The sequence below is a fragment of the Lichenostomus cassidix genome, chromosome 2 (genome assembly GCF_008360975.1).
Source record: "Lichenostomus cassidix isolate B80296 chromosome 2, HeHo_3.0, whole genome shotgun sequence".
NCBI classification, from domain to species: Eukaryota; Metazoa; Chordata; class Aves; order Passeriformes; family Meliphagidae; genus Lichenostomus; species Lichenostomus cassidix.
The window spans coordinates 11,599,505-11,743,683 of NC_139482.1; the positions used below are offsets into that span (position 1 = coordinate 11,599,505).

At 39.3% G+C, this 144,179-nt stretch overlaps 1 protein-coding gene and 2 long non-coding RNA genes across 5 annotated transcripts; 1 reads left to right on the top strand and 2 right to left on the bottom strand.

Annotated features, from left to right (window-relative positions):
- Positions 1-22,740: 22,740 nt before the first annotated feature.
- On the bottom strand, positions 22,741-31,790 carry KLF6 (KLF transcription factor 6). Its single transcript, XM_085050336.1, has 4 exons — positions 31,276-31,790; positions 27,871-28,444; positions 26,018-26,141; positions 22,741-25,606 (listed from the first exon to the last, which is right to left on the bottom strand). Exons 1-4 carry the CDS (start codon positions 31,375-31,377, stop codon positions 25,555-25,557), a joined length of 852 nt encoding a protein of 283 aa, XP_084906462.1. The 5' UTR covers positions 31,378-31,790; the 3' UTR covers positions 22,741-25,554.
- Positions 31,791-31,898: 108 nt separating this feature from the next.
- On the top strand, positions 31,899-83,348 carry LOC146440812 (uncharacterized). 2 transcript variants are annotated; one of them, XR_014849674.1, is made up of 5 exons: positions 31,899-32,037; positions 33,327-33,491; positions 64,911-65,104; positions 65,553-65,628; positions 82,626-83,348. It is a non-coding gene; the product is annotated as an uncharacterized LOC146440812 (long non-coding RNA). The 2 variants fall into 2 exon arrangements; XR_014849673.1 differs by lacking the exon at positions 65,553-65,628 and having other exon boundaries at positions 82,626-83,346.
- On the bottom strand, positions 68,489-91,184 carry LOC146440813 (uncharacterized). Of its 2 annotated transcripts, none has more exons than XR_014849676.1 (4): positions 91,021-91,184; positions 90,326-90,425; positions 89,414-89,641; positions 68,489-73,282 (listed from the first exon to the last, which is right to left on the bottom strand). It is a non-coding gene; the product is annotated as an uncharacterized LOC146440813 (long non-coding RNA). The 2 variants fall into 2 exon arrangements; XR_014849675.1 differs by lacking the exon at positions 68,489-73,282 and adding an exon at positions 86,774-88,886.
- Positions 91,185-144,179: the final 52,995 nt, after the last annotated feature.

A 144,179-nucleotide genomic window follows, 5' to 3' on the forward strand; every position in this document is an offset into this window, starting at 1 on the left:
TCCCTAGAGGACGAGGCATGCAGACGTTCCCTGTGTCACAGCATCACGTCATGTGAGGGTCAGGCTTGAGTTCTTTTCTTTAGCTTTAGAGCCCAGCCAGGGGAAACACAAACCCATGAATAAAAAAGCAAAAGCAAAACCAATCCAAACCAACCAATTGACCAACACACAAACCAACCAAAAACCTCCCCAAAATCACCAAAAGAAAGCAACACATGAAAAAAGAAAAAAGAAAAGAAAAAAAAAGAGAAGAGAAGAGAAGAGAAGAGAAGAGAAGAGAAGAGAAGAGAAGAGAAGAGAAGAGAAGAGAAGAGAAGAGAAGAGAAGAGAGAAAAGAAAAAGGAAAGGAAAGGAAAGGAAAGGAAAAGAAAAGAAAAGAAAAGAAAAGAAAAGAAAAGAAAAGAAAAGAAAAGAAAAGAAAAGAAAAGAAAAGAAAAGAAAAGAAAAGAAAAGAAAAGAAAAGAAAAGAAAAGAAAAGAGAAAAAAAAAAGAAAAACCCTAAAGCCTCTTTTCCATTTGATCTTTTGATCTCTCCAAAGTTTGAATACCATTTCTCTGGGGAGACATGGTTGGGACCAAGAGTAGACACAACTGAAAAAGCATATGTTAATAAGTTCTCAGTAGTTCCTTGCTGCTGCTCACAAGGATATTCAAAAAGGGAGGAAAAGGAATCTTGATCTCCTTAAAGACTACCAAGGAAGATGCAGGAGGTGTGGGGGGTTTTAGGTGTCTGATGAGTATTGGGAGAAAACCTTAATTATGGATTTTCCTACATGGTAGGGATAGCAAGATGGGCTTTCTACTGAAGGATTGCTGCCACCCAAGTTGAGTTTAGACTGCTTGCAGTCAGAGAATTAGTGTGAGTTTACTCAAAAGGAGAGGAGGGCTGTGGGTTAAAGAACCTTCTCCATGTGCAACGTCCGCTGAGAAGATATATCTAATGGGTGGGATAGAAAATTTAAAAGGAGAAGTCCCCTCGTGAGAAGAGGCAATCAAAACTCCTTGGAATTGGGATATGTAATTGGGATATGTGCGGTGCAGTAAAGGATTTAGGGATTTTAATGACTAGTGTCTTTGGTTTGATATAAACTTGGGTCAAATGAGATAATGACTGCTTATCTTAGCAGAGATTAGATGAGTTGGTTGGAGCATGGTGCTAATAATGCCAGGGTTGTGGGTTCAGTCTCTGTATGGGCCATTTACTTAAGAGCTGGCCTTGATGATCCTTCTGGGTCCCTTCCAACTCAGAGTATTCTGCGATTCTGTGATCTTTAATTAGGTTTATGCTCCTAAACAGCTGCATTAAAGCTAGTGTAGGAAACACTGTTTTCTTTCCCATTAAAACCAACAAACTGTAAATTTTTCACTCCAGTTCTGAGCATATGCACAAGTATTATAAGGAGTAAATCTTAAAAACTTGTTACCAAAAAGTTGCTCTGACTTAGCAGGAGCAAATGAAGGGGAGCTATCAGAGTGTTCTTTTCAGGGCCACAGATTGTTCTCCTCCTCGTTCTTAAATGTTTTGGTTTCCTTATCCACAGAGTATCTCATTCATATCCACATTTGGAAGCCTTGACAGAGTGCCCACCTCACACAACGTTTGACAGACCTTATTGGGTAACTAAAGAATTACATCATGCATATTCTACAGTGTCATTACAGGCAATGCTGTCAAACATTAACTTGTCAAATGCCCTACAAAACATTGCTTCACGGATGTCTTTCAAGGACACTCTCTGCTACAACTTCCTCATTATCTTCTTTATAAACCTCTCCAACACAACTCATTAATTCATTACAAGGTTAACTGCTCTTGTTACTTCATTAACTGAAACAACATGATTTTTCTCGTGCTTTAATAGAAGATTCAATTTAATAATTTAATGCGATTTATTTCATTCATAATCTCAAGCAAAAATACTCCTATGACTGTTACCAAACCTAAAATATTTTCAGTAAGGCTGATCAAAGTTATTTTCTGTTTGTACAGTCTTTACTGCAAAAAAAGCTTCACTGTAAGCAACAAATATTTTAATATAGTCAGTGTAGGAATAATATTTGACCTACAACAGCCTGTGGAGCAAAATATTAGAGGTGAAAGGGGATTAGAGAGATCTGGCTCTGCTGCATTGGGCCTCGTTGCTAAATTCATCAGATGTTTTAGAGGGAGCCTACCCTTATTTGCCTGCAACAAAATATTACAGCAAGCCTTTCTTCTTTGCCTTTGTAATATGAGATGCTCTGATGAAAGTGTTCACTTTATAGGCAATATAAACCTGAGGATATCTGAAATCAGTGAAGTTTCACATGCAGCAAACAGAACTAATATCATATGGAGTTCTTGGTTTTCTGCCCAGAGTTCTTCAGGTATGTGGCAACCCCAGGAATCAACATCAGCAATAAAATTTCATGATGTAAAACTCATGGGAATATATCCTCTATTGCTGTAAGCTGGCAAAGCTCCATTTAAATCACTACAACAAGAGAAAATTTGACCCAGGGACTAGCAGCAACATACAATAACCCTCTCCAAGGATTCCTAGAAAAAAGATTTCTATTAAAAGAATTCACAAAATAAAAGGCAAGGTTTCATTTCAACCTCAGAAAAATGAAAACCCCCTCGAAGTTAATGCTGCAGAGAACATATTTGATCTCTGTGGCCAAGGTGGACTTGACCTATGTATTTATGGTCTGAGATGGGGAAATTTAAAGCTGAAGCAAGGAGAATGGCAATCATAGTACATTTCTGGGGGTTATTAGTACATTCCCCTGACAGCTTCTACCAGCACTGTGTCTGTGGGGACCTTGGAGCTGCTTAAATGCTCTTCCCACTCCTGTTCAAAGGATTGCTTTTAAAAATACTCTTTAAGCTGGCAATTTACACTGTAAAGAGGAATTCAAGGCCAAAAATGCATCCACAGAACAAGAACTTGAAGCAATAATGTTGTCTGACCCCTTGGTTGCCACCATTAGATGCTGTTGTTTAATGCACAGTGAGTGCTTTATTTTGGGCTGGTTTGGCATTCAGCAAAGAACATTTGCAATGGTTATTAACCCCGTGTTCCACACTTCCACTGCAGCAAATATTTTTGGTAGATATTATATAATGGTAATGATACATTGTGGATGTAAATTTTTCTTGGGAGCTGACCTCTTACTCGATTAAACAAGTGGTAGGAGGTTATTTGCATGTGCTGTTTCAAGATCATCTTCCTCTTCTAATTCTGTGTGAGAGATTGTTTCCTCTCCTACAGTGAAGGATATTAGGGAACAGATAATTTAGATTCAAGGTCATCATCCTTCAAAGCAAGTAGCCTGAGCTATTGCAAGTAATCCTATGACATGCAAGGGAATTGCCTAATATGAGTAAGATTGCAAAATCAGGTCATGACTGGACTGATGATGTTGGGAAACATGAGGTATTTCCTTCCCTTAAATGACCTTGTGGGATATTACACACCCAACCTTAACCAAGAATGCAACTGAGGAACTAGCATCAATTTTCAAAACTAGGCTCCCACTTAATGGTACAGACTGTGGAAAATGCCACTACTTGCAGGCAGGATTAATTACACTAAATAAAGGAACTGTCTAGTTACTGTTCATGCCAAGCAGCATGACATACTCACCTGTGAATTTTCCCAGCCCTGGATAACCACAGCAGTTCAAACAACGCTTTGTTGCATTGCATGAGAATGTGAAAATGAGTCATGGAGAAAACCTACTGAGAACCTTGATTGAAAAGAAACCCAACAAAAATCACAGTACATTCCATGACTGGTGATATATTACATGCGACACAAACTTTATTAGAGCCTTGTATAACCTGAGGGCTGTAATCTCTGTTCAGGTGAATGGCCTGAGCTATATGTGTTGCATGAATATGCATCAGCCCTTTGAGGTCTGCAGTATTCATCTTAATTAAAGCAAAACAATGTAAGTCAGTTCACCAGGTGCTGATCAGAACTGCAGAACTGCTGTATGCTCTGTACATATACAAAAAATCCCAAGCCAGTCTGTATTCTTAATTTCTCAAATTGTGTCCTTTAAATGCAATTTGTTAGTCCAGCAGTGAAACTCACTGGATCACGATTGTCTCTCTTCCTGCCCCATTGCAGTGCTCCATGTCTGGCCAGCTCTGGTGGGATTTCTGCAGTGCCTGTTTCCAGCAAGCACACCCTGTCCTGCCCCAGGACAAGTGCTGAGCCAGGAGCAGCACAAACTTTTCTCCTGAGCTACCCAACTTCATTCCTGCCACTCAAGCGCTTCTCGGTTGTACAGTAGTGTGCAAAAAGCTAGCTCTGAGATCCATCACATGGCACAACAAATAGCACAGACGGAATGTGGAGGCAGTGTTTGATGGCAGCCTTCCCAGCTCACGTCCGCCTCTCTCCCGAGCTACAGGGAGCCTCATCCTTTGCTACCAGAACCACATTACTTATGTTTTCCTCACAAAAGCGAAGCGGGATTATTAATAAATCTACAGCGTCTCTCAACTGGTAGAGAATTTGTATCCTAATTGCCATGCCTCCTTATATATGGTCTGGAATGCTGAGGTGGTGAAAGGCTTACGCCTCTTTGTGTATATTTTGCAGTGCCAGGGAATTACACTTTGCAGCCCAATTGCAGCTCAGCTGTGCACAAGCTGCTGAGTGCAGCCCAGAGCAAGGCAGCTGAAAGCAGCCCTGGCTCACTCGGGCACTGCTGCACACCTCCTGCATCCCTGGCCCCAGGCTTGCATAGAGAACAGGCCCTTGCTTTGCTGAGATCACAGCCTCTCCCTTGGCTAGTTAGAATCCAGCCCAGCAATTCCTCCACCATACAATTCCCATGGCTCTCCTTGACTTGTCATTGCATTAATTGGCTCCAGTCCCTCTCTATTCAAAACTTCTGTCCTATTAAGACCAAGGCTTGCTGTTTTCTTGCTGAAGTCCTGATTTTACAACCTCTTTACTTGTGGCATTCCCACTGAAATGGATATGGATAAATCCGTGCTGCCTAGTCGTTTCTCAGGCTACACATGAAGCACAACTAAATATAGAAATCACACATCCACAGAGGAAATGGTTTTTTTTTGGTTTTTTTTTTTTGATACGAAAGAGTAACCACCTATCTACACTATCAGTGCTGAGTCAGAAACTTCCTCACAGGTGCAAAAACCATATGTCATAAATAATTGTTTAATTATGTAAAATTCCATGTATCAAGAGTGTTAGTATAATATATATACTTTTACTAAGACAACTGATACTGAAAATCTGATTTTTCATTGAGAGGAGGCACACAGCAGGATAAAAAAAAGGAGAATGGGATTTCATTAAATTAACAGTGACTTAAATCAATAGTATCTCTTTGACTACAGAGGGGTTTTTTTGAATGAAAGTTTCACACTGTATTTTAGTTATATCCATTAGAGAAGCAGAAGAGAATTTTAGATCTGAATTTTTAATATCACATCCTATTGTTTCAAGACTACAGCTCCACATTTGATGTGTTTTGAAGGAATAGCATGAAATTATCTTAAAATGAAATATGAGTGTAATTACAAAGTGCTAAGCACTCTCCTAATGCACTTGTTGAATATACTATGCCAGCATAAAATATGTCACAATTGATAAAATTTAGAACATGCTTCAGTAATTTCACTTAACTCTTAAGAGCAGGATAGAATAAAAGAGCTTCTGTGCACCTTTCCTGCTGCAGTTATAAATGTTTCATTGTTACTTTGGGAGACTAGATTGATCTGCAGCATTTGAATTCTCTTTGCATCAGCAGTACTAGAACAGATAGGGAATTTAAGCAAGTTAAAAATAAATGGTAATATTCTCAGATAGTGTAAATCAGCACTGAGATCAATACAATTATGTTTTTTTACACTGGATTAAAATCTAAGGACATAGGTGCTAAATCACAGCACCTCCCTGCCCAATTACCTGCCCTGCCTGCAGACAGGAACACCAACATTTTGCCTCTGTGAGAAACCATTTGACTCCACTTGGCGCCTTTTTGTTTTGTTCACTAGTTCAAAAATAGAAGCAATAAAATTATTTCACTTCACGAAGGAAAAGAAATCTAAAATTTCCTTTGATATGTGAGGGTAAATAGGACAGCAAATGGCGGAGCAGCAGAGCTGGAGGTGAGATGCTGGGGTGCTGTGGCCAGAGGTGGTGAAGAGGGACACAGCCAGGACACCCATGGGAGAACCTGCTGGAAGGGGAAGCTCTGCTGCTCCTCTCTGCCATCTGATCTCTGCTGTGTCCATAGCCCACGCTGACTCCAAACTCACAACAGGGTTTGAAATGAAGTTTAATGAGCCACCTTGTCCTAATTAAGCTGTGCCTTTCCACACACCTCAGAGCTGGTGGTGCCATGCACTCAAACTAGTATCCAAATATGAGAGCATGGAGAAGCGTGAGCAAAACCCACTTTCATAACATGAACCTGACTAAAGCAACATCTAGATTGGATTACCAGTTATTTAATTTGGTTTCTCCAGTGTTTTCAAGCAAAATGTATTTGCAAACAATGCATTTAACAACACAATTAATCAAAATATATATAGGTTCCTTACCACGACTATCAAAAGCCTTCAAAACATGCAATTTTGTCTTTGATCACATCCAGATAAAAAGTTGTAATGAGGAGCCATTGTTCAGTCAGGACATATCTAGAAGTTAGAGTCTATCTGTAGACTTTTAAATTTTTATAAATGCAAGTGGCATCAAATGTCACCAACATCTTGGACATCAAGAAAAATGCAGAACTGTAGAAAAGTTCATACTAGACTGGACCTCTAGAAATCATCTGGTCCAAGGCATTTTCCAGCTGAGTTTTGAAAGTCTACAGGTGGAGATTTAATGATTTCCTGGCAGCCAGTACCACTGCTTAACCAGTCCCTTTTTTTCCCTTTATATTAATGAAAATTGCATTCTCTTTCCATATTCAGAGGCTCTCAGAAGTGGAATCTAAAGCCAAAGATCTCTTCTCCAACCTTTGAAGCACAATATTGGCCATAAAATTTTGCCCATTTATTCCAGTATTAGTGTCAAAATTTTATTTCATAGACTCATCTCTTTCAAAAAGACATCCAATCTTTATCTGCAGACATCAAAGTTCCCCCTGGTTTCCTTGGCAAATTGCTTCAACAGCTAATCTTCCTCTTTCTTAAAACTGTGTCTTCTCATTTGAATTTGTCTGATTCCCTCTTCTAACTACTGGTCTCTTTCACTTCCCCCACCTCTAAATTAAAAGGCTCCTTAGTTTTCAGCATTTGCCCATGCCCTGTGATTGCATGACTTAGAGGCACATTCTGCTATACAGGACTGGCTACAACTGCCTTTTAAAAATATAAATATAAAAGGCTGAGGAAAATGAGCTCTGGAAAACAAGTGGTTATTTTTTTACTCCTGTCTTGTTCACCTCTAAGGTGTGAGAGAAATTACTTGGATTTTTTAGGTGATGTAAACAAGCTTCCTTTCAATGTGCTTTTTGTTCAATTAAACAGACTATCATCGTGGTATCTCTCAGGGTGTGGCCTCTATCTTTGCATCTTCCCTAATTTTTCAATTGCTATTTTAACATATGGCTTCCATAATTGTACAGAATCAGTCCTATTACACAACAAGGAAAAATGTGTCTCTTCTCCCCCTCATTGCTGTTTATCAGCCAAGGATAAAACCTTTACAAGCCTCTTGGTATTTCTTTCCTTTTTTTTTTTTTTTTTAATTTTTTTAGCACATTATTCCATTATGCTGCATTTTAAAATGCATGTGTATGAAAGGGAATTTCTCCCTCCATCAACTAATTATTACTTACCTTTCTTTGTAATGTGGTTCCATTAGTTTATTTTTCAGTAATGGCTTTATGTTTACTCCCAGATTATGAATTTAAAAGTTAAGCACTACTGGACAACATCTAGACACTTATCAAACATGATTAGAGCACTCAATTATGATTGTGGAGGTCTGGGCAGTAAGGAGTTAATGTGTGGCTGTACCTCAGACACTGATGGCCACTCAAGTGGGCAAGTTAGAACAGGATGTGGCTAGAATAGAGGCTGTTTGGAGATAGGGCAGCACCTCTCTGGGGCTGACTTTCCTGTTTTGATCCACAACACAAGCTCAGGAATGGGGTCGGGGAACAGGCAGGACCAGTACAGGGGGATCAAGAATATGAAAACACCCTCAAAGCCCCTCAAACCATTTCCAGAAAGGTCCAGAAGAACAGACTGCACATGCTGACTCACTGGCATGAAGAACAAGAAACCTAATCCCAGGGTGGGGAAAATTTACCTGTGCAAAGGAACCCCCCAAAGTGCAGGTGGTGCCCTGGTATCTGGATCAGCACTGGACCAGGACTGGTGATCTCCTTTCCTCTCCTGTCTGATCCCACTTTAACTTCCTCCTTTTTCCCTCTCTTCTTTTTCTTTTATTATTAGAAAATAGGGGCAAATATATACCAATTTCCATACTGAGTATGTAGTTTGCCAATAAAATTTTGGGCTCATTTTTTTTTCTGGCCCTTTCTGGCTTTTGCCATTTTTTTTGGACCACGGGCATCTATGAATCTTGGGTGCTCCCTTCTGTGTAGGAGTGGGATGCTACACCCATAGATGGCTATTAATTGAGACTTGCCAGTTAATTAGTGGTTAACTTATTTAAAGCATGATTTATTTGAAATTAAAGTATCTTATGGAACTAAGACAAAGTATATATCCATGGGCCAAAATTACCATTGAATATCAGATAGGAGCAATCATACTAAAGACTAACAATGATGAGCTTATAAATATGTATAGCCACATTATTATTATTATTTTGGAGCATTTCATTCTGCTGCTCTGAGAGAAATCAGTTCCCTGCTTTACTTCAGGATGATTGACAGTTCAAGGGTCACACATTGGTCTGTTTCTCTTCCTAAAGGAGGAAATCTAATTTTAGTCTGAAAGAGACTTAAAAAATCCTAGAGCAAGAGGTCATCCAGCTTTATTAACTGCTCTTTGGGCTAAAATCTTTGATGGAGAACTATGAATTTGGAGGTGTAAAAAAAGATTCTTGTAAAATGTTGATGCCTACCCAGATAGCATGTTAGATCCTAAGAGCACCAAAAGTCACATAAAAATAAAATGCACTGGTTTTATCAGAGAGCCTTTCAGGCAGCAAGAGGAAGGGGAAGGAACTTGTTCTTGTGAGCACGCAATACATGGCACCAGAAATACTGCTTTTGTTTCCCTCTCTCAAGTACTGAAGGCAAGGAAGGAATTCCTAGAGATCAAAACTGTATTAGAAAAATCTTCAAGTATCCAAAGTCAGCAATCACCCCCTACAGAAACAAAACAAACCTAAACAAAAATACAGATGCATAGGCAGAAGCTACTGATCCTTTACTGTTATAAGTACATGTGGGGCTTTTTGGTCACAGTGAAGAAGCCAGCAACACACATCATCCCAAAATAACAGACATGGAGGTAGCCATGTACAAAGCTTACTGGAATTATTGGGAGGATTGCCTTTGGCTTCAGATGGACTAGGCTACTTCTGCATGATCTGTGAAATTCCATTGATCTACACCTGTTACATAGAAGTTCAGTCTGACATCCCCAAGAAAGCAAGCCGTTGAATTGCACCTGAGCTCCCAACATAGTTAACATGCTAATCCTAATGTAGATTCTAAAACAAAACTAAAATATTTCATGAGTATCTCTCCCTAATTTCAGGGCCCTAGTGCTTTAAGGATTCTTTTAAGAAAGGGGAGGCTTAAATTCAAATCTTCAATTTTTCTGATTTTTAACAATAGCGATTTAGGGGTTAAAAAAGCATGGAGAAAATAACTCAGGAGAAAAGTGAGATAAAATTCCAGCCTCTCTTTCAATTAGAATTTTCTTAATATATATAGAATGGAGCAAATGTAGCTGAATACTGAATTTCAGCACCATTCCAGAATTCTCCAAGGAGAGTGATTGTTTTTCTGAACTGTGGAAAACATTGGCGCAATTTCTTTCCCCAAAGTGGGTTTCGAAGATATATGAACATGGATCTCACACATACAAAGAGAATATCACTTCTCCTCTTTGCAAGAAAAGATGAAACTGACAGATGAAACTAATTCCAAGAGTCATTTGTAGCTGCAAATCCAAAATGGGAAAAGGTGTTTTCCTCTAACCCCATGTTCGTTTAACAACCTTTGATGGCAGAGCAGAAGTCTGAACATTTCTTTGTCATTTCCTACTGTTTAATACTTCACACAAAGCACTGGCTTCTTTGAACCCTATTTTTAGGTGTCTTGTTCTGCACATAAATTATAGATCGAGCCCTGATTTCACTAGGGAGAAGGCCACCTGAAAAAATGTTCCAAACCTTTTTAGACTTCATCATTTTTCCTCCTTCAGCCTATTTCGCTTTAACAATAACTCTAAAAGGACTACAGACTGAGATTCAAATGCAGTATAAATTGATGCATCTACCGAGCTACCATGGTTCACATTAGCTGAAAATAGAACTCCAGTCTGGGAGGAACAGTCCAGTATCATGGAATCAGACAATGTTATAGGAAAGTACTATGAACTAAAGCAGGGACAAAGGCCTTACAAATACTGTGTGAGTTAAGCCTATAAAATAAATTAACCTATAAAATAAATTAACCTATAAAATATATAAAGTGTGGTTTGGTGTTGTTTTTAAATGAGAATTAGATCTTCAGCGGGTAGTTGAGCTGTCACATTTGGAGATGCGCTGATTTAAACAAGGCAGAGGAAACATACTATTTTTAAAACTATTTTCCCTTCTTAGCTGTTCCATCTTTTGGTGGAAATGGACAATAAGCAGTAATTTCACTGAAAGGAAGGAAAATCAGAAGAGATTAAAGCTGGTTCTTCATGCATTATGGAGAAATTTTACTGACCATATTTTCACATTCTTCTCAAGGGAAATACAAACATGTTCTTTTGTAATAGTTATAAGAGAATTTAGAAGAATGTTCTTTTTACTCTTTAAAGGTTGAAAATTTCAACCTTTAAAATTGACAATATATGGCAAGTACACTTCTGGGAGGAGAAAATGTCATTTCCTAAGGGTGAGTTTGTCAGTGACAAGGCCAACTCAGCAAAAGCTGAGTCATTTTTATCAAATGAGTCTGGTATCAGATTAAGGAAAAATAACATGTGGAGACAGAAAGGTATGCAGTATATATTTTTACTCACCCATACATTAATTACCCATTGTCTTAAATCCTACCTACAGTCATCTGACTCATTTGACCCACCAATAAAAATAAAATATTATGAAACTACTGTGGTACCACATAGTGACTCATTGAATATCCTTAGCCACCTGAATTCTCAAATAGGCAATGTTTTGCTTTGTTGTTTAAGTCAATATTAATCTTCCTATTTATTTCAAATCTACTTTTCTTGTAAAAGTCAATGACAGAGAGCTACATAGCTTAAAATGCAATGTGTATATGTATATATACAGTCAGGCAGATAGATAGCCCTTATGACATTGACTACCCAAGAGCGAGATTTTTGAAGAAAATGTGTTAGGAGTGAGTACAAGGAAGGATCTGAACATCTACAAAGTGGTGTGTTGTAGTTTTAGGTCACTGATTTCCAAAAGGTTTGAACCAGACCCTGGTTTATGAACATATATTGTCTGTACCGTATACAGGCAGACTTAGGACCTTCGTACTGAAATCCAAACCAGACAACTACAGCTGCTTTCCTCAGCTGGGGAGGAGGATGCCCTGCCGCCAGTTCAGCCAAACCACTGTCCAGGAGGGTGCCTGGCAGTGGGGGTGAGCCTGAGTCTCCAGGGCTGGTGGTCTGAGCACAGACCTCTAAGCTGTGGGAAGTGCACCTCCTGCTCCTCAAAGAAAGCCCTAATTTGCCTCTGTACACAGCTTAGTCTCTGTGTGCATGAGAAATGCTCTGAAACTGCAGTCATGATGGCACAGTGCAGAGGATCAATGCACTAACATTGACATCAACACTAAGCTCAAAGATACTTTCCAAGTGCAATTCTTTGGCAGTTATGCCTTCCCCAGAAAACAATATAAGTCTGTTTATTATATGTGTGGCCCAAATTCAGTCTTTAAATTGATGAAGGCGGTAGATGCTACACAGGCAGGCAGGATCACATCCTACTACCATGTCAGTTTTACACAGTTCTGACTCCACTGGCTTTGATGGAGATATCCCCAAATTTAAATTGACACTGGGGGAAAGAGTCCATGATATTTCTAAGGAGCTAATATCCTTAGACAGTTGGCTTTATGCTCCTCTGACATATTATTCACATGGGTTTTATCATGGTTAGATTTAAAACTGAAGTTGCAACTTCATTTTAGAACAGATATGTCTTTCTCTGCTTTAGCCTATAGGTCTGGGAGCTGTGAGTGACAAAATACTTTTGTTTTCCAGAAATATAGGTTTCTGTATGCAGCTATTTCTCATAACAATGCAAAAAATAAATCTGGGTCACTTCAGTAATTTGCTTCCATTAATAGTTAATGTGAGTTATTGCCATTGAACATATTCTAAAAACATGGAATTTTTTTCTGCATCTCACAAACAAACAAACAAAAACATTTTTAGTCAAAATAGTTTAGAAATCCTTCTTTAAACAACTTAAATTTGCCATGTTGTTTTAGGATTTTTTTTGGTTTGGTTTGGTTTGGTTTGTATTTGGTTTTTTTTTTTTTTTGTGGAAACATGCTGCTTCTGATTTTATTAAAACCAGGATTTTTATACAAAGCTCTTTCCCCAAAATATCTGCTTGAAGAAGAGTCATGGCTCCCTGTACTGTAAAAAGCACAGGGGGGAAGAAGGATTCTTTAATGTATGTACAAGCAATTTCAAACCTAATAAGTTGAAGAAAAGGGCTTGTGACAAGAGGAAACTTTGAAATCTAGTTGCTCCTGCTGTTCCAGTTAGATTCCTTGCCACCTGCTTTTGCTGAATCAACATTTCTAGAAAGCTGGACCAGATTCAGCACAGTGGGGCACAGGTAGGCTAATTTAATTCCCTCATTCCGGAGCAGCTCTGACTGTTTGACAGTCTTTGTTTTCAAGCCTTAACGAAAAATATACAATTTTTGTGCAATTCTTTCTTACTGTAATCTGCCATTAGGAATCCATAGTAAAGAAGCTGGGACTGCCAAAATCCCTGGGAAATGCTGGTGCAATAGTAATGCAGATGATGAAATGTTGTGTTACAGTAATGATAATGTGGACAAGCACAAATGTATCTGCCAGAGTGGGAAACATCCACCCACCGTGGGTGTGAAGGCACTGCAGGCAAAGAGATGGGGAGCAGGGCTGAGTTTTCCTGGCAGTCACCCCCCAGCTGCAGCAGCACAGCCCCATGCCCAGGGCTTGTCCTCCTGACCACTCTTCCCCTGTAGGAACATGATCACCAAAAAATGCTGTTTGCAGGGACACCGCTGTCCCCTTGTTCCCTGCATGGAGGATGAGAACAGAGCTGCCTTCCACACTTTCATGTCCCACAGGGCCCCCATTTCCATAACATTCCTTCCTTCCTAAGGAAGAACTTCCCTATGTAGACAGTAGGGCTGTTTGACATTTTTAATTCAGTGTTATTCCTGGTTGTGTCTGTGTCCTGTCAGCTCCCCCTGCTCCACCACCACCCCTCCTCGATCCAAGATCTTACTGAAAGCAAAATTATTTTGCCAAAGTAAGAACTTAAGTCTTGGCTATTATTTCACTAGTTGCAAAGCTTGAAATCACAAATAGACAGCATTTCCTTTTGAAGAAATGGCAGACTGAAAAAGGTGAAAGAGAGCAGAGCAAAACCCTGAGGACAGATTTGTCCTACACTTTCTGAGGAATTAAGAAAGGAAAGGAGAGGAAGAAAGATAAGTAGAGAAAAAAACCCAAACATATACTCTGAGTTTAAATCTTGAATTTGGAAATGAAGAATATAATGTTTAAAAGTATTCTTTGTCATTCTGTATGATCACTCTTCTTTCCTTCCTCCCAACATTCCCTCCCCCATGTCAGCTCAATCTCTTTGTGTGTGTGCAATAATAGATATCCCAGCAAGGCACCACCTTTGTTAACATGCTTCTGAAGCTCTTCTAAGCTGCTGTTTTCAGTGGAAAACTCTGCAGCTTTATGATACCATATCTTTCAATATAATTTCCCTGAGTGATTCACATGATTGTGGCTACTTGCAGGCAAAAAAACCACATCCATTATGCCCTCAAGAATTGCACGACAAGCCCTACTGACACTAAATACACATGTCAGACTGTAGCCCATACGAGGCTTGACTCACTCACATTTTGGACTGACTTCTGAGCGGTGATTCAGCTGAGTCCTGCCCAGCCTTCCATGCTGGTAACATAGGAAAAAAAATGAGAAAGCAACAACATTAGACTCATTGTTTTCTGTCAAAACCAAGCACAAGCCTCACTGTTTTCCTGTTGCAGTTTTGTTGACACTTCCTTGCTGGGTCCATAGTATTGGCATATGCTCATTATTCACCGCCTTAAATACACTTTCTTCAAAACTGAATTAAGTGACAGTGAAATTTCAGTGAAATTTTCTATTTTCCTATAGACCAAAGCCAGAGGAGATTGCACACTGGTGATATGCTCACCAGTGCATAGAGTCTCAGAAATGAGAGTCGATAAAATAGCATTTTCTTAGCAGGGAGGTCATCCGAAAGGATGATGGGATCACTGGAGCTGCCCTCCCTTCCCTGGAGCAGAAGACCCCATTCAACAGCTGGGAGAGAGCTGGTGTCTCTCACCACTCCAAAAATCACATCCACATAGCTCCTCAGCATAAAAAGATTCACCTCTTTGAAACTGCACAACCTCCGGTGCCCTTTTATTGTCTCAAACCCATCCACCTTGAACATGATAACTTAATTATATCCCAAACTGGGCAGACTGAAATCTCATTTATGACATGATCCTTTTGGTGTATAATAGTCTTAACAAGCCTTAATTTTCCACTCTGTCTTCCTGTCATAGTTACTTACCACTGCTAAGAATAATGAGATAAAAATGTGAGGTTGAACCGCATAAAGGAAAAAAGAGTCAGTACAGAGCAATGCTCACGTGGACTTCCCACAGAGGAATATCTAATGACACTCCTTAGGCACTTCTAAGACTCAGCTGCTTCTCTGGACTTCAGGAGAAGAAGGACCATGTTGTCAGATTTTGGGGGTGGTTTTGCTTTAATATCTTTTTTCCCAGATGTTGTCAGCCTGAAAGACACGGCTCATCCCTTCTGGCCCATGAAATCAAGGCAACTACCTACCTACCTACTCTAGCAAATGATTTTATTTGCACACACTTGCCTCAGCATGACCAATTCACACCATTTCATTGTATGACCTTGAGTAACTTGCTTCTTTTATTTTTTAGTTTCATAATTTTCATTTTTCAAACAGAAGTTTCTAACTTGTATTGCAAAAAAATATCATGAAAATGTGTTCCAAATGCACCCTGCTGGATCCAAAACACAGAATTTAAATTCATTTAAAAAAAAAAACAAACAAAAGAAGCATCATTTTCAGACATTTAAGGTAACTTTTCAGTTAGTAATTTATTTTTTTTAAAGACTTGATCCCTAATTTGTCAAAACGTGGATCTCTGATTCATTGAAAATAACCATCAACAACTTCAGTGTGGATGTATGTATTTACTCACATTCCTACAAAGTGTTGGACTGAAAAAAAAACCCAAAACCAAACCACCTTAGAAGTTGGCTTTATTTTTTTGCCTTTAATGTTTTTGTTTTAGTGTTGGGGTTTTTTTGTTGTTTGTTTTGGGGTTTGTTTTTCATCTGTTTCACTAGCACAGACTGACTGATTTTGTTTAGCGTTTTCAGCTGGTTTCACCTTACACCCTAGGTTAAGCCTGAAACACTATTATCAGTCCCACAGATGACTCTTGAAGGACACTTGAAGGATATGTATATAAATTTTAATTAAAAATATTACATTCTTGGGCTCCTAATAGTCTGCCATTATTTTTTATTTGTTAATGCCTTCATATTAAGAACATTATTTTAGACTTAAAATGTAAGCTCAACCTTACATGTCATGGGTCTAAAGGACACAGCAAAGTGTAAGGAGTACCTAGGCAGGCATAAAGCTGAGCACCTCTCACCAAACACTGACAAAAGCCAAGCGCTACTGTATGAAGGCTGAAGGTTTTGTCTCAGCCCCCTTGCTCTAATTTGTGTTTTCAAACTCCAGTATCACAAAGACCTACACCTTGCTGAAGCTTGATCCACTCTTCCCACTGGAGTTGATCCCCTTCAGGGTCCTGGCACATGCTGACTTTGGCTGAGGGTATCTCCTTCTGGGACTTGATGGCCCTTATCAGACACAGCCTCTGTCCTTTGGGGTGCTCCAAAGCAGTCCTGTGTGGGTTTGGGTGTCTCAGGGGACAGCAGGTGAGGGACAGAAGGGTGTGTGCACTGACCTTATTCCAGAATTGAGACTTAAATCTGGTTTACATTGGACCACCTGAGCAGACTTTGGGTGCTGCCCTTTGTGCCAAAAGGAGCTGCATCGCACAGCTCTTCTTTAATGAATGTTCTTCTCTCTCCTGGCCAAACACGAGTCTTTTATGAACTTAACATTATCCCAAGATATTTATTGTCTAATAAAACATATTTTTTAATATTGAATTACACATTTACATTTGTTTGGTGACTAGCAGTTTTAGCTTCTCTGACAAATATTCTATCTGTAATGCTTAATCTGCTTGGATACATGAAAGAAAACACACTCTATTTTTTTTTTCTTTTTTCCCCCCTTTTTTTAAAAGTTATCCATTATAATTAAGATAAATAATGTCCTGTCACAGAGCACAGAGACCAGAGTCTGGGTAGATCCCATCTGTGTAAGTGCTGGAAACCTCACTGCAGAAATCTCCTTTAGTCAGCTTCTTTGTTGCGTGTTACCACATAATTTTTACCTACAGGCATCCAGGCTGGTTTTGCCTGATGAAGCATCTGCGGTCTGGACTTTGGGGATGGAAATTAGGAGAAGCTACAGAGGACTTGAGAGGCACAGAGCAAACACTGCATCCCTTTGTCTCCTCGCTGCCCTCTCCCTGGCGGGCGGGCAGCACACGGATAGCGGGAAGCACAGGCTCTGGATTCACCTGCAGCGCCTTGTTAGACAGACCCACTGTGGCGTTCAGTGCCTCTCTCCTCTGCCTGATTAAAGATAATAAGGGACAAGTCACCGGCAGCCCTTTGAGGCAGGGTGGTTTCTGGAGATAACTAGGGGATGGATTTGTATCGTCGCATTTATATTTAGGATTTGATTGGTTTTTGCTTTATAATTCTAGCGATATTTTTAGTCTAGCTTATTGAGCATTAGAGCAACCCTCTCTCCAGTGGCCAGCCTAATACCTCCAAAGCCCCACAAGGGGCTGTTGGGACACTAAAGACCATCAATCCTTATGAATAATGCATCTATTTCCTACCAAGGCTCAAATCCCATTAATACTATAACATTATTATATCTCTTATTTACTCTCTTCTATCTATGGGATTAAAGATTCATTCTGAACAATTTTTTCAAATTAAGGAGAAATATCAGTAGATCCAAATCATTTCACATAGAATATACCAAATTTATTGCCAGAAGGAAGTGGTTAGAAATAGAAAACAAAAAGATTAAATAAGAAACAACCCAATTATGTGAGACAGGGGTGGGCATTACAAGGTCTCAGCTAAAAATGCCCACTAAAATGCATTGAAACCCCATGTTCTGCATGGGGAGTTCCTATTCTGGTGAGAATGAGTCCAGAATTAATCCATCTGTGACAGACAGGGGGGCTGAATAGAATTGTAATATGGATATTATAATATCACCAGTGTTATCTGTCTGACCAGAAAAAGGAAAAATGCTGAGATCATCAGAGCAGGTTGTAAAACTACTTTCCCTCTCTTTGGAAGTGGGTAATTCCAAATGTGTCGTGGCCTAATTAGGCAGAACCTGGATGGAAGAGCCTCTCTCCCTGTAGGTTCACAACAGCAAGATCTCAGCCTCCTCTGCATGTCTGACTGCTGCTGCTAATACTTCTACAGCTGATGAATAATTAATTACAGTGAGGATCTACTAAAATCCAGTTGCCCTCAATGTCCTCTTCATACTTAGCAAAAACAAATAAAGAAAACCCCAGAAGACTGAGTAACTTGCCCAGCAGAGCTTGGAAATGAGCGTTAGTCATATCGCTGCATGTTCAAAGATAAATCTTATAAATGAAAAAACATACTACTGCATGTGTAAGGTGAAGTACATAAAACTCAGAAAAATACAGCTTTGCATGCATAACCAGATTTTTGATGTATTCAGTATCAAATCCAAAAGCTAGCACATTACAAGAAAAATATATTACTGTATCCAGTGCAGATCTGCTACCTTCCTGAATTATTACCAAGTTGTTTGCTACAGAATTCACCAATACATTGCCTTCCCCAGCTCCGTTACATAATTTGCCTTTGTCCAGAACTGACCACACACTCTGCTTCTCAAATGCACAGAGGCAATAAAAAGAATATGGAGGTTTAGCAAGTAAGGCACTGAGGGACTAATATTCAGCAACGCTAATTCCAGCTAAATTTATATTGTACTGAAAGAAAGTGCTGTTAAAGAACAGCTTGGCATACATTGAGACATGTGGTTACCAGATTACTTTCTATCTCCGCTCAAAAACATTTAGAGAATTTCTCATTAAAATTATTTAAAGTGAAACAAGTCAAATAAATCTACTTAAGCTGTTGTTGCATTGCCTCATTTGTGCTGAAAAAATGTTGCTTGTTTTTTACATTCTATTTTAACTGTACATATGAGGCTTTACTCGCCCATTAACTAAATACATCACCTTCCAATTGCTTTCTATACCTCCTTAAATGTTAAACATAAACATATATACCATCTGTTTCCTATCATGACACCGATCCAAAATGGCTGCACTAGACACCTCCACATAATAGATCATCTTAAAACACCTTAGCGGTTTTGCTTTATGGAGTTATTTTCCTGTGACAAATTATAAACCTATATTTCAAGAAAACGACCGATCTCTAGCCTCAATTGCAAATTCTGAGTAGTTTCTCTCCATTTTAACAAAATGTGCTGGCTTGTATCTGATGCAGCAATTTTTTTTTTAAAGCCACAGGCCACCTTTGTTGCTATGATATCCTACAAATCCAGTTAGTTTCTCTAGTTAATAATTTCTCAGCTAATACTTCATGAAGCATTCTGATTGAAACCATTGCAGTTCAAAATAGTCACTGCTATAACTTACAAAATTATTATGTAGTTGTTGTGTAAGTGAAACTGCAGAACAAATTAAAGGGTTTATCAGCCTGCAATCAAAAATAAATTTCAGGAGGAAAAAATCACATTTCTGTTAAAAAAAAAATCATCTCTGCAATGCCTGTACTTGGGAACTCCAGCTATCAAATGTTCAACAGGAAATGGACAAAAGATAGTCATTGAATGTCATTGAATGAAAATTTGGTTCTGAATGGATTTCAAATGTACTTTCTCCTCAGGTTCAGCTCTATGAAAAAATGACTGTGTCTGGAGCAAGTCGAATTCAGTGAGGAATTTCTCCTTGACTTAAATGAGCTTTTGACCAAGGCCTCGCAATATTAATGCATGAACCTGCAAACCCTTATTTCCCAGGGTAGCTCCAATGAATCCTAGACTGATTAAACCTCTGTAGACCTGTGTGCAAAAGCAATACTCTGTCTGCTCATTCTCCCTTAAATGTAAGAGCTCAAATGGTTATGAGACAGTATTGCTACAGGTTTGATCAAAAATAAATGCCATATATCTAAGGACCATGAATAAGGGATGAAACAGCCAGTGTAGAGGTAAAAGAGCTGAAGGGGAAAAAGATAAAGATACCATTGCCTTGGACTATATAATCTCAGCAGAGTTTCTTGCCATGTCAGGGGCTTTATTTCAGAAGTAGCTGTTAATGCCTCTTGGCTTCACAAGCCCATTTGATGAGGCAAAAGCAGACAGACTTCTGTAGAAGTACAATCTGCTTGGTAATCTCCCATCACCAGAAATAAAGAACTGGAATACTGGTATTTTTGCCAAGTCTATAAACCAATGCTACCAGAAGGAACAAATCTGAAAAAGCTCGAGGAAGAAATAGTGCAGAAATTTCCTATCTAAGCCATTTTTTTCTCCAAGGAATTTCTGAAGAAATTGAGGAACAAGGAGGAAATCCCAGGCCTTTCATTCTTTAAAGTGGAGGGGAAACCTTTTTTTCCTGTGTCCCCCCACAGCCTTGTGCAGTCAGAGCTCCCCTTACTGTTTCAGCCTACCTGAACTCCACTCTCCAGACAAGGCTGAGACCTCCAATGGATGGACCATGAAGATTTCCTCTTATCAAAAGTTGTCTCTCCCTGTTTTGTGAATATGTAAGGTCACGTATTCCTTCGGTGCTGCATAAAGAACATTCAGCTACTTTTTGAAACAATCATCATAGTGTTCTTCCTTCTCCTTGTTCTCAGTTTTGCTGCTGCTATTTGTGTGATTTACAGAGGTTGTTTTTATTCCTCAGAGCTTTCAGAGCAATTAAAGAATATAAAGAGCAAATGCTCAAGTAGTTGAGAAGAATGGAAGGAGGTAAAAGATGGACACAAAGGCAGAGATACCATGAAAAACTCCTAAAGAGGAAAGAAGAAAATACAGCTTGTTTTTAACATGCCTTAACAGGCACAATTCCAGATTCAGTTTATTTCAAATTGTAATATGGTTTGGAGGGGAGACAGTAACTTTTAAACAATATGAACATCCAATTTAATAAAACAGCAATCACTTGTCTATTGTGAACCTCAAAGTCATACTGTATTTATAACACACAGTTGTTCAAATAAGTTGGTAAACTGTGATACGCCCTACTTGAACTGACCACTTGTATGCCTGGATTTTCACACCCAAGAGGATAAAAAAACCCCAAAACAAACACCCGAACGGGTTGTTTGGGGATTTTAACTGTTTCATCTTGACTGTTGCACAAAGTTGCCATATCTAACCTCTGTGCTAACATGTTGGCTCACAGGCTCTGTCCTCCTTTTCACCTTTCTAACCTCAGCTGAAGCTGCTGGAACTTGCAGAGGCTAATCCCACGTCCATACCTCAGCAACCTGACTTCTTCACCCTCAAATTCATGTCTCTTCCCCTCCGCTCTGCATTTCAAAATCCAGAATTAAGCAAACCTGCAGTAGATGTGCATGTTGAAATGCACTGTTGCTTTCTGCTTTGTAGCTTCCTTATTGCCCAATAGCTGTCAGTAGCCTTTTCCTGCACACACTGCTTTTTTTTAGTAAAATCTGTGAGGAAAAAAAAAAAAAAAGCTGGATCTCAGTAACATTCTCAATAAAGGAATTTTCAGGCTTTTTTTTTTTTCTAAAGGTAGAGTACAACAGCCCTAGATGACACACACCAAATAAACAGGAAAAAATTTGCCAATCCTTGTTCTATATTACACACCCATTGAACATTTTGGGTGGAGAATCTCCAAGGAGGTCAAGCTCAGTTCTTCAAAAATATTTCCATTTCTACATGAGGAGGCAAAATATGTCAATCCCTAAACCTCACTAGCCTTTTTTATTTCCATTAAAACTTTAACTAAGTTTCCCAAAAGACACTTGTGTTCCATTTTATGAGATATCATACCAGTGGTAAAATTTAATGTACCCCTCCCATCACAGATTATGAATTTCCTTAAATTGCTATTTCTGCCATGCCTAATGGAAGCATTATATCTATTTACTAGCCAATATAGGGCTAACTGAGGAAGGTGGCAAGGGTCCCTTTTCCACATTGCTTCTGGTTCAATCTGTATTTATTGCTTTAGTTCTTTAGCATCATTTTAGACCATGTCTAAATTATCTAAACCCATGAAACATTAACACAAACTGAATTCACATGTTCAATGCCATTTTCTCAGCATACAACTTTGCCATTTAGCTAATGTTTTCACTCAGTGCTTGAGGGAATTTTAACACCAGCATGAGTGAAGCAGGAGCCACAAGGCAACACCAAACAAGTTCTGCATGGGTCCCGAGCCAGGGTGCATGCCAGGCATGCTTTGAAGAGCCACTGCTCTGAAAAAACGTGGTTCAGAGAGGCTTGTGCTCTGCTGGCTGGAGGTCACCAGCAGCATGTCGGTCAGGTCAGCCCCACAGCAGCCTCAGATGTGTGTCTGGGCCAGCAGACCTCATGCCCTTCCTTCCCACAGCTGCACCTCAAGGTTTTGGGCTTGCTTCCCCACAGACCAGGCAGCCCCAAGGTCCACCCTCTGCAGTAAATGTCAAGGACAGGTGTCTGCCTCCAGCCCAGCCATCACCTTTCTGGCTTTGTCCTTCCCTCTGAATGCCCACTGAACCTCCTTTCCCACAGGCCAAGCTGATCCCGTGTGCATTCACCTCTCCAGAACAAACGATTTGAAATGAAGGTGCAGTCTTGCAGTAACAATCACATTAACTATTTATTCCGCTGAGACAAACGATGAGTCAAGAGCAGCTTTTCAGAGCTGGAAGAACTTCTAGTTTCTCCTGCCAAAATTATTTTCCCAACAGGGCTTGCCTTCCACAAAGTGACCTGACCCAAAGGTGTTTGTAACCCATGACCAGGTGTGACTCAAGACAAAGCAGCAACGTAGTACTTGACATTGTTTGGTGTGTAGGACTTAAGAGAGGAGAAAGATGAAAGCAGACACGTGATGCTGATAAGAACTTCTTTTTATGTTATTCCAATAAAAAATACATTCATACAGAAATATAACAATCTTGCAAAAAACAATTTCAAATAAAATCTTGTAAAACAAAATTTTTACAAAAATCTTACAAAGAGATTCTTTAGATAACAGGGTGCTTCAAAAACAAAAAAAGAAATTTCACTAATAGAAACTTTTTCTTCTTAAATTTCAAGCAAAAATGTTTTATTTTTTTTTTTATTTTTCAGCTTGATTGAGGCTCAGTTATCACCTGAACAAAATGTACTTGCTTATTAAGAAAATTACAGGCATTTGACATATGGCACACAGCCCCACCCCATCCACACAAGTCTGATGGTATTTCACAATTGAGACAAGCCAGTGCAAGATTTTTTTTGTTTGGGGTTGGTGTTTTGTTTGTTTTTGCTTTTTTTTTAAATTTTTTTTTTTTAATTTCTTGTTTATAAGAATTACGGCTAAGCCAAGGACAATGCAAACAAGGAGTTAAAAACACAACAAAACCCAAATGTAAATAGATATCCATTTTCTGGAATATTTTTGTTTGTTTGGGAGAAGAAAAAAAAAAGTGCATTTTCAGGCAATTTAAACCAAAAATGAAATGAGAATGATTCAAGCCTGTGTGCTCCACAGAACCAGATAACTTGCATATACTTTTTTTAAACCACTTATCTACATACATTTCCAGGAAGATATACCAAAATATTAGCAGAGTAAGCAAGACTGATAATTAACAGTAAAAGAAACAGGTCACATGTTTCATTGCTTCAACTGTAGTGAACTGGTTTAAAAAAAACAGAACAAAACTGGTTTTGGACAGACTATTCCTACTCTAGGAAAAAACAGTCTTTATTTTAGCTGAACTATGTAAAATTAGAGCTCAACCACCACAACAACTAGCTCACTCACAGGTCCTCCAATAAGCTGGAAGGCCAAAACCCGAGTGTACTTCTTCTGCACACAGCTAATATTCTTTTAGCATGCCAATATTCGGTTCATATCATTCTTAAATGGCCACAGATATGCTATTCCAGACAACCTAATAACTACAAAACACAGTCAGCAGTCTGAGAAGGACTGAATGCCAACAAAGCCTTTAGCATACCATTAAGCTAAAGGTAAAGCCTCTAAAAATGCTAGATTTTAATTAACTGTATCTTTCATTTCTTTGTCTCCTTAATGACCGTATTGCAGGGAAGGGAGGGGGGAGAGGGAATATTTTGATGGGCTGTGGCATTTTCTAGCTATGTGTTCTAATTTTTTTCCTTTTACAAAAAATATTTATATATTATCTATATATATACACACATACACAGACTGTACACACAAATATACATACACAATTATTTTTCTGCCCACTTTTAAAAAAAAAGTAATATAGTTTCTTTCTGTATGACCAACAGATAGCTAGATATATAGATGTGAAACTTGTGCCTTTTAAGCAAATACATCTTTTAATACTTCTGTATCTTTAATATGTATGAAAACTTGACATATTAAGTACAGTTGGGGTGTGTATATACACAGTTGTTGTGCAAGGTCAATATAAAAAAAGTCTCAAGGTGGCAGAACTGGTCAGGTATTCAATTGGCATATGCATTATACTGTAACACAGTCAAATTGTCTAAGTTAAACAAATACTGTACTGACATGAATGACTTTTCTCTATATTTGTCTTTGTGAAGGAGGACCCTGGAAGTAACCTTTTTTTCCCCTCATATTATACATTTGATACAGTACAATGCCAGGTGAAAAGAGAGCCTTAATAAAGCATGCATCACCCATACCCCTGTATAAGACCCCCTGCAAGAGAAGGTCACTTGCATAAGGCACCATTATTAAGGTCAACAGTGCATTAACAGCTAGAAAACCAGAAGTTAGTCCTCAAGGCATAAATAAGAGAAAAATTAGCTGCATGAGAAAAATCAGTTTCTAACCAATAGTGGTTTTATCCACCCAACAAAAAATTATTCATGTTCCATACATCATGTAACATTAGACCAATTGTATTTTAGCTGCTCTTAACTGGAATCAAAACTGCAGTCCTGATTAAAGAACGGAAAAGCATATAGTTCCCCAGAACCATGCAATAACCTTTGTATTATAATGAAAAGTTATAGTTGTGTTACATCTGTAAATACACAGCTTATACAATGGATTACAAATGAGCTCTGTAGCAAGTAAAACAAGCTACTTGACACATTGCACGTTTAATAGCTGCACCAGACACCTAAAGCTCCTCTCACACAGGAACAGGGAGGTCCCCCATTTCCATTCTGGCATCCTGACTCTTTTTATTCCCCTCTTTCCCCTCTCAGTTTTTCCCTCTAGAAAGGTGCAGACATCCCTCCCCCCACCCCTTGGAAATGATTGGTGGTCGTCCCATCTCACAAGATATTCCTCACATACAAGACATTCAGACTATTTTTTTTCTCTTACAGGTATAAAACAACCACAAGAAAAAAAATGTGCCTCAACATACAGTCATCAAGAGATCCTCATCGCATACAGTCGCCCAATCATTAACATTCTCAGTGCACATGCTCACGGCAAAGGCTTAGGAGCCACTCAGAAGGTTAGATACCAGTGTATGAGTCCAGGAAACCCCAAACATCACACACCGCGGTTGCTATGCCGTTCTTACATGATTTATTAGCCCTCAAAAGACCTTCAAGGAAGTGAGGTCCTGGAGGCAACTGGGTAGGGTGCAAAATGGCATGCTTTGGCTGGAACACGCATCCCTCTGCTCAAGGCTCTTCAACCTTGACGCCTCTTAGCCCGCAGGAGTCACCTCTTGCCCCATTCAGAGGTGTCTCTTCATGTGAAGGGCCAGGTGGTCAGACCTGGAAAAACACCTGCAAGGCAAGAGCGAGGCTGCGCGTTAGCCCACGGCCGCCGGCACACGCGACGCGACGCGCGGCTCAGGCACCTCCCCTCGCCCTGCTGCGCCAAAACACAGCTGGTGGAGGAGGGATTTGGCATTCCCGGGATACACGGGGTGCTCAAGGTGTCTGTGGGCACCCAGGAGCTCCGCAGATGGGTGGCAACACTGCGGACTTCTCATCTGCAGCATCAGGCTGCAAAGCACTTCCCAACGATTGGTAAAATGGAAGGGTTTTTCTAGTTTAAATATGCAGTAGCTCCTTAAAACTACCAGACATGGTTGTGTTCCTGAATAATTCTTACACAGGTGAAAAGCAGCCTAGACTGGCTTTCCAACAAGCATTAAAAATAACTATTTAAAAGGGTGCATTTCAGTCACATACCTGTCACAGTGACTACATTTAAAAGGCTTGGCACCAGTGTGCTTTCTGAAGTGTCTGGTTAATTCATCACTTCTTGCAAAACGCCACTCACACCCTTCCCATGAACATCTGTAAGGCTTTTCCCCTACAAAGAAAGCAGATTACATGTTAGTCATGACTTCAATCAAAGACAGGTGCTATCATTTTCTATGTAAACCTCTTCCACTCCCCCAAAGACAGACAATTTCATTTAACCTATCTGAATGCTTCAGAACATGTAAGCAAAGAAAGCTCACAAAATTCATCCACATGATTCCTCCTTAACTATCTTGCTGCAACAGCACATCAAATAATCTCATTCTTATGAAAAATAACAAAAACCCCAGTGATTAAACAGGATCCCAGGAAACAAAGGAATCCAGCCTTCTACCATTCCTGTTCATCGGTAATGGCAGGCTTACTCCCAAACAGGTACCATTCACCTCATAAAGGTGATTAAAGACAGCACAGCTAGGCTCCAAAATGCAATTAGGCTACTGTATTGCATCAAAGTCCTCTGTCACTCACTCATCTGCATAACATGCAACCTCCTTTCTGCTGAGCCACTTATTCTTGGAAAAGCCAGCACACCACTTTGAACACTGCTATTTCAGCATTCAAGAAATACCACTTCCATTCACAGGAACGTTCCCAACCAGACAGAACACCAGTTCTGCAATACTTCTGAGCCTGGCAGCTATTTATGTCTGCTCAACAACCACGGTTTCAGTGGAAGTTGTTTTTTTCTCTTCAAACAACCCTGTTTTATCTGACTTCTGCACGACAATGGGAGCACCCTAGCTTGCTCAGACTTCCCATAAAAGCCACAAAATGCTGAGCTCATGAGTCAAAATAGAATCTTTTCCTTGAATTCTCTTTCCCACATCTTAGGGGAGAAAAAAAAAACCCCAACCATCCATATAGGTGTTTGGATTGGTGCACCAAGAACACCATGCCAGTTCCTCACATTAAGCCATGACTACTGAGCCGGGGACAGCTCTATACACCTAACTGCTGTCATAAAGAGATGTCAAATAATAATGCTCAAACTAGCACATCAGCACGCTACTTCAACCATAAAATATTTATAAAAGCCCTGAAGTGTCTATCTTCCTCACTTTCTTTTCCAATAACACACAGAATTGTTATTTTTAGTTCAGGTTTCATAACAATAAATGCTGTTGCTCAGTAATTTGGGATCAAATTATACAGTAGATTGTACATTTTTAAGTTCAATTGGGCAGATGCGTCAGAAGGACAACACCACACTGCGGCTTTCCAAGATTTTTTGCTGATAACAATGGCACACATAAGTGTTAAATGACTTACAAATATAGCTACACTTAATATAATCAAGCCCTTGATATGTCCGATAAAATAGACCCAATGTGGACCGAAGCATAAAAACAAGCTCTTACAGTATTCAATGATCTGACTGGTTTTTGGATATACATTCCTTTTTTTAGCAATAAAGTCATAGCTCCCTTTTGCCTTAAAAATAATGGTCAGGAAAGGCCTGGCACCTATTTTGGTTGGCCCTTTGCTCCTGAACACCACGAGCTGCTGCAGCTTCCCAACTACTGCCTGCTTAGTCAAGTGGCCCCTATTAGCTATGACAGCAGCCTAATCCACCATCAACTGCCCTCGCTCACAGAGGGAATGAGGAAGTGATGTCGTCCATGCTGGTAAGCCTCTACTGCTATTACATCATCTCTCCAAACCTGGGCTACCACCCAGTGATTGAGTAACACTGTGACACCACCACCACCACCACCACCACCAAGGGGGATTCCCTCCAGCAGTTGCCAGCTCTTAATAAGCATAGGGTTACTAACCTGTATGAGTGCGCTGATGTGCTTTCAGATGTGAACTTTTGGTGTAAACTTTCCTGCAACCGTTAAAGTGACACCTGTGAACACGCCTTCTGCCATCTGGCGAGGTGTCACCATTGGAGGGTGTACCTTTTTCTGCAGTCTTTCCAGTGGTACCGGTACGGATTTTCCCCGGTGAATGCAACTCACCCAGCGTACAATTCCATATCTGGGAAGAAGGCTCCTTGCTCAGCTCAGGAGACGAAGGGGGAGTGGAGGTGACAGATGAACTCAAGTTTCCTGAACTGGCTAAAACATCACTTATAGGGTCAGAGGTAAACTTTGTCGTGGGCGAGAGCTCCTCACAGCTGTCTGAAGATTCACTGCTCACGTCAGAATTCAAACTGTTGGTCTCTAAGTTCTGACAAGCAAGATTGTCCTCTTTTGGGACACATGTGTTCTTCAGTTCAGATTCCTCCTTTTTCTCACGTGCCAGAATAATTTTGGTCCAGAGATCCTCTTGGCTATCAAATTTGATTTCAGATGCAGAAACATAACATGGTTCACTCTGAAGATACCGTTCCAGCTCCAAACATGTCTAGGTGAAAAGAGAAGGAAGAAAAGAAAGAAAAGTTACAGGCCTGCTTAAAAATAAACCGAATTATTTTACACTTCAAAAAGCATGCAGGAATGTAGTACGTTCGATTTGAGGTTTCTAGGTTCAAAACAAATTAAAGGCTCCTCAGCTCCTCAAGCTGTAACTAGGTGACTGTTACGATGAAAAGAAATCAGTTTTTGAGACCTGGGCAGGAGTTCAAACACACAGCTGAAGGTGCAAGTCAGCTTTGGTTTCCAAAATAGCATTCTAATGACTCAGTCAAATTATCATCACTCTCATCATAAAATATGTGTTTTCAGTAGGCTGATGTTGAAAAGGACCATAGAGAGCCACAACATATACCCACACTTCGCTCTTGCACCTTGACTAATTTCAAGTTGTTTTGTGTTTCTCTCACACAAACATGAGGCTTAAATGACCCAACTGAACACAAGGTGCTCTGACACCCAGTTAAAACCTAAACCCTGTGTCAGAAAACAAAGCCACATTTCAGCATGGCTGCAGAGCTGCCGGCCTGTCTTTTGGGGACATCAATGGAGCAGCAGACATCCTCCCATTTCCTGTGCATGAGAACACAGCACACTCGACTTTCAAAGAATGTCATTTCCAAGCGCACTGGCATGCACACCACATAACTCAAACTGCTCCCATGCGTGTTCAGAGGAACATAGAGAACTTCAACAACAGAGGAGAGGGGGGGGGAAAAAGTTCCAGAATAGAAATGTCCTGTTCTATAGGATGCAAAACGGGAAATTACTCTGAGGTCCTGCTGGGAGTCCCACAATGAACAAGAACTTTATCTACTGGCCAAGAGTGCAACTGTATGAGTCATCTCTTTCTTTCTTTCACGCAATGCCAAAGGAGACTTCCTTTAAAAACCGTGACCATCTGCCAAGAAAGTACTCTGCAAATGTACATGTACATGGACAACTTCCCCCCAGCCACATTCCCCTCGATTCCATGAAACAAAACAAAAAACAAAACCACCCTAAACGGGTGAAACTGTGGGTTTCAATTTCAATTCACCCTGTTGACTTTCTATCCATTTTTAGAGAGAGGAAAAAAAAAAAAAAAAAGAATGTGAACTGTTATGGCAACAAGCTGATGTTTTGAGATTATTCTTTCCACTATAGGAAATTATCCATATGGAAGCTTTACACAGAAAACGGACACACCAGGTTTCCAAACCAAACACTTCTTATTTTAGAAAGATCATCTTTTCCAAGCCTGGTAGCAAAACCTGGTCCCAAACGGCACACATTTCCCCCAGAGCCCCTTTCCATCTGCGGAGCCGCCATGGGAGCAGGCTCCTTTCTCCCCCAGCACCGCTCCACTAAACTGGGTCACATGCTCTGCTCAGGCTCCGGGTGTAGGCAAAAATCGGACAAAAAAAAAAAAAATCAGAACCCTAAACAACTCTCAAACCCACTGTTGCACACGGTATTCATGTATTTGTCTGTAATTAGGGAACTGGGTTGCAACACAGTTAAAAACAAAAAGGGGTTTCTACAGGGACGGCACAATAGTGCTTTGATTTTCCGTGAAAACAAGCGAAAAAAGCATTTATTAAGATCTTGTTAAACTTTCATATTCCCGGCTAATTTAAATTCCTCATTAGGTAGATTAGTAAGGGGGAGCGGAGTGAAGCTCTCTTCGAGTTGAAATGCCTCTGAAGGCTACTGGGAACGAGGGCTGGCGCTTCGCCAAGAGCCCGAACGCCTGAAGGAAACTACTTAGCTCCATTTCAATCACGTACTATGGAGCTGCCGCTCTGAAATGAGAGCTGGGGGAGGGAAGGGGGAAAAAAGAAACCAAGTCATCGCATACAATTAGTAGGCATGTGAAGGTTCTAACACTTTCCATTTCAACCTTCTGGGAAAGGCTGGGTGGTGCCCCTGCGAAGGCAGCAGGTATCTGATGCGGCGGCCGGGCTGAGCAGCGAGCGGAGCGGCGAGCGCTGCCCCGAGCCCCGCGGGGCTGTCAGACCCGCCGTCCCGCTGCTCGCATGGCGGCAGGGAGAGAAACACGGGGAAAATAAAGCAAAAAAAAAATATGTCCACTAAAGGGAAGGAGCCTCGGTTGTTCTCCCTTCCCGGCCAGGGCAATTAGCACAAGGGGATCGCTGTCATATGACTGACTGACAACTCACGGGCTCGACAAAGCTGCCTGCGCTGGGAACAGCCACGCTCTATGCACGAACATACACATGCACACACACAGACGTGTGTACCCACGCTCCTGGAGGGCTTTTTCCCCATCGTCGCCAGGAACAAAAACCATAATAGCATAAATTTGCAAAAAAAAAAAAAAAACCAAAAGAAAAATACCAACACCAGTAAAAAAAAAAGCAAAAAAAAAAAAAAGCACAAACCCACAGCACAGGGCGCAAAGCAGCCCTTGGCCAAGGCAGGGAGCTCGGATGACAAGACCCAGCTGTGGAGTCTGGACCCGGTACAAGCGCAAAAGTTTTGCCAGGACTCGGTGTGCAGCGAGCGCGGCTGTGCGCGGCTGCGGAGCTGACAGCCCCCGGCGCGGCCGGCGGTAGACAAGGAGAGACGGGAATGCACAGCTCCTTCCATCCGCCTCGGGACTGTTCCCCCCAGACAGCCGTCTGCTCAAAGCCGAAACACCTGCTTCAAAACATCGCTACACATTTGTGCTGAATCCTCCCCAAACTCCTCGCTGACACTTGGGCTTGATTTTTTTTTTTTTTTTGCCTTTTTTTTTTTTTCCTTAAATCCGCTCATCCTTTAATACGGCTTAAAAAAAAAATCCCCGACAACAACAACAACATCGACATCCTCGTTTACCTGTTGCCAATATTCCTCCAGGGACGGCAAGGCTGAGAAGTAACCCGTGTCGTGCACAATCTGGAGTTCCTGGAAGATGCTGCACATTGGGAGAACATCCATGTCTCAAGTTGCAACAACAAAGTCAGTGCTGGTTACCAAAAATACAGATGCCTCCTTTATGTGCAGGGGTTGCGGGGTGTGTGCGGGGGGGTGTCAACCTCTGCTCTCAGTTTCCAAGCCCCCCCCCCCTTCCTCCAGAGATGAAAAAAAAGAAAAAAAAAATTGTATATATAGAGATATATATTAATTCCTTGAGGAGCTCGGGGAGGAAAAAAGACCCAAAGTTTCATGCAAAGTTTAATCGCACAGCAGGGCAGGACGTCTCCCGGGGCGGGCGCGCGGCTGTCCCCCCTCCCGCGGCCGGCGGACCTGGCGCAGGAGCGGCCCCAATATTTGCAAACACGGCGCGGACTCTGCGAGCGGAGCCCCCCGCAAAACTTCCCTATTCAAAGCTCTGCCCGGCCGCGCCGCCGCCCCGCCCCCGCGCCCGCCCCCGCCCCGCGTGATCCCGGCGCGCCGCCCGCCGCCGCCGCCCAATCCCCGCCGCGCGCCCCGCGACCCGCGTGCCGATGACGTCAGAGCCGCCCAATCGCCGCGCGGCAGACATCGCGGCTCCTCCTGGCGTGACCGAGCCCGGCCGTGACGGCTCCCGCCATTGGCCCGATTCGAAATTCGCTCCCTCCTGATTGGCCGGCCGGGCGGCAGGCTATTTTTAGCAGGGTATATAAAGCGGGGAAGCAGCGGCTGCTTTTTCCGAAGGGGCGGTGTGCGCGCGCGGGGCGGCCGCGCGGGGGAGGGGAGCGGCGAGCGCGCGGCGCTGCCGGCGGCGGCCGCGGGGGGCGCTGCGGAGCCGGGCCGGGCTGTGCCGGGCCTGTCAGCGGTGTCCCGTGCTGTCCGTCTGACCAGGGGTTATGTGTGACCCCCCAGCCTGTCAGGGGTGTCCTATCCGTGTGACCAGGGGTTATGTGTGCCCCCCCAGCCTGTCAGCGGTGTCCCGTGCTGTCCGTCTGACCAGGGGTTATGTGTGACCCCCCAGCCTGTCAGGGGTGTCCCGTGTGACCAGGGGTTATATGTGACCCCCCCAACCTGTCAGGGGTGTCCTATCCGTGTGACCAGGGGTTATGTGTGCCCCCCCAGCCTGTCAGGGGTGTCCTATCCGTGTGACCAGGGGTTATATGTGACCCCCCCAGCCTGTCAGGGGTGTCCTATCCGTGTGACCAGGGGTTATGTGTGCCCCCCCAGCCTGTCAGGGGTGTCCTATCGGTCTGACCAGGGGTTATGTGTGCCCCCCCAGCCTGTCAGGGGTGTCCCGTGTGACCAGGGGTTATATGTGACCCCTCGCCCCCAGCCTGTCAGGGGTGTCCCATCCTATCTGTGTGACCAAGGGTTGTATGTGACACCCCAGCCTGTCAGAGGTGTCCCATCCGTCTGACCAGGGCTTGCATGTGACCCCCCAGCCTGTCAGGGGTGTCCCGTCCTATCTGTCTGACCAGAGGTTATATGTGACCCCCAAGCCTGTCAGGGCTGTCCTATCTGACCAGGGGTAACCGTGGTCCCCCCAGGCCTGTCAGAGGTGTCCCATCCTATCCGTCTGACCAGGATTATATGTGATCCCCCAGCCTGTCAGGGCTGTCCCATCCTATCCGTGTGACCAGGATTATATATGATCCCTTCGGGCCTGCCAGGGGTGTCCCATCTGACCAGGGGTTATATGTGAGCCCCCAGCCTGTCAGGGGTATCCCATCCTATCCATCTGACCAGGGGTTATATATGAGCCCCCAGCCTGTCAGGGGTATCCTATCCTATCCGTCTGACCGGGGTTATATGTGACCCCCCGGACCCATGCAGGGGTGTCTCGTCCTTCCCTGCCTTACCAGGGGTAACTGTGACCCTCTTCAGCACCTTCCTCATGTGGCTTCAGAGCAACATCCACAGGCTCTCCAGGTACTCTGGGCTGTGCTTTCCTGTGAGCAGGAGGTCTCAGATGTTTCTGTCCTTTTGTCCCCCAGGGGACAGCTGTGGAGGCCTCTGTCACCTTGGAGGGGGAGCTGGGTCCCGAGGCAGACCTGGGTGATGGTCCTGGAGCTTTGTGCGAAGAGAGATCTTCGCGTGGATGAACACCACGGTGGATGCTACTGGCCAGAACCATCCAACGCTGCTTCTCCCAATTCCACGTAAGTACACTTAGTTATTTGTGTGTTGATGATAGAGCACCGGCTTTTTTAAGACTAGACTTGTCAATGATGTGGATGTCTTAATATAATTTAAGAAACTGTGGTCATTAGCTTTCCAAAGGAGTGTCCAGCACATGGAACAAACAGTCCTAATGTGTTTTTTTTTATTAAAGGACTTCTAATTTTCCGCTGATATTTCCGTCGTAATCTCAGCTCTGTTCTTTCCATTTCCCCACTTTTTTTCTGTATCTGTTGCTGGTTGCCTACAGAGGGTACCTGAAGTGTTTAATGTGTATTTCTTCTGCCTACTGTCTTCTGTGAGCTGGTGATTGCAGGTGTGAAAATGTCAGTCTAACTTTCCATCCCTTGGCCCTTCATGAACTATTAATATTCCTTAAACAAACAACTGGCATTCATGGTTGGTTTTCCTGTGTCTATGAAAAAAAGTCTAAGGTCAATTAGAGCATTATTTTATGTTTAGAGAAACAAGCCAATGCTGAAAACACAAAACATCTAAATCCAGATAATTATGCACACTTGGTTGAATCAGCAATTCTTTACTTGGTTTCACATGGCCAAACATGTAAATATATATCCAAAATTGCCTTGCAGGCAACAGATAGTGCAGGTAGTTTTGTGCCTACTTGTGGCCAAAACTAGATCCTCTGAGGTAAAATGCAGAAGGGGGAAAAAATGAGCCCTCTTAAGTAGGTGAATTATACACCTTACTTGAGCCTACTTTTAGTTCTGTGGAGTAATATATTTTTTGGCCTGAAATGCGGTGTGGGCTCCAGTCAAATATAACCTGGTAACATAACTCTGGGAATCATTAGTGTTTTTTAACTCACCCGCTCCCTGTTTAGAGAAGATTTTATTTTCAAACATAGTGACAGTAAATGCAACTATCCACTCTTTCTATTTTACACTTGCCCCCCTTTTAGCTGTGTGTCATGTCAGAGAAATCTGGGCTTGTCAGAGGCTGGATGAGGTTGGCTCTGTCCATGTGGAGTTGGAGGCACAAGGACCTTATTTTGTATGAGCAGTATTTCCCAGTGAAGGACAACTGGAAATAGCAGATGTAAATTGGTGGAGATACAAAGGTCCTTAAATGAAATGCCTCTTTACTTTAATAAGTAAGGTTTTCTGCACTGCTGTCAGTCTGTGATTAGTTGACTGGGCTGAAGAATCCTGCTGTAGGAAAGAATGAACCAAATCAAAGAAAGCCATGGCACAGATGTGACTATAGTGTAGTAAAAGCTGTTTAAGTTATATTCTGATTGAATTCTGGCTTTCATTAGACAATTATCAATGGGCAAAAGAAAAATGACATATGTGTCACTTGATCAGTTAGTTCTAGATTGCAACTGTACTAACAAATTTTTATTTCAAGTATCAAAAAGCATCAATAGAACTAAAGGTCAAGCCCACATAAAAAAGAATGGATAAGACTACAGAGTGAAGAAAACAGACAATGTGTTTTCACTCAGTATATATTTAATCAGGAATTAAAATGAAATGGTGAGTCAATAACATGCTGTGGTTTAGGAGACTGTTCCGTGGAACACAGGATGAAGGGAAACTACTGGCACTAATAGCAGCCATGTGGAACGAAGGGATGGCATGTGAGTTGAAGGGAATTTATTGTAGTCTGTGGAGGATAATAAACGTTAGGAAAAATTTTAATAGACCCCAAATGAAAGAAAATGAAAGAATGAGCTAGTGAAGATACTTGAAGATATAATTTAGTCCCTAATGACTTTCTTCAAGCTATACAAAGCAGTTAAATTTCAAATATCCATTTTATATCATTAGGATTTTTTCAATCATGAGCCAGGATGGAATTTACCTTGAAAAGCTTAAAAGAAAACATGTTCTAACTTTAAAAATCCAGTGCAAAATCAGTCAGTCCCTTGGGACTACACAACTTTATTTAGATGTGCCAGACAAGGACAAAGACCCTGATTTAGTGCAGAGGCCTCTTCATTTATGTGAGTGAAGGATACTGAAGTGTGTGTGGTGACTGGGCAGTGCTGGTGAGTGAGGAATGAATACAGCTACCAAGTTCCTTGGATGATTTTATTGTCACTGCCAAACACTTAATTCATGGTGGATGCCCTTGATTTCATAGAGCTACTCACAGACTTACTTCCAATCCTGTAAATGTTCCATGTGTTTTTAAATCCATATAATCAATGCTATTAATAAATGAAGCAAAAATTAGTTAAAATTATATAGGATTGTTCCAAATGTCAGAGCTTTGCCTGTAAAGTTTCACAATGGCTTTTAAGTAGGACTGTCCACAATTTAAGAGAAGCAGCCAATTTACCACTTTAAGGCTGCTGATTTACAAATACATGCAGGGAAAAAAGCCCAGTGTGCTTTTTTTTTTTTTTTTCCCTTTTGCTTCATTAATTTTAGTAAGGTTCTGTCTGAAAAGCTGCTTTGCCACATTACATACCCCACCACTTCTACATAGTAACCACTTTTGTCTGGAATAGTAGACTCTTCCTGGAAAATCTGCTCTCTGAAGTAGCAGGTGACAGACGGTGTTTTCCAGGTGGGCTGAGCTCCACATGAGGCAGGGGGAGCACCTGTTCTGTTCTTAGAATATTCATGCATTTTTAGAGGACACATCAACTTGGTCTGCATTGTATTCAGTGCTGAGAGTAAGAAGAGGAGAAAACCTCCTGAAAATGGTTCACGTGCAGCCAGATGCAGGGAGGTTAGGTGAAATAGGCAGGAATCAATAGCTTTTGGTTTGATTAGGATAAATGGGCTTTATTGGGGAAAAAAAGAGAGAGAAAAGGTGTGAACTTCATGAAAGCATTGTCAGATAGCAGAGAACACTCCTTGAAACGATCTGCATCCGAGGTGGCAAGTTGCTAAATCGAAAACTAGCATGCAATGTGATTCTACCACAGATAAAGTAAATGCTCTTTGAGGATTATAAATAGAACTGTAATGAGTAGGCAAGTAAGTGGGGTGATTCCTGATCTGTCACTCTGGCAGAGTTAGAGACATGTTTCAGACCGTATACTAGCCTAAAACTAAGTGAAAGGTAAATTAATTTAAAAAGACAGAATGATAAAAATACAGTAAGGAAGAATTTAGGTAAATGTGACCTGAACTTGTTCAGCAGACACAGAAAACAGGAGAGATGATGTGTTTCCCTACAAATACTGGTAAAAAATTAACCAGAATGGAGGGGGAAAAATGGTTGTCATTAGTTAATGTGAACAGAGCATGAATCAATGACCCATAACTGAGTCAAAGAGGTGGTGTGTTGAGTTTTTTATCATTCTGGTTTGTTGGATTTTTTTGGTCTTCAGATGAAACCCACAGCTGTGTAATTTCTGTAGTTTACCTGCTACAGAACCTTGGAGTTCACGCTTTTAAACTCCTTTTCACTTTGGTTCTCCTAGATGTGCCTAAACAGTCAATGAGAAGGTAATGCTCTGGGAACTGATCTGTGAGCACCATCAGCACCCAGAAGCAGCATGAGAACAAAAAGTGTCAACAGACAATCTTCTTTCAGGATGATGTATTGTAGAATGTCTTCCTTAGGTGTCCATACTCTCACCTTGAAGGCAATTACATTTTCCATTTCCATCTCTGGCACCGGAGAGGTGATTCTGTCTCTTGCTGCCGTAGTTACAAGTGACGATCCTAGTGGCCTAGTTGAAAACAGGTTATTAAATCTGTTTCCTCATGTACCTGTGTTGTCTTTATGCTTTAAATTGGCCTTTTTTCCTCCCTGATGCTTAGCTGCTGAACATATTTATGAACAAAACATATATTCACTTTTCAGCTCTTTCTTCTGTGACTGTATTAGGACAAAATAAGAGGCTCAGTTTAGCAGTCTGCTTAATAGTACACATGTGTATTAGTAACAGGAGTTATAAGTCCTAACTGAATAGGAATTTCATGGGTTTTAATATAACAAATATCACATACGGTTTTCTAAAGTATTTAAAAGCACTCATCTGGTACAGGGAAAATAAAATTTGAACTTTTAAAAAGTTACTGTTTTAATTTTTGTGAGATCTGAACTTTAGGATGACTGCTTTTCTAGCAGTGCATAAAGTCTTCTGTGATGTAAAAAAAATCTTCTATTCTTAAAAAAAAAGTAAGAAAGGATGAGGTAGCCTTCAGACCTTTCTTTATAAAAATGAGTAATAAGTAGAAAGAACAGCATACTTTCTTTGTAAAGCATCTTTACAAAAGATGGGGTTTAGAGTGAGCAGCCTCATAAGTAGCAAATCTGAGCAACTGGGACTTGTCTGATGCCAAGTTACTTAGCTGCTTTTAGGAAGTTTACTGACTGCTTCTCCAGGTGGAGGAGCAGAATTTGCTATGATTAATGATTAAAAAAGCTGCTTGAGCTAAGAAAAAAATAAAACACCTGTGTCACTGGGTGTTTTTTCATTTTCTTATGACTGGTTTTTAGTTTTTGCTGCTGCTAATTAGTGAGCATTATTTAACAGAGCATTAAGCTGGGAAACTTAATTCGGACCAATTTTGGAAGCTGTGAGAAAAGGAGCCCAATAAGAACCAGTCATTTTGTGAAGCGAGAGACTGGAGGACTAATGATTGTTAAAAATAGCCAGGCTGTCTCACTAGCTGCTTGTGAGGCTTAGTAAAAGTACATAGAATTAGATTGTAGCTGCAAACTTTCATAGGAGAATGCAAGGAAGTATTTCTAAGCAGGGATGCCAATTAGACACAGGGCTGGCTGGCCGGGGTGGTTGTGAAACTGCCTTTTCTGGGAATTAGTCATGGCAAGACTAGACAAGGAGTTGTGTGGAAGCCTCAGCCAAGAACTGCAGACCTTTGCTGGGAATGAACTACATGGCCTGGGATAGCTTTTCCAACTTGTAACATCTCTGTTCTGACTTTACATGAAGTGCATTGCATGGATTTTAAGTTTTGTAAAGGGTTTTAAGGGCTTCTCTTTGTCACAGTACTCCTTTCTGTGGTGAATGGAAGGGAAAAAAGTGCCTATTGCTGTAATATTAGGGAGTTTTTCTCTTACCAGGGAATGGGATAAACCTTTTGCCCCTGGCAACTTGACTTTCCATGGCACAGGAGAGCAATCTCCTTGAGTCTCTCCTTATGAGAAGTGGGATTCAGTGCTGATTCACCCCCCTCCATCAACTTCAACTGCAAAATTAGATTCAGTGTCTGATATGCACGCAGCCATAGGTACATAGTTGAGAGCAAAATGAACTGTGGCCTTCTTTGGGACACAAGGAAATAAACACAGTCATTAAAGAGTCAGCACCGTTACCACACAGTGAACCTTTACTCAGTGTTCCCACCTATTGTTATTTGAAATACCCCATTTCCTGTTTTCCGTAGCTGCTGCCAATGGTCGGGATTCAGCTCTCATTCACATCAGTGTAACTCTGGTAGCTTTGGGACATCAGGAGGGAAAAGGAAGTGGAAAGCAAGTAACTGTGATGAAGTAACCCTGAATTTCCACTGAAGTGCTCAGGGTTTACTCTCAGCCAGTGCCAGGGCTCAGCCTGGTGTGTAGGAATTCAGGGAAATTGTTGTTTGCTGTGTAATACCCCATCAATACACTCACACTGTCATTATTACTGCTATTGTGCACTAGGACGATAGCAAAAATAAAATAAAGATACTCAGTCCGTATGTATCTGAGATGAATGGGCACGTATAACATATAAACACACACAATAGCTAGTTACTTTTTCATTCATGGAGGCTTCTTGGATCCTTATTATGAGACTGTGAAGTCATAAGAAAATTTTAAATGGCTGTGTAAAAAGTATTTTTTCAGAGTTTTTATATTTCAGCCTGGTAAGAAAAAAAGAAAATTTTAAAAAAACCCACTCCCAAAAATGAAGCAACCAGGAAAAAAAAAAAAAAACCAACCCAACACTCCATGAAATCCTACAAACAAAAACCAAATGAAAACCCAAACAAAAAAACCCCACCCTTTGTTCAAAGTGTGGAAGAAAGGATTTTTAATCCAAATTCCATAATGAGGAGACAGAAAAACACAGATAACTGGAGGACCAGACCCACAAAGATAACTCTCAAGTCTCAGTCATTTTTCTCTGCTGGGAAATTTATTGGAAATGCAAATGCCAATAAAGCATTGTGAATTCTTGGCTAGTATTATCTCTGGGTCTCTGTTCCCTAACTAAACAGAAAGGATACTACTGCCTTGCTTCACTCTATGCCAAATGTAAGCTCTGGCCCAAAATCACAAAGAGAGATCATGGCAGAGGCAAGACATGAACTAAGATCTGAGTCCTAATCCAGGCTTGATACAATAAACTCCTCTTTCATTTGCTTTTGAATAACAAGCAAAGTGTTAATCTTATTCCTATACATTTACAACCTGATGGAGTTCTTATCTGTGATGGTCATTTCATTTCCTGCTGGCAATTTCACAGCCTTCTAAAGCTTTTTCCTCCTGAATATTTTTTTCCTTTCCCCAAGAGACAGGCAGCTTCCTTCAAGACTTCTCCAGCAAAGCTTGCCTGTCTTCTTTGGTGGTGTGTGCTGTGTGATCTTTACTGGTGCAGGAATCATCTATTACCATTTTTTAATTACATGTTGATGTTCTCTGTCTTCCTTACCTGTTATTTGTACCTAATCACTCTCCCTCAAAAATATGTAAACTTTTTTTTTTAGGAGATATCCTAGAAGCTTTTTGTCAAATAAAACTATTTTGCTTTAAATGAGCACTTTTTTGAGTTTAAATGCTCAAGGTAACTTGCTATTTTCAAGGGACAAGCAATTAAGTTCATAAGCATACACAAAACTCAAAATGTTTCTATCTTTTCCATTCTCTTGCAGTTTATGAAATTTATTTGAGTGGGGATTTTTTAAAATCTCATTTGACATTCATTTGGAAATCACGGGTTTCAGAGGCATGATAGAAATCAAAAGTTGTATCATTTGAAACAAATAAATTGTCTTGTTTTAACTGGAGGGAGAAAATTTTTAACCAGCTGATCTTTTTGGTATCATGTGATTTAATAGGCAATCACACTTTTGTTTTATAGAATGCTGATGGCACCTTTGACTGTGCATGTGTTGTAAATTTGAATGTAAATGTTCTAATTTTAATAGAAGTAAGAAGTACTTTCCATTCTCTCTAAATTTCATCATTATGAATGTCTTCAGTACAGCAAAGTCTTTAAGAGTTTTTTTAAATTTTTTTGGGTCTTGTTCATCTGAAAACTAATCCACCAAAATGAATGTGGAAATAATTTGATCAAAACATTACACACATGAAAATAATTAGGCACCCATCCTGCACATGTGAGTTGGTAAACATTTACACAGTGGTAACCCAAACTATGCAATGGTCAAGCAAATTGACATAAGATGCCTGCAGAAACAGTCATGCTAGGGAAAAAACGTGAGATTTATACATCTGTAGTTATTATTCTTCATTGCTTGTATTGTGATAACACCTAAATGCATCATCAAAGCTGAATGGCATTGAACTACATGTGAAAAGAACAAACACTAAATGACAGTCCCCTTCCCAAAAAGATTAGTTAAACATGATTTTAATTAGGACTGATTGGTCCCTTTACAGCGTGTATTTCTGCCACTAACTATTTCAACATACAGCATATTAGTTATGACTGCATTTTTCCCAGTTTCATCAATCTCAGGGATGTCTTTGGGGGGCAGGATATAACACGGCAGTTTCCCATCTTTCAAGGGGTCCCAGCTGAGCTGAGTCATGTGGCAGTGGGAATGGAAAGGAGGAGCAGGAAGGTGCTGCTGCCAAAGGGGTTTGGGATCATGGCCCTGTCACTGGCTGAGTTGGGGATGCTCTGTGTCGCTGCATTGAAAGCTTGGCTTCTCAGGAGAACTGCTGGACTCAGGAGCTGACTTGGAGGCCTCGTGGTGCTAGCCAAGCTGTAAACACATCCACACAGCCAATCTCTTGCTTGACCAGCCTGTTTTCAGAAGAAAAGATAACAAAGCAGATTGAAAGGGAGCTGCACTGTTCCCAATTTGCAGACCGGGAGATCTGCGACACCGAAAGTTTGTCTACACAGAGAGATTTACACTGCTGTGAGATCCTCAGTGGAAACGTTTCCTGCTCACTGACAAGCACTATCTGTGTCCAGATGAACAGATGGCTTTTGCTTCACTGTGACTCATGGCTGTTACATGGTGGGAAAGTCCTCCGAAGTAAGAGCTTTGGGGGTTTCTATCCTTTGCTCCTTTGTGCTGTTGCTGGGCCCAAAGCGCTGCAGAATTGCTCTCTAGATTTTGGCTGATGCTCATAGTGTTATTTTTTTAGTGATATAGGCAGCAACTGTTGAAAGGGCTATATTTCTTTTAGGGAGGTTGTCTCATCATTTGAAAGGGGATATGCCTCAACATGATCACAGGGGAGAAGCTGTAGAAGGAAAAAGGATAACTAGTCAGAGTGTCATGGAGAGCGGTGAGGGAAGTGAAGCACAAAAATGTTGGGCATTCTCTTTGTTCAAAGGAGAGTAAAAACTTCTTATCTGAATGTTTAAAGACACGAGCACACAATGGTGCATGTGTACAGATAATTAAAATACCATCAATTCCCTGCCTCCAGGAACTGTAACTCAGAGCATGTTGTGTCCTGGCACTTTTGTAAAGTATCAGACAGTGCTATAGATGCTGCTTCACAAAGTGACACAAAAATCAAAAATTCAAAAAAATGCAATTAAATGTAAATAAGGTCTCCTGGAGGTTTTTCTGAAATAGAAATACTGCTTGCTCAAGTGAAATTCCTTCTAATCCAGTGGCTTTCAATCTTTCCAAATCCCCGTGGGATGAAAAGATGAGCCTTGTGGCATGCTTGGAAGGTTAATGAATGTGGACTCTGAACACAGTCTCAGGAAAGACTTCTTATTGAAAATATGTTATGGAAAGTGTTTAAAAAAGGGCACTAGTATGAGCACTTCTGTGACTTATAACAATAGTTCTACACAGAGAGTAAACACAATTTTTTATTAGCTACTTCCTGTGCCATTGAAATACAGCACTGGGAATATCATCTGCAGGTAAATAGCTCCTGCAAACACTAGACTCAGCTGGCTTCATGCAGTCCTGCTTTGTCAGAGAGCTGCATTCAGCAATAGCTCTTAGAGCTGAATAACCATTGGGGGGGCTTTAGGTGGAGGGCTCAGCACCAGGAGCCTAATGTGCACGTTGCCAAAGGACAAGACACCTGCCATAATCCCTTCACCTGGAATAAGTGGTTGTGCTTGTCTGGCCAAGGAAAGAGGTCTTTGCCAGGACTGGTATTTAACCTGCAAGGTACATCCCAGGGTCTAACAGTGACTCAGAACACAAACCTCCCATCTCAGACTGTCCCAAACAGTCCTTTCCAATCCATTCAGTTGCTTCCTACAGTGTTTAAGTGTTCTTTTTTTTTTCTTTTTCAGTCTTGAGACACATCCATGTATCCATCATCCATTCTTCAGTCTTGAAATGGCATATGGAACATTCATTTTCATACCAGGAGGCTGAAGTAGGACAGAGATAGATAAATACACAATAGGTGTAATTCTTTTATCCATCGTAATCTCAGTGGATGTACTTTTATTTCAGTACAATTGCAATAGTACAGATGACTTATATGAAATCTCTAGAGCAACAATCGCTTTGTCAAATGACTTTTCTTTGAAAATTCAATATAATGGCAACTCTCAGTATGATATTTGATTACTTGTAAAGTTCCCTTTTTCCTTAGCCCCTCAAAAGTTCTGCAAGTGCCTAACTGCATCTGACACTCACACACTGCTAAAAAATTTAACCTTTATATTTAATTCGAAGACAGTTTTCCTGGAGACAAGTGAATAGGTGAAAATCTGAGTTCTAACATGAAAATAAATAGGCTGTCACTGGAATTTTACATTTGAGAAAATTCTGAAGTGGCAACCAACTGGTCAAAAACTGCCCAAACCTGAAACTGACACACCTGTGATATAAGAAAATACTGACTTTTAGACCAGTATCTTGAATTTTAAGAAGCCTGACAAATAATATTTAGGATTTATTTAATATATCTGTTGGATGTTGGTTTTAGTATTACAGGAGATCTTTTGGATTCTTTTCAGGTTTTAATATTACCTCAATCAGATTAAAAATACAGAATTATGATCCTTCTGCTGGCTTCCCAAGAGACTTCTCTGGTGTCTAATTTAGATTTCATTAGGCTAACATATATCATTAATTAGACATTTCACTGATAAAAGAATAGATTTTCTCTTATCAAGAGAAAATCAATAGATTTTTCTCGAGGGAGCTCTGACAGATCTAATTTTCTTAGACTTCATGAAAAAATTTGAACTGATATTGCATGTTGAATTATTATTAATATTTCCATTCCAGACCTTGGCACAAGAAGTAGGAATGCAGTGATGAAATATACTGGTGGCACCAAGCTGGGAGATGTTGTCAATACAAAGATGGATTGGAGTGTAACACCACAGGAAAAGAAATGGCCTTGAGGGCTGGGGTAATACCAGCTGGGAGGGAAAACCAGTCTAAATTCAGGGTCATGCACTTATGTACCAAACCCAAGGATTTATTTTGCACTGTAGGAGATCATCAGTTTGACTTGACAGAAGAATGAATAGGCCATTTAATCACTGATCAGGAGATCGCCTCATCATGAGATCACAAAGCATTTCATCCAGTGGCAGGAAGGTAAATGAAGTCGTGGGGTGCAAAAGGCATTTCCAGAGTTAGATGCTAATGTGCAAAGTCCTGAGTTGCATCATGTCTGGAATCCCATATCTGACAGGAAATATGCTGCATGAACAAGTTGCAGGGAAGGGTGACACGTGGCCCAGAGAATTTTTGTTGAGAGAGAGAGAAAATACAAAATTACGCTTATTTAGGCAAAGAGAGATTTTGTCCTCTAAATGAATAGGAAAAAAATATCAGACAGGAAGAACATTAATAAACATGACAGGCAAAAGAAGAGTTGTATAGAAAGTAGTTATGCAAAGGTCTAGACTAGAAACTAAGATGTTTTATATATTTTCTTTGGACTGGGAAATCTTGTAGTAGGGGTAGTGGAATAAAAATCCAATTAATTAGTAGTAAGAGAAGAAGGTAGCCCTGCTGGATCAAGCTGGAGTGGTATATCAGTTTTAGTATTCTCTCTTCAACCATGATAAAATTTATGCAGAAATGCCAGAAATTCAACCTCAGAACTTGTGGTAATGGAGGACTAGATTCACATTCCCCCTTTAAAATAACAAGGACAAAAGCCCAGTGGCAATATTTTTAGAGGGGGAGAGTTGGTGAGACTGTGCTTTCTGCAGTCCATTCCCATTGTACTCCTGTAGCATTCAGAACTGCCAGACTAGTGATGTTAGGTGCTACATCTGTGCCTTAAAACAATCTCTCTGTAGATCTGATGTCCATGAATTTAATTTCTGTTTGTTTCTTTAGTGTTATTTTATTGACGGTTGTCTGTTTTAGGGGTTTAGCATCTGTATCTGGGTTTGTTCCTTCCACTCACATGGTTCCACATCTCACATGGTTGCAGCTCTGAGCAGCAAAAATATCTACCCTTACTGGACTCTTGTGATTTCTTGTGCCACCCTTTACATCATCAAAATCCTCTGCTATGTGACCCTTTTAATATTAAGATATGTTTAGCTTCTTAGGAGCAAAATATTATGTTTCTATAGCATAGAAACGAGTATTCTGATGGCATCACAAGTTTTTTAGTCATTAAGCAATATTTAAAACAAGTAAAAATGCATTCAATTTTTAAGATACATAGCAGACATATTTCAGCCTTTAAATAGGCCTTTTGCCTTTTGAAATAACCACTCAGCTAGAGTTGTTATCTCAGTTCTCACTTTCAAGCTCTATCAAAAAGCAAAGACTGGTTGCCCAGCAGCTGCACAGTACACAACAGGAAAGAAGGGAAGTTGAATGTAGTTTACTGTGCCATTGTTTAAAAGACAGTCGAGATTGTCCTTGCATGAGATTCAGATAGCCGAGCTGGAGGCAGATCTGAGCTGGCACTTACTCACCTCCAACACACCTTAGTCTTTCAGACTCTCTCATGGGAGTGGATATTCCATTGTCTGGCACCTTCTTTTCAACAAGACTGCTGTTGTCATCGGGGTGACTGTTGTCCATCATCACTGGCATTTTGCCTGTACCTGCCACGTGTCCTTGGATGTCATATTTCCCGTACAACTTTCCTCTTAGAGCCATGACTCTTATCCTTATTGTTTGTGAGATTCAGATAGTCATAAAGAACTCAGGAAATGTCTTTCTGGGAACCTCCAAATATTTTTGAAGGCCTGTTTGTTTGGTTTTTTTCTCATTCATACTTTTTTTTTTTTTGGCTTAGATTTTCCAAATAAGGTTTTCTTTCCTCTTTGGCCTATAATATGTCACATTACTCAAATCAAAGCTGCAAATACTTTCATAAATAGGCAGAAGGGTTGTCTGCCTTCACTTCTATTAGTAGAATATCTCTGTTGCAGTAGTTATAACAAGAAGTGCATTGAATTTATTGAACTTATTCAAAAAGTGTGTTTATGACCATTATAGTGCCTGCTCTGCAGGCTCTCATTCTTCAGAGATGGAAACACATTACTGTTGTTAAGAACTGTGTACAATGATGGCTCTTTCCTCATTTTGTGGCTAACAGGAAATATGTTTAAACTGCAGCATGAGAAGTAGACAGCTCAGAAGAGGAATTGGAGCAGAAAAGCCTGTTGCATAAATGGTACAATTTTATAGTATTGAGTAAATGTTTATAATCTGTAGTGGTGAGTTTAGAATTCATGACAAAACTGCTAGCATATGATTTTTTTTTTTTTTCTTGAGGACAAGAATTAATAGTTGAAATCCTATTTGTACTAGCAAGAGATTCATGTTTGCAATTGACATCCAGAGTTTCTGGTGCTAGACTTGTGGCTCATTGGTTAGACAATATTGAACCAAATTCTAACCTTTTCCAGGCATGCACAACCTCAGATCACAATCACATTAAGAACTGAGGAAAGGGATGATTCAATGTGTTTAAAAGTCAGTTCAGTATCCCGAGCTTTAGTTTGTCAATAAATCTCATGACCTCTGCATGTAAGCTGGGAAGGTCAAAGGATGTTTCTGAGCTTTCAGATTCAACAGTGCAGCAGAGCTGCATCCCAGCTCTCTGGTAGCATTCCTGTATCCTACTTTGGGCTGTGTTTTTGCTAGTGCACATTGCTGGGTCATCATGAGCTTCTCATCCATAAACACCCCCAAGTCCTTTCCTCTGGGCTGCTCCCAAGGCAGAGCCTTACACAGGACCATGTTGAAGTTCAGGAGGTTCCCATGGGCTGAGCTCTCCAGCCTGTGCAGATCCCTCTGGATGGCATCCCTGCCCTCCAGCATGTCTATACCATGCTGCTTGGTGTCACACCTGCTGAGGGTGCACTGATCCCACTGCCCATGGCACCAGCACAGATGTTAAACATCACCAGTCCCAATTCTGGCCTCTGAGGAGCAGCACCCAACACTGTTTTACAGTGAGATCCTTTGGGAAGTGGAGAATATTAGGAAGAGCATAATTTTGCTACGTTAGGTTAGTATATAATTTCAATATAATACACTTTATCTAATAATTCTTGAGATTCATAAGAATTTTTTTCTCCCCTTCTGACTGCTGTGTCTGTGGTCCTGTTAAGATCACTTTTAGAATGACTTAAGCAAATGAAGACCACTTTCAGAAATACTTTTGCTGACTAGAGTTTCTGTGTCTTTAGTTTCAAGGAGAACTTGTCTCCTATGCCCATTTCCTTTTTCAGTTGTTCTACAGAATTTCTGCACAGTTTCTTTATTTCCCCCTCTTATTTTTTGTGATGCAGTACATATTGAAGAGAAAAAATATCAGAATATGATTTAATAGGTCTCTCTGTGTATGTGTGATATTTGTATTCTGCCAAAAGCTTGTGTATTTTATAGTGAATTCATTCTGAATGCCCAAAATGAGTTTTCAGAATCTTTCTATTTTAGAACTTGAGGCCATTAAAATGCATTACTGCAGCATCCCAAATGTATACAGCTGAACTAATATGTTATCCTTATGAAAATGCAACCTGTATTATCTTCCAAGGTTTAAAAATATGAATATTGTTAGTGGGTACGCTGCCTTGCAAGAAGTTAAAATAATATCCTGTCCTGGGAAAAAAAAAAAAAAAAGAAGAAACAACAACAAAAAAAAGGCCACTTATCTGAAAAACTCAGAATGTTTTCTCCATCCTCAGCTCTTGGGTCAGCCTGGCCTGACATGAGGCTGGGAGGTGCACACAGTAACAAGCATGTTATGGTTTATCTGTTCCTGTCAACTGCTGCTCCTGGCTGAGTGTGCTAAATCAGAGCTCTGGAGGCTCTATTTCAGAAAGAAATATAACAGCAGGGTTGCAACTTGTCAGTTCCTAGATTAAGGCTTCACATATGATGGAGGCCCATTAAAACATGAGTACTTTTGAGAACACATGCGAACGGAGGATTTGTAATCATAAAACTGACACAGTGCCAATGGAAGATGGCAATATATTTGTGCCTGTTGAATATAAGGCAGAGAAAGCTGACTCCAAGCATTCATATATTAAATCTGAGGTCCCAGAAAAGTACAACATTGGCTTTAAAGTAGTGAAATGTAGATAATAAATAAGTTCCTTTTATTATCCTTCAAGTGTTAAAGCACCGAGGGTTTATGTTTCAAGTCTGTCTGACCAAATATGAGATATAGAAAAAAAAAATTACATATCTGTGTGTGAGTGAGTATTCAGATATAGAATTGTGGTTCTCAGTTGTTATGTTTTTTCAGACACTTGATGCAGTGTACCGTGAAACTAGATATGGGATAGGAAGAATTTTGCAGTAGAGGTGAAATTATTTTCATATGGTATTCTATGGTTATACAATTGGAAAAAGAAACATAGTTCCTTCAATTTAGTTTTTAGTTATGAATAGATAGCGAGGCTTTGTCCAGCACTTCAGGATGTTAAAATCACCTCATTCATAACAATGCTCAGGTGAGACAGATGACTGAAAGCTAAACCATGATAGCAGTTCAACCCTGGGAGAGTTTGATTAAAATACCTTTCTTAAATAATGTGCCACAGTTCTTTGAAAATGTTAGGGTCTGATTGTCAGTGTATTTAATAGGTATAACACTGGCATTACTTAAGCTTCTGCAATTTGAAATCACAGAAGCACACCCTGTGGTGTAGCAGGTTTTGGCAGATGGTGGAACAAGGTAGCTATCTTTTACTGCTAGAAGATAAAAATGCTATTTGACAGAGCACAGAAAACCATGTTGCTTTAACAGCAAAATTATGAAATCTTCTGTTTTCATGGGATAGAATTGTAAAATGTTGCTTGTGTCACAAGGAAGATAACAGTGAAATGGTGTAGGGTGCTGAGGCTTTTCAGGATGTATTTAATTTTATGCTGAATTGTAAATTCATATTCTCTGCAATGGCTTTTCAAATAAGTTTAAATTTTTACACATTTAAAAAAGCAGTGTGTTTTGATGTCAAAGAAGAGTGCTTGAGGCCTCTGTGTTCTTGCAGTGCCTATTGCGGGAAATTGTCCAGAGTTTTATTTTTAATACCTAAAATTAGGCTCTGGGCACAGTGTGGAGGCAATAGATAAACACTGTTGCTATAGAGCTTTTAAGTTACCCCATGAACTCTTTTTTTGGCTGCTCCCTGCCCAAGATAAAAAGCTGGCATTAATACTTATATGTTATTTATATGTTGGTATGGGATATTTGAGTCATTGTAATGTGGAGTATAACGCTTCCTTGGCATTTTAAAAATACAAAACTGACAACAGACCAGGAAAATATTCAGAAGATGATGAAATCCTGTTCCAGGAGTGCTGCAGCTGGTGGCATGTTTACTCGATCGTTAGAGGGAGAATTTGAATTTGGCTTGCACAGTTAGTTTCTTTTTGTTCAACCTTTATGCAATTGTGAACTGTGCTAAAAGGTAGTTGAGTTAAAAATGAGTAGCAGCAGTGTAGCATTTGAAGGAAAACTATTTTTTCTCTTCCCACATAGTTGTGCGAATTTATATGCAATGCAAAAGATACACACTATAAGTAACAGAGCAGAAGTGGAGAAGGGAAGGAACTGCTCTGGGCTAGGCTGGATGCCAGGTATTGAGAGAATTTTTCTTTTACGCTGATTTTAGGAGAAGCAGCATAACATCATGTGCCATTTATAAGTACTTGATGAAAGATCATGTAATAGGCCGTTACAACAAGGCACATATTTGCTTCAGCTGTAATGCCCGTGTGAAGTAGTTTGACTTTAACTGTAACAGTGACATCAGTCATGTTAATTGTCATGGAAAGTTACCGGTCCAGACACAATTCTCCTCACTCGTCCTCATTCTAGTGATGATAATGTGGCTGGTTATACTTTACTCACCCATGTGGGAGAATTCTTGCCTGGGGGGGTTGAATTTTGTAAAGGCAGCAAATTTTAGAGAATTAAAAGGACAAGAGGTTTCCAGATGCCTTGCATTAAACTGAGTGGTTGTTCCTAACCATAAATGTTTAACTACACTCCCTCAGCAAATCACTTTCAAAACAGATACTTATTTTCAAACAAAACCAGTTGCCTTGTGAAACTGTTGGTTGGTTAGGGGAAAAAAATGACCTAATGCTTCTGAATAAAATATCTGATCTCCTGTTGCCAAGGCTGAGTCACTTCCTGTTACAATAACAAGACTGTCATCAGCAAACTTCTCTAGCCACAGTGTGGAGCTTGCCAGTGTGTGCATGGCTTTATTTGTCCATGTTGTTAGAAAGTTACCGTTGAAAAACATACTGTACTAAATTTGGAGGCACCAGCTTTGTATTCAAAGTGCATTAGTGTCGGATCTCGGTTGCATTTACTCCTGATAGTATAATCTCTTATTTCTTTGTGCAACATAATAATATCCACCCAGCTGCGTACAGTAATGTTGTAATTCTATCAAGGGATTCTAGACACAACATAACGCATTAATATCATCAGAGCTTTCTCAACTGGAATGTGCGGGATCACAGTCAGCTGTTTCTTATTTACAGGAATGAGATTTGAAAAGTACCTAGAAGTTCATTCCAATTGTCACCTAACAGATAACCTCTCGTCTTTCCTAGACTGCGGTGGGTTTTACAGACACGTTTAAGTTATCTTTGAAGACATTAAGCACACAGTGGTTTCGATCAGGACTGGCACTCGCCTGGTTTGCAGGCAGTGGGGGTCTGCTGTGCTGCACCGCTGAGTCAGCAGAGCAGGAATTCATTAGGGCTTTTACAACACGGCTTGGAACTCATTTCCTGGGCAAAATCAGTTGGCAGAAGCCCTTTCTGCCATTAAAGCGGCTGGAAAATAAAAGCTCAATCCAGTGTTTAGCTCCAGTGCTGTTAGCACCCCCTCCATGCCCCGTGTTTTGAACATTATTTGGGAGCAGTGTCTGGCAAGCTGTATTCTGGATGATCTGTCAGATCTGTATGTGAATCACAGTGACTGACTCATTCTGTGCAACATAAATGACTTTTCGGAGCCTGTTAATAAGAGATGGGGAGAGTGCATGTTATCTTAAACATTCTTTATGGCTTTCATTCTGGTTTTCTGTCCAAAAACTCAAGCCTCATATCAGGCCCCCAAACTGAAAGGCTAATGGAAAAAGTTACCCTGCACTTCTTTATGCCTCAGTTTCCCCCTCTTCAGGAATGAGAAGTTATAAACTTTTAAATTGATTTGTCATTCATGGACAAGCAGAACTAGAAACAAAGCAAACTCTGGTCCTTTTGGGCAAACAAAATAGCCTCCCCATAAAAATATGTTTTACTGTGTTTACTATATTTAATGTTTGTCCTGCAGAATAATTTATGTTAGTTCTTCCTGAGAGCCATGTGATGGATAGTCCTACATGGCCTGTGTCTCTTGTGCCAGAGTTCTTCAGCCAAATCCAGAGGACTCCAGCTGAATGAACGTACTTGTGAAGTGCTACTCACAAGAGGAAGGTCATCACGCTCATGGGAAATGTGTCAATGAACATCCTTTTCATCCCCTGATTTTTACAATCAAATTGTTATAAACATGGCACAGAACAAGGATCCTGTTAATACCTAGCCAAGCTTAAACTGCAGTTTTCTTGCTTTCACAATTTTGCAAAAGGAAAAAAAAAATCCACTCTTTTTTCCCCCCTTTTCATTTTAATTTAAAAAAGAAAACAGAAAATGTAAGTTGATATGTTTAGTTGAGTATGATGAATCTGGGATAAGTTACTATGCTCTGTTCTCTGATAAACAGAGATGTTATTGTGCAGTCCTGGATAAAGTAACTGATTATACTGTTTGGGCCATGAATGCAAAATGTGTTGCAAGGATTTGGATGTCTGTAATTAACCAGTTGTAAATGCTGTGGTTGGTGGCTAAGCAGCTGTTCAGATCACTGTCAGAATTTCACCACTGTAAGGGAGCGAGCATGTGTTATTCCATTGTTTCAGGATGGAAAAGAACTGTTTGTATACGTTTCTTTTTTTCCCTAAAACAGAACAAATGTTGGCTCTAAACTGCACTTACAGTGTTCTAGACTATATCAGTGGAAGGGAATTGTATTTGCCTGAGACTGCCTTTGTTTCCAGTGTAATTTTGGTATCAGACACCAAACAGTATCACTGTGACCCAAAGGTTCATTTTTCACCAGGGTTTGCTGCTGCATACCTTGGAAATTCATTCTGCTGTGGGCAGCTCTCCCTGTCCACGCACTGAAACACTGCCAGAATATATCTGTGAATATAACTGAGCCCTAAGTTTGGATGTTAAGAATCTCATACTTTTTTAAAGAACACATATCATCCTAATACTAGATTCAAGCCTCCTAGGGCTGTCTTAAAATAAACCTTGCAGCTTGAGATGGGTAGCTCTTGAATATTGATGTATAGACAGCAAAAAACTTTGCCACCAGCAGATTATTTCAGGTGCAGCAGGTCAGCCACTGATTGCCTGAAAATCCTAATACTTGTAGGTGAAACTATGGTGTAAGACCTTTGGCACTCAAACCTCCTGACTATCTAGTTCAGGGAACGGTGAGTTCTCAGTTACAGGGAGTGGGAAGATGATGTCATCGAAAAACTATTGCCCTGCTTTGATATTAGTAAATGTGTTCAAAGTTCTCCAGGGGCCTCCAAGGACTCAAAACCTCTCCCTGCTGTGGGATAGAGGTGTTTCTCTCTCTCTCAACATGTCTTTACTGTTTTTTTTTTTTAAACTAGGATGCCAGTGAACGACTTAGAAAATAAGTCTGTCTCTGCACTGTTTAACAATTGTGTTGAAAATGAGGCTGAATACATTCTTGTATCTTTAATGAAAACAACGATAGGAGCAGAAAAAAACCTAGAAGTGTGAGTGTGAGTGGGGAAGAGGGGGAGGGGGAGACAGGATGAAGTTCTTTGCAAAACAAAGTAGTAGGTGCCAGTGTCTTTTAAAGCATGCCTTTCACTAGGCACTATGGATAACTTATTAGCAATCAAAACCTGAGGGGCTGGATTCCTACTTTTTCTTTTCCGCATGCACAGCATAAAAAAGAATAGAGTGAAAGGTCCTGGCAGGTTGCCAATCCTCCTCCTCCTCCTCCTCGGATAAGGGGGTGAGTGATACAACACCATGACTGTGTTTCCTTCTCCCATCTTGCCTATCACATGGGGAAGTGAGCGATTGCTGAGCTTTTTCATGCCTGTGAGCTGGACTGGGCTTTGTCCTCCTTGTTCTGGTGACAGACAGCCATACAGCACTTGTGACTGGGGCCCAACCCAGCCTGAGGGACATCTGAAATTTTAAACGTATCTGGATCTGGTTCTGCTGCTCTCTTATGCCTTTATAACAGAACCATCACATATACTAGAGCCACGAACCCAGGGTATGTGCGAAAATGCCAGTAGCAAGCACAAATCTCTAAGTTGCCTCAAAATTCTCCCACACAAATGGATGAATTTAGCTTTTTGAGATGTAGGGTCTATGTACTGAGTTTTCTTCCCAGCAGTGAAGACTGACTTTGGTTTGTTTAATCACGGAATACGGGATTCTCTAATATTTTCCATGCTGCAGTGAGGCTTTAGCACGACAAGTATCACAAGACTCCTGATAAAATCACGGGAGTTAGCAAGGCTAGCACTTGGAGGAGCTTTGTAGATTCAGCCTTTTCTGCAAATAACATTCCAATGAAACAGAGATAAACTGAACGTCTGAAACAATCTTGCAGAATATTTTACTTTGTGGGTTTTTCCCTTTGCATAAAGACCCTCTTCAGTCCATCTGAATAGGATGTCAATTGTCACATGCTGGCTCCCATGTCACTTGGTCAGTGGGGGGAGGAGATGGGAGAAACGGAAGATTTAGCTCCTTTTGCAAAACTTAGGAAATGTTCTGAGGACTCTCGCTGTTACCCAACAGCATTGTAGTCCAATTTGTAGCCTCGCTGAAACGAATAACATTTAATAACAGCCAGCAGCGTGCTCGGCATCACAGTGATGTCAGTGGTGACACGGCTGATACCTGTCCCCTGCCCGGCTGTGGGGGCGGCTGTGGGAACGTGGGAGCTTGGGATCTGGCAGGATTCCAGGGCGCTGAGTCAAAGGTGAAATGCCAGCGCCGGGGAGTGAGTGATTGCTGGTTTCGCTGGCTGAAATACCACTCGCATTACACATTTATTATACTTACGCGGAGAGAATGCGAAGATAGGGCAAAGGGATAAACAGCAGAAGTGCTGCGATGGGGAGAGGCAGTGTTCAAACATGATAAAAGTGCAGCTGTGATAAAAAAGCAATAGTGTTGGCTGGCACGTATTGTTGCTGATACAGCGTTGGACGTTTAGAAGGGTATTTTTGTTTCCTGAAATGGGGGGAAGCGCTTGTTTTTCTGTGTGTGTGTTCACCACATCTCACACGCAATTCTGAAAACCTGCAGCTGTTCTGATTCATGGCAGGAGAACCAAAGCAATATTTATGAGAGGCATATGGGCTGTACTTGCTGAAATTTGGGTCCCAGGCATGCAGCTAAGCCCATGGGCCTGAAACACACACTGGAGCCCAGTTCTTATACTTAGAGTCAGTCACATACTGCGGTGACTGCAACTGCATTATTTTGCTTTCATTGACTTCTCCCATTTCCTAAGACTGAAATGTATTTTTAATATTGGCTTAAATCACTAATTGCTCTTGGAAGCTCAGGACACTTTGTCACTTGTGACTTTTTTTTAAAAACATAAACTAGCCCTGAAAATGAAAAAAATATATTACCTGATTTTTACTTTTTAATCTTCTGTTATTTTGTGTGATTTTTTCAGTTTTTAGAACTAGCACAGGACCATCTCCCCTGGTACACTTCATTCTCTTTTAATTTTTTTTAATATGATCTGTCTCAAAAAAGTACTTACATGATGTAAGAATTTCTGTGCATTAAATTAACTTAGCACAGTAGTGATTGAATCCTCTTTCTTAATGTAAAGACTCTGATTTCCGAAGGGGGAAGTAGAGAAGCTTAATGAAAAGAAAGACCCTAAAAAGTTGAAATTAAAAAAGAAAAGGATCTGTTATGGTTTATGATTGATAGCAAGATGAATGTAGTAGCTGTCTCTGAATGAAATCTAAGAAGTGACAGATGTGGTTATGGGGTGGCCTCTGAGCAGACACACACGTATGACCTCTCTTTAAGAACACTCAATATCCCAATTCCTGAGCACTTGCTGCTGGGCTTAGCTTCATGCACTTGAGGAGCCACTGTGATTCAAATTACACATGTGCTTCATGTTTGCAACCTTACTCTTCCAGGACATCTTCCAGCAAATTCAACACTCCTTTCATTTCTTCCAAATGCAAACTATGCTACATGCTTTCCTCCCTTCCAGTCACTTAGAAAAATATGATCTGTTAAGTCAGTGGCAGAACTCCCACTGACTTCTGTAACGCTGGGAGTTAAGCTCTCTGCTTATGAGACTTACACATTTCTTTTTAGAAAACTTTCCAACATTACAAAAGGGTCATTTCAGTCCTGCAGCTCTCCAAAATGCTCAGTGAGAGTCTTACACTTTTTCCTTTTATTAATATAATTTATTGCCAGCATTTACTATACTACTCTGTCGTTTTTTGGAGGAGATGCTAAAGATTGATGACATTTCTACTTATCGGAACGTTTAAAACTCCCATGATAATATTTATAAGATTTTTTTGGCTTTATTTTTCAACCCTGCCCTCCTTTCCAAGATGCTGGATGTCAGATTTTTGCTGCTATCTGCCTCAGAATTGTGTTTTGTCCTCTAATTCAATCTTTGTAAAATATATTAGTGGGAGTTCTGTCATTCAGAGACAGTGGACAAGAGACGGAAGGTGATGAAGATTTCTGTCAAAGTACATTTGCAAAGAAATATGGACTGAGTTTATAGTTGTTCTCAGTCATGCCAAATTTGTCCATATCTTTTTTCTCAGCCCTGAAACAGAGGCATGCTGGAAAGATTTTTGTGTTCTTCATGTAGCGTCCTCTAGCTTTGGCACTGCAACGAGGTAAAATAACATGTTTCAAAAGAAATAAAAGGAAGCTGTGAAGGACTGTGGAGTTGTTATAAATGGATTTACTATGTTCAGTTCCTTCACCGTGTTGGCTCCAAATGTACTGTCAAATACAGGGCAGAATATGTCCCTCAAAGCAGCAGAGCTGACATCACATCTGTAGGTTCAGAGTCAGAGGTTGATGGCTAATGGAATCAAACCCTGGTTCTGCAGAGCACAGATCAATAGGTAAGATAGGTCCTACCTTTTGGTTCAGATGTAGATTCGTTGGTATTTTCAGTTTCTCTTAAATTAATCTGAGTTGAAAGTGCTCTGAAGTAACAGGGCATCATGCAGAATTGAACTTCAAACCCTTCCTGAACACGCTGAAGTAACCCTCTGCCATAACTACACACTGTCCACGTCCGTATTTCTTATGAAACAAAAGTATTCCCACTTTTAAAGTCAGTCTTTATGGAGTTTTTCTGCAAGTGGAGGTTGGACACTAATGAGACGGTTTGGCCAGCCAGTGCCTTGACATGTTTCATTTATGGCTTGATTAGACCCTGATTTAATGAGATACTGTACTACACGGAAGCACATCATCTTCAGTCATTTAACACTGAGTGGAGTCTGAATGTTTCATTTTGGCAGTGTCTCTGCACTTTTGAAAGTAAAAAAAAACCCCACAGAATAAAGTATAATTTAAGTAGAATGTTTCATTCCAACTGCAGTAGGCAATTACAAAGAAAACCATTCTGACTCTGCCCACTTCTTTTCTCCCCTTTTTGGTCCTATAGGCTATACATTAGTCCTTCTGAGGTTCTATTATACTGTACAGAATGTGGTTTGAATTTAAGATTTGTAAGGGGAAAGCAGACAAAAGGTCAATCTCATGTTTCCATTCATCTTCCCTCTGTGGTATTCCAGAGACCCAAAAGGTTGATAGATTGTCTAGATTTTGTTACTGGTGAATTTCTTTATTACAGTGTGTTCCGGGATGACATAAAAATTTTTGGCATTCTCTTTCCCATGGCTTCCAGTGGAGGGGCAGCTCCAGAGCTCTGCAACACTCTGGCGGATTCTCTCTGTTGGATGACATCTAAGCATCCAAAAGCTTCACTAAATTATACTGTAGAATGAGCAGTCCTGGTGTTGTACAAGATCTGAAGTGCAGCTACTGTGTTTTAGACTCGCCTCCCTTGGCAGTGGTTCTGCACCGAATGGGTTTCAGTTGAACCCAGTGACGCAAGAATTGCCAAGATAACCTCGCTGTGAGAGATGGACTTGTGAATATATAGCATTTATATACATCCTCCCATGGGAGCAAGGCATGGTGCCATGTGGAATGCCTCACATCTATTTCTTGGCTCTGGGTTAATTGTGTTAACTTACATAAGAGTCTTCAGGAAAAAAAAAGTATTTATTAAGAGTACATTATGTCAGGCTGAGATGAGGTTAATTATTTAACATCTGGCAAAAGCAGATGGATTCTCATTTAACACAGTGGAATCCGTTCAGTCAGCACCTTGATAAGCACTGTGTCTCTTTCACTGTCTCATATGCCTTCCTGGAGAGCCTGTGTATGTGCTTTCCAGTTGCTGAAGCCTGGCTGGGCAGCACGTCAGGAGCTTGAATCGATTGTCTGCCATCCCCTGCAAGGCTTTGGCAATTTGCAAGTGTGAATGGTGTGGCTGGCAGGCAGCCTCTCACTGCCTGGCCCACCTGCACAGAAATTTGATGTTTTACTGAGAGGGTTTGGTACTGTGCATGACTGTCCTGGGATGGATGTTCTCGAAGGTGTATTTAATTGAGGTGTGGCCACTGCATTCCGCTGGTGCCTATTAAAGCATTGTGTTGGAGTTATTTGGGAAAATATGATTCAACACAGAGGCCACACATGATGTTCTTGGTGGCCTCACACAGGAAAGACAGTTTAAGATTTGCTGGCGTGGGATGTGGTCTGCCATGAAGGTATGCACAGTAAATGGTTTCTATGTTACAACAGAGTTTAAATCTATTTAATTCATCATGAGACATTTTTGATCCAGTGTTGACCGTTTTCATCTTTTCTCCAAGAGGAATGGCCTTTGGTCCCTCGTAAAGGTAATCCTCAACAAATCACCTTCAAGTTATAATGATTAATTACCCATATTTGTGTGCTCCTCCTGGATCCCAGGCAGAATATCTATGCAGGATTTCCCTTTCAGTTTTCCAGCAACCTTTTATCAAGTGCCAAGAGCCTTGTGAGACTATTCTGCACTAACAGAAAAAGCTTCTGCCCTGCTCTATTTCACATTCACACAAGAAAAAAAAGCCACAGAAATCAGAATTTTGGGTATATTAAAACTTTCTGTGAGCAAGGAACCAAGAAAAAAATACTTGAATGAGAAAAAAGTCGGTGGGAACTTTATTTTTATTCTGCTCCCTTCAGATCCTGCACACCCCTAACCTGCTGGAAGAACAGGGCTGTGCTGTCAGTGCTGCCATGTCATGTACATGGATCCAAATGTAGGAGAAATGCTTTTTCTGGTACCTCACATTTGTAATCCACTGGATTAAAGTCCCTGGAATTGCTGCTTCAAAGTGTTGGTGTTCCACAGCACCTGGAGATTGGTGCAGAAAAGTGCCAAAGTGTTGGGCATGATGCTCAGAAAGTGCCACTCACTCTTTTCTCATTTTGAAAGGTGTAAAATGAGGCGTTGGTCCACTGTAATAACCAGATTTTCATCAGTTGGTGTGAAATCATTATCCAATTCAACAACAGAACGTCTCCAAGCCTGGGGATCCTCAGCCTCACTGCTTCTGATGCTTTCCAAGGCACGACTTGTGTGTTTCCTACTTAGCAAGTGCTTGCACAACTGATGGCCAAACATTCTTTCTGGGGCATTTACCACTTCCAAATATATTTATCTTTCAAGTAAATCAATTTTGTGTTAATTAGTGACAGCTCTCTGCTAAAATATTCCCTTCATGCTTTTATCACCCTGTGGCAGAGTTCTGCATGCCCTGCCAGCTGTCCTTCACAGCAGGACTTAAAGATTTGAAGCCCTATTTGGTGTCTGCAGTGACCTTTTAAATTCCAGAGTAAAGTTGGGGCTGCACAACTCACAAATATAACACTTGTTAATAAAATGTCAGCTTTGTAGCAGTCAGACTTGCATGGAGCTTTCAAACTGCATTTTCCATCAGGCTAATAGCTCAGGACTGTGTACATGTGCTGGCACAGCTGCAAGAAGGGTAAAACCTTCAAAAAGAGCTCCCTTCTGGTCCCACCATGTAACCAGGTCACAACTCTACCCCCTGGGGAAAAAATAATTTTGCCAGTGACAATGCAGCAAACAGTTGTTAGTTCCTTCATTGCTTTGGTGACCTCAGTGAAACCCAGAAATGCCAGGTTTTAAAGACTAAAAGATTGCCTAAACCTCCAACCCCTGAAACAAGAAATGCCTGAATGTAAGAAGTAATAGTAGCAGGGAAAAGAAAGTGTGTGGGGGAGGGGAAGCAGAAGTAGCAGAATGGTGAGCAGATGTTTCCTAAAGAAGGTATAAACATGGAAAGTGAGCAGTCAGATTTTCCTTTAACTTTATAGTGCAGTTTACAAGTTCATTAAACAGGACTTCTGAGCAGGGCAGCCCTTGATGAAGGATTGTTTAAGTTGAAACATTCTTGACTTCCTGCTTAACTGACTCACTTGGTTAGATGCTCCATAATGACATCATCAGCCATGGAAGAGTTAACAAAATCTTTGGATTGTATAAACCCCTGTAGTTTAGATAGTTCTTGACTTTCTGTGTAGGTAATGATTACTTACACATCTGCAGGTATGCTGAAAGCTCTTTGTAGTGTGCTCAACATTTATATTGTTCAAAACTGTCACTTTTTATTCTTTTAATAAAGTTATTATAGTGGATTAGATTTTAATGATCTGCAAACCTAACTAAATTCCTTTTTCATCTATTTACTGAAACTACAGAAGCAATGCATGTGATGTTTTAAAGATTTATCCATGGTTAGGTATTGGCTGTGTTCATTCTTCTAAGCACCTCCTGGTGTTGCTGTGATGTTTAGCTCTTGTTGCGTTGTAGCAAAAGCTTTTGATTAGTCACAAATAGGACTTAGTTTCTTTTCTCTTCTATTAAATATTTTTAACTGCAGACCTCTTGTTATCAATGAAGATTTGTCAATGGACATCAGTGGATTTCTATTTGGCTCAGTTATGCACTTTCATTACTGGACTAATACTAGACAGTTGGAAGTTGCCTAGTACACATGTAATTCTCATTTAACTAATAATATGGAATAATCAGAATGCTTTGAAATAATCACAAACAGTACGTGGTAAATTGACAATTGGCCTGTTCTGTGTGCAGAAGAAACATCAAACCTTTGAAAATCCATCTCATTGCATGAAACAATACAAGGCATTTCCAAATTTTCTCTTCCACTTGCTGATTTGAGGATGTCTGTTCATTGTCCTAATGATCTGAAATCACTGGTACACTTGTATTTACATCACAAAATAAGAATGTTTGCTCCACTGCTGTAGTTAAAATAAAGATACTCCTGTCTTTTTCCATGCCAAATATAAGAAATGTTAAAATCAACTCAAATTATCACCTCATATTGAATATGAGACTTTTGTTAAATGGTGCATTGCAAACAGTATCTGTATCACAATGTAGTCATGACTGTTTTCAATTGCATGTTCTAAAATACTGTAAATTAGTATTCCATAGCTGACAAGGAATGAGATTTTTGAAGAAATGCTTAAGAAATACTCTAAGGCATACAGGACAGGATATATCTTTCTATCTTGGTATTCTTTGTTGAGCTGCTGTGTTCACATAATGGAAATTGGCTTGGAATCTCTGCAAATCCAACAGCAACATTTGGTGTACAGTTTGTAAACTCGTTTGTTATGTTTGTAAATACTTTTAAATGCTCCTGATGATCTTAACAGACATAATTTCTCCCTTTCAGCATGAATACTTCTATGGTGTTGGCAGTTGTGGCTTTTTTAAAATATCAGCATTGAAATCTTGTGAAAAATTGAACTACAGCTCTATTGAAAGAGAAGGCTCCATGGAGTTAAAAAATTAGTAAACACTGCAAACTATTTCAAGTTTAAAGAAACAAAATAAGTGTGATCTGGCAATGCTATTGAATTCCCTCATTTATATTTTGTTAAATATTATAACTCTCTTTTTAGCTGAAGTGAGGACTGCAGTCTATATGTGTATGCTGGTTTTGACACAGTGTGTTATCAAAAAAAATCATCTTCTCAGGTGAGGATCAGCTAAGGTCTGTCTTTTGGGGTCATTCCCTCTTTTCCCTACTTAAGGTAGTAGCTTCTGTGTAACTTAGAAACTTTTTTTTTTAATAGAGTATTTACTTGTTTACTCTAGGATCTTTTGTGGGTTATCCTGTGTTTCTGGAAATATTCCATAGCCAGTGATATCCAAATGACTGATTTACTTGATAAAATAATTTCTGGTGGCATCAGCATCAGCTCCAGGCCTAAATATAGAGAGACAAGCACCTCGTGCACAGATCTCTTTGACAAATGTGCACGATAAATCCATGTTAGGTGACACCTTCCATAGGATTAAGTGTTGTAGGATGTCAACTGTGAATAGAGCAAAGAGTAAGGTTGTGTAACATGGCCTAAGAAAGATGATTCTTAGAAATTCATCACTCTCTGCTGGTGTCCTCATAACTGCATGGTGAATTAGTGCTCACTGTCACTTCTGTCAATCAGCAAAAGCTGAGCAAATAAAATGAGCTGTCACATTTTTGGTTCTTTTCAGTTTGAAATTGAAAACATGTCTCAAGCTAATAAACTGGAGTCTAGGACTGCTGGTATGTGCTTGACTTTCTCAAACTGTGTACTTCAAAGTACAGGAGCTAGATAAGCTAACAGCTCGTTCAGTGAAGTTATTGTGCAGGAGGCTGCATGTCTATCAAATGCTTGCTTTACAAATTTGAATAGATGTCATTGTTCTCAGCAATGTCACCCCCTCTGTGGCTGAAGGCATTGTTAGAACATTGTTAGAATGTGAAGGATTTTTTTTTTTTTTAAATTTTATCCAGGGATGCTTTGCAGGAAAGTCAGCCATTTTTTCTCTGGAACCTCTTTATCAAAACAATGATGCAAGAACAACTAGGGAGGCAGAGTATGCTGCTGGCCGAAGTGTTGAAGGTCAAGCTGATGCTTTAGCTGCATGGTCTTCAGAGTAGGTGAATGCAAGTGTGAGAAGAGAAAGTTGCCATGGCAATTAAATGTTGCTTCTCATTTTCAGGGAAACTGGGTCAGAAGGCAGTGTTAGCAGGAAGTCCTAAGGAATACATCTTTGGTTTTGTTGTTTACCAAGTGTAAGGACAGATGACACAGTGGCTGATTTCTATCTCTGTGGTGCGCTAGGTCAGTGTGTCACAGGCATCTGCACATTGCTGCAATCCGGTTGTGAGATGAACACCAACAGCCCAAACACATTCCTTGTCTCAGTAGCACCAATACAATCTGGCCCCTTGTGTTTATTTCAGCACTGAGTGAATTCTTTTGGTTATTTATAGATCCTTCTGAGATTGTGTCAGTGGGGTGAGAGTGAAGCTGCATGAGCAGCCAGAGTACTCCAGAGACGTCTGTTGGCTGGCACTCATCCACTGGCTGTGTAAAAGTCACACAGAGGCAGAGGTGTGGCCTTGCCTCTTTGCTACTGGACTTCGTGCCAGTGTGAGAAACCTCAGCCACAGACTGGAAGACTCACAGTTCTGTGTTTTCTGCGCTCACTCTCCAGGGGGGAAGTAATCTCTTCCTCTGATATCTGTGATTCAGAGGCGGTGTTTTTTACCTTGAGAAAGGCGTCGAGAGGGAAACAGCAAATCATATGTGATGGGCAGGACTTCCCTTTATCCAGAGAAAGTCAAAATACAAGACAGGAGTTGCTTTACACAGCTGCAAAGTCTGTTATTGCTCCCTTACATGTCCTGCCCAAAACCACATAGCTCTGTGCTGCTTCATGTATCTGCATTGACAAGAACGTTTAACAGACTGAACCAGGTTTCTGTCAATGCCTTCAGTTCTCCATTGCTCCATTACAGTTCCTAAGGGACTCTCAAGACTGGCTAAGGAAATTGGGTGGACAGGAACTGAGTGGAAGCTTTCTAGGGAATGGAAGGATAGAAAAGTAATTCTGTAGGTTGGCTGAGGTCTTGATGAGATGTTTAATGTTGCTGTGATTTAGTTCTATTGGTAATGGTGCATCGGGGGGTTTGAGCGTTTTGGTAAGAGGCTCTTGGTTATTTTTTAAATTGAAAGAAATAAAACACAATAGCTGTTATTAGAGATCTGTCTTTATTTTGGAGAGGTTCAGTAGCACTTGGCGTGTATCTAGCAAAAGACATTGGTCTCTATTCTTACTTTCATTAATACTTTTTTTGCACAGTTTGGTCAGATAAAGGACTACTGGTGTTGTCATATATTATTTATACTCTTCCTTTCTGCTCCTGACAGGGCTTTGCTCAGGCACAGTGCCACAGTGTGCTGCTTTTGAGCATGCCTCAGTTGTGCTTGCACTTAGGGGAGTAGCTCAGGGTATGCAAGTTTGTGTGCCTTGGCTCACAGATAAATGAAACCAAACCTATTGTCTCTACCATGTGAATATTTTGGTTTATATCTTGCTTGGACCATCTTGTCTCTGTTGGAGAGACTGCTGTGGTTTTTAGGCTATCCATTACTAATTAATGCAGGTCCAGGCAGCAAAGATGAGTGCTCAGAATGGGAAACAGACAGCAACCATAATATTTGCTAAGGATGTGCCATTTGCTGCACGGGAACATTGACAACAGTCACTGAGTGAAGGTGCTTGATCCTTTAATTCCTGCAGCAGAAAATTATCTCCTAGAATTTTCCTCTTCAGATTACCTGCTGTAATTGCTATTATTTTATGTAAGAACAGATTCTTACATACAAAGACAAACTCTTATGTGAGGTCAAAAACTTACTGAGAAAAAATTCTTTTGGCTAGACATTGAGGTTTTTTTGTGGTTTTCACTGTGGTTTCAGTAATTGCTTCTGTTCTGTCACTTTGTTTTACATTTCACCTTCCTTGTATCTGTAAGAGTTTTTTACCTTTCTGAGACATCTCTCAGCTGCTCCATCATTACAACTTTTTCAAAGGAGATTGTAGTAGTGTCTAAAAGATGTTGTTCTACTGATCTCTTAACACATGTTTTTATCCTCTCCAAGGAAGGTAATTTCAGCACGACAACTCACTCCTTGTTTATTTTGATTGCACATAGATGACCCTTACATGGTTTTCTGGCTACAGAACTGAACAACCACATTAGTTCCCATTGCAGCATCAGAAGAGTGTATCAAATCCATGGCTGAGATAATGCTGCCTGGTTTTGGAGCCCAAAAGGCAAAAGAAACTTCAATCACAATGTTTTCAGCAGGAATAGTTGAGTGCATGTTTAACTGCACAAAGAAAAAGCACTGCTGCAACTTGCTTGACTCAAGTTTAAGTTAAAAGTCTGTCAGGAAGAAGTACTCCTGGAATATTACTGGACTACTGGAATGATTGCTATCTCAGTAGTACTATAAATAAGAACATATTACTTCTGCATATTGCTTAACTATTTTTACTGTAGTGAGAAGACCACCACTATTTGTAGGCTTTTGGGCATGGGAATGAACTTTTCCAAGAAAGACATGAAGTAACATGTTTATTCATGTTTCCTTTTATTTTGGGCAGGGAAGTAATTTCTATTTTTAAAAAAATATGTGCTTTACAGCTAAAGGCCGTCTCTACAGTGGTTTCTTCATTTAACATTTTGCCTGATTTAAGACCTTTTTTTCTTCTAGGATCCAAAGCAGAGAGGTGGCCTGAGAAATCTGAAGGGCTTTCAACCACAAAAATCACTGTACACTTACCAAAGCCAACAATTTTTTCATGAAAGATTCCTTAAAGACAGAGGATTCATTCTAATAGTGTTTATATTTAATTGCCTCAAGGGACACCAGCAATAGAAAATACTCATTACATCTGACAATTAAAGGTAATTATTACCAATTAAATAAAAGCTTCCCTCTTGAATAAATAAGAATAAAAAATAGAGCCAGTCTTCAGTACAGTACTTTCAGTTTCTGTTACTTTTTTCTATATTTCACTCGAGTTGCTATGTCAGCATAACAGTCTTATGGTGATAAAAGGACGTGGAATAGAAACTTGGAACATTCTTATTTATAGTAGATTTGTGGCTTTGGACTAGCTTGCTCATTTTTGTTTAGACAGTAACAAGAAACTGCTTCATGGGAAGCTCTATCATTGATAAATATTTTTAATCAGAAACATTTCCTGTATCTTTGCAGCTGACATTACAAATAGGTTTGCACCACTTTCCTGGGAACATTTGTTTCCCAACCTAAAACTTCAGGTGGAGAGTTTTATAATTGATTATTTGCATTGTGAAATTAACTCCTTTCATTGCTGAAAACTTCTGACAGAAACAAGGATGTGGTCATCAAGAGGGAATATACATCACATAATTTGGAAGTCCACAGCATAAATGTCTGCAATTGGGTGAGTGGGTGAGTTCCCTTCAATGGGGAGCCAGAGGCATTTTTAGTGTGTATTAATTAATGTATTTTAGATGTTTACTTCAGGAAAAGAGGTGTGGCATCCTATGCCTCCACTGGTTGTGTTTCCTAGGAATCTGTTGACTTCATTGAGCCTGGGAAGCTGGACTCCACGTCCTGAAGTGTAGAAGTCTAATGAGTAATACACAGAAAAGTACATGCAAATAACACAGGTGATGACAACAGTCTGGAGGGATATTACATGTTACTAATTTGCAAGTTGGATAGGCTCAGGATTAAACCATTTGGCTGTCCCAGTTTGGTAGGAAGGAAGGAAGGGAAGGAAGGCAGGGAGGAAGGGAGGAAGGGAGGAAGGGAGGAAGGGAGGAAGGGAGGAAGGGAGGAAGGACGGACGGACAATACATACTTTATGGAGCTGGAGTAAAATGCTTATGTGAGTGTTGGGATGGTGAAGAGAAATCTGATGAAAATTATGTTAGTCATGATGCATATAATTCTCCATCACAGGAAAGGTTTTTGAGACCTCTGTGTTATGGGAGGTGATAAGCAGGTATCTGATGGCAGAAGAATACTGAATTAGGGACTTACAAGAAAAAAACATTTGGAGAACAGAAAATATGAGCTGAAATAATGAAATTAAAAACAATTAAAAAGCTGACATGCAGAGAAAAATACACTGAAAATAAGATAAAGTGAACTAAGACATGTTATTGCCCTTGGAAAATCGAGATGATATTGAGTTCCCACTGGACCATTAAATGAGCCTAATATGTGACATATCTCAAAGAATTTGAAAACTAGCTATTTTGCACAATTTTCAAAATCATTTTTTCATGTTAAAAGTTAAAGGTAGATTGACTGGACTCAACACCCTGACAATATTCAATTTGGGTTATTCAGCAGATAATCTTCATAGTAAATGGCTATTTCTCTTTCCTTTTCCTTGGTTTGCTTTTTCTTGTTTTTCATTTTTATTTTTGTTTGTTGGTTTGGTTCAGTTTTGGTTTGTTTTCCCATCCCTGTTATTATTTTATTCCATTCTTGCCTTCAGCTACCTCTCTATAATTATAGCAAAATTTATTCAGGAATGTGTTTGTTGAAAGTAAAGACAGGAATATCACCAAGCTCAGCAGTGACAGCTTGATCCATAAATCAGTGACTATGAAAAAGGACAACTCAGCCATTCATTCATGAGTGAGACATCCACTGAGCTGCTTTCTGGTACAGAAATGCTATAAAAAATGCTAGTTTCTAACACAGTGCATTATATCAAGAGGATTAAAGAACTGCAGGAGGTCTGGAGCATCCATTTTTGAGATCAGTCACCCTGTGCAGCTCAGACCTGCTTCTCCAGTACGGAGAAACCTATATAATTACAACTGATCCCAAGTAACAATAAGAAAAACACAGGGACCAATTTTCTTTTCAGAGTGTGGAATTGTAGTTCTCTAAGAATTCAGTAGGAATCAATAAAAAGCAAAGGCAGAAGACAGCTTTTGTATCTGACAAACGATTCAATAGATTAACTGAAACTGGGCCCCATTAGCAGTGTTTAAACATATAGATCACAATATTTCTATGCAAACAGGTTTTTAATGACATGAAATCTACCAGTGCATGTGTTGGTATATAAATGTGTTCCAAATCATATGGTTTCAATGGGAAAGTTTTGTTTAAATAAATTAAAATTCAATCAAATTCAGATTTAAGTGACTCAGATATCTAATTTTCATGCACCTTCCTAATGGTTTGATACACACCCATTGAAGTCAGTGGTAATCTCCCATTAAACCCTATGGGAAAGCATATGGTAGCAACTGAATTATTCTGTTTTCTTTTAATCAGATATCTATCTATAAAATTAAGATTTAGTTGCCCCTAGTTAAAATATAGAAGTACATGTAAATATTTATTTCAAATATTTAATAACAGGCTTAATATTAAATATGTGCACATTTTGCAGTAGAAGAATGAACCTCAGTATATGGTTACATAGTGTGATGTATTAATTCCTTACAGCCTGGCAGTGCAATAAAAGGACAATTATGGCATGTAAGAGGCAAGGAACAGATATATTCTCTATAAGGTTATAAGAAACACTTTTTAGTATTGTTTATTAAAAAAGTTTAGCTGCAAAAATAAACTTAATTAATCAATGTAGCAAGCAATAATTCTTAAAACAGGACATAACACAAAATTCTTATATTGTGACCAGGCTCAGATGATACTGTGTAGAAGTGCATTTGTTTATCTTTATAATAAATCTTTCTTTTTGATCTCCAGCCTGCCAGTCTCAATCTTTCCTGATCCAAGGAGCCTTCATGTGTTTTAATAAGAGCTTAAATTAAGATGGTTGAATCCAATAGCAGTAACAATACTGGGAATCACTAGGTATCTGGAAACAATTACAGTTGCTGTTTAACGTACATATGTATGCACAAAAATCTCAAATAAAGAAATACTGTTAATAGCACTAATTTAATCAATGGTTTTGTGAATTTCAAAGATTCTTGCACAGTCTTTTCTTTGGAACAGTTTTGTGAAGGTTCTTTGGCTAGGGATAAATGAAAGGGTGTTATGGGGTGCCAGCAGTGAATCCCAGGTCAGGAGCAACATATCCATTTACTTCTTGGACAGTAAATCCTCAAAATCTTTACCCATGTATTTAGGTTGAGTTGATGTGCTTTTTTTCCTGCTATATTTTTATTTTCTCTTTTATTTCTAGGCTGCTCACTTTCTTAGATTGATTTCTGTTCCACCACAACAGAGTTTTCAACTTCAGTATGAAACATATTAGAGAAATAAACCATAAATGACTCTGCAGTTTACAACAGGGTGTCCATAGGCTGCCCTCACATAAAAGCATAGAACAAGAAAATAAGAGCAGTAAAATAATAAAGTATCTATCTCAATGCTCACTCACTCATACAATAAAACCAAAATAATGTCTGGCTTTACCTGACATGCCATGCCCTTTAAATGGCTGAAAGGACAGGAGCTGGTAGTAATGATTAGTTTCTGTAGTGGTAGAAGGGAGATTTCAAGGGAATTAACATTTAGCCTATTAGTTCTGTTTTACATCCCTTGGTATCTGTTTCCCCTGAGATTGCAGGTGATGTTTTTGCTTCATCGTGGAGCTGGTAATGCCAGGGATTTCATCTTCAGCAGTTTCTTCTCTGTCTCTCAAAAATTCAGTTCATATGGGAAGAAACTTCTATGCTGGGTTCCTACCCAGTAAATGTCCCCAGCCTTGATGCTTTAATTAGAGATATACCACAAATATGCAGGACAAGACCCCAAACAGCCATAACCTTTTTAGGGCCATAAAGGGAGTTATTCCCATTTAAATCTATTGCAGAAAGGCAAACATGAAGGGAAGGTGTTTCTTCACAAACACCACTGCTGCACCAGCCCTTTACACTGCATAAGTAACACATCATTTGCCACTCTTTCTTCCTGACTTTTCTTGGAACCAAGTGGTAGAATGAAGAGCTCTTTTGACCTAATTCTTCAGGCTTTTCTTATAATTTGGTCAGTCTCTTGAGAAAGGACGTGGAATGGACTTGGTTCTGGGATCACTGGGAAGGGCAACTATTTGTATCTATCACTGACAGCTTGTGCAAACCCATGAATGATTAATCTCACAACCAAACTAAGAATGTTCCAGAAGTTCCTCTCAGGTTTGTCTCTCATATCCATGAAAATCTGCAGTTTTAACCTCCATATAATCAATTTCTTCCTGTTTCTCTTTCTCAACTGTCTTTCCTTTAAAACTGCTACAGTCTTGAATTAGGCCATTATTTCATCTTTGAAATCAGTTTCCATTGACCCAGTTCACCACTTTCTGAAAACACAGTAACTCATGATTGCTGGGGCCAGAGGGGAATTGCCTGAGAGGTGTGTAATGCATTGAGCTAACATGTAAGGCTAAAGTATAAAATTTAAGTTATAAATGAAAGTGACAAGCAAAATTTTTCTCCACTTAGCTTTATTAACGATGTAATATTTTATTGCCTGTGGCTAAAAGTATTTATTGTCATTGTGCTTAGCTGTAATTTGGTTTCATAATTCAGTTTTCTTTTTACTTTTTTTTTTCATTTCATTTTTTTTCTCCGGCATCACTTTTTGTTTCCATGCAGATTGTTGTCATAGTGTGTTCAGACAGTAGTAAATGTGTGGTCTTCTGGGAGCAAACACAAGCGAATTGGCATTAATCTGAAGAAGCAAAAGCTTAACTGTGGGCCTATTTATAAGCCTATGAATATGTTGCTGAAATCAATAGCTACATAGATTGTCCTTCCAGGGTGACTAATAAAACTGCATGTGGTTTTTTGGTTGTAGGCATAAACATGTATTTGGCAACATCCAGCAGCGATGTCTTCAACGTTTATTAAATTACGCAGAAAGTCCCACTGAGAGCAGGGGGAACATTTGTATGCTTTAAATTAAGTATCTGGTGAGTGACAAGCAGTGTTAAGGATCTTGCAGTATCAAGTCTTGGATTTGCACATCATATATTAGTGTGATCAGAGAAAGATATTGACAGTGAACAAGAAAAAACCTTTAGGAGGAGAGTTTCAGAAGATGAAATTATTTGATTTAAAAGGGAGAGAAATTGAGCAAACATATCAAAAGTATGTGAAATGGTGACTGCTATTGAAATGGAAACGTGAGAATGTCCCTTTTTTCTGATAAATTGTATAACAACAAGAAAAAAGAAAGTGAAAGTTGGAAACCATTATAAGGAAACCCTTTTTTTTTTCTACAGTGTGTGATTAGCTCAGAGGAAGTGAGGCCAGTGAAGATTCCTGGTGAGACTGAATAACCCCATGGCTAAAAGTGGTACCTGGAGTTACACAAGCAGAGCAATTATACCCATTGAAAGGGCCATGAAGTCCTGTGCTCCAGGGCTCAATGACACAAGTGCTGTCAGACACAGCCAGCTGATATCTGACAGAAGGGACAAGTTATATGCACCTGATACCTGCCATCTTCTCAATTTTTTGGTGACAACCAGTCTCAAACCCAGCATTAGTGCTTGGACAAAGCCACAGTCTTTTCTTCTGTAGATCTAACCTAACATGATAATTTCAGTTCTTCTGTGTATCTGTCTAATATTCTTTAAAAAGGATAGATTTGCCATGTGCTGTGTTGTCACTTGGTAGCTTTGTTTTGCATATTACTAGTACAACAGACTGTCCCTTGAGAGATTTCTTCAGTATGTATTAAAAAAGGAAAAACAAGATAGAAGACACATTGGAATTTTTTTTGTCTCGTTGGTTGTTTTGTTAGGGTTTTTTTTAATTAACTGGACTAACACTACTTGATGATTAGATCTTTTCATTGCAGCATTTTTCAGCATCAAATTCAGCCTATCATCAAATGAGATTCTGTTCTTTCACCCATTTTATTGATTTTAGTATTCTTAAGATGAAAATTTTTATCATACTTTCAAATCAAGGATCTTCATAGAGTGGTTTCTGCCCTTTTTGGCTATCTTTCATCTTGATTACCATCACTATAAAGAGAATGTAGAAGGATAATGCTCTTGATGAAGTCCATGATGACCACGGCAGCAGAAGCAACATCATGAAGCTGTGACATATGCACATGATAGCATAAATAGTGGTGTCTTCTGACAATAATGACTTCTGCTGATAATCCTGTGGGGTTTCAAGTCAATTCAAGGTGAGCACCTAAAACTCCCAGTCAGCAATGCCAATTATGTGCATTTCTTGGCTTCAGTGTGCAGATTCAAGTGTGGATTGAAGAACTTAACATCTTCTTGGTAGGCACTGGCATGTTCATAGCAGATTGGTTCTGTTTCAATTCTCATTTCTCTTATAACAGAATGTATCATCTTAACTGTTTAATGTAATATTTCTACTTAATTACAGGAAATGTCACTTACTATAGTGATGGCAAAATGAACACATGCAATGTAAATGACATTGTAGATTTTTACAGTGAGGGAGAAAATGATTAATTGTGATATGGAATAAGTTAACTCATGCATCAAATGCTTTCAAGAGGTGGTAGAGGTAGAGGTAGGAATTGTTTCCAGCTTAGTCCCTTCTGTGGAGGAAATTAAGAGTCAAATTATATTAGACCCTAAAGAGCGGAAATGGTCTCCATGGCCTAGGAGAGCATATAATGATCCTTAATATTTATAGACACACAACTGGTCATCTTGCAGCTTATACACTGTCAGGATCACTTCATTTATCACTTCAAGTGCATTGTAACACCACAGCACACTGCCTCACAAATTTTGTTAGAAAGCATGTATTCAGTCATGGTGAGTATAAACCAGCTAGAGCACACTTGCAGAGAGGGCACATGCATTAGGGGAATCACAAGTAATATTATGAAGTAAGAACTGCAAATTGATTGCTTTAGGTCAGCCTTGGAAAATCTCTGGAAACTTTTTCTTAACTAGGAAAGAGGCTGTGAGTCTGTAAATTATTTCTGTTCATTGTCCAGAGATTTAAACCATGGCAGTCCCTGGGGATGAGCACTATTCATCCAGTAATAAGGTCAGATTTCTCTGGAAGTGTATACTCTCTCTAACCTGGCTTTATTCTTTCTTTTTTTTTTTTTTTTTTTTTTTTTTTTTTATTACATATAAGTGTTTGATGCTTCCTATCAAGTTGAAGTTGCTATTCTAGGCTTTTTACAAGTTGAGCAGGAAACCTTTTAAGGAGCAGGGTTTTAAGAGGGGGAGAAATACATTATTTGCCTGAAGAAGTGTACTTTTGTTCATGAACCCTTGATGCAGCATAAAGCTAACAGCAGTCATCTCCAAGAGTTCACAATAAACAGTCCAACAAAAACATTCAACATTTGCCTCTCAAATTAAGTGCAGCTATTTCTCAGGTTGAGGGACCAACAAAGAAGAAAAAAAAGGCATAATTTTTTCCAGAAAGGTAGGAAAAAAGGACAGGGAAGGGGAGTTCACTCAGCAGAGAATCAAAGTTTTGAGCTTGGCAGAAAAGGAATGGCCAGCTGGTAGAAGGAGGCACAAAGATCAAAACATATTGAGGCACTTGGTGGGGATAGTCTTTGCTTTTACTTTTGTTGAATTTTTTAATAGAAATAATTTACACTCTGACACAGAGTGTAAACAGATTTTAAACCTCTGCATTTGTCACAAAGGAGATTTTGTTTTTCCAGACAGCCATACCAACATTGCAAAGGCATCTCCACATTCCTCCCTCTGCTCCATCTCTCATGGGAGTTCCTTCCCCATTCCTACTGGGTGTACACACCTAGAGGATGCAGCCTGCTGCTAACTCTCCTTGCGTCACAAAGCCAGTGGAAATAAGCATAAGTCACTAATAAATGTTACATCCCAAAGCTACAGCATGAAGAAAGATGGCCTTTTTCCCAGAAGCTGTGCACTGAATATTTAAATTTGTTTGCAAACCGTCACTGAAGGCAGTGTTGTCAGCCTGGGCACGTAGCTAAGTGCAAGTGGTGCAGCCTGCAGTTAATTAGTAAGTTTGCTTTGCTAGGCTGTGACTGCAGCAACTTCTCAAAAATGCCTTTCATGTACGTAGCTGGAAACAAAACATTTCACACAGAAGTTCTGTCCACTTGTTTAACTCTCCTACAGGGTGTTGCCAATTCACAATCTCCTGAATAAAAACAAATCAATGTTAATGTGAACACACAAGGGGGTTTGAATGTTCTTATTGCATCTCACTATTATCTAAAGACTTCTCTAGAGTATACATTTTCTCTGGTATTCTTAGTGCTTTCTTCTTGTCCAAAATCTCTTTCACATACACTTTTATGTGCACTAAGAGTTTTATGTTGCTGCTGCAATAATGTATAAATTATTTATCAATTTTCCATCATATAGACAATTTGAGAATTGAAAAAAAAATTCACAGAGTTGAAATAATAGGAAAAAGCTATTTTTTTCATACAATTTGGCAAAAAGTCTAGTCTCTGAATATAAGTGCCTAAATACGTTTGAATATTCAATTACTTTTGAAAAAAAATAGGTAAGACAATGGGACAGGAGTGGAAGAACAGAAGACAGGGACAATGCCTGACACATTATGATGTTTCCCCTCATTCATAAGGATTTGTTTTGAAACCCAACTTGCTCAGGATTTTGGAAGGCTCTTTTTGCCTGCATTTTAAATCCCTTGGTCCTAATTTGCTTTTCTCACGTATACCAGAATAAATGGTATTCATCTTCTTTGAAGTCAGCGGGACTGCACGGAGGTAAAACGAATAGAAGAAAATCAAAGCTTTTAAAGGACACTCACTGCAGTACCTTGGTAAAGGTGAAATTAGTTAGTTTAGTCTGTTAATCACTTGTCAAAGTCTGACATTATATAAAACATTAGCTGCTGGAGTCTATTGTCCAGACAAGGATAATCAGCAAATCCAAGTTTATAAATTGTTGACTGGAAACAATGGTGTAGAGATAACCCTGGAGAGGTTGTGAAAGACTTCACTGGAGTTTATTTGCATTGCAATTCTGCTGGAAGTCACAGACGCTTGGCTTCCTACCTACTTACTGCCATTTATTTTTGATATGCCCCAAAGCATCCATGACACTTATTAAAATAGAACAGTGCCTAGGCAGCCGGCAACGCTACTGTATCTTGTTTCAGCAGTTGCTCTATTTTAAGAACTTCCAAAGAGGTTCAATGTACATCTTCAAACCTACTACATCTGTTGATTCATGTAGCTTGTGAAACCTTTGACCTAGATCAAAAAATTCCAGCAGTTGAAGGGAATCTGTGCAGCTTCCAGTGTCCACTTAGTGTTGTGGGCTAGCAAGGCATCCTTCTCATTTATGTAATTTTCTTTGTATATTTTTTGTACAATTTATAAATTATATTTGCTTGGAATAAAAAAAATTCCACCTCGCTAATTCATATTCCGCACCTTTATTTTTCTGTGTAGTGTCTTGATATACTTTTGCTCAAAATATGCCTTTTTATTTATTTTTTTTAGTAGTGTCATTAATACCATATATATATATATATATATATAATAATTTCCCTTTTTTCTCACTTTTGTGGCAAATTCTTTCTGCAATTTCTGGATTCGAGCCAGACATGTTACAGTGAAAATTGGAGCTATTCTGTCTGCAAGCCTGCCAATGTTCTCACTACAGGGAATATTAGTTTATAAATTACCCCAGGGAGGAATGCCAGTCAGAAAACTTGGGAGTTCCACAGGAGCCAAATCACACCTTTCTCATATTTCACTTCTGTGAGTGTTCACATTCAAATGTAAACAATGTTTACATTTAAAACTGCTTTTGGCATTATAAAAGACCTCTCTGCCTCATACATCTTAGTGAAATGGTTCAGTCTGAAATGTCTGTTTCTTACAGACTGCTTTCTATTTCTATTTTACTGGGGGAAAAGAAGCTGATGCGAAATAAACCAAATTGTCTAATTATTCCTGACATATTACCTATCAGAATATAACCACCAGGAGAGGAGCAAAAGGCCAGCTTCTCTTACCAAGTTTGTTCTCATTGCTGGCAATTCAGTTTGCTTCTCACAAAGAAGCAGAGTTTTGATGAGCATTTTGAGTTGATGAGTGTCTGTCTCAGGAGCTGATGGTACAATAATCCCACGACATGGAGGATACAAGTCAGATAAAATAGGCTGGAATGAGGTACATAGCAGGACAGCAAGATAGCCCCTCAAAAGTGAAGGCCATCAGACTGGAAGGATACATTTCCAGGTCATTTCAGCCAGTATCACTGCAGGAATCACTGCAGTTACACCAGCTGTGAATGTTCCCTGCAAGAACACGTTGTTGACAATTGCGTCACCCATTTATGAGTCTTATTTAATAACTCCTATTTCCCGTCTGCAATGATGATATTTGTTGTTGCATGATTACATTGTTATGGCCCTGCCTTCTTCTCAGTGAATATGCTGGAAAAGCATTTCTTCACTTGTAAGGTTCAGGCACAGTATCTATTGCAAGTGTACTAATGCTTCACTTTGAAAAGAAATTACACAAATTGTGACCCATGCCCTGCAGATGTAATTAGGTTTCTAATTAGAGGATAGGATATAAACTCATACATTTGCATTAAATTTTTTTGACAGAGGTTCCCCAAGTGTTTAGTACCTTCTGGCCTGGACTACCTCGGAGAGAATATAAAATTTAATTCAGTAAAACTTCACTTTGATGCCTACATAGTTTTTCATTCTGAATTACTTTGGATACAGAATGCAACTGAAAAGAGGAGCAGCTGAGGACACTTGGCTTGTTCAGCCTGGAGAAGATGAGACTGAGGGAACACCTCACTGCAGACTTCAGCATCCTCACAAGAGAAAGCAGAGGGGCAGGCAGGCACCAATCTCTGTGATGACAGGACCCAAGGGAATGGTCTGATGATGTGCTGGGGAAGGTTTATTTTGAATATCAGGAAAATGTTGTTCATCCAGATGGTTGTTGGGCCCTGTTCCAGGCTCCCCAGGGAAGTGATCACAGCACCAAGCCTGAAAGAGCTCAAGGAGCATTTGGACAATGCTCTCAGGCACCTGGTGTGGCTCTTGGGGTGTTCTGTGGAGGGTCAGGAGTTGGACTAGATGATCCTTATGGGTTCCTTCCACCTCTGCATAATCTATGATTCCATGAAATGTGGTGTCCCTGAAGAGGAATCACACCAGATAAAAAGTACATACCACTTCTTGTATCTTGCAGGAGACACAACAGGGAATAACATCATTTAAACGTTTGTGGGGAACAGACAATTGTAGAAACAGTGGTCCTGTGAGTAGCAGGAAGTTGAACTCAATGATTATTGTGGGTCCCTTCTAGCTTGACTACAACCTCTGATTTCTGACAGCAGTGGACCAAGGCAAATTTATGGTCCTCTGCGGAACAAAAAGTTTTGATAGGAAGAAAAGACACCTGAGAAACAAGATTTGTCAAATAGAAAGGCAAGGAATTTGGTTGTGAGTTGAAGATAAAGACAAGGAAGAGTTAGAGTTGACAGGAGGAAAGGTTTAAGGGTGAGACAGGGTTTTATCAGACATCTGAGTAAGGGTGATGTTCTTAGGCTAGACTTCAAAAATACTTTGCCATTTACCTTTATGAAGATGAACAGTTAACTTCATCAGTTTACACACCTCTCCTTCTGTCCATGAATGCTCTGTCCAGCAGCTCCATACCCTGGTCTGACTATCCCTCTAGCTGCCCTTTGTTCGCCCTGTCATGCCCTGCTCCTCTGGGACAGGCTGGGGATGATGGGCAGCACCCTGGGGTTCCCACTGCTCAGGGGGGTGGATTTTCTGCCTCCCATTCTCTGTCTCAGCCCTAGACCCCTCCTGGCATGTACCCCAGGAGGAGCAGTAGCCCTTGGTATCTTGGACTCCCTCCCTTCAGCTCCGAGATGGGCTTTGCCTCCATCTGACCCAGGCTGCAGGGTGGACCTTTGCAGGAGCTGCAGCAAGGCCCCAAGAACTTAGCGCATGTGAAGGAACTGCTTCTCTAGAGAAAAACATTTTCCATGTTCCCTAGGGACAGCTTTTGTTTATTTATGTTCAGATACAAATCTCTTTGATTGTTTGGGAATGATAGGTTTCTCCCCTTGGAACTGAAAAACACAACCTTTGTGAGACAGAGGTAGAGCAAAGCAACTGGCATTCATGAGCTGCTGCTGGCATGAACAAAGGATATTGAGATAAGACAGTGTAAAAGAAAGGTTTCTGTTCTCCCTGATTATGCACAGATGCAGTGCAGGCGTGGGGGAGGCTGGGGAGAGGGAAGGGGCTGTGAAGTGGCAGAATCACAGATACATCACACACTGTGGGAATTTATCCACCAGCCTTTTTAACACCTTAGCAAACCAAGCTGGAGTAATATTTCCTATTTTTGGTTTTCCGGCTAACTGCACAGTCAGAAATACTTTATATTGAAGCAGGTCAAACACAAAGAGAGAGGAATAGAAAAGTGTACAAATATTGGCCACAGTTGTTATGCCTTTTTCAGCTTTGCAGAATCCTGGAAAACAAGATTTTATCAAAATCTTAAAGGTCTCAATTGTTTGAGCAGCTCCTTAGGCAGATTAGAAAATGAAAGCAAAAAGGTTGTAGATGATAGTTTTCCTGCTTTTGTTTTTAATTTTTGTATTGGATATGTGACATTTCAGTGAGATCAGGTCTGTTTATATATCTTTCCATGTGATAATAACTTTGTAGGGAAAAAGAAAAAAGGCTTAAAATAGTTATTACAAGCAGAAACCTTGGCCAGGCCCCTGAACTGGGTCTATTTCTTGTTTGATAGAAGTCAATGGAAAACTCATATCAATGTCAATGCTTTGGGGGTTTTTTGCTGCATTTATCATTCCCAGATAGACAGGTGATAGATAGAGTGCTACACATGCCTGGAATATTTTTTCCATGAAAAATGTGACAGATACCACCAGACACTACTACAGTAACATAATGCCTCAGCACTGATTTCCAGAATTCCATGATGGCCTTCATTAATCATGAACACACAACCTGTAATAATAATTCATAGTATAAACATAATTAGAATAATAATTAGAGTTTCTAAAAATTTCTTTCAGAATTGAAATTACTAGTGCAGGTTGATGGAATCTAAATAACATCTGTACAATGAAAAACAGGATCAGTACCACATTCTGTGTTAAACTATTATAAATAGGATTACAAATCATTTAAGACTATTCATTTGAGACAAACTATTCATGTAAAAAACCCCTCCATAAGTGGAATAATTGTCTTACTTACTCAAATAGGGATTTAAAACCATTCTGTGTGGGATCCATAACTGAGTCTATTTTTTAAAGGTTGCTTGAAACTGTATCCCCCTGATGGAAATACCCTTCATATCTTATCAACCATGTCAATCAAGACAGCAGCAGAGTCTCCTCATGACTGAATACAGACACCCAAAATCTGCTTCTGTCGATTGTATGGCAATCCCTCTTGAGGACAGCACATCCCATCAGTGCCAGAGTGCTGGTATCCCCTTCACTGCTGGTGCACCAGCTGCTCTAGGACCTGGCTGAGTCTTTCTGAGCACCCACAGTAAATGTTGATCCCAGCAGCCATCTGAGTTAAGTGAAACAATCAGGGAAAATCAGGTAGCAGGAGGTCACAAGGATTTCCTGGAAACTTTGGAAACTTGCCTGAGTGTGGAGGCTTTGCAGTGTCACCCAGCCCGACCCTGAATGCCAAGTTCAAAACTCAGTGACTGCCGTCTTCACAGCCAGCCAGCTGAGCAGAAGGCAGAGCTGTACTCCATGGCCAAAATACATAATGCACCAGATCCTCATCCTATGTAAACAGGGAAATGAGTGTAGCACAGCTATGCCAATTGACTCTAATCAAGGCTGTGGGCCAAGAACTCAAAGGGCATGTCTACAGGGCTCAAACCAGGGGTGTATTTCAGATCTCTGAGCTGGCTTCAAGTATTTTCTTATATGGCACAGTGCAGCTCCATATTGTGATGTGAACTTGGGTCCCAGAAGTGGCTCAGATTGCCAGACAACTTGGCTACACCACATGGTCACAGGTATATGCACACTGGAAGGTGTGGATGGTATCACTGGTTATCTCTGTGTTCTGCCATGCACAATATTGCACCCAAAGTCACACAGATTTACCTGGTGACAGGTAAATACAGGGTTTGTATGCCACCAAATGAGCCTGGGTTTATTTTATTTTTTCTTTTTAGTTATGCCTGAATAAATGAGGCAACAATTTGCCATGTTATTGCAGTCATGTTCCTGGTGGGAGAGGCATTCACTGCTTTTATCTTCATTACAAAGCCTGCATGTAGTCCTTGAGTACTGGAGGTGCTGGAAGGTTTGAAATCCTTCTTAGTGAGTCCAGTGACTAAAAATTAGCATCTACCTAGCTGAAATGATTCAAATCCTTCTCTGTGAACTGCTGAATCAGATGGATGTGCACAGTCCAGCTGCCAACGGCAATGGAAGGACTACAGATGGAATGAGCTGGCCGGTGACATCCCTCTCCATCTTCTCATACAGCAAAACCAGCTGTGGCAAATGCCAGGTCATTGTGGGGAAAATCATGTTATGAGCATCTTATAAGCAGTAGCTTTAAATTTCCATGATTTTCAGAATGGCTCCTTTCAGAAGTAACTTGAGATAAAGAGTGCCTGTCCCCACATACCTACCAAATGGATGTGCAGAGGGTTTCTGTAAATCAGTGCTGGAGAAAGGCCTGTTTTAAAGTTTGTCTTTTGGTCTCTTGAGAGAGAGCAATCCAGTGGGTTTGTTTTATCATGCTCACTGCTGCTTAAAAGAAGACAAAATGCGGCAAGCAGCTCATTAAGAGAGAGAGAGATTGGATCTGTGTTAATATGCAAATGCTAATCCATTAGGACCCTGCTCATACACCAATCAATCAATTAACTCGTCTGTCTCTGTATTGTTCATTATTTGAAAAATGCTTTTAATCATTTTGCTATGCATTAATTAATAGCATGCCTAGTTGAAAAGAAAAAAAGAATTTTAGCATTCCTTGGGGCTTCCATGTACAAATATTTAGTATTCAGCTGTGATTCCATGATTAAGATGTACCATATAGTCAAAGATAGCACAGGGATTTACAGGAGCAGAGATACAGGGCAATTTGATTTCATATATAAAATATATATATATATCTTTTATAAAGCACTTGATAGAGTAAGTAACTATATAAGGTTTTTACAAAATAAATACAGAATTTCAGAAAGAGAAATCGAGGGTATAAAATATATTTTTCCTTTTTCTGCCATTTAAGAATGCCAGATTTGACCCCGTGAGGCAAAATAGTAGCAAATGGTCACAGTCCCACTGACTTCAAAAGAAATACTACCGGAGATATGAATTTGGCTCTAAAATTCAGTGAGGGAGCAATAGACAGAAAAACTGATCTGGATGGAACTGAATTTTCTAAACAATAGTGACTTTCCATTAAAAAAATGTATTGAGGAAGGAAATGGGTAGCAATATGGGAATGAAAATTCTAAACTGGGCAATAGGTGTGCAGTGAGATAGGCAATTTGAAATTGATACAGAGGTATGTGGAATTATTTGAGAGTAGGATGAGCTGAGCTTCCTGAATATCCTGGAAGTCAGGCAGCATTATTTTACAAATGCTGTGTGCTGGAGTTTGTGGATGTTGCAGAAAAAGGAAGAGCAGCAGTCAAGGTGAGGGGAGAGTGATATACACGAGAATTTAAACAAAGGTGACAGTCACAGGGAGTGTCTGAAGCAGATTAATAGATGCAGGAAAAATAGGAGTTGAGAAAAGTTCAGGATCAAGGATGAAACGAAGGTGAAAAAGAGGTAAAGCAAAATGTGAAGCCTGGTTTTGAAAGAGTCAGGAATGATTGCATGGAGCTAAAGGATGTTCCTCTGCTGTGTGCAGAGCTTTATTTCTCTCCTTCAGATGAATTTGGCTTTTATACAGGTAAGTAATCCCATTATTTTAATAAATTTTACATCAGCTGTTGACTTCAAAAAAACTCTGTACCTGAATAGGGTTCACAGAAACGGTGATTTGCAGGCTCAGTGTTCAGTCTGACCTAACAGTCAATTTCTAAGCTGCCCCAGGGCTCATCCTTGTTCCTGTGTCAGGGAGACTTTGGATCCCTCTTTGCACTGTCATGTGCGAATGGCTCCTGTCTTTCATTGCAGCCTTCTCCACGCAGCCATCCCCAGAGTGACCTCTGTGTCCTGGGACAAAGAGAAATGCACTGCTGTGCAAGTCTTTGCATTTTCTGCCCGCTCTGTCTTCAGTAATTTAGTCAGAGACAAGGAAAACCCATGCATTATGGGCTGCTAATTCTCGGCACACATCTGCCTTGTTAAGTATGACTCACAAAGCTCAAATTGCAGAGTGTTTATCCATTTGAAATCCTGAAGCTTTTACTGGTACAGAAGGAAAATGACTGATCCCCTCGCTTAGAGGGTTGTTTTCCAAAATGTTACTATACTAAGGATTTCTAAGAACATCACTACTGCTATAAAGCATCAAGTTAGATTTTATTAGTGAGTATATGCTGAATACTGTGCATACAGAGTTGAAATGCTATCTATAGTTGTGAATTAACCCTTATTTTTATCTTGCATGAGCTCATATTATTTCTCTCTTTCTGAGTTTTGTGAGTTGCATTTCTGTGTTCTATTTTGGAAAGATATTTGAGAATCTGTTCGAAAGCAGCACGGAGTAGTAAAATAAACAGAGGGCAGGACCTTGCAATTTATAACTCAGGTCATGCCACTTATTTACTATTTATTACTCATATTATTTTCCCTTATTGGTATGAATATGCTTTTTTGCCTCACTGTGGTAGTTTTGTTATACTCAAAAGTCAGATTGTCTCTGTATTGGATAATGCTTGCTCTGAGGCACCTGAAAACAGAAAAAGAGGAGATGGTGCTAAAATATGGACAAATGAAGGTGCTTGTTCAAGGTCACCCTCCAAGCAAGTAGCAAACCTGGGAATAGACAAATGCTGACCTGGCAAGTGAGCACTGTGAAAATGCCAAGGGCCAAAGCATATGTTTCATTTTTAGGGGAACTATTGGGTGTGCAAAATGGAGCTACTTGAATAAATTAATCCATGATCTAACCTACTGTATGCCCTGTAATACTCACAATATCCCAGGCTTTGGGGGTGTTATGGAAGAGATGACAGCCTCTGAGCAGGAGCTTGTTAGAAAAAGAATGGTTAAAATACTTGTAAGTGTGTAAGATTTGGACTCAAAGCCTTCAGCTGATTTGGGTTTGGAAAGTTTTCAATGCTTTCAGAGAGTAAAAGATGAAAAGATTAGGTTTCTTCAGCTTTTTCATGAAAAGAGCTGAAATTGAATTTCTGCAAGAAATAATTGCACTTGTAAGAACATAGAGTATCTTTATTAATAAAAAAAAATCAACTCAAAAATTTTGACCAGCTCTAATTTTGAACATGAGACAAACTCTGTGCCTTTCCCTGTTGTAGGAGGTGGAGTTTGGTAGCAGCTGTTGTGGGAACAGTATGAGTAACTCCTCTGGAAAACCACCGTGCTAATGTGATGGGGAGTGGCCTCAAGATGCAGGAATCATTTTATTTATTAAAAGCCATCACTCACATGCTGACAGGAAGAACAAATAAGTTACTGCGGCTCTGGCCCAAGATGTGTAAGCCCTGACACTCATTCCTTACTCTACCTCTGTGCCCTAAGCTTCAGATTAAAACTTCTCAGAAGTATTAAGTGCTGAGCTGTTTTTATTTTACTTTTTCATCCATAAACCGGGAGTTTAACACTTCCCTGCTTCACATGGAGTATTGGGTGGGAAAAAGCACGTGATGTCTGTGGAGCTTTGTGGCTACAAAAGCCAGCAAGACATCCAAGGTTCTGTTGCTAAGGAATATTAAACAGGAATTCTGGGGGCAAAGGAGATATTGTATCCAACAGTATCCCAAATTCTGGTGGACACAAAGGAAATGAATAAACTTGGACTCATTCATCTCAGCACCATTTAAAAGATTCGGACAATGAGTTCTCACTGGGAAAGGACAAAAATCAGTAATGGATTTTTTTTTTTTTCCAAGGCATTAAACAGGAAATTCCAAACAATGGAAAGCTTAAAACATTAAATCTAGCACCAAGACTATGAATGTACTTCCTTTCATAGGTATTTGTTTAGATATGAAAAGAGTGAAAAATATTTATTGCCTGTTCTTCAGAGGCAAAGACAACATTTTTTTTTAAAGTCACAGGCATCTGATCATGGGGTATGTTTATACACAGCTGAAGCCAGATAGGCTGCAGATTTTATGGTCTGGGTATGGAGAGGCAGAAATTGCACAGCTCTCCATGCTGGTCTCCCCTGCATTCCTGGGAAGAGGGAACTGCAGAACTAAGCACTTCTGACGCTTGAAGAATTCACCAAGAGACACTCGCCTAACCCTGTGATTACTTCTATCTGTGCCTATAAACATACTGTAAATCATTATGGTATGGGAAGTTGTCTCCTTGCATTGATTGCAGATAACAGATGACATTTTAAACAAGAGAAAAATTAAGTCCTCCCGCTACTGACATTTTCACCACTTCTTCTCTTTACTAATTTTCAATGTCAGAGCCAGTTTGTGCCAAAGTGCTAAAGTGTTGCTTCCATAGATTTGCAAAGTGAATTAAGCTCTCCATCCATCTCCTCTGAAGAGTGTATTGATATGCTTCTCTCTGTGTGTGAGGCGTAAGAGAAACGGCTTTTCAGAAGCACAGAACTGGGGATTAGATTTAAGAATTACCAGTTCGGCCACAGGTTTCCAAAAGAGTTGTATTCTGGCTTAGAGTTTAGCCTTCTGTCTGTGAGAAATCTGTGACTAACTGTTCAAAATTGTTCAATACCCCCATTAGTACATTGCCTTAGGCCCCAGCCCCTCCCTGCCCCCTTGTTTTGTCTCTCAGAGCTGCTTGGTAGGTTTGTTACCAGAGTTAGACACAGAAATCTGGACACAGGCTAATGAAAGCTCTGCACCTTTCAGCCAACCTTTTCAGTCACCTGAAACATCTTGTCCCCAGGCAATCTCTTCCCAGCATGCTTTTATCTGCCAGATCCATAATTCTCCATGAGTCTCCCATAAGATATATGAAAGCCAGAGCCAAAAACTCCCCTCTGGATCTAAACAGCTACTACTCCTAAGTCATCAAAAATGGTAAGCAAGATTTCCTGAAACAGGAAGTCTTGTAAAAAGTATAAAAATAAGCAAAAGCCCAAATATACTGGAATCTTTTAATTAATCCCTATTTTCAAGGCTAAAGTGTTCACATATTCCTAGTTTTATTTCATAAACTGGGACTAGAATTGTAATTTTTAAAACTCAGATATAAATGACACTCTTTTCCCATAGTTCCAGTAAGTGGAATTTTAAAAAGGCTTTCCCAACACCCCCAAGTATTGCAATATCTTTACAGATAAATTCCAGTCACAACCACTGACTTCAATGCTCTGCCTAAAAAATGTAATATATGCCACTACACTTGGGAGTGGCTTTGCATAAGAAAATGGTTTTAAGTAGACACAGGTGCTGCTAGAGTTATTAAAAATTGTTTGTCTCTAAAGTAATTTTGGGTGGGGAACAAGAAATATTTGAACATGAGAAGAGTGAAACAATGTCAATGACCTATCCTGAACCCCACCAGGCAGTGACCAGTTCTCTATCAGTGTCACATTTGTGTATAGACCTTTAAAAAAAACCCCAGAGGCCAAACAAAGATGAGCAGAGGGAATAGTTAGGAGCCCACACAGCTGATCACTGGCCTGGGACTATGCAGGCTTGTGTCTGAGTCCTCGTTTGACCTCAGGAGAGATTTTGCCCCCTCTGTCCCTCTTGTGCCTTATTTATCCTGTTTGTAAGACGAGGTTAATGATTTTGACTTCTCTTGTAAAGCATGTTGAGATCTGCCAATGAAAACTGTCACAGGAAGAAGGCTGAGAGCTGTCACAATGACTGTAGTGGTCATTCCCAGGGCTTTTGAAATAATGAAGATAGTAACAACCCAGAAATAAATCCTTTCACTAGATGGGCACTCAATAGGTGAAAAATTATTAATTTCATCAAAGAGAAATTCTATCTCTTAGGCAGCAACCATATTTCTCCCTTTATTTGGAGGTTAGCATCTGTGAAATCTATAGAAATCTATGATTTCTATAGTCTCCCTCTTGGCAGCCTGTGCCTGCCCAAGGAAAATATCTGAACAGTGGTGTTATGCTTTGCTGAATCACACTTTTCAAGATTATTTGCTGGGAATTAATATTTTCTTTAATTCCTTCATGCAGCTACTGGATCCCACTGTTGCATTTGCTCTTCCCTGCTGAGCTCAATTTGTAGAGCCATCTCAGTCACATCCCTAATTTTTCTGGTGTGGTTTAGCCTTTCAGGTCTGAATCTCATCCCTTTCCCTTATCTCTAATAGCCACAGTAATGCCATTTTGGTTAAGCACTTAATTTGGTGGTTTTCTTTTTTTTTTTTTAGTGAATTTCACCCCTAGGAACTTTGTGCATTGGGGCCACACCACTATGAAGTGATGAAATCCATGTGATTGCTTTTCCTCCAGAGATGCCTTGAACAAATATGGCCCTGAACCCAATTCCTATTAACTTTATTGGCAGGTCTGGCTGTGTCACCAGCACAGACAGTAATGTGTCTTCCTGGACTATTCTCCAGGATTTGTCTCCACTGTGACATCACAAGTGTTTTTCCAGGGATTTTAGAAAACAGCCAAGCCAAGATTTTAACACAGTGCAAATATGATACAAGTAGTAGGAAAAGATCATGGGATCAAAACATAATTTTGGCCAAAAATTAAAAAAAAAAAACCCAAAAACTTGGAGGCAATTGCATTGCTTAAATTAAACCCCTGTAAAATTAGAGCAAGGACTGCAATGAATCAGGGAGAAGTCCGAGGGTTTTGTTAGCAGGTTGTAGCCCCTAGCGACGGACAGACTGATTAATACTGAAACTGCCTCCAGCGAAGGGATCCTGTGTCAGGAGATGAGACCTGTGCATTACTCACAGAGGTCTCCTGGAGAGGCCAAGAGCACTTTCAGCCTTCCAGTTTCAGTTTGACACTGGGTCAGAATGTACAAGCTTGGAAATGAACAGGAAAGAGTTTCACCTGCCTTGGGAAATTTAAGATATTAATATGCATAACACAATTTAATTCACTTCCATAGATTCCATCCTGTTAGCTCACAGCAGGATCTAAATGCTATCCTTTCAGAAAAGGTTGTCTTGTTGTGTTTGTTTTTTAAAGAATTTTTTCCTCCACTCTCCTCCCCCTTTCCCTCTTCTCCCCTTTTGTAAATCTTTTGTAATCAAAATACTTTTCTCATTACAGTTTCTGTGTCTGACATTAAAAAATGTTTTAAAATTCATAGCACATTGCTTGATGTTAAACTTTGCTCAATAATAGACCATTAGTTTACTTGATGCATGACTCTCTGAATACTTTGTACCAGTAAATATAACAAACTCATGATAATTACTGTGTGTAACATGTTTGTATTCAAACATGACCTTGAACTTACTTTTCAAACATTTCAGAAATGTCAGCTATGATGATGATCTTTGTTCATTACTGAAAGGAGTTTCTGGGTCTGAATTGTGTAACACACATTTATATCTATTAAAAATGACACAGTAGAGCTATTTTTATTGTTTTAAACTTTTAAAACACTTTTAAATCTCAGTAGCCCTCTGAGTCATACAATCCTGTGACCATCTCGGCACTTTTCCAATCCAAAAGTCTATTAAAAGCTTTGACAAAAGAAACCTTAATTTATTTCAGAAGCAGTGACAAGGCCAACCTTCATGCTTACTAACACCCTGCTAAAAATGTCATAGGCATATAGCAGCACATTTTTGTTGAGAGGTATGTAGTCCTACTGTAAAAAAGAAAATGGTATTATTTTGTGTAAAAATTAATGTTATAGCATGTTCATCAACACTGGAAAACAACTGCAGCAAGTGAAGGTGATAGAGTGATGCAGTCCCTGCTTTTTTAATCACCTAAGCTTGGTGTTGATCCATAGCTCCACCAGGAGCAGCCTCTGCAGTGAAGGTGACAGCCCTGGGATATGTTCCCCTGCTTTGGGCTTGGGCTTTAGGCAGTGAGCTGAGGAGGCTACAACTCACCAAATGGTTCAGGCAGCTTGCTATGGGAGAGAAAAACATTCCAGCAGGATACACCATGGTGTTGGAAACACACAGCTGCTGGTCCACTGCCCTCTAGGAGATGACAATGACCTTTAGCTTACAGCTGAGAAGTGACCCTCACCTACACTGTGTTCTGCAATTGCTGAAGAGCTTTGCTCCCAGTGGAAAACAACAACAAAAAAAAATCTCATAAGGAAGAAATTGTCTATTGTGTAGGAATGGGTCTGGAGAAACGTGATTGCTTCCAAACCAGAACATGACACCCTCTCAGCTGGAGGTGTCAATGTTCAGAGAATGGTGAGATTCTTCCCTGCTTCATAAGTCTAATTGCTCAAATGCTACTTTCACGAAGAGTTAAAATTAGAGGATCTCTGTCCTTGTGCTAAAAGCAGCAGCCAGTTCCACTTCTCTGAAGCCTCTTTGCTTTCAAACTATTGAGGCTGCTTTTAATAACAAAGTGAAAGTGACACTGGTGCCAGTCTTTATATTCCCTTATGCACATTTACATGCAGCTTCTCCCAAGTCTCTTCTAAATTAGGTAGTGTCCACATTAGAATTCAAGCCATTCCAGCCACAGTTATGTTTAAATGTGGTTGCATACTCGTTCAGCTCCAGCATACCATTTCTGACCACAGGGAAACCAGGATTTTTTTGTTGCTGTTTCCCTTCCCTCCCAAAGTGGTGCAAGCTGTGCTGTGCAGTTGAAGGCAGTTCAGGCCTTCATTCGAAATATATTGTGGGATTTTGGTAGAGCCTTACATGTTTTGAGCTGTCTAGACTCTGCTTCTGTTTCTCTGGATAGATTATATGGACTGTGATTTGGTATCCACTATTCTGGCAGGCAGAAAACATGGTTCATTGTTGGAGGATGCTCAGACCTTTGGGGGAAAGACACAGAATGACAGAGAAAAAAAATCCTCTAGGACCAAAATCATTGCATGAGAGCTCTGTTAAACAGGAGTAACAGCAAACCCACTCCTTATAGCATCTCAGTATCAAGGCTATTCCTTCATCCTCTGAGGATAAATGATGCAGTTATGGCTAAAACTGAGACATTTTGAGGAAGAATTCTTTACTTGCAAAGGTGGTTTGGATTCTCCTTTTTAATATACTATGGTCAGAAAGTGGAGATTTTAGATATCACTATGATTTGACTTGTATCTCTCAATGGAACAATGAACTAGTGTAAAATTGACCCATGCAGGCTGCTTAAGGCTGTGGGGAATCCAGCCTCTGGACTTCTGTTCGAATAGCTATTAAATACTGGGTTTATATGATGGTGCACAAGTAAATGCCCCACAGTTCACTGAGCAGCAATGCAACAACTTAATCATCAAACCCTCTGATACAATCTGGTCCAAACCCTGATGTCTTAGAGCAGGGATTTGGGCTAAAAATTCATCAATCATACTGGATTTAGTCCACCAGTTTGCCTATCGCTAATCATCAAATGATGGAATCCTCATGTAGAAGTCAGATTAAAATTCTTGCCTATGTCTTAGCTCAGTGGTTGAAAATTCAGCTGTGGTTCACATTCAAACTCTTCTGTGTACCTATACAGGGTAGAGAATACATTTTCAACTCCTTAAGGTGAAAGATTGCAACTTAAAACAGAAAGTTGCATTTTTTTTCTGCGTCATCAAGAAATGCAATTGAGGAGTTGTTACAAAAACATTCTGACAGGGCAGACAACACAGCTTTTCAGATAGCAAAAAAAAGTGTTTATAGTCTTAATACTGTTTCTCAAAAAAAATCTTAGAAGATTTAAAGGGAAAATATCTCAAGTTTCAACTATCTTGGAAACAAGGTACTTGGCTCTTTTGCCCAGGCCTTGAGTGAGAAATACCACCTTTGATTCACCTATTAAGAATCTATTACTTTTACTTTTTTAGGACTGAAAGTTAAAAGTAGTAGAATAACAGATTTTCAAGGAAAAAAAAAGTAAAAAAAGTAAAAATATATCACTTTGTAATTCTTGTGGGAGGAAAGCCTTTAATGGAAAAATATCTCCAGCTTCAATTAGGATACTATCTCAAAAATGTCTCAAGATCATAAATTAGTATAATCTAATTGGACTTACCTCATTTTTATAACAGCTAAGAATGTGACCCTCTACATCTATCTGCAGAAATCTTCAGTAAGAAATTATTCTTCTTTATAAAGTATTTCAAAGCCTTTGACGAGCTGTTGAATGGCGAATTTCAGTGCTTGAGGCTACCTTTTTTAACTTAGTGGAATATTTGTGCAATTAAAGTTATAACATATTTTTGGTGTGGTGTACAGTTGAGTATTGCTAGTTCTGTCTTCCCTATGGAAGAAAAAGCTTTGTTTAGTGGAAATGACCCAAAGCAGTAGGTGGATAAATTTGTGTTTGGTGTACATGAAGGAATTTTTCTTTTTCAAACAGAAACATATTCTTTTGATTAATGGACTTTCAGTCTTCAAAATGCCTTTGCTATATCCCTTTTTGGATGAAAAGCATATGTTCACCTTCTAATAAACTGTTATACTACTGCTGGCACAACTTCATACCACAGGTTGGCCACAGGAACCATGATTCACACTATCATGTGTTCATGGCTATTTAAAATTATAGTTATTAAGCAGTTCTGAGAAGGCAAAGCTCTTAAAAAAAATCAGCACATCCTGCAAGGCCTCAACTGTTCTGCAAACATGTCAGGGATCTCATCCCTGCCACCCACCTCACTACAAATACAGACATGTATTCGTAAAGGGCTAGGTCCAGAGCCATGTTCTGCAACAATCTCTTTTGACACATTCATACTTTGAAAATGCTCTAAATTTTAATTCCTTTTCTATTTCTTCATTTCATGGTCCAGCTTTTTACTACTACTTACCAATTCGTGCTTTCACTTCCCTGACAGTGTTTCAGTGTGTTACTAACTCTCTTTCCTCTTTAGCTTCTCACCAACCCTTCTTTCACTTCTCACTCTCCCCTCCACCACAACCACTGTGCACCCAAATAACAGACCTGGGTCCTTCTGTGACATTACAACAACACGCAACACACAGATTTGGCTTTCCTTCATTGTTGGTATTGCCAGTATATTATGTAGTGCAATTTTTGGCCACTTCTGGAAAAAAAAAAATAAGGGGAAAAGATTTAGACGCTCCTGTTGCAAAAGGCAGTAGGTTTTTTTTTAATGGGTGTGTCTGTCCCTGGGGCCCACAGCTTAAAATAAATAAACCCCTGGGATGACTGTGCTGGCTAATTTGCTAGATAAGCCTTTTATGTTGGGATTTTGTCTGGACAAAGTGGACAGGCTGGGGAGCTGAACACACAGGCAAACCACTCACCGTGCCTCTTGCATCACACAGAGGCATAACTGATACGTTAATCACCAATGCTCAAACACAGTCGCCTGATACGATGCCAGAAATAACTTCTAACCCTGTTATTTTTGTTGACCTACCACATTTCTTCACTTCGGTCTCCTGTCTCTGACCCTCACTCACTTTTGGTTTTGAAATCGGTTTCATAAGCCCTTCCTCCCCCAGCTCTGCCCATGCATGGAGCATCCCCCAGAACAGCCATGGGTCTCCCTGCAGAGCCCCTGGCCTGCTGTTCCCGGCTGGCACGGCTGAGTCACTGCTCCAGGCAGCGCTTGGTCAGTTCTATCCCCGTCATTTGAGCTCATTCAGTCAAATGATACCGTGTCACAGGACTTACTGTACGGCCAGGGGATTTCTCCTGCTGCCTGAGCTGCTTGGCCTCAGCTGTCGGCGGGGCTGGCACCGTGAGGGCACTGCCAGGGCCTGGCTGTGACACTGCAGTGATGCCAGCGCCTGGCTGTGACACCCACAGCAATGCCCGGCCCTGGCTGTGACACCCCGGCAATGCCAGGGTCTGGTTCTGACACATTGGTAATGCCAGAGCCTGGCTGTGACACCCCCGGCACTGCCACAGCCTGGCTGTGACACTCTGGCACTGCCGGGGCCTGGCTGTTACCTCCTGGCAATGCCACAGCCTGGCTGTGACACCCCTGGCACTACCAGGGCCTCACTGTGACACCCCTGGCACTACCAGGGCCTGGCTGTGACACCCTGGCACTGCTGGGGCCTGGCTGTGACACCCCGGTCATGCCAGGGTCTGGCTGTGACATCCCTGGTGCTGCCACAGCCTGGCTGTGACACCCCTGGCACTACCAGGGCCTGGCTGTGACACCCTGGTGCCACTGGAGCCTGGCTGTGACACCCCTGGCACTGCCACAGCCTGGCTGTGACACCCCTGGCACTACCAGGGCCTGGCTATGACACCCTGGTCATGCCAGGGCCTCACTGTGACACCCTGGCACTGCCAGCACCCTCTGCCCCCACTGACCAAGCCACAGAACCACCCAGGGCACTCGGGATACGACTGGGAACTCAAGGAGAGCAAATATATTTCTGTGATCCCACTGAGGCACTGGAGTGAGCCCAGAGAAGCGCAGAGGAACTGGGAAGAGTCTGGGGCACTCCACCCTCTTGTGAGGAGCTGGGGGCTCAGCCTGGAGAAAAGGAGGCTCAGGGAGACTTTATTGCTCTCTATCACTTCCTGAAAGGAGGTTATAGCTCGGTGGGGATTGGCCTCTTCTCTCAACAGGGCAAGAGGAAATGGCCTCAAGTTGCACCTGGGGAGGTTTAGGTTGGAAATTAGGAAAAATTTCTTCCCCAAGAGGATTGTTGAGCACTGGAACAGGCTGCCCAGGGGAGTGGATTCACCAGCCCTGGAGGTATTTAAAAGAGCTGTAGATGAGTCACTCAGGGATATGTTTAGTGGTGGCCTTGGCAGTGCTGCATTGACATTTAGACTCAATCTGAGAGGTCTTTTCCAACCTAAACGATTCTATGGTTTATTTTTTTTTCCTGAGCTTCACTTTGTAACCCAAGGGGATCACATTTTTTATTCCCCACTGCCTTTTCCCAGGTGCAATTCCTTGCTTTGCAGTGGAATTAGTCTCATTTGACACTGGGATAAATGACAGTAGCATTTACTCCTGTCTTGTAATAAAGCATTGCATTTAAATGGGCACGTTTTACTTGGATTGCAGAGTACTTTGCAGATGTAAATTAAGTAAACCTCCTGTCAGCCCTTGGAGATAAACACAGAACATTATATCCTTTTTAGAGGTAGATAATCTGAGGCACAAAGGACTTGAGACAAGAAGCTTGGCTGCCTAAAATTAAACACCTCAGCCCAAATGAATAGATTGCAAATCCATTTCTCATGTTAGAAAACAGCTCTTCCCTTCCAACAATGTCAGGAAGACGGCAGCGTGTGAAGTCTTTGAACTGCACTTCACAGCCATGCATGGTAAAACCTTGGGGGATATTTAGACACTGAGTTCCCAAAATTAAATGTAAGAAAAAAATTTTCACTGAGATTATTTTCAAGAGAAAATGCGACCATTAATCAAATTAATTGTTTTGGATTATAAAAAACCCAGTCTTTAATCAAAAATTGCCTTTAACAGAAAAAAAAAAATCTGTTTTCTTTTGAAAAGTGATTAATTTATCACTCAAATACTACAATAGTAATATTATGAGAGCAGAACAATTGTGAGGCTGCACTCTGAAATATAGTCTAGAGACATCTTTCAGATACCTTGGTTTTGGTATGGATGTACCCCAGGAAAGCTTCTTGTGCAGGTTCCTGAAACAGGGACTGGGATTCTACTGGGACTTTCCAGTCATTTCACAAAATTCTTGTCTCATTTATTTGCACCCAAACTATGAGAAGAGAGAATCCTTTACGAACAGAGAGCTAGTGGGGTGTGGGATAATCATGGCTCAGGGCAGGACCTGTGCAAAGTCTTTGAAATCCTCTCCAAGTCCTAGCAAAAAGGATCTTCTGAAGGAGACCAGGAGGGAAAAGTGCCAGTGGTGGTTGGGCTGAAGGTTGACAGGCTGTTATGGAATAACCTTTCTCTCAGAAAGCCAGAGCCCAGAGGGACTGACTTTTCGCCCCCGCAGATGCTGCACTTTCTTTGGAAGTCAAGTGGTGCCTCCTACCAGCTCTTCAAACCTCTGACTTGTAGAGGATTTTTAATTTACTGAAACAAGCTTAATTCGATCAGGTTTTTTTTTTTTTTGTTTTTTCCCCTAGGTACCAGGAACTGATGTATTTCGTTTATAGTAGAACTGACAGTAAAATGCATCACTGGTAAGAAAAGTATCCCTTCTTCCTGTTTTATTTCTGTTTTTAAACCCCTGCTATAAAATAATGTTTAGTTTTGTGCTTTGTTCAAATATCACATATGATTCATGTTTGGTGAGTCCATACATAAAAAGCGTAGCTTTACCAGGTAAGATTTTCTTATTTAATTCCTTTAACTGACTTCATACTGCACTGACATCCCCATAATATAAAGGGGTCTGTTTTTTCAAAGTGGAACACCTGTACAAAAGGTCAAGACAACACAGCATTGATTTAGATGCTACACGGGGACCATTTGCACATAACTAGTTTCAGAAGTACGTATTAGAACTTCAGATAGAAATTTAAGATACACACAGAGTATAAGTGCTGGGTGATCTATTATTTTCCCTTCTTGGCTACAAATTGCCTTTGTGACAAGCAGGCACAGAGACACAGTGGTGCTGCAGCCATCACTCTGCAAGGATGGATAACCAAAGGAGGAGAACTTCCATTCTCACACCAACAAAATTTGTTTTTCATGGAGTTCCATTTATAGAAGAATGCAAAACACACATCTGTTGAAGCATTTCACTAATAGCTGGAATATTTATTGCATTTTTCTGAATGAGATGACCCAACTGACATGTTGATTTGCTTAGCATCTGCTGTGATAGTGGAGGAAGAAACCCCCATTGAACCACAGAAATCACAGAATAGCAATGTGAGTGGGAGGGGATCTCTGAATCACTCCAGTCTCCTGCTTGAGGCAGACATGTCACCAGCACTAAATCTAGTCAACAATGGCTTTGTCTACCCTAAATCTATAAAATGTCCTTGGATGGACACTGCACAGCCCCTTGGACTCCCTTTTCTAGCATTTCCTCACCCAGTGAAAAAAAAATATTTCCTTCACCAAATGAAACATTCTAAGATGCAGTTGTGGCTGCTGCATTGCCTATTACAGCTGAGAACAGTTTGGGCCTCTCATCTTTGTAGCTACTCTTCAAGCAGCTGTGGGAAGTCCTGTAGTAAATAAGTCCATGTTACCATACCTATTGATATTTTTGAAAACTTACAGTTTGAAATATATCAGCCCAGGTGCAGGCTTCATTCACATGAGCCATTCTGCATCACCCAGCTGAGATTTGTCCTACAGAGGTGAGGTGCTCCCATTAGGAGGAGACAGTCCCACCCACAATCCCCATCCCAAATCTGTGAAAAGACTTCAGATTGCCAGTGCCAGGTTCTGGAGATGCCTGACTCTCATCACTGCTGGTGTCACTCCACTCAGCAGCTGGGGACAGCTGCCTGAAAGTAGGTGGAATCTGTTACTTTACATGTTTTGTAATGTGTTCCCCATGCTGCTTATGCTTGGGGTTTTTTCAGTGTAGAAGAGGAGGGTAGAACTTATCCTGCCAAAAGTGTTAAAATAGCAAAAATCAACCTGAATGTCTCCTTAACACATTAAGAAAAAAATACACTGTTTTCCCTTCCTATTTCTTAGTATTTTTTATGTTACTTAAAACCTACATCAGGTTTTATTTCTTTCTAAAAATGAGAATAAGATCATCAGAAACTAATTAGATCTGGTTCTAGTGTAAAACCACAGTGGAAACTTTTCTGAAATGTCAAAGCTGCCGTAGTTATTACTTGTCCTGGGCTCTAAGGGAGTCAGAATAGTTTCCAGGCTTTGTGTTTCTTTTCTTACTGTTTGTTTTTTATTTTGTTGTGTTTTGGTTGGTTGGTTAGTTAACTGGTTTTTGTTGTTGCCTGGCTGACACAACAATTGTAAAATAGAATGTAAATGACTATTGTGCATCCCCAAATCATGTATACTACTCTCATTTTTATTCTTTTTATTCCCCTAACAGACTGTAGTTCTGACTGTAAGAGGCAGGAGCTTTGAGTAAAAAAATCTAATGATCACATCTGTCTTTTTATTTCACTCCAAGATATATGAATAAATAAATATGTGTCCAGACTATCACAATTAGATGTGGTTCTATATTAATATTCCTATGGTCTCTCCAGTTAGTTCACATTACTTGGTTAGGGAATTTTTTTCTTAGGCTGGAAAATGATAACTTGGAACAAAAGAAGCTTCTGGGAATTGACTAGTTTTGATACAGTTTTTCCTTTTTCGAGATTTTATTGCATTTCTCATATCCTTGATGAAATTTTGGTCAAAGTAGGGGGAGAAGGATGAGAAATGTTTTGTTATGTGCTAATAGTGAGGCATAAATTAAAGTCCCCTCTGGTTCTCAGCAGGAACCTGAGCTGTGTCTTGAGTCAGCATCATAACCACCAGGCACTAGAGAGGAGATATAGTGGTGTCCCTCACTTCTGTCCTAAAATTCCTACCCAGGCACTGAAGTGGTGATTGGAAGCTCGACTGCATCCCAAAGAAGGGCTCTAACCACCTGCCAATGGACTCCAAAAACCTCAGGACTTGCAAAGACCCCAGGAAATGCTCTAGTTCTGCTTTGTCCCTTTAGACAGCCAAGCTATGTGAAGTGGTTACTCACAGATGTTATTCTAATCTGTTATTAAAAGCATTCCCTGTGGAAAGTCCACACCTCTGGGGGTTTCTGTTTAAAGCTTTAAATTTTTTTAAACTAGAGTATGTGTCATTTATAATTTGGTGATCTCTTAGTTTTTATGGGAAGTAAGAACCAACATTCTTACTTGGTTGGATGGGAAACTGAATTACAAACAACACAGGGCTGATTCTGATGATGCAAAAAACTCCATCTTCCCATAAACCAGCTCTTCTACACGATGGATATACACCTTAATTCTATCTTGAGGAGCACAGCAACAGTTCAAAAGGGCTTAGTATTTTCTGTTTAATTAACCTCTAATGTAGCAATTTACCTCAAAGACAATAGTGCATTGTTTCCAGTGCATGTCCTACACGGGGTTCTCCCAACACAGGGCATGTGTTTTTCAGAGTTAACCAAATGGATGCTTGCTTGTTTACTATGATTCTTTATAAAATCTTACTAAAGGTTTATCAGAAAACAAGAAAGAATTAGCAAATAACTAGAAGAGTTTCAGAGTGTAAACAAAAAAATAAAGGATCAGAAAGGGCTGTAGATTTTCATCTCATGTTTTGAATTTGCATTAGATTTCAAGAGGAAAAAATGCAGGACAGGTTGTAAATTGAGGTAAATTCCAGTGTCAGCAGCTTTAATGATTTTACTGCAAATCTTGCAATATTAAGTATTTGCTTTGAGCTCAAACCTTATGAATGCATGCAATTCTTGGGTTATGTAATTAAAAACAACAAAAGCCAACACAAACAAACAAACAAAAGGCACAGCAAACCACAACAAACTTAAGTGTTTTGTGACAAATTGCAGTGTAAGTTGAGAAATTATGTACTTAAACTTTCCAGGACCATGAAAATCATCAGAATGTATGTTTGGCATGAAAACATTAAAGTAATTCCTACCTCATATTTATTCAGAGGGACTATGTAAAACAGTGTTGACACCAGCTGTAGATTTGCCCCAAGGCCTATAGTAAGGAGGAATTTACGAGACCTGCAAAAGCCGAAGAGTAAATTAACTTAAAGAATGAAGTCTTTTTGCCACAGTACCAACTGGTATTTGTAATATGAGCAAATTAGCTGTTGGCATTTTAGACTGACTCCTATCTGAATGGTTTTCTGGGATAAATAGGCTGGCACCTGTTCTAGCAAGTTCTTGCTGTTTAGATAAAGCCAAAAACTTTGGGAAAAAAAAAAGTTTCATTTTCTTTACAAGAAATTAGGCTTGATATCGGTGGCGAAATGTTTACCTTCATTAATTGATATTCCACTAATTTTCTCTCCATGTCTCCCCTAAGGAGACTTAACACACTTGCCATAGGAGCTTCCTGATCAGCACATTCACTGCCTCTCACCATACCCTTGCATGACAAAATCACTTCTCTTAATATGTCAGATTTCCCTGTAACTGATATTTGTTTCTTTTCCCTATCCACTTCTCCTAATGGAAGGTTGTTCCTGGGCTTGCATTAAGTGAGTGTTTGAAACTTTTAATTTCCAGACTATGTTATTTCCCAGTCTTTTGCTTTTGTGTGGTAGCTGTCTTCTATCTTCATTTAGTATTACTACTTATCCTGACAATATACATTTCTATCTATACTGCAGTGCTAAGATTGATTGGGATTCTTATATCTGACTTCATAAAAAGTATGAGGTAATTTTGATTATTATGGTATATAGTAAAGGGCAAGTTTCCATGACTTCCGCAGAATCCCTGATTGCTAGGAACTTCTTACCTGATTGCCTCAATTATTCTATTTTAAACCTCTTTCTCTAACCTGCAAGAACACAGAAGAATTAGATGGTTTGTGTAATCACACATTGCTATCTGTTTCAGTTGTATGTTTTTTGGGCTGTGATATGCGAAATTATTAAAGGCCTTCAAGGTGAAAATCTTTGACTGAATTCAGGAAATTACTATTATCTTTAGTTCCTCAAGCTCTCAGCAGAACCCAGTAGAAACACAAGTCTTCTGTCCAGAGGAATTTAGACTTTTTCACAGGAAAATACAACCAAGACTCCTCATCTGGAGTGTAATCTTTTCTTTCTCTTTTATGTAAATAATTTGCAATGGAAGGGGAAAAAAACCTAGTAAAGAATCAAATCTTGCAATCACTTTCTAGAAGAACCCTAATGCAAATATTTTATAACCCTATTTATGATATCCATTTTTTTTATCCTGAATTCTACTTTATATACAGACCTGCTGTTTTATCTTCCTTCCACTCATGTCTGTTTTCCTCCTGGGGAACACCTTTGGTAGGTTTATTATTAGGTTAATTATTCAAAAAATCTTTTAGGTTTAACTGCTGAATCTCCTTCTTGAATTCTTAATATGTTATATTTTCATTCAAAACAGAGTGAAACAAACATTTTCAGGGATGCCATAGACAACACAGACCACAGCAAAGAGTCTGTGCCACCAAACAGGAAGTGAAAGAGTATTTTTAGAAATACCTATTTCAGAATAAACTGAAACAGGTATTTTTGCATAGAAAAATACCAATTATTTTTACTGTTGCCAGGACTTTAGAAACATAAGGAATACAAATGTTTAAATTTTTTGTCTCCTGTATTGATATTTTAGATATACACAGGAAAACTATTCTGCTTGTCTGGCTCTATTCAACTGTTAAGGACAAATGACTGCAGGCAAGAATAATTTTCTTCTGACTTCTGTACACATATTATTTATAACAGTTGCAAGTGAGCAGGCTGTGGCCGCTCAAAGAGTTACTATTTAGAAGCTAAAACATGCCAGCTGGTTGTGTAAAGTGCTCCAAACCTTTAGCAATCAATGACTAAAATAGTGCATCAAGCAAAGGGCTGTGTTGGGGCAGCAGCACAAACTCACACTCGCTCCTTGGGCTCAGCAGGGAGGAGAAGCTCTTCAAGCTGCAGTCATTTGGCCACATCCAATGTGAATGCATGGATAAAAACATAGCCCAGTGAAAAATGAGTTCTCTTTAAAATCACACATCTGACTACGTACTATAAAATTGTGTATTCTGGGATTTAGTATCAGAAGCTATCAGAAACATTCCCTCTGCCCCTTTTGTAATCCATAAACCTATACATAAATAAGTGATTGTTCATTAAAATGCCTTGGCTGCTTTGTCTGGTGAGTTTTTTTTTTTGTTTGTTTGTTTGGTTTTGGGTTTTGGATTTTGTGGGGTTTTGGTGATTATTTTTCCTCCTTTTTTTTTCTTTTTAACTTTCCAAATATGATTTTCCTCTAATATGATCAAAAGTAGCATCTTCATGATTTGTACAGCGGTACAAAATTCTTCTCCTTCAAGACTTATTGGAAATCTTGTTCCAATGATATCTGAATGTATAAAGTGTCTATTTCTCTCATTAGTTTGCTCTAATTCTCTTTATTTATTTAGTCAGAGGTCAGAAAAGTATAGAAATGCAATTACTATGTTTTAATAAACATTCACTATTCTGATTATCCTGTGAAGCAGGTAATGAAAATAAATAAATAAAAAAAATAGCAAAACTGTCCTCTTCCTCCAAAAACAATTATCACAATTTTTCAGATGTCTTTAAGACTCTGTGACCTGGGTGAACAACTGTGAATTGCAAAGACTGAGTGATGAATAGCTGGAATGATTAGTTTGCAAACAAATCATCAGCTGAGTATCACTTGTCCAAACTATTCACCAAATATTTATAGAGCAAGAAAGTAGCATTGCTTCATGAACAGTTTGATTAGATGTGACATGTGGGATGAGTCAAGGAGACGGGATAGAGCTGGTAAGCCAGATTTAGTGTGATACCCAGAAGTGGAGACATGATGGGCATTTGCTGGGGCTTTTTAGCCACTGATGTGGCAATCAATGCAAATATCCACAGGATGAAGTCATCCAATTTTCATGGACCCACATTTATGTAGAAGAGGACAGTCTCTCATAATGAAGTACAAAAACCAATGTGGTTTTAGAACTGGCACCTTAAATTGAAAAGTCCTTTATTATTTATTTTTCCATTACCAATCCCAAATAATTCTGGCCTTGCTATCCTCTGGAGATATGCCTATTATTTGAACTTGTGTTTTGAAGCATTTTTTCCTTTTACATTACCTCTGGAATTTTGGAAATATGTCTCAATATCATATCACCTTCAGCCAGAACTGGTATGTTCTTTTAGATCATTAATGAAGGCACTGTGAAAATGGAATATAATACATGGATCCAATGTGTTTGTAGAAAATTTCCCACAGGTTGCAGTAACTTATATTGCTATTCTGATAGCAGTCCTTAAATGCTTTAGAAATACTTTTTAGTGCTTATTTAAGACCTGATCTGAATTGCTCAGAGTAGCACAGGTGCCATAATCTTTTAGTTAAAGGTAAAAAATAATCAAAAGGAAATTTCTGTATTTCATTGAAAAGCTCCATTTTTAACTGCAAAATTGAAAGTCAATATGTTTTTGACTGAAAACTATTTTGATTAAAACATTTTGCCACTGGGTTTCTTGGGAATCCCAACTTTGATGGGAAAAAAGAGATGGTATTTCTAAGGTTTTCAGATTTCTCAATACGTTTTGCAAAATCATTAACAGAAATATTAACATCTGGTTAAGAGTGTTTGCTTTGTTTCCCCAGGTTTCTGCCAGCACAGGGATTTTAAACTCAAGAATTTCACTGTGGTATAATGACACAGTGGAACAGAAAATTGTGCTAAATCTACTCCCTCCTGACCACAATGTTTAAGTTAAGCACAGTTTTGCTTTCTCTTGCATGACACCTGCTTTATGATATAGAAAAGGAATTAGGCAACTGCCGTGTACAACTTCCGAGTAATTGCTTTATGGAAGGCCCTGTGTGCTCCACCCAGCTAAAATTCAAGTTTGTTCTCACACCAGGTGTGGATGGGTCAAATGTGCACTGAGGCACAATCTCATTTGGTAAGAACGGGCAAGAGTCCATAAAGTTTATGGGGCTACATAAATATATATACAAGCTTCTCCTTGGAGTTTTCCTGTTAAAAACCTTCTGCTTCTTTGGTAGGATTCTGCATCTAGCAGAGGTGAATTCAGAGGCAGAGCTTTTGCACCTATTACCTTTTGTCCTGTAAATTGTTTCCAGATTCACTGCTAGGATTAAGGCTGGGAAAAAATGCTTGTTGAAGAAGAAGGATTTAGGCAGGAAGTCTGAAAACACAGGATCATATCCTTGATGTACCAAAGTTCATGTAGGGCATTTTCACCTCTTGGACCAGAGCCAATGCTACAGAAAATGATACAAATCTTGAGTAATGATGTCTGACAGAGTAGCAAACACGAAATGCATTATTTCTTCTAATACATTTATTTTTGTCAGTTGTGACCAAATATATTTCCAAATCTATGTGTGTATTTATTTACACTAAAAGTTTTGACCTGTTTAACTTCCTTCTGTGATCAGTTTTCCAGTAAGGTCTTGTAATCAGAGTGAATCTATAGCAAAATTCAAAATAAAAAAAGGTCTTGAAGTTTTGAACTCCAACAGTTCCTGAAGTAGTTTTATTGAAGGAATGTTCTGGTTTTTAATGCAAGATGAAATGCACACAATTTATGTTCAGATGGTGTACTTGCTTTGAATGTTTGAAGGATGGTATTTATAAAGGCTATTTTGAGCATTTAACTATTGTGAAATTCAGTTTACCAAAGCCTACAAACTTAAGTCCTCCCTGTTTAATGGAGAGAGATCAATATCTCCAGATGGTGACTCTGAACAACTTTGGAAAATATTGACATAGGATTATGTGGATATCTTCTACTGTGGCAAAGCCTTGTTTGTTTTTTAAATGGCATAAAGAATTCTGGTGAATGAGTCAAATACAAGAAAAACCACCCATTAATTTTGTGTATTTTTTATATCACGTAGAAAAAAACCACAACCCTTTGCCATAGCAGGATATTTTTGTGGGCTGATGAGCATAAGCTGTGTCGATGACTTGAATTAAATACAGCCCCTGAGGTAACAGAATATGCTCACCCCACACAAACTGTGTTCATGACACCAGCAAAGCTGCACCTTTGAGTATCTGCGATCCTCCAGCAGATCTGAGATTGAAACAAGGATTTATGGCAATTGCCCAGTGGATTATAACAGATTTTCGTTACAGGAAGTATTCAATTTTGACAAGTTCTTCTTAGAATTAGTAACTTGAGCTCACTAACTTCCTCTCTTTGGTTTCACAGTTTATACCACTGTGCCTGTTGCCATGGATACAGTGGGGTTGTTTCCATGGGAACACATGCTCTGCCATAAACAAACAAACTAGAACCATAACTTCAGTATCATTATTCTATGCTACGCTAAGCAAAATGTAAATATTAATTGAAAGACGATAAGAACAACATTTAACATTCTTTATGGCATATTCAAGTTGTTGTTGAAATACACATTTTAATGAAAATCCAGCAAGGCAAAGCCATCATGTATTTACAAAAGTATAAGTTAATAGTTTAAGAAGCTTAAAATCCCAGTTCTAATTCCTCTTTTTCTCTGGTTATGTAGCTTTACCTCTGGGTCTCAGATTTCACCTGCATGAAAAAAGAATAACAATATTTACTTGCTTTTAGAAGTCAGATGAAATAGTTATGGTTCAAGGAATTATTTAGAGTAATTTCTGTTTATGATTACTATTGTTATTTTTGTTATTAGAACTAATTATTTGAATGACAAAATATAATCCAGAATATATTCCTCATTACACAAGATTTGTTAATTGAAATAATAACACTCTCACCTGAAACCCCACCTGGCTTACAAGACAACTTGCATATGACCATGAGCTTTGATATCCATAAAATATCAGTCTCAACATTTTAAATTATTAAAATATTGCAATTACAATTGCAATAGAAAACAACTTTTTTTTTTTTAAATCTCAGCTACACAAGCACAAACTGTACATGATTCCTACCACAGTCCAGTTAATGGAATTTAAAATTGTTCATATCTTTGAATTTTAAACTAGAAGAAGCTATTTTAAAGATAGTGGCAGTGTGGTGTCCAACTGGTGTACAATTCTATATGTGCACATGGCCTTAGAAAGGGAAAGTCAGATTTATTTTCTGTGTCTGACTTGGCAAAGCATCATGAAAAATAAGGTGTAAACCTATGTGGTTACTGAGGCTGCATAAATGTTACACATGAGTAATATAAGAGAATTTACATTTAAAGAGTGCATTTATGGATTGGAAACACAAGTAGGATCACAAGAGCATTTATCTGTCAGTGCTGGCAGAAACATATAGATTAAACCCCACCTAGGTAAATTAACAAAGTGTGATTTTAGAATAAAGCTCTATTGAACATCCGTGAAGCCATCACCAGACAGTTCAGAATGTGAAAAACTCATGTCACCTTGGAAGTCCAACACTGGGAACATCTGAGATCCCCTATCAACCAGAAGCAAAACCACCCTCCCCAGCAGCTGCTCTGTGCTCAAATCAGAGAGGAACTGCTGAGCAAGGATGTTGGGGACTACCAGGGGATGTGTAAAATTTGCATATGTGAGCCAGCCTCGGCTATTGAGAGAGTGACGGATCTTTTCATTCAACTTCTGCATGATTTTACTAATGCAGCATCAGATGATTCTCTCTGCTGCCACGGACAAAAGGCTGGAGACCTGATATTGTCTCTGCTTGAGAGCTGAGGGAAGGCAGGCTCAAGAACTTCATTCCTGTCCATTTCCCAAAATATGATGGAGATATTGCTCAGCTTACCTCTGTTTCTGAGAGAGGACATTAGCCACAAGCTTTGTCCCAAGCAGCCTCCAGAGACAGCTCTTCCAGTGAGCACTGCCCCAGACACTTCCCTTTTCCAGTGTGGTTCCCTTTCTAAAATTTCAGGGACCTGCCTCTTTCAGAGCTACTGTGAGGCACAGTCAATTACTCTTCACTGCAGTTAAACTGCTTAAGTGAAGGCTGTAGAAGTGTGTGGTTACAGCTCGTTAGAGGAGAGTGCATTTTCACCCCATTTCCTGGAGGTTGTGCTCTCACGTGGGTACACTGACACATGCCCTCGGGGGGAACAGACAGCACCCAAGTCAGCAATCCAGGAAATGTCACTTATAAAGGTTGCTTGGTGGAAAACACACAAAAGCAGAACCTCTCATGTCACTCCTTTACTTAGCTGATCCAAATTAATAACTTTCTGCTTTTTATTCTGATTTTGTGTGGTGTCTGTGGGGACAAAGATACTGAAAGCATTGGAGCAGACCTGTGCCATGCGTGTTGCACTATTCTTGCCTGGAGAAAAATAATCCTGGTAGCTACTGCAGCCTGCTTAGCAATTACAGCAAGCCTGAAGTGGCTCTAACTTATTCTGCTTTGTCCGCACAAGTGCCCTAGAAGTCTTAATATCAGGTGGCTGGGTTCCTGTTTTGCTTCTTTTTTATTTGTGCACTACAAGAAAGAAGAAGAGAGGAAAAGGACAGTAGCTTGATTTAACCTATATTCCACTTTCAATTCCTGCACTGCTGTGACATTTCAAACTTCCTTTGTCACAGCTGAGCCACATTTCCCAAAGCTGTTGTATCACAATAGCTGGTGGCAGATTTAAAATCAGCTGTATGCAATGTATTGCATTAGCCTAAGCTTTGCTAAATAATAAAGGGCAAAATTCACAGTTTTTGTTACTGGAAATTTCAGGCAAGTGAGTGCTGTGAAGCTAAAATGCTGAGAAAGCAGACAGAAATCCCAAAAGTCCTCAAAGTGTACTTTAGATCTCACAAGTGAGTGTGGGGATTCTTGTCTTACCTAAGTACTGACCAGTAAAGCAACCTTCAGTTCTTCCTTCTGTATTGCATCTCATAAGATAGTCTTGTAAAAAATTAGAAATGCTGAAAATGGACTTTCCTAATCGGAACAGGCAGGGAAAAGATATTTGTATTTGTATTAAGAGCCTAGAAGAAGAAAATACAAAGGTATATTTCCACTGCCCAGCTGCATCTGGCACATTAAAAGCAGGCATCAAAGGAGATGTGGTACTTTTACCTGCCACTTCCAGCCAGCTGTATCCTTAGCTCACAGGGGTATCGTATGCACATTGCCAAGCCGAGAATGCCAAGGCCACTCCCAGCATGTCCCAGCACTTGGGGGAGGCCAGCTGGGTGTGACCCCACACCCAGCAGGAGGGCAGACACTGGGGATGGTGCCCTCAGGAGCATTGTGATCCCAGCCAGTGCTGTCTGCGTGTTTGCCAGCTGGAATACACAGGGGCTGAAGTCATAGCTTCAGAACAGGCACTGACATGCTTTTACTGTCATGTACAATCCCCAAAGCAGTGTCAGTTGCCCCTAAAATGGATTTTACTGTTGTATATTAGTCAGTAAAAGGAGCCTCAGTCAAGACGTTAGCTTTGAGATTGAAATGAAAAATTGAAGAGGTGGTAGTGCTGAATAAAAGATGATATTAGCCATAAGGCATTTTAAAGAGATAAGAATACAAGGCTGGGATGTCAGGCTTTGGTGTATTCTGTATCTTGGGATCTTCTACTTATTTGGATGAAACACCTTTGCACAGCAGATGGAATCTGATGTAATCCTGTCATCTGACTGAATGTGCTTGTTTTCCTCTGCTGCTGAGAACATGTGAATTGCCCCAGCCAGGATCTAGTTTTCCTAATCTGCATAGGGGGAGCAAAGGTGCTCAAGGATCCTGGATGTTTCTTGCATGACTCACATACTTCTAAGCAGCTAAAGGCAAAGACCTTCTAAAAGACAGAGACTGCCCCTCTCCAGAGAAAACCTGACTGGGAAGAATTTAAGCTAAGGTGTCCCAGTGTTTTAAAAAAAATATATATACACGGGAGAAAATTGTTCAGTGCTTTGGTCATGAAGAGCACTGGAGTGGCAATTCATTCTTCAGTTTAGGCTGCTCTTTAGCATAAGAAAAACCCTTGTCTTAAGAGGAGGAGAGGACTAGAAAGAATTAGTGTGCAGCTGTTTATGTGCACTGGGGCTTAGTCAGTGTATTGCAGTGTGTGGACTGACATCCAGCTCCTGCAGCTGAAGCACAATGGAGTTCCGACTTCAGTGGGTGCTGGGTCAGACTGAGCGGGAGAGTAAATAGCAAATCAACATTAATTGAGGTCACCTATCCTTTGAATAATTACACAGCAGTGCAAATGGCAGGGCAAAACAAACATTGGAAACAGCAGTAAAACGGCTCGAGGAAAGAGGAACTGTTCATTCAAAATAACGCTGTAACTGCTAGACATGGTTTCAAATAAGCCATCCCTCTTGAATTTGGCAGACAAGATCTTTTGGTTTCACAGGAAGGAGCAATTCTCATCGGAGCAGCTGTAGCCCAAGCTGCAGCAGTGATGAGACAGCTTGACAAATCAGGCCCTTTTAAGGTTACTGCCATTAAATTAGTCACTTGAAAACACTAAATATCAGCTTGCAATATGATCTTTTTAGTAGGCAAAGGCCTTTTAATTTTTATTAGAGCAATTAGTCCTTTTATAAGTCTCAAAATAAAATTAATCATTGTGGTAATACAGCATGAAATAACTCCCCTAGTTTCAGTCAAGCACAGGATTTTCAAGGAGGGTTTTTTTGTTGTTGTTCATTTGCTTTGAGGGGGTGGTGTCTTTTTCCTCTCCATTTACAGTAAGCTTTATATGTAAGCATGGGTTTGGAGGCACAGGTCTCTGAAGGCAGTGCTGTGCTCAGGAGGGAAGCTCGCCAAAAAGGGAATTCCTTTGCTTTTCTCAGTCACATCTTCTTCTTTCATCTGAATACACATACAGCCCCAGTGCAGCCTCCCATGAAACAGTGAAATGACACATCCGTATAAAAAAAAGAGATGTTAGAAAGGTATAATTATAACCCAGTCCCTTCACTGTCTCTTTTTCTCCTCCAAGACTAGTTCTGCTTGGATAAATAACATCTTTTTCCTTCATTTGCATTTTTAATGTCTTGTTTACCTTTTCCGAGCCATCAGGGTACAGAGCAGTTTTAAAATACTTTCTCTGCATATTTTCAACCGTTGCAGTATTAAATGTTTTTATTTTGCTGTTACCTTTGCTTTTTAAAAAAATTAATCCTCTCATTTGTATATTGAAAATTGCGTATTTCTATTAATGCTCACAATCACTTATACTGTACTCCTTGTGTAAGTACAAAGCATCAAAGTCACATCACCAAATAAAAATTCTCTAATAGCTAAGGCATTGATTTTAGTTTACTTAACTGCAGAAGTTTAAGATGTTATTTAACCACAAGTCTTTGTTCTATGTTTCTGCTTGACCTCAGTAAATTACTGCAATCCTCTTTCTCAGCCACTTCACAGCAAGCTGGCATTTCAGCTCAGCCTTCAGGTGGCTGTTAACTTAATAACCATACTTTTCCCCAAAACGGGTAGAATAAGGGCACAGTTTCCCCACGTCTCCAGTGGGGATGGTGAACCTACAAAAAAACCCCAGTGAATACTGCTGGGCTCAGGAGCAAGAAACCAGTGCAGTGAGGTTCTTCAGTGTTCAGCTGTCAGATGTCATGGCCTCTGATCTCACAAATCCTGACATGTGCTCTAAGTTCTCTACAAGTGAGAAATTGAATGGGACTAATCAGATTCATACACATAAGTATGTGGATGTGCTTCCAGATGCATGACATAATAGTGTTGGCAGCATGATACAATGGAATTATCCATATACTGCCAGAAGATCTCACTATTTGGGAGTTAAAATCCAACAGTAAATCATGTCCATTTTAAGGATTCTTTAACAGCATATGAAATAACCACACTAAAATAACAGTCAAAGACAAAGCATCATACTGTGAATATAGTAATGATATTTCCATTTCAATATTTAAGTCATCGTTTAAATATTGCAATAACTTGAAGTATTTATGCACATGTACTCACAACATTTAATAATTGCATCACTGAGACATCAGTGTGGGGTTAATTTTATTTAACTGCAGAAGTCTACAGCTCAGCTGGTCCTCAGCTTACTTTATGATTAGTGGAGAGAAGTAGCCCATGGAAAGCCTTTAGTGAATATACTGTCATACCAAAGTAGGAATCTGAGGTCTTCCTGGGCATCTGCAATGTAGTTATCCACATCTTGTCAAACGAGTCCTGCCCTTATTGAATAGATGTCCTTGTCTGTATCTCTACCTTTGAAAATAGTTTATGTCTTCTAGTCTTTAGCAAATAAAATCTTAATTAGATTTTTGTTAATGTTGATAAATTCAGCAGGGGAATATTGACTTTAACATTACTTTCCTGTTTTTTCTGCCACATTTCAGCTTGAAACATCCTCTTTTTAGCAGATTGTTCCACTTTTGTCTTGTAGCACTTTGAAGTCTTCCATTTTGATAAACAGAAAAAACCTTTTTTTTTGTTTTGTTTGTTTTGACATTTCCAAAACAGATGTCTGAAGCCTCTTTCCTCAGTTAATATCTGTGGTACTTTGACATATCGTGTTGGTCTCCTGATGGACACAAATTCCATATTCTGGCTTGCCTCAGTACCAAAGGTGATCTCACAAACTCACAGTTTACCTCAAATATCAGAACATTTGATAGGTCTCAGAATGGCCTTCCTAAAGGAGTCTAAGAGGCTAAAATAATTTTTTTTTTGTAAAGTGTAGCTTTATAAATTTACTTAAAAGTCTGTGTGATGTGGTTGCCTTCCATGGCAGGGAACCTAGTAACTGAGTAATCCAGTTCTGTGTGCCATGTTCCATCTCTGTGTGCCATGTTCCATCTCTATGTGCCATGTTCCTACATCCCCCAGTGACAATGACATCATGGATAGGCATTTGATGGGTTGAGGAAGAAGCTGTATTTCAGTGTGATCAAGCAGGCTTGATAATTCTTATAATATACTTAGAATCTGTTCCAAAAATAGAGAACAAGAACTATTAGAAAATATGAACAGAAGTTCCTTTTTTTTTTTTTTTTTGCACACTAGTCACATGACTAAAGGAAATGTTTGTCAGTATTTGCTGATCAGCAGGAATATTACAGTTCTCTATGCACTTCTCTATAGCTTTGGGGAAGAAAAGGACTTTTGCTCTCCTTCCTTTAAACTGTCTGCTCAACACAGGACAAGACGTTTCATCTTGTTTCCTACCACTGGTTAGATTGTATGGTTCAATTACATGGCTTTGAATTAACCATAAAAATGATAATTGTAATTATATATAGAAGAAATTATAACTTATTAACAAGCTGTATTTTATAAAGAAAAGCTGTGAGTTTGCTGCTGTAGTAGAACTATTTTGTGAACCACACACTAGGGCCATTTGCAAAATAACTTATGTATTACAAGTCTGTGCCAGTTTGGTAATTCAGTGAAAGCAGCTGTCCTTTTAAGGGAAAACATTGATCTATTCTGTGATGATTCCATGATCTACTCAATCAGCAATGTAAAGTGAGAAATTGGCCCCCAGGTCTGTGTCATGTCAGCTGCCTAATGCCATTGATTTACGAGCCCCTGATCCTCATTCTAATGAATATAGCTGCTCACATCGATATAATAGGCTCACAAATTGTTGAAGATGCTGTGTTAAATAAAAATAATGTTTAAAAATGTTGGAAGAAGTTATTAAGATTTGCATGAAGGAATCATGTTTGTCTGAGTGAGGCCAAGGCAAGAGCATGTGTGGTATAAAGGGGTTGAATGTCTGGAGCTACGCTGTTTGTTCTTGTTACAATATGTTGGATGTATTCTAGTAATCAGTGTTGTCTCATGTGTGAAAACAACATTGTGATGCAGATTGTAGCTGTCAGATGACTCTCAATTATAAAATAGTCTTTGGAGACCGAGAAATGGAACCATGCAGTAAATGACACAATTTATTAATCAAATTTATCATCTTATTCTGCTTTTCCTGAAACTGAGAAGTTGCTTGTGAATTCACTGCACTCATTGCTCCTAATTGTAACCACATGTGAAGAAGCTGGCTTCTGGACACCAGCTGATGCTACTCGTGTTTTACTGAATCATATAAGACATGTGACCCTCCTTGTGCAAGCATCAAACCAGGGTATTTGTGTCCTTGTGACTGAATGCAATTAATCTAGTGGTTATTCTGAGCCAGTGGAGTTTCAGTGACTTTGCATCTCTCAGAAACCTCAAGTAAATTAAATCAAGAATTTGATTTGATTGTATGGAAAACATCTTTCCTCCTGGTGTTAGAAGGGGCTACGATTTCCATTAATTGTACCTGAACTCCTATTAATTCAAGGCAAGGCTCTGAAATGGAATGACTCAGTGAGATTAACTGATGTATAGTAATTAGACATGATTTTTAAAGAAATCATGTAAATCTTTCAGGAAGTCAGCAAATTCTAGCTATTAAACGTTGTTGCTTACTATTGGGCAGAATTGCTGATCATGTGCTCAAACTTTACCAAATGCTCTACAAACTGACAATTTAGACAATGGAATTACTTAAGCAGGAATTCTCTACCACACCTGACATTGGAGAGTTTAGAAATTTCTTCTCTTCCTGATTTTATGTAAAGAAATCTATACATTTTATCTATACTCTGCTGGTAGAGATAAAAAGACTTACTGGCATGAGGAGATAGGTTCACAAACTTATCTATGTCTTAATTCACTTTTATTGAATAGTTACTGAAAATTATTTCTCCTTTCAACTTGTCTAGTTAACCTAATCAAATAGTTCAGTCTTCCTACAGTGGAGTCTTTCTACATGCATAATGATTATTTTATTGGGATAAATCCATTCCCCACACGCTCCAGAAAAAAACCTCTTCCAGACTCATGGGATATGGCAGTCATTAGATGTATGGGCCTAGTTGACCACAGCTCATAGGCCAATAAATCCTCAAAGATCTGAAGACACTTTCATTTTATAATTTAGTAGAGAATCACATATTTTATGGAGAGAATTTTGCCACCCCTTAGTGAATCTTGTGTAAGATATTTGCCAAGATCGTCATCTAGCATCTGAAAGTAGAGGAAATCTATTAATTTCAGTGGCATAACTCATGATCTGTGACAGTTCAAGGGTTGTTAAATTTAACCCCTCTTTGTCTTTAGCTAAAAATCTTTCAGCAAATGGTGGAAAAACAAAAAGTTCAGTTTTTAACTTTGGGAAATGAGCTTTTATGAAAAATAAAATCAAACCAGAACAAAATGCCAACCTTTCTTAAAACTTTACGAAAAAAATTGCATCTACCTTCTCTTTTTCAGGGGTTTTATTCTGTATGAATTTATATTTTGCAATGAACCAGTGATTCCCACTTGTGGTTTGTCCTATCTTCTCTCTGTTATGATTGTTGTTTTGTTGTGCCCAAAGTGAAGGTGATAAGAATTGCCTAATATCACTGAAACCCAAACTGTTTGCTCCTGCAAATTTTGGAAAAGAGAGAAAAAGATGCTAATGACCAATTATTTTAGCTCATTTTTATCTCCTGATATCACGTATAAGACTAAGTTGTATATACTGAAACTTCACAGTACTTCATTTAAAACACAGGTTAAGTAGAACATAAACCCCACCTTAAATCTAACTTGTGAAAACCTATTAAAAATAATGCAATATGATTAATTAGTCAGACTGAGGTCTGAAACAACAAACATGTTTATGCACTTAAACCTAACTGTCTAAATAGTCCCAGTGAATGCTAACAAAGTGGCTTAGGATCTGGAGGCAAAAAAGCTTGAAGCTCTGGTAGCAAATTACCAACTTTTTTTTTTTTTTTTTTACTAGAAATAGAACAGCCAAGTAATATGTCTTGGGACCTCATCTCTTCAGTTCACATCTCAACAGTAAATTTTATACCACAGTCCTGGACTGTGAATTTTGGTGATATATGAAAAAATATGATATATGGAAAAATTCTTTTTTCTGCTTTTGGTGAAAAGGGTTGGCAATACAGTAGAGACATTAATACCTTTACTTCCACCATTAAATCAGACCCCTTACTGAAGGTGCAGCCTAGAAAAAGCACAACATTTCGTGGAAGTAGATGAGGGAAGGAATCTATTATAAATTGCAATGTAGTTACTTAAGACTCATCAGAGACATATTTTTCTATGTTATTTCTAAGCATGAATCTCTCTTTTGCCTTTAAGAGGCATTTGCATTACAGGATGTTTCCACAAAATGATTTGGCACTTCAATACATTATTTATCCTTCTAAAATGAAGCTGACCTAAAATCTCTGTGCTGCAGAGTGTTGCTGTAGGAATGTTAATTTTAATGCTGTTTTTTTACCTCCCACACCGATTGTTTAGGTAATAGGGCTAATTGCAAATTCTTAAAAACCTTATACTGTCCCTTATCTTCTGAATTTTTGGTCCCAGCAGTCACTTTAAACCTTGCAGCATTAGATGTTTCTACCTGAGGTTTTATTTTGGCCTGTGTGTTGCTTTAGATACGGGTCTGTAGCTAAATGTTAGCACCACTTAAAGAAATGGCTCCCCTTCTAGAAGTGAACTGGTATCTTTAGGGAGAGGGAGTAAAAGAAATGTAGGCCCATTTTAAGCTCTCTGATCTTTGTACATCTGAGAAGAGGCTCCAGTTTCTGAGTTCTGCTTATTCCTTATGAAACTGTTGGTTTAATGAAAGGAATTTCATGTTGGATGTTGTGCATGCTCTTGAATTCCTGTGGATATCAGTAGAACTGAAGTGCAAGATTAAATTCTAGCATATGTTTTTCCTACGGGAGCTGACTAAGACAAATCAAAATATTGTTACCAACTTCTTTTTGGATTAATTCTTCTGCTTGTTTAGTGAGTTAAGTCAGCTCACTGAGTACTAGATTTGAACCAAAGGCAGAAACTTCAGTTTCAGGTTGGTGGTAAGGGGAAGGGATTTGGACTGTCCCTTCTGATTTTATCAAGCTGTTCCATTATCTTAATTATGCAAGAATTTCAGAGCTCGTTCTTGGCTCATGAGTTAAGTCTTACCCACTGACTCCTAAGGAAAGTAATTCAATTGGAGCATTTTTTAAATGCTTATTGATATCTTTAGTAATCCATGTAAATATTTTTAAATTAATTTGTCCTTTTCTGACTACTTAATAGACTGAAATAGTATGACTACAGGGAGGAAGAAATGGAATCACACTTGTTCAAGGCATAGGTTCACAGAAGTTCTGTAAGAAATAATCTATCCCAAATAGATCAACCAATTCAGTTCTTATCCATATAAAGAGATTGTGTGTTATTTCTCACCTGCATGTAATGTACTTTTGTCTTTATATTTTCTGTAATCTCAGCATTTCTTTCATAAATAATTTTTCCCCTCTTGTGGCCAGCTGTAAAAAATGGAGACCAAGCTTAAACCTGTGAATCAAGAACCAATTTAAACATTTGGGCTTTGGATTTGGACCTGTGTTTTGGGGCTGCTCCTCTCTTTCTTTCTTTCCCCATCACAAATTTCCCCCTGGGTGGGATGACACCCCAGGTCTCAGAGGCACACATAATCAGCAATATAATTCATTCTTCACATGAAAATGTGGGACTTCTTTCCCTGGAATTAAGTGATGTAGGTGCTGCAAAGTCATAGGTGAAGTGATGTAAGCACTGTGATGGCATGAGCAGCACAAAAGGAGCATCATTGCCACCTCTGCTATTCTTTTAGAATCAGGAGGATGACAGTAATGTAATGAAACAGTGATCCACTGTTGTTTCAGATCCAGTTTCACACAGATATTAATTCTTGCTGCCCACTATCCGTGCCTGTCTGTCAGAGAAAACCAAAGGCTTTATGCACAGGATATAAACATGTGCAGTCTATAGTATTCATTCCACTCTACAGAAACATTACAATAGCCTTATGAAATATAATAACTTCTAGTTATCACATAATATGGCTCAAGGTGCATGTAAAGCAGAGAATTATACAGACATTATGAAGCATCTATGTCCATGGAGTGCAAGGAAAAAGGATATCACATTTTCATGCAGGGTTTAGGTTTTAAATTCTTTCTTGAGATAAAGATATTAATATTTTGATAGTAAAAGGTCATTTTTCAGTAGCACTCACAGATTGCCAGTAAAAGATAATACTTCCCTAGTGGACAAGCTTTGTTACAATATGTCTTCCACATGCTAATGAAATCCCCAGAAAGCAATGGCTAGTTCTGTAGTTTGCTAGATAAAGAGAAAAGGGAAAAAAAAGAGGACTTGGGAGAGCACTTTGTGCTAAATAACGTATCTGATTTATTTCAATCCTTTTTCTGTTTGCAGAATATCTAAAAATCCATTTAAATTTCAAATTTTTATGGATTTGTTTGTTATTCAGAAATGCTTGGTAAGCTCTTACTTCATTTTTGTCTTCTTATTGAAATGATCCTATGGTGACCTAAGTAATATGCTGTTGTTTTGTTTTCCTGATTGGACAACTCAAGTACACTACCTAGGAGGAAAGAAACATGTATCTGAAAATCTCTTAAACACATGTATTTGTGTGAGTGTTATCACCAGTCCCAGACCTACAATTAGCAGCTGCAGCACCTTAGGGCTCTTCTTTCTCCCCTAAGAAATGCCCTTTAAAGTTCCCAGGAGATACAGCTGTTTTTCATTGATAGCAAGAACTTGGAATCTTCACCCAGGAGTGCTTAGGCAGCTAATTAAATGAGAAATAATGGCAGAAATAATTGGGAATTTTCTTGTGACAGAATTTCACTCCTTGGTAGATTCCACTTTATTGTAATGGGAACTTCCCCCAGTAACATAGTTCCAAAGAAATTAAGGGTTTGGGAAGGGTTAGTGAAGAGCAAGGCAGAAAAAAGAAGACTCCCCCATATCCCAAGAGCCTGGTGATTCAGGTGCTCTGTGAGAAATGGGAAAGACACCTCAGGTTGAGTTTCTGTCTCATTCAGTACAAAGCTTTGTCTCTTGCTGGGAATCCCAAATAATGACTTGAAGTCATCATAGATTGTCACGGTGTGTTTGCTGTTGGATAAACCCTGCTTTTCATATTTAACTATTTATTCAGCACATGATTTTCTTCAAAATCAATAATCTCTACCCTGGGGGAATAGTAAAACATCCAGACAGATTTTAATTCAGAAAAGTATCTTCTTTAGTTGTTCTTATTTGAACTGGAGGTCAAAACTTGTGGTGTTTTGGATCAGTTGCTTTAGTCATCTCTGGAATACATAGAATCACACCCCCTTCCTCCTCCCCGGGTTAAAATTTGAGTATCTATCATATAAATTAAATCCATATATTCAAACCAAATTTTTGATTGGAGAGTAAAAAAAAAAGATTGAAAAATTTGAAATAGCCAGCACTTGCCAGTTATTGAACTATTCATCCATCATCTTCTGAGATGTAAGAGACTAATCATCTTTCAGATTCCATAGAATATTAATTTTAAAGCACGTTTGATTATGTACCTCACTAAACCACTATTTGATTTGAACAATCACATACATCTACAGAGCGAAGTAAACAGAAAGAAAGCAAATAATAGTAATAATAATAATAGTAGTTAATAACAATAGTTGATAATAATAGCAGCAACAACTAAAACAAGTCTTGGTAGCTGTAGATGAAAATATTTCATTATAGTTCAGTGCTACAGTATTTTATTTGGAGATAAAGACAGGATAGCTGTGGGTTAATACTGAACAGGGAAGGTACTATTATTTAGAATGTGATATTTTACACATTTGCCATGTGGATATTTATGGTGATAGCTATTTACAATTATATTCAGCCATTCTGAAGCTTCTAGTTGTGATTACTCAATGTAAAAGACAAGGGATTCTCTAAAAAGATATTCAGGTTTTTAAAATACATCTAAATTGGATTTCATACTGCTGCTTCTGTTTGAAATAATAGCCTGTACAAGACAACAGTAGCTCTGCTGTTAAGTTCAGTGTGTCCAGCATTTTGTCTCACATCCTTGGTGGTATTGACTGCACTTTTCAAAGGCAGAGGGGGAAGAGCTTTTTATAAGGGAAAATTACAAGTCCCTTCACAGACTCATCACTTCATTCCTTCCTTGTACCATTTCCCTGTCCTACTGAGACCACTCATTGCCCCAGCCTTTATATCAGCTTTCCAAAATCCCAGCAGTGACCTTGAACTCCCAGCCTCCCATATTAGAAAATCTTGTCTGCGTAATTCTGAGACAGCTGATTGTTTAGTTTGTTTGTTTCGTTTGCTATTCCAAAATGATGCCACTTAACTGTAAAACAAAACAAAACCCTCCTACAAACACCGTTGTGAGAGTTATGTTCCCCCAGAATGGTTTGGGTTGGAAAGTAGCTTTAAATATTACCTAGTCCAACCCCACTGCCATGGGCAGGGACATCTTTCACAACTGCTCTCTGTGATATGTTGCACTCTAAAATGATATGTTTCCCTCTGGTGCCCTATGGCACCTCTTTGTCTAGAGAACAATTGGTGCTGGAATACAAAGCCATTAAGCAGAAGGATTTGGAGGTTGATTCTGTAATGTTTTACACCATGTGTATTCAGCTGTCTGTGTGATAAATGGGTGAAAAGTGCCTTTGTTCTAACTTGGTAACGCGGTGGGGCCACTGTGCAGAGCTGTAAGTGGCAGCAGCAGGGAGACAGCCAAGGGTGGTTGCCTTCTGACCCACATAAACGAAGATAACATCAACAAATATGACAATTGAAACAAAGTCAGGCAATCACTGGGGTTCTTTATCTGTTCCTCTAACGCAGAGTATGTCTTCAGGTAGAAAAAACAACTGTCACCCAAAAAAGAGCTGAGGGGGCTGAAAAAGTAAGTTCCTTCACGCTTGCTAGAGTAAAAATCCTTACAAGACAGAATCTCCCAACACCAAAAGTTGGGAAAACCAAAAGTTACTTTCCCTCTCTATCCTCCTACTCTCCATCACTCAGCAGACTATCTAGAACCCTGCATTTTTGGTTCAGTAAACAGATTGTAAATTGAAAAAGAATATTCCAAAAAGAAATCACTACTGCTGCTACTACTTCTTTCAGGTCAAGATGATGTAACATTGCAACAGAAATGCAAATTTAATTTTAAGTTTTAGGTCAAATGGAAAACATTTTAAATTCCTGCATGAAATAGGATTTTCAGTTATTAATTACTTAATGTTATCAGAATCCTCTTTTCTTTTTATTTTTTTCCTTTAAAATATTCTGGGGTTTAATAAGAAAAATATATTTTGCGATTATGACAAAAAATAATAACATTAAATGGAATTTCAATATTTCAAAATAAATTTAAACTTTTAAAAATCTTGAACAAGAAATACTGTGTGTTTGTTTCAGGGTGTGTATTTTTTTCCCTTTCTTTCTTCCCCTGACTGTAATAACTAGCTTAATAATATTGTAATTTCACTGTTAATTCTTGGTTTCCTCCACAGACATCCCCCTTTGAGAATTCTCACTCGTCAGAGAATCCAAAACCAAAGTTAAGGAGTTTTACTTAACAGCCCCGGGATTTAATTTTTGTTCTCAAGTCAAGAAGCTCTGAGGCATCTGTTTAAATTTAAACAGTTAACCCTTGTGTCCCTATTGACTTCAGTGGGAATAGTGGCAATCTGAAAGGTAATATGAATAAGTGCTTTTGTTGGTTCAGGACACTGCTGCCATTCTCACTGGAGCTCAGCATTGAATGTATGCAACAGAAAATATGTGTGGCACTTGAACCAGAGGGGGGTTTAAAACACTGCACAGCCAGACCCGTATGCTGTGAAAATAATTCACAATGCTGTATTTTTGATGCCTTCCTCTTGAAGGCAGATAAGTGTTGCAGAGTGGGAAAGGTTACACAGCTGCACACAGGCACATGCCAAGAGCTCTTATCTTCTTGTTACCTTACCACACACTGAGCTGATGGGCTTATAAAATTAAGGATTAGTTTAACAGCACCTTTGAAGAGAAGTGTTATAGATGTTGTAGAGCAGTTGCTGGTAGAAAAAAACCCATCTCCAGTGAAGTTTAAGACAAACTAAATGCTGAAAAAGGTCAGGAGATCTGCAGAGCCCATACAGGGGGTTGTTTCTAAAGAGCAGTGATAGCACTACTGTTGTGGAGGGATCACCAGCTCACAGTCTACTGCTGCAGTTTAGTTAGAGCAAACTACTTTTCAAGCTGCCTGTTACCTTGAGAGAAGAGTACAATAATTAACTCATCCTGCACAAGTATGAATTAGTTTTTTGACTGTAGGTATTTTTCACTAAATCCACAGTTCAGCCAGCAGAACTCCCAGCCCACATTCCCATCACTGGAGGATATGGGTAAGAGTGAGATGGTTCAGGGGAATGTAGCATTAAAGTCACCACACTGGGCTGGACCAGAGGTTTGTACAGCTTCATAAACCACCGTAAATCTGTCAGTAGCAGAAGATTACGGAAAAAAAAATTAAACAACTATGCTTATATGATGAGATCAGGAAGCTCACTTGGCTGACATCACTTAGTTTTCAGCTGAAACAATTTCCTGGGCCAGGTGGATAAAGGAATGAGGCTGGAATTACATGCCCAGGGCAGGAGGAAGTGCAGCACTTATATCACCTTGAACTGCTGTGAAACTTCAGTCTGAGAATGAGGGCAAGTACAGCATGTCTCTCAGAGTCACACTGCTCATCAGTAATGTAGAGATCTGGGCAAAGGCTGGATTTGGAGTGTAATGGCTTGGGTTGGAAGGGACCTTAAAGGTCATCTAGATCCATGGGCAAGGACACCTTCTACTAGACCAGGTGGTTCAAAGCCCAGTCTTCCCTGGCCTTGAACATCTCCAAGGATGGGGCATCCACAGCTTCTCTGGGCAACCTATGCCAGTGCCTCACACCCTCACAATGGAGAATTTCCTTCTTATATCAAATTTAAATCTCTTTCCTTTTAAAGCCGTTACTCCTTGTCCTAATCTCTCTTTCAACCTGTTTGTACATCTGACATCCCCAGAATCCTACAGCAGTTGGTTCTACAGCCTAAGTGTTCCTAAAAAAAGTACATTGCTTTGAATAGGAAAAAGGATGTATATCCTTGCTCCTCTACCCAGTCATGTAATGTAATCAGAACCTCAGATTTGGTGAATGAGCTGTTCTAAAAACAAACAAGCAAAAAAGAAAATATTTGAAATAAAACTGAAAACTTCTTGTGTAAACCTGTTTTTTATCCTCAGTTTCTCATTTTATCATGTTGTACTGTAGTTAAAGTTTTTAAAAATTCATCAGTTCCTGTACCCCCTTCCCCTCCTGGGTTTCCACAGCAATAATTGCTAAAGAATAGCAAGAAAGAAATTATTTCAGGATTTTTCTCAATGTTGAAAGAAGTTAAGAGTATTATGCTTTAAACTACAATACAAGAAAATTGTGGAATGGGACTGTTCGTTCCATTCTTAGTTTAACAGACAGAAGATATGAAGGCTGTGTCATTCTCCTTGCCCTTTAGCAACAGAAGAAAATTATTACATCTTTGCACACCTCAAACGTATGTCCTGACCCTGTATTTAATAAGCTTCCTCCCTTCTACCCACAAAGAACACATAGGAGGACTTTCATTCACAGAACAAAGAAATCTATAACCAAATATGCTGTCCCCACAATCAAAGTCAGTCTCATCACATATGTCAAAGATCACCTCTTATGAAAATTTTTGAATGATTGATATGGCTAAGGAGGGAAAAAGTTAATTTTTCAAGAAATCACAAGCTTCATGCTCTTATTGAAAAGTCTGGATTGTTGCTATATTTGCTGCAGAGATTTGACAAAAGAAAACATAAGTTCTTTCTAAGGCAAATGGAGATCATAATTATAATCTTTTTGTATCTACAAAATATAAACATTTTAAAGTCTCTGCACTGGAATTTTATCATCTCAGTTACTCAGCTGCAGTTACTGTAAAAACAAGGATAAGCTTTGCATTATTAACTAATGTGTTCTTTTCCAGACTAAAACAAAACTGTTTCTTTTGGCATATTGTCACTTGGTTAATCTTAAACAAGGGAAAATCCTGAAAGTAGGCTTACTGTTCTAATAGGCCTGGTTTTGATTTATGTTCAGGGCTCTCATGTCTCTGCTTGCTTTTCAACACTCTCTTCACCCTGTTCCAAGTCAAAGCTCCTCTGGACACGCATGTGTGTTGCCTGCTGTTGGGTTGTTTTTCACTGTTACAAGCAGTAAAGCTGTCACACTGTAGTGAAGGTTGGGCATTTCACTGTCATAGCTAGAGGACCTCAGTTAGTTTGTGTGATGTCTGTGAAGTTTTGGAGTCAATTAGGCCGACATGAAAACAGACATGTGCTGCAGGGTTCATTACGGTAGCAGGAATAGAGCAGTGAATAACAAACACCATTTACTGACAGCTACCAATGATGACAGTCACAAAAGGTTAAGTACATTTCTAAAAATAAATACTATATATTCACACCTGCATGACTAAAACAAGGTATATCCAAAGCTTTCTAAAAGTTTCTCAGTAAAAGACTATATCTAAATTTGGGATGCTCCTATGTTGGCCGCCAAGTGAAAAAAGGTCATCTGGAAGTTCAGACCTGGTCTAGTGAAATCACTTTTGGTACTTGGGATCTTTTCTCCTCCATCTCTTTCCAGTTGTCTTATATTGATCTCCTTCCAGTTTTTACAAAAATTTACCCCATTTTCTTGATCCTCTTCTTTTTGGATACTCCTTCATACACTTCCTGGCATAGCCCTATGATCAGGATATTAAAGTAGCTGAATTGTCAAAGTACAGCTGAAAAGATAGTAGATTTCTGTGGCTAAAAAAATGAACCAGTCAAAAGTAGCCATGGAAATTATTTTTTGGTCAAAATTTGAAAAAAGGTCAGCTTCCATTTAGTTCAAAACCAATTAAACTAAAGAGAAGATAGGGAGCTGCTGTTTTCCAAACATGTCCGTGTGCCTTTATAGCCTATGACCCTTGGCCACTTTAATGAGGCTCAGGTCAGGTCTGTAATACAAAATTTTGCTGGAGCAGCTCTGTTGATGAGGAGGGTGGTAAAGTGTGATGTGTGATTGACAGAACTGTGCTGGTGAAATCGCTGGTGTAAGCACAGTCATATTGGCAAAACTGTGCTTTTGCTGAGGCTTCCTTTTCATCTGAGGAGTGTGGGGGGAGGGAGAAGGAGAGCAGGGAGATTAAACGTTTCCAAGCAAAGCACAACTTTATTTGTTTAAAATGCATTTGTATTTTGAATGCTTTGCTGCCCAAATGTACCAGTGATTGGAATCGGCTAGTCAATTGTAGCATCACACTGGCACTGCAGATCTGTATATTGGTGCCAGGGTAGGATAAGGAGGTGTCATACAAAGGGACATTTACAAAGGGGTCTCTGATACCTCTTTTTAAATTAAAGCACAACAGACAGTAAAAAAAAAGGATCACACTGTCTCTGAACAGGCATCCCAGATTTTAACATGGAACTGAAACACCCCCTCATTTGGCACCCAGAGATCACAGAAGTCTGTGAACACAGAAGAATTTTTTAAAGGCTGAAAAGTAATAGGAGAAGATCCTAATATGTTCTTGATTGATACATATATACCTTCTTAAAGAAATGATGCAATCAGGTTGTTTTAATCTGGGCACCAAGTACCCAAAGAAAAGTAGTGGCTCATTTAGAACCATCAGCTCTATTGGGTAATTATTTTAATTAGATAGTTTTTGAAATCTGCACATTAGCTACATGACAGATCAGAATTGTTTTGGGCTATTGAGTAATTATTTAATTAGGCTACATTTTAAAAACTGTTTATCTCCCCTATAATGGTTGGAACCCACTCCTTCTGGTTTATTTTGTAATTATTTAATGAGGCCAAATATATCCATTGCAAAAAATCCTATCCAAGCACAGTGCTACTCTGTGCTGCATGGGAAATAGAATAAAAAAAATTTCTAAGGTGTTTTAATAAGAGTTTACTACATGCAGGAAGCAGATGCCTTTCATTGGTAACGTTACAAGAATTGAAGCAAGGAGGACAGAAAGGCTGCATCCTCTGGGGAGAAGAGACAATGCAAAAGGCTAAAAATTAATAAGAACAAAAATGTTAGCCACTTTTGTTAGACCATCTATGCAAAGGTAAAAGTGGAAAGCAGCCAAGAGTCACCTTTCTTAATCTAGCCAAGAGAAAATGATTCAGGCATACAAGATATTCTGGCAAGGTAAAAATGAATCAGAGTTCTTAATTAAGCAGAGATAAAAGATCAAAGCAGAAGCATGGTCTAAGGAAACTTTGTTTCTTTGTAAAAGATCAGGCTGGATTAGAAAGGAATGATGATCCAACATAATTTTTTAACTAGGGAGATCTGCATAGCAGATATGACCCTGTCAACACTGAAGTCAATGCCACAACTTCCAGTCCTTTGAATGAGAGAAAACCTGAATGTGTGCCACTTCAAAAATTAATTATATGTTTCAAGGAGCCTTCTAGCAATGGAAAATACTATTCCAAAACATGCTTAAAATACTTAAAAAAATGTTTTGGTGGTAAATGCATGGATGAATGTGATTTTGCTAAGATATTTAATCACACTATTCTTAAAAAGACATTAGAAAAGTATGGAAAAAGAACTGCAAAACCTATGAGTGTTAGTGAATTTTTGTGCAGACAGGAGACTTTTACAACCTTCTTGCCTACCAACCACAGATGAATGATTAAATTTCTGAGTGCTGGATTTCATGGGGTGATGGTGTTTTTAAAGAAACCCAAAAGACTGAAGGGATATAGAAACTGTGGAGATGGGAGAAATACAAGACAGCAGCAGCATTTACCCACTGCATCCCATTGTGAGGAATTATATTCTTCAGATGACATTGCATGATTTTTTGAAGGTGGATGAGGGAGAAAAAGTTAAGGCAGAACAATGTCAAGGTAAAAGGAATGGAATGGAAATAGTGATCACATCGATGCAGCTGTTATGTCTAACCTTAATTTACTGAAATAGCAATAGAGTTTCCAATCAAAAGATGAGTCTTATTTCTGTAGCTGTAATATATGAGACCTTTGCCCTTAATCCATCCAGAATTATGGCAATTTAGCAAATTGCTACCCATCAGTAGAGCTCCAGGAGCTGGCTGTGTGCACACTGGGAGCAGAGTCTGGCAGGAGGTCTGAATCTGTGAAAGGGAGACTTATTTTATGCCACATTATCTCAAAACCAGGAAGAGCTTTTGAGCACTCATAGCAGTTCCATGCTTCCCTAGCAGTGCCATGGGTCTGAGCCAGTCAGCTCCTGAATTACTTGGGGAAACTTACTTGGCTCCTGAAGATGAGTGAGTCACAGAGCTCAGGGGCAGAAGGCTTTTAAATCCACAAGGCATCTTGAGCTTATCATACTTGAACTCCCATCAACTCTTTTCATCCAGTTGGTCTGTATGGGGACCAAAGTTTATTGTTTGTATCTTACACAGTTGAAGCCTCAAGAAAAGAAAAAAAGAAAGAGAAAAACAAGGAGGAAATAGGCAAAACTCATGATAGCCAAACTGCTGCTAATCTGGATTTATGTGGAATCTGAGTCATTCATATTAATTCTTCTATCTACTCCACTCCTTGGCTCAGTGGTTACCTAAAAGGATATAGTTAATAGTTTTAAAAATTCCCCAGGCCTCACTTCCTGAAAGGGTAATATTTCTGGACAGAAGTCAAAAAATTGCCTTTCTTGGCTTCATCTCAGGAGGTCCTTCAGACATTCTTTTTACTATATTCTCTGATTCTTTCCAGACTATTGTCTCATGCCAGAATCCCCTCTGAGCTTTGTTGGAAAAACCCTATGTACTTCACTTGACTTCATTTTTCCTTCTTCTGGTCTCTGGGTATTGGGGCAGATTTCTCTTTCCAAGGAAAAATCTGTTTAAGAGTCTAAGAGCAGGAAAGTTCAAGGAGTTTCACTGTTTCCCTCACATCATTCTTTGTGTCAATGTGCAGAGGAAGTGAGACAAAAACGGGGAGAGGAAAAAAGACTGGATGGTGACCTTTAAGTTGAGTATTTAAAGTGGTTTGGTGCTTAAAATCTTGAGAATCTCTGAGGTCTGCACCTCCTCACAAGACCTCAATCCACAGCTCTCTAATCGAGTGTGTCAAAGCAGGACACTCACTCTACTTCAAGGCATTCGGAAGTGATGCTGAGTTGGCTGAACAGTGGGATAAAAGAAAGGGCTCTAGAGACAGGAGAAGCAACTCCTTGCACAGAATATATATTGTGCATCTTTTCCTAAGCTTTTGTTGCTTAAAGAAACAAATCGCTTGACCTTCTTTCTAAGTCAGTGGCTCAATACTTAAAGGAAGGGACAAAAAGGATGTGGACCTAGGTGGGACTTCAGTCAGCACAAGCTGAATCAAGCCCAGAGCTCATCTTCTATGCATTTGGCTGCTGCCTGTTGCTTGCATCTCTGATACAAAGGAGAGAAAATCTCTGTGTGCCATAGTGAAGTGCCATGGGCTGGGGGTATTATACTGCCTTCAAAGCATTAAAGCAATGTATGCCTGGTGAGAAGCTCAAATGTGTTTTATTCTTCCATCTGGAAAAAGAAACGGCTTGACATATTTTATTTTAGCTAAATTTTAGCTACTTTTAACCTCTCTAATAAAAGGCATTGATACGAACTTTACGGTATTTTACTTGGATTCATCCCATTTGAGAATTACACAAGTGCAAAAAATATGTTTAAAAATATGAAGTAGATTCTTTTAATACAAGCAAATAACTCCAAGAACCTCTGTTTATTTGTATGTAAAATTTGAGAAAGCAAGGAAAATGCTTTTTGGGCAGTTCCTTTGGCAGTCCATCATATGCCAAGTTTTGAATTTTGATGCCAAGTATATTTTTACAAGTCAGTTGTAAAACTCCAGAAAATACTATTTCTATTTGATTACTAGCATAAGCTGAACTGTAGAACCAAAAAGATTCTGCAGAGAAGCTCATCAGTCCCTTCATCCCTGACAGTGACTGCCAGAGGGAGATCTTGGTTCCAGCAGTCCCATGGTTCTCAATTGTGGCAAAACATGATAATATGCATGAAAATTGTCATGGATTTAAAGAGATCATGTCATATTCTGACAAAAATTGCCTAAATCATGCTTCAGGAAGCCCTCCAAAGTTCCTATTTAGTGCTCTGAATTTTATTTCCAGCCTAGCTGATTGCCAGGATATTTGTGCATGAATTAAATTTTATTGCCTCATTATACTTGACTGATTTATGTAGAGGCATTTGTGTAACGATGATCGAACCATTAGGAGGTTTTAAGGCTTTGGTTCACTGCAGGGAAAATTTCTGCAGTTTCAATCTTGCTATTGGTTTGGAGTTCCCAAGAATGGGCTTTCTCATCACATTTTCCCTAGTATTTCCAAGTAAGAAACCTGGCTAAAGCAACATGCTTGAGCACAGTCAAGATTTACAGAGGTTTCTCAGAAGCGCTGTGGTTGTCATTCTGGAGTAGTGGAATTTCCTTTGCTCGTAAAAGAAATTTTAGGGCAATGACAGCTTGTTTCAATACATTTGTAATGCTGTTTTTCTCTCTGAGGGGTGCAGTGGAGCATTTTTAAAGCTCAAGAATGAAAAAGACAGTTGACAGAAGCAGATGTCTCCTTACTCTCCACGTTGGTTTCACATCGCCAGGGATTTACGGAGCAGCAGAAATGGCTGATGCCATTTTCCTTTGAGCTGGGAGGCTGGAAAATGGACAGAATGGATAATGGGCAGAGGCTGAGGAAGCCCTTGGCCAGGCAGGTGAAAAGGGACCTGCCAAGTTACCCCATGTGATGGTGACTCCCTGTGGAGGTCAGCTGGGGGCTGCAGAGGCTCCCTGGGGCTGCAGACAGTGTCCATCTGGGCCCCAGCCAGGAGCAGGACAGCCTCAGTCCTGGGCACTGGGGACAGGGACAGGACAGGATGTCAGCCAACAGCACAAGGGTGCCTGGGGTCCCAGTACAGGGACTGACAGTCCTCAGGGGCTAAAAGGATGCCTTGGGCAATGGCTGTAGCAGGAGGACCTTGGAGGGCTGGACAGGGACAGGGAGGCTCATTTCTTCAGCCATGACAGTGTCTGCCAGAGGTAAACCTTGGTGCCAGCACTGCCACAGCTGCAAAGCCGACAGCTGTGACCATGTGCTGTGTGAGTGGTGGCAGCTACAGCAAAACCTGCAGGACAAATGCCCTAGAAGGTGGGCAGAGGCAGCACTGTATCTCATCCCACAGGCTGGCTCCTAGCCCACAGAGCCTCAGGGGCTGTTCCTTGGGATGAACTCAGTGCACTGAACTCACACCATGACCCTGGCAGAGCTCAGCCAGGGTGGACACATGGCCCTTGTCCCCAAGAGACTGAGGAGACAAGGTGGGAGCTGGGCACGAGCACAAGCCTCTGGAAAGCATCTGAGGCTGAAAAGAAAGATGTTTTTGGAGTGGTAGTGTGTGTTGGATGTGACAACCCCTTGCTGCACATCTTTTCTGGATCACTTTCTTGGACTTTGCTGCCTGCGTTTCATCCAGCTTCCATTTCAGGCACCAAGTAGGCGCTCTGGAACTCATCTTTCAGTCCTCTCTCCATAATACAGCTCCAAAAAAAGGCACTGGCAATACACAAAACCCACCAACCTGCTGGGAAGTGGTGCTCAATATGTGTTTCCGTGTGTTTGGTTATTTTGAGCACAAAAGCAAACTTTTGTTTTGTGTTTTCTCAATTGTTGCCACTCATCTCAAAGAGATAAAATGAATGCCGGCTGAAAGAAACCTCAGTCCCTGATTGAAGAATCTCTAATGTCAGAAAGTTATTATTTTGGGGCATTGATAAAGAGAAGAAAAATGTTCTCTTTTCTCCTGCCATTGTGTCTTGTCATTTAGGAATCTTCTCCAAACAGCTCTATTTTTTTTTTAAATGGGAAATTGAAGACAGCTCAAAACCTTTTAAAGGTTTTCCTCAATATTAGTGTAAACATATGTGTTGTCTGGAAAGTATGGCTAGTTTGGCTTTACTCCTGAAGAACTGAAGATATCTGAACTGAATTTGCTCAGTCTAACTCCAGAGCTGGTGCTGGAAGAAGGGACACTCTAGGTAGCTGATGTTTAAAATGAGCTTCACAGAATTTGTGTTCTCTCTTGATTACAAAGTGTCCTGAGGATTTCATGGACTTTGCCAATAGAGAGCACAGATCCCTGCTGTAGTCTTTTATGCAGTTCAGATTTTCAGTCTTTGTTCACACCACAAACTCATCCCATATCACACAGGGAATGGAAATCTTAGATTTAAAGCCTAGATATAAACAAAGAGATTATCTGGCCCTCCATTTAGAAAGAAATACAATTTAAAGTGTAAAAGATGTGTTAAAGATTTGATCCTCCCCATGGAATGCCAGATTTATATAGATTGTAATTATTAACAATATTAGCCTGAATTCTCAAGTCTCACATTTTGTGTCCATCCATGAGAGGTAATGGGGCTACATGACATGCAGATATCACCCAGCATCTCTGGTAGCCAGAGCATTCAAATGGTGTTACTTTCTGCCAGCCCCCTGGATTATTCTTTATGTGAAATATATAAAGGAAATAACCAATGCTCAGTGTCATACCTTGATTTTTTTTCTCTCTAAATACCTTTCTTTCAGATGGTTGTTCAAATTAGACCATGCAAATGGTTTGATCTTGTATCCTGATGATTAGTTTTGTATTTAAACTTTCATTTTATTCTGCATGTAGCTGTGTCTCCTGCTATACAAAATGCAAGAATAAAAATTCCGACCTTGATATATGGAGTTTAATTTTTTTTCTTTTTAATTTTTCCCCAACACCCATGGCTTTCTATCAGTATGAGTGTTAAGACCAATACTTAATCCCACTCTTTTGTTTCAGAAAGAGCAGAGGAGTTCTGAACAGCTCACTATTCTCATAAATTCTCAAGTTTAAAAACCCCACAGTCTCCCCTGTCCCATTAATCTTGCGAAGGGTGTTGATTTTTGCACAGATTAATGTAAGATGTTGTGGCATTTGCTTTTCATACACAAAATATAAAGGATCTGTTGAGCCTCTTGGTTTAATTTCAAGATAGTCACATTGATTGCTTTCTGGATATCCATGATTTCAAAATAAGGGAAGTGCCTGATGAGATTTCTGTAGTATTCTCTTTCACAAAGGGGAAGTAGAGGCAAGAAGAATACAGAAAAAAAAAATAGTTCTTTTTTCCCCCGACTCACACAGGTTTAATTGAAAGCTTTAATTGTTCCCAAACAACTAAGCTATGATTTTATTGCCTGGGCTCAGATTTTACATTTAGTTTTTTCTTATCAGACATATACAATTTCAAATCCTAGCTTGTAAGAATAGCCTTGTCTACATGCTTGTCTAACCTGTTTGAGTGCCTCCAAAGCTCAGCTCTGTAGATGGGTTTTAGGTTCTGTGTCCCTTAGGGGTCTGAAGATATGACCCAGCCCTTGGTGCTACAGTTTCTCTGAATGTGACTGAAAACTCAAACAATTGTTCAATTCTCTTTAGAAAAGAAATGCAGAAGGAATGTAAAAAAAAGCAAAGAATATTCATCCATAAATAGTGGTGAATATAGCGCCAAAAGTTTATCATGGTCCAAAACCAGATGTCTGTTTCATGTATGTGCAACATTTTCACCAGCCTCACAACATGTTTGGAAGTACTCAGGATACAGTCACTAACCTAGAAGCTTTTCTCTTCAGAATTTTATGTAAATTCATCTATTAGTCTTTTCCTTACAAAATGGGAACATGCCTTAATCATAATAGTTTATAAAATTACTTCCCTCTAGGAAACAGGCTCTTTAATGTTAACCTTAATAAAGTGATTACTGGATTGTTTGCAGTACCAATTAGACATGAGATAAATTGTCTGATCTAGAGTGATTTTCTTTAGTCAAAGGTATGGTATCCATGATGATGTGCTTATCATTCTCAATGCAGGTGTTCAACCTTTTGCAGAATAAATCTCCCCAAATATGTCAGAGTTATATCTGCTAAAAGGAAGGCAAAATATGCTTAATACTGTATAAAATTACTGAAGAATCATTTTCATGGAATAAGTCTGCTCATGTACTTTGCAGATTCTGAGAATTTAACTGATAAAACTGGCAATCAGGCAGGACCACTGAATGTCCTGTTTGACCCCAGGCAAATCATGTTGCCTAGTTACTCCTGACTGGAAAAAGAAAAATTGTGTGGTTTTTCGTGCTTATTTTCCTGTAACATTTTGATTGGAAGGTTTAAAGAGAGAGAATATGTAATTTTCCTTAAGATTTTATTCTTATAATGAATTCTTTTCACTCTAAAAATCTACTTCTTTTGTTGTTATGAAGAGAGTTGACTTTCCTTCCAGCCATTATTGTTTGCTATTCCTTAAATGACAAAGTCCATATTTTCACTTTTAAAATCTGCCATTCAAGTCACCCTTAAATCCTCTGTCTAATTAATTAATCAATTAATTAACCAGGCAGAGGTCTGCAATACCTGAATTTTAAGATATTTTGTCTATAACTTGAGGTTCTATTGTATATCAATCATATGTATCCAATATAAGCAGAAAGAACCTTCATACTTTCCAGGAATCAAACTGTGTGCAGGTTTTGCATTCATACTTAAAAATGGCTGCTGAAAAATGTGAAGTGTATGTGGAAAAGTGTGCCACAAGAAATGGTGGCACTTAAGCCAAACAATTACATTATGAAATTTTTCCTTTGCAAATTCTCCTGAAATCACTGGAAACCATCACTATGTACCTTGAGATGTGTTCTTTCTTCCTATTGTTTGCTTTTTTTTTCCAAATGAAAGCTTAGAGATAACCTATTGTGCATGCCAACCACAGATCTTTTCATGATAATTTCTTTGCATTTGTTAGTTATCTAATAATTTGATCATCTTTTAGATGGTTTAATAGGTATTTTTATGCCCTGTTTTTGCCCCTTTGGTAGAAGTGAGATCAAAAGGAAACCCCTCTGGCAGTTGGAAAATGTGTACTTGGGAAGCAGATGTTATTAATATTACATGGAGATATATATATACACACACAGACACACACACACAATTTTTTTTCTATGAAGCTCTAAACTTTCTTTCTTCATTGTTATTGATGGTGTTTAACACACAAAGAAATTACATTGTCTTCAACAAAGAGTGGCTGAAATTGGGTGAAGTCACTCAATAGGAGTGACACTTCTCCTGTTAGTGCAAGGAGACAACTACATGAGCTCATTCGTGCTTGGAGCTTTCTTGTGTTGTGAAGAAGCAGAAGAGCTCACAGAGTTCATTTTGCATGGAGCTACAGAATTCTTGTCCAAGCCACCCCTTACACAGACCCATTTGTCACTCGTGTCATGAACCTGCTGCATGTTGGGACAGTGGTTACACCAGAGCCTGCAGGATGATCTGGACACCATCTGAAAATCTGGATGCAGTTTCATCTTGTAGCTGAAAATTTGCATTCATCATTTAAAGACTGTGAAGATCTCCAAGAGGTTGCTTGGCTGGAGTAAATCAGCTCCTGAGAAAGAAGATGGAGTAAATTTGTCATCAATTGATGCCACATTTGACACTGTGAAGTCCATGCAGTTATATCAGTTTTCCCAAGACACACATCTACTTTCCATTCCCCTCATGCCTACTGATTTACTGAGTTGTTCTGCATGTCTGTGTGTGCACTTTAAAGTCTTTTAAATATCACTAAATACCATCGTGTATTTAAAGACAGAATTATGGGCAGATCCTGAAGTCTACAACCTACCAGATTTGCCTTTGATTACCCTGCAGTCTTACTGTGACTTATGCTGAATATTTCAATTTCTATTTACTAAATAATACACTTCCCTCCCTTTTTTTTTTTTTTAATGTTCCCTTTTTTTTCTCCTACCCATGGCATTTCTTTACCCTTGAGTTTCCTTGGTGTATTTGCTTTCAGGGTGCAGTTTATTTTCCCAGAACAGTGAACATTCAGCCTGTCAGACTTTCACTTCACCTGCCTGTAACAGGGGATCTTCATTCACTACTTTCGGTGTTTAATAGCTACGGAGACAATCACACCTCCTGCTGAGATGCTGTCCATCTGCTTCCAAGGTATTGTGACTAATGGGACTGAAAAGTGATGCTCATCATATAACAGCAGTTTGAATGGGCATCAAGAACTCTGCAACGTGAGCAGACACAAACTTTGAATAAAAAAGAGAGGTCTTTCAGCATGTACCGTTGGTTTCCCTCAACGTTCAATATTGATTTTTTTCTCCTAATTCTGTTTTCCTGCTGGATTCCCACGTACTAATCAGAGTGAGAAAGTGTGTTGAAACTGCTAGGAGACTGTACATCACACCAGGGTCTTCCAGCTTAAAGGAGACTGCTCAGGAGCTCTAATTGTACTTTCTTTTATTCTCATAGTGGAAAATATAGATTATGAGGATGTTGATGCTTTAATATTTGCTAAGATATTATTTAATTAAAAACTGATAGTAATAAAATTCCATTTTTTACAGGCTCAATTTCACTTACTGGCTCAAATTTGTCTGTTTTCATTGAATTGAGCAGTTCCATTGATAAGAGTGAAGATGCATTCTAGCAGAAAGTTTTTATTAGAGGTTTTTTAAAATCTTATGTGGGTTTCAGTTCAATGAAAAATATGCAGGAGATAGAAACACTTGGTATCCTGTGGTAAGTCAGTTTATTGAACGACAGTTTCCGTGCTCTTTGGCAATATAGGTTGTGTCAGCCTTCACAGTGTTTGTGCAGCCATCTGAGAGAGCAAAAATGCAGCTTTCTTCCTCCCTGGGCAGCATCATTGGTATGCTGGAGCTGACAGCTCAGCCACAGATTGTGCTCAGGACAATGTCACTAAACACATTAAGCATCTACCCTTTTCATTAACAGGTTTAAAACAACCTGGGAGCACTGTTGACAAAGCTTATTGCAAATATGTTCCAGAGATGAGAGCAGGCATTAGTACTGCTGGAAGTGAGCAGAGCATCAGGTCTCTCTAACTATATTACCTGCCTCCACTACTGTTCTGTTCAAACACTTCATGGACTTTCACATTATTTACCTTCAAAAAGCTCTGCTGTGGCAGCTGTGCCTTTATCTCTGGTTTACATTGGAGGAAGTTAGAGTATAGCTAAGCAACTTGCCTAAAGTCATACAGGAAGTGTGTAGTGAATGGAGAAGTTAAATGCTAGATTAGTTCACAGTTTGTTAGACTTTTCTTCTTCATTAAATAACTCTTGATTTTGCAGATGAAAATGAAGGTGCTATTTTCTGTGAAATGAAGCATAGAACACAAATTCTAATGCTTTTACAGGACCAGTCATAACATAGTAGATGTATCTGAGCAATTGTTTAATGCAAGCTGGAACTTAGCAGGAATCATAGCAAGATTTTTCTTGAAAATACTTGTAGGCTGCATAAAAATTGAAATTATTTGTGTGCAAATGATTGGCAGCAATATTGCCCACAAGTGTCAGAAAACTAGCTTGGTATGGAGCAGAAAACCACTATGAGTAGATTTGAAATGAGAGTGGGTAATGGAAAGCCTTTGCTCTTGGTTTCTTTTGTGCCATCACAGAAGTGCAGTAACTGACTCTTGTGTGTGAAGAACTAAGATATGATGTGGATGGTGGAAAATATTTAGGTATTTACAATTTGTTATTGCATACCAGAGCAACTGTGAGATAGCAAGATTAAGAGTAACCACTTGCCAGATAACATCATATCAAGCATCTTTATAGGGGTTGCACATCTTCAGGCTTATCTCTGAACTATCCAGGGAACTATCCAGGAGACTTGTTTCACAAAATGGGTTCTTCCCTACATTCAGAATGATTCAGAGATAGAGAAGCGAGGGAGTCTCTGGTTATAGACTTGCCACAAGGCATCCTAATGAAAGATTAGTGAGACAGGCTGGATGAGACTGGAATAATTTTATATAATCATATACAAAGAATCTGGTGCCGTCCTATAGAACAAAACACTCCAAGATGCTTTGGAATGCCATGTGATTTCCATTAGATCCAGCCATCTGATTCTTCTCAGGTTGCTATTAATGGTCCCATCTATCACAATCTGCTGTGATATACAGTTCATCATCATTTCAGTTAATTTCGGCAAGCAGAGAGTTTGCTGCAGTGGAGTGTTGCTGGAGGGTACACTAGATGGCATTCTTGATAACTGTGCATTTCTCTATACTCTTACTGTTGCTCAAATATGGTTTAGGGATTCCTGGAATAATTTCAGCAAGTGTGCTGAATTCCCCATCTGTGGCAGATGCTTAAATGCTGCACATACAGTTCTGGCTGTATGTCACTTCCCTGGATACAGACGAGTGGATAACTGGTGTTTAAGCTTTGACAGCTCGTTAACTAGTCGTCACGGAATTGCTGGGTTACCTGTTCAGAGACAGGAGTCTCTGCAGTGCAAATCAGGTTGCCTCCACTGACTTCAAAGGCAGTAGGCTTCTTTATGTTAGCTTTGGATCTGCCCCACTGCCTTTAAAACTTGTGCCCCTTGAAAGCTCTCCTGTGAAGGAGCCTGGGGCACACAATTATGATGACCTTCTTCATGATCTTATTGTAGCATTCATCCTCTTTCCCCTTGTAATACTTGGCACCAACAAGTTGTATTTAATATTAGATAAAAACTAGCTTGAGGCAAACCCATTTCTGTTTACATTTTAAACTGCAGAGCATTCTTTGGGGATCTGCAAAAATAAAAGCCAACAGGCTTGATGTCCGTCTTTTCAAGGCCCTTATCTGCACCATATAAATTAGCATAATCACTATTTAGAGTTCTTGAAGAAGATAAATCTATTGTATTTACATTTTTGTTAGCAATCCGGGAAACTTCATATAAGATTTGTTATCAATAAATATTTATGAATTCAAGATAGTGTTTCTATCTGACACATATGTAGCAGTGGGAGGATTTTATGCTGCATTAATGTAAAAGAATGAAGTGCGATCAAAATGTCTGTGTTAGTTTCATTCAAAATGTCTAAGAAGGAAGTAATCTGTCAGTCAAGAATTATTGCTCGCTAGAGGGATATTTATCAATCATTCTAGCTGAAAAGAAAATCAAAGAGCAGACTCAACCTAAATATTCATCATTACTCTGGCTTTTGAGGTTTCAGATATGATTTCCTGGTCAGTGACTGGTTTTTTTTAATAAACTTCTATGAGGCAGAAGCAAGAGAGGCTGTTGATGAAAGCAGCTTCTTGTGCCTCTTCTTTATAGTCATCAGACTATGATCATCAAGCGTGATCTGAAGTTTGGAATCACTGAGCTGAAAGAGATCTTAAACCTTCATCCAGTGCACATGCAGGCTTTAGAACAGGATGTAGTGTTTTCAATCTATGTGAAATAATTTCTTCTGACCACCATTTGGTCATCACTGTTTGCATAGCATTTTGAACATATGTTAAAACTAACGAAATTATCCAATACAGTCAGACATGTAAATATTAAATATGTTAAATATTAACTCGAACATTCAGCTGAGCAAAGTAGGAAAGGAATGCAGAATGTTGCAGTAGTATTTGTTTTTCATTAAAGGAGTTGCTTTATATGCTGTAAAGCTATTTTCGTCTTAATGTACTGTATACAATCCTTTAAATTTATGTTCCTCCTAAATTTATCAAGTCTGCTATCTGGTTATACCTGTTATTAATTTTCCATTTGCACCTATTTAAACACACTGTTAAAGTGAGGTCAGTCACACTGTCATGTGTAACTAGTTCAGCCAAGCAGTTTGGTGAGCCCCGAAAATCAGTCACCAATTGACAAAAATTGTCACTGGGAGTTCTTTTTGTGTAACTGTGTCATCTTTTGTCTTGATACACAGGGCTAAACCTTTCCCTGCACTTTCTTTTGCCTGTAGATTTTAGATTTCAGAGAAAGTGGGAGGGGAAAAAGCATGCAAACTTGGAGGAAACTGCCCAGATTGTTTTAGTGTCATCTCAAACAGAGTGATCTGTTTTACCAGAAAATGGTTCATTCAGCAAACTTAACTGTTTTTGAAAAATGTACAAATATGCCCTGACATGCTTTTGTGTGTGCAGCATTTGAAATTACTCATCCAATGACACACTTCAGTCAAAGGTTGGCTGTGAGTTGTTCTCATGTGCCTGTGGGCATCCTGTGTGTGCCATGCCCGGCACAACCCTGTTGCAGTAATAAGCAGCACGTACAAACATTAAAAATTTGACTTTTTTGAGTTTTTCACTATGTAAATTTTGTTCTATATGTCTAATCCTTAGGTCACCTCTTTGATATGTGACACCATTTCTGTTTCCTTGTTGGATAAATTCCCATGCCAACATCAGCTCCCAGGACAAGCTCATGATCTGGTGCAGCACAAACACTTGTACATACACAGTTCATGAGTCAACCCTTATTGACATGCCAAGCAAACAAAAATTGGCAGAAAGATAGAAGCAATAGCACGTACTATCAAATTGAATTTACTGGTTTTGTTCTGAATAAACAAACATTTTTGTATTGACCTTTTCTAGTTTTAATGTCATTTATTTAAAACTCCTTTCTGTAGCATCTCTTTCAAAAAAAAAAAAAAAAAATCTGAAAAGGTACAGTCACTTCACCCTCTAAAAGATCACACAGGCATTATAATGACCCAAAGGTGAATGTCAGGCTATTAACAAACTCCTAACTAGGTGAGCTTTAATTGATTTGAGGTTTCATAATGAGACCTCACACAGTTCTGTACAGTGTGTAGCTGCATGGAGTTGAGCCACATGTAATTTTTAAAGAGCAATTATAAGAATTCTTTGTTAGAATGCAATGTTCCCTGTAAAAGAGGAGGAACTGCCTCAGTGCTGCCAAGAAATTTCTGCATGATTCTTCTATTAAATACATTGTAAATGTACAAGTGTACATTTATGTGTATATGCAAACAGATGCTTATATAGATGTATGTATACATATGTATATATGCAAAGATACATATCTATACATGTATGCATCTGTTTATACACCTAAAGATATAAAGTTACAAACATGTACACTTATGGCATTTTTATGCATTATACAATTTTATATCCATAGAGATGTACTCAATCCAGCCATGGTCTGAATACAGGGGATTTTGATTTTTTTTAAAGCTATGGCATGAAGGTAATTTTAATTAGAAGTACAAAAGAGGTCAATCTTGGATTCCTTTCTGTGCCAGGAAAGGCTAATGCATAATTATGTTATGCTTTTAGTGTCTCTTTAAAATAAAATCTCATTGAAACAGAAAAGGGTTCAAATAAATGTTACTTTACTTAGGCTCTCAGTGAAAATAATGGTTTTCACAGATCATTTGCTCTTGGTTTACTTCATACAGCTGTGCATGGGAATCAGGTCTGCAGGTCATTATACAATCTTGATGTTCATAGCTGAATCATCTGCAGAGATTGATTGAAAACATACTTCACCTTTGATGTGGGATTTTTTCCCCCTGAGTTTGACTTCATATTTAGTTCATTATGGTATTCCTGGAATGCTGAGTCTTTTTGACATTCATACATCCACGAGGGCAGCAAAAGGTCTAGCTTGCACTAATAGATGCAAATTATGTCTAATATCCTATACTCAAATAAATCTCAAACTACTGTCTTAAACTGAAAAATGCCAAGAAATATAAATAGAAAGCAACTTTGGATCACATTGATGTGAAAAATACCATAGCACAAAGATTTAGGTGTTGATTTTTGACCTTAACTTTGCATTATACGCTGTTCCTGGATGAAGTCAAAAGCTTAATGTTAGGCTTTATTGTATTCATTAGCAATCTTTCATATTGTACTGGCCTTGCATGTCAAGCAAAAACGCATTAAAATGTGCGTTATGCCACTAAGAGATGATGTAAATCTTTATTGAGTCTTTACCTCTTTTCACATTGAAGGCTGGTTAATCCCTTCAATTTTCTGTGGTGGAGGGATAAATACACCACACCAGAGCCAGCAGGATGAGACTAAATCATATAATCTCTGAGCTAAAGTGGAAGCACCATGCATGTGTGTGTCTGAGGTGGATGCACAGGGTACACCTAGCAAAGATGGTGACTGGCTGTGCTCAAAGGTGTCACCTTTGGGACAGGCTGCCCAGAGAAGTGGTGGATGTCCCATCCCTGGAAGTGCTCAAGGCCAGGTTGGATGGGGCCCTGAGCAAACAAATCTAGTGCGTGGCATCTCTCCCCGTGGTGGGGGAGCTGGAACTAGATGATCTTTGAGGTCCTTTCCAACCCAATCCATTCCATGATTCTCTGATCTTTTTGACCAGAAGTGATTTCTCCATGTCTGACAGTGATGTATTAGCTTTTACCTTATCTGTTCCTATTTTGCATAATTGAGCAAAGGTTGTATTTGTGAACTCTACATGGAAACGTTTGAAAGAGAATGGGTTATTGAAGTAGATGGAAATGACAAAAAATACTCAATTTCTGTGTTCATACCTTCTGTGTAAAATATCTCTTCCTGGATTTTCTACAAGAGGCACTGACATGTTACATGATGCTTGCACTCATCACAGAGATCAGGTTATGGCTGACAATCTTTGAAAATTTGTGTTCAACCTGAAGTAGATATCAGCCACAGCCACTTCCATGTACTCCGTAAATGGCACAGCCTGAGTTTGAGGCTCTTTTCTGTTTCCAGGAATAGTTCAATTCCTCTTTGCTTATCCTCAGGCAAATTCAATAACCACAGAGCTCCAGGTAACATTGGCAGCTGGGGGAGGAAAGATAAATTCCACACACTTGTTGTAAATTGTTGTGTCACTTTTCAGAAAAGAATGCAGGATTCAGGGAATTTTAAACAGTTGAGTAGCTACTCAGTAGCTCAGTTGCAAAGGATGTGCCATTTGCAGGGGAGTTATGCTGACTTTTCTGGTTTTTTTTCTGGCCCAAAAAACCTTAATTATTTTAGCATAGCCTGCTACCTCTGACCACTGACCTAAGAAGAAAGAAATCCCTTTGGCAGAGGGAGGGATTAACCTTCATCTCCCACTTCCTGGGGAAGCCACTAGGTTTCAAATCAATGGTTTAATTGCACTGTGTCCTCTCCACAAATTCAGTCTCTGTGAAAGCACGCTGTGTTTTCTGGGGATCTGATCTGGTCCATGTGCATAAGTTCTACCCTGATAATGTTCACCAAGTCAGGAAAACCCTAAGGGGAACTCAGTGAAGGAAGGCATTTGGGTCTTCAATGTGAGCTTTACAGTTCAATATTCAACAGTGCAATGTTCAACCATGTCAGAACATGAGCTCTTCTGCAATTGTGCAGAATTTAAGTTCTTTGGAAAGTCTGAGGCCACGAAATGCAGCAACTGTGAAGACTAGGTGTCTTTGATGCTTATGTGGCACCTGAACAGGGGTTTTCAGGAACATTGTTTTGGGTTTAGTTGCCAAAATATCAAGCTTTCCCCAGATATATGCCTAGATCCTTTTCATTTTGTTTATTTTTGTCTTTGGATTCAACCTTAAATCCCAGGCCAGATAACATCTTGCCTGTAAGCAAGACTTGTGTGATCTTGTAACCAGCAAGGTGAGCTTGAGTATTAAACAAGCCCTCTAGTTACCTGTCAGCTCTCTGAAGAGCTGGCTGGTGCTCAGCATGTCAGCTTTACAGCTCTTTAACCATGAAATGGTTTGAAAAGAGGGTTTCTTTTGTCTCCAGAATATGTACAGTGCATAAAAAAACCCAACAAGGCTGTGTTTGATGCAAGCTCTCTATCAGCAGGTCAGTGTGATGAGGAATATAATGGTAAAGACAGATTCTCTGAATCAGGTCTTATTTCCAGCTGCAGGTAAAATCTTATCCTCAATGGAAACACATTGCTATTGATTCAGAGTAGGGCAGAATTTCTTCTGATAGTAATGTGGGACATGAGTATTTAGCTAACATATGGAGCACTGCATAATTTAACTACAAATTTACAAGGTGAATTCACTGAGGTTCAGATGGACTCTTCATAAGTAAACAAAGTATCTCTTTTTTTTTAATTGTAGAGATTATATTTTCATAGTCATACTCATATCATGTATTCTCATCTCTGAAGATCTTGCTTTCTCCAAAAGCAGGAAATTATTCTGATAACAGGGTACATTTAAGCAAATATTACCTACAAAACCACTTCCTTTGAAGAAAAAAGCATAAATTATAGGGCAGAAGCTACTTAGGCATCTTCAGCACTGGTTAAAGAAGTAGGCATCATCAGTACAATAATAAAATATTTTTTATCAGCTATTTTCTATGAATTCAGGAAGTTGCATGTTTTGTTTCCCCTGAAGGAAACTCCCTCCCTGTGGCTGGAGAGCACACTTTTGAGGGGAAGGAGCAGCTCAGCAACCAGTGCATCCTTCTACTGCTGCAGACACTCAAGTGGGGAGCCTGCTCCTTCCACTGGCAGGACAGTCTGCTGATGCTAGACAGAAGATGGAAATTCTCACGTGATTCAAGAGCTCCTTCTTCAAATGTGGATATGCCCAGTGGGAGAAAATGTGTGAAGTGCAGTTGGGCACAGACCTTCACATTTCAGTGTAATTACCAAGATGCTGGGAAGAATCTGAGGCCCTGGTATAGAAAAGTCTCTCAAGATTTCCTTTTGCAGGCACCTCGATTTTCAGCCTCTGTAAAAGTGCAGCAGAGGAGATGCTGCACAGTCTGGAGAAGAGGCTTTTCTGTCCCATCTGAAATCTATTCAGATCACTTGTGGGAGATCCAAAGCAGCCTGTGCAGCCAAAACTGGTGTGTTTTCAGGAAACAGAAATACCTGGAGGAGCAGTCTTTGTGTTCCTGATTTAATAATGATCTGTTATTCTCCCTGCATTAGGAGCACAGTTTTTTTCCCAGTCCTTAATGTAAGCTTCCAACATACTGTGGGCAATGAAGTGTAGCTACGACGAAATCCAGCAGCACATTCCAGCAAACATAATAGCTAAGCATAGACAAATTGGAATAAATTGTTAACAGCTCTCTGCAGATGTCTCTACTTTGCTATATACAATAGCTTCCCATTTTTTGAGGCATCTTCAAAGGAGGTGGGTTTGTTTACAGCACTTTAACCAAATACTTTGATTTACACTAAGCATTTCCCATTATGGTCAGTATTCAGACATGGAAATGGGCAACATCTTTGTACTTACAGAACTCTAACATTGTGGTTGCAGTTTTGGTTGGTTTGGTTTAAAATAAATTGTAATTAATAAATGATATTTTTTGAGAATTTTAATTTGGTTCACCAGTTCCTCACCCTTAAGAGGATTATTTGTTTAGTGGGATTTTTTGCTATGAATGCCAAAAAATATTTGACTTGTTAAAACTCATAGTGCCTGGGAGGCACTTCCAATCTACTGTATGAAGAATTTCTGAACCAGATTGCATCCCCACAATTTAATTTAATAGCTCCTGATATATTTAGTCTTCATAAATTTCCTGAATCCCATTTTGAACCTAAATATATACATATATTTAGGGAATGTGTAAGCTGCTTGTAGCAATGAATTTAAATAATTATGCTTTGATCTATCTGTCAGTTCTGAGTACAGGGTAAGACCCCAAGTTTTTCATGTTTGTTAAAGGAGATTTTACAAGATCAAATTGGAACCATGCTAGAATATGTGGTATGACTGGCAGTGGTGTAACCAGATAGCAACTTATGGGAAAAACCTAAGAATAATGATATAACTTCTGCATGAAATGTCAAAGAGTATAAAAAAGTGATTTTGAGATTCAATGCAACTTCAGCCTCTTCAGTCTACTTGCAATCATGGACAGAATTTATGCACATACAACTCACCTGGGGTGTTTGGCCAACTGCATTACCTTACAAAATGCAGAAACCTGTCAGTGTGTTATACCCTGTCATGTAAGCTTCATTAAATTTGCTCACTTCAAAACCCTGTCAGATGTACAAGGATTGCTTTCTAAGTTCATTAGTGATAAAAAAATTGCTGAACTCTCAAAGTCTTACCTAATCATTGGAAATAATTAATATTTCTAACTGTATTAGCAGTAGTGTCTGCCTTAAAAGACAATTAATGGTTTTTCTGAGTTACTAATCTTCCTCAAAAAGATTAGTTCTGATGATCACTCTTCCTTTCCTCTCCTCAGCTTTAAAAATTTCACACAGTTTTTTTCCCACGAAGTCTTAGACACAGCTACAAAGCACAGGTTCATCATTCACCTGTATTACCCATCATGAGGTTTTGCCAACTATGTGGAAATAAATAGATGGAGCACTAGAAAAAGTAGAATAGAGCATATCTCTCACCTGATGATAGTGCTCTTTGTTTGACCTCTGAAATTCATATAGATTCTGCCTTTGCAAACTCTCAAAGTAAATGAGCTGCTCCATCTTACTGGCTTAAACAAAGTTGTAATAATATTATCTATGAATGTCTATGGCTATCAAAAAGTGATATTCTGTATTCCTTCAATGAGAGAAAGACTGGAGTTTTTTAAAAAAACACCTGTTTTTTTGACAAAATAATTTAAAGAAGCGCTTGCACAATAGGTATGTGGAAATCATTTGGTTGAAAGCCACATTTCAAGGCAGCCAAACAGGTCATCTTTCATCAGTTTTTAGGCCTCACAATGTAAACCAGAAAATATTTACTCCATTTTACAATACTATTTTAGTAATCATAACATTATCAAGATTTTAAAGGAGCAGGCTATTGATTCCTTCCTCTGCAACTTTTAGACAAAGTCATATATTATAGCAAAGGTTCCAGCACAGATATAGGCTCAGCAGAAAAATTATAGCATCATTTCATTTCCCTTGTTTCCTTAGGAGTGCTTCTTGTAAAAATCACATCTCAGTCAGAGATGGACAGTCCAGGGAAGAATCATTTAATAAAAAGTAGCCCTGAAGGATCAGAAACATTCTGACATATTGGTGTTTTACTAAATACTCTCACCAGTGCCTGAAGCTGATTGCTTTAATAGGATTTTTTATAAAGGACACATTAAAAATTTTATTTGTCAAGAGTGGCTATGGTCAATTCTGTGAACCTAACTAAATCCTCTCTACTCCATTTATTATATGGCACCCCTCTACTAAATCTTTAAAATTACATTAAAAATAAATAAATACATTCAAGTGGAGAGAGTGAGTTGAAAGGTGTTGCAGTCTTTGCTTTTTTTTGGTGTAATATGATCTAGCTGAGATGGATATAAATTATGGAATATAGAAAACATGGCACCCTGTTCCATCCAGAAATGCAAAAAATGACCTTCTTGTGTATTTCTTATTTTCTTCGTCATTATTAACTTGACTGGAAATGAATCAAATTAGGCAATCCCTGAGCCCATTTCTGCCTGTGAAAGTGTTGATTAACTGCCCAGAATCAGAGACCTTGTTGGTTTGAGCAGTGGATATTAAATTGAACAGGTTTGAAAATTAACTTTATCTCTGACATTTCAGTTCAAATTTATGCCATATTTTTTTTATCAGTGTAGAACGAAAACTGATGCATAACTGATGCATAACGTAGATCTTTCCCATTATAAAGTAAGGCAAATCTGAACTTGCTTTTTGTTGATAAGATGCATAAGATTCTATGTGTGATGAAGATTTAATTGCATTTTAATGGTCAGATGGAAATAGTTTCCAGATCTAAAACCAATTCTCAGAAATGCTTCTCCAAAGACATATGTCCTGTGCATGACAGGATGAGGTTTTCTCAGGACAGACATTTTTTTCTCTGGTAACAATATTTTTTTTTTCCCCCCGCTGGGATTCCTGGATGTCAGATGCAGTTGTAGGGTGGTTAAAGGAGAATGAATACAGAGCAAGAAATTCAAAGGGACATGCTAAAGATTGCCTGTTTTAGTTCTATAGTGCTTTTGTAAAGTTAAAGGTGTTATTAAAAATAAGATAAAATTCTTTTGGGAATAAATTCTGTAGTCTTTATAGTCAAACTGTTCCATGGATAAGTTATTACTTGTGAATGGCACTCTAAGAGACAGAAACTGTGTTAGCTCCATGTCTTTAAACTAGCTGAACACACAGATGAAAAGCATTTATTTGAATGCAGAGCAATGGATATTGAATTTTTTAATGTTTGGTCTCTTCCACGTTCTTCCAAACTTCCCCAGCACTGCCAGGGTTCAGGATGATGTGTTTCACTTCCCTGGAAGCCACCAAGCAATTTAGAAGCAAGGAATATGAGGACAATGTGAGTGATTGCCTGCACTAAGTGTATTTAAAGGTTTAAAATAAATTTCCCTGATGATGCTTGGTGAGGCTAATGTATCTTTTTTTTTTTAAATAATGATGTAAACTAATGATTTTAATGGCTTTTTAAATGTAAGTGCCAAAATTTTGAATCTTAATCCTTTCCTTTGTGTGAAAGTAACATTTCCACATAAAAATTTATTAAAGACAGTGGATAAATTTTATAACTGGGATTTTTTTTGCATGAGAGTGGTATTAACACTGATATCTGAGTATTATTAAATTGTTTACACAGACACTCCATATACACATTCAGTCTTTTTTCATATTTCAAACCACTATGCAGAATTGCATAGCAAATTAGAGCAAATGGAGCTCTTCATCTTCTTTAGAGGATCTGTGAACTGAAGATGTGCATTGGACTGTAAAAGAAAGAAGAAATAATTGTTTAATAATAAATACAGTATTATTTTTAAAAAAGCTTAAGAGGCTTGTCCATGGATATAAGGAGCTGTGCACCTCTTCTGTCAATATGACTGGCATTATAGCCAGTCATTTGTTTTTCATCCAGAAAACTCACAAAATTATAATTTAATCTCTTTTTTAAAATGAAATCCAGAGTCAAGAAAAAAAATTTTAAACGAATGGACTGTATAACTTCCTTAATGCCTTTGTAAAACAGTAGGTGCTCAGTTTCATGAAATATTTGTTTCCCAGATCTTCAAAGCATACAACTTTTCTCAAAGAGTTTAACTGGGATCAAGCAGATAAACTTTGCCTAACAGCTGAAAGTGTTAGTCACTGTTTTTTCTTCAGTAAGTTTTTTAATTATTATTTCTCTTGTAAGTTAGAGTGCACTGTCTTTGAGCTTTACAATTATTCTTTGTTCCTGTGCAGTTCTCAGCATGCAAAACGTTTATAAGGTAGAGATAAATGCAACTTTTCAGATTCAGCTATTTTAAAGCTTATAAAATATTAAAAAGCAATACGGGGAGATGCATAGCAAACAATAGTAAGAACTGAGTTGAGATGATCAAGTGTTTTATTTTTCTCATGGTGGATTCTCAGTCTTTATTTTAATGTAACAGTGTCA

Excerpts from the sequence above, each read along its gene's own strand:
- KLF6 (XM_085050336.1), bottom strand. The coding sequence starts at position 31,377 with ATGGATGTTCTCCCAATGTGCAGCATCTTCCAGGAACTCCAGATTGTG. Across the intron at positions 28,445-31,275 it reads TGGAGGAATATTGGCAACAG|ACATGTTTGGAGCTGGAACG; the intron begins GTAAACGAGGAT and ends CTTTTCACCTAG. Across the intron at positions 25,607-26,017 it reads AAATGTAGTCACTGTGACAG|GTGTTTTTCCAGGTCTGACC; the intron begins GTATGTGACTGA and ends CTTGCCTTGCAG.